Raw genomic sequence first — 138,497 nt, 5'->3', positions numbered from 1 at the left:
TGATTAATGTTCCAGCATATTCATTAATTACCCCCCCTCCCCATCCCCTCCCTCACCCGATGAGTAACGACGTGCCGGGAACCTGTTCTTGGGGCCGGGAGCCTGGATCTCGCTGCCATCTTCATAACGAATGGAATCAATCACTAGATGGGTTTTTTGGGGGGACTTCGCCCACGGGTGCTGTTGAGGGTGTGGAGCCGGCGAGCGGAGGCCGTTCATCTCGTCCCGCCCGGACGTCTGCAGGACGTCTGGGACGGATGGAGCCCAGGTTGTTGGTTCTGAATTATAGCTGCTAATTATCCAGCTCCTCCGAGTGACGAGGATGCTAAATAAATGGCCTCAATTTACTCGAGCTCCTCGGCGGAGACCATGCACATGTATTTTTATTTATGAGCACATTTATTTCCATCTCTCCTGTTCTGAGACATTTTCTTGTAAAGCTAAGCTGTACCTGCAGTCTATATTAAAAATAGATAAATATGTGCATAGCATATACATCAAAAATGTGCAAATTAACAATAAATGGTCTTGAAATAAAATGATAATGGTCATGTTGAGCCCTTTGCAGCTCTTTAAAACAATGGTGAAGGAGAAGAAGACTATTGGTTCATTTAATACTAGATGTTTCTCATTTCCTTTCCATCTCTTTTTCTTCATTTCATATTGACGAGGGCATGTATGCCGAGCGCGCTCTTTTACAGCTCTTTTACAGCTCTTTAACAGCTCTTTAACAGCAGTCTGCTGCAGTGGTCCGCTGTGATGCTGAACCTGAGCAGCTGTTGTTTTCTAGCTGAAGCCGCCGAACAGACGTCGGTCACTTATCTTTTGTCCCGCGGAGAAGCTTTTTTTCCCGCTCATTAACTCTCAGACTCTCACTCGTGCCGTAGCACAAGCTGCAGTATTTGCCTCCTCGCCGGGCCCATCCGCCCACGGCTTGTCAAGCACGGGGCCTGCAGCTAGTTAGCTTAGCTTAGCACCAGGACCTGAAGCTGTCGGAACCACAAAAGTTCAATATGACGCTGGCTGTTATTTCACGTTGAAAATGTGGCTTTAAGTAGATTATGCCAATAATGTCCTCATATTAATGTGTGCTTTGACTGTCGGCACTCCCACCGAATGAACCGGATAAACAAAAACAAACCCAAACATGGCTGCACATTAATCATCTACTCTCCGCTCTGATGTAAACTAACGACGTCGGCTTCTCGATCATAATTGAACTGGCCCACATTCACAAGATTCCCGACGTGGCAATGTATCGTGTTTTGGGAGCTTAGTTCCACCCGACAGGTTCATTCTCTGCCGTTTTCCCGCAGTCCTTCCTGCTGGCCCCATTTTGGAATTCACAGATTCACATTGTTTGATGTTCCGGCCGCGTTCCAAGTCTTTCTGTGCCCGAACGCACGCAAAACACACGGTGTGTCACTGCAGCAGCGAATCGGAATCAGAATCCAGCATTGCCTTTCTCACGAATAATGAATGATCCGGGGGGGTGATTGCGACCGAGGCACCTGGATTCTCCATCTTTCGCCTCGTCGCCAAACAGAGAACCCTCCGTCTGTCAATCCCGTCGAACGATATGCAAAAGCGCGACACGGCCCCCGAGCAGGAGGGAACAATAAAAGCCGCGTCCTATCTGACATGTCATCTGGCTCAGAGTGATTGGTTTCTTTTCCACCTGGACGGCTCGCAGACATCTCGCCGTCACTTTGAGCACGCGGGGAAATTCCCATTAACGTTTGTGTGTTTTCCCCCTCCTGCATACCGGTGCCGGTGGACGCGTGTGCGCGTGATTGATCGCCCGCCGTGGTGCCCCTGAAGCCGGCACGCATCATGTGCAGCCAGGAGGGATGTGTGGTCACAGCACTCTGGGATTAGAACCCGCAGCCTTTTCTATTTTTGACCTTTTCAGGGTGTTGTTTTTTGCAGCGAGGAGCTGCACAGCAAAGGCTTCGTCATTCCAGTAACCAGAGGTTTGTGAGGCAACACTTTTAACAGAAACACAATATGTGCGTAACACACAATACAGAGCAGCAGCTGTAGGTTAGTCTCAACAACTTTTCTCACACAGGATTTGTGTCGTAATGATGGCGACTAAAAGGCCAAACAGAAAAACCCCTCAAATCAAAATGTCAACCAGTGTGCAGAGAGCCGTCCCGCCGTGTCGCTGATAATCAGAGGGTCCGTCTTCCCGCTCCGCAGTGAGCCAACTCTCCCGGTCCTCCTGAAACAGGTCTGCTTTGTTGTTCCCTTCCCGCTTCGCTTCCTCCGTCAGACCTTCAGCTCAGCTTATGTTCCATTCACTGTTAAACAGGCTTAAAGGTTCTCGTTCTCTGGACGTATCTGTGTTCACTACATGAAGGCCGGTCAGTCAAACCGCGGGGGCGAGGATTTTCTTTGTGATAAAGTTTCCGTTTCTGAACTTCCTATTAAAAAGTGGAGAAAACTCAACTGCATGAGTCACACAAGAAAAGGAAGATATCGCCAGTCAAAGTTAATCACAACCTGCCAATGCTTTACACACACACACACACACACACACACACACACACACACACACAGCGCTGCTCCAATGTGCCTCAGACACAACTGTGGGGAATAAGAGAGGATGAAAAGAATACACCCCCTCCGCCTTAGGTTGCTAACTAGCACTTTTGTCTGCGTTTCAGTCAGCGTTCTAACCTCTCAACATGCTGCTTCTCTCGTGGAGTAAAAGCTTCCTAATAACTGAAAGCCGACATGCATGTTCTTGACCGGGACGGGTTCATCTGCTCGGTCTGCTCACAGAATTCTTTTGTTGCCACTGTCCTCTTTTTTTGATGAAACGTTTCAAAGACCCGTCGATGTTGGACCGTAGTCACCATTTCTGAACGTTTCAGAACCAGTGACATGATTATAAAGGAATATTTTCCCCCCAAATGAGCATCTGTTTATTCATTATGGTCTCTGGTGTCACTAGAGGGGACAGAGAATCTAGAAAACACAACTTATCTGACAATTTTTTCAGTTTAATTTTCGGCTCAGTCACAGTTTTTCCTTCCGATGGAGTGAAGTTCTCCACAAAACTGTTTACAAACTGTTGCATAATGCTGACAGGAGTAATGTGAATAAATGGGACATTATTGTTACTTTATTCAATTGATTTCACGACTGTGCATCTGTGGCACAAAAATCCCAAAAGAACTTCATCTCAGGCAGCAAACAGCAGCTGTTGTGTGAAATGTGGGCTCCGTCATTTATGTGCTGAGGAAAAAAGATTTGAGCCTCGGCCTTGGAATCCTTAACAGGGGACTGATGGCGAGATGATTATTATGATACACGTTAGCGATATGGAGCCGGAGCCCAAAGCTCATAACTCTCTCTCCTCCAAAAACAGCCTGAACATAATTGGTCACGACCACCTACACGAATAGCACAGTTTCTGTTTATTCATCAATCAATCAAAGATTGAGTGTGTTGTGTGTTGGCAGTTTGCCTGTAGCCGGTCGACCCAGGCGTCCCAGCACATTTAGGCCGTTTCAGTCCTGTCAGTTTTTTTAACCCATTTAACTTTTTGTGTACCAAACGTTGCCTGTTCCCGACTACGCCTCAAGAATAGAACCCACCACGTGTTAAGAACATAAGTGGGAAGTGTGCGAAATGTTTTGCTCAGCTCTGTCTGTTGTTGGATAAAAGCTCGCCTGCCCTCTGAAGCGCTCCGTTGCCCTCTTCCCGTCGGCTGAGCACGCTCCATCGGAAAGCTTTTCTGAACGGAGGTAATTCCCTCTCATGGTTGACTCTGCGGTTCATCCTGTAAAAGCTCCCCCTCGTTCATCAACCCTCTGCTGGTTTCATTCAATAGCAGTAATTCACAGCGAGTGCCCCCGTTCAAATTAGAAACAAATGCAATTTCCAAAAGGGCGACAGGGATGCGAGCGCACTGATAACGGTCTGCTTTTTGTTGGTTTTTTGTGAGGGAGCAATCACGCCACGCGCTCCTTTGCCGTTGGCGCCACGCGCTCTTGGCTGCCGCGGCGGCGCTCACTCTGCGACATAATGACTCGCTGTTTTCCAAGAGCACCCACTCCCATCGCTGCCCTTTTGTCCGGCTCTAGATTGCAGCTCCAGATTTGTCTTAATGAAAGGCTATTAACATGTGTCACACACAATTAAGTTCAGCATCCTCTCTAATTGCATTCTGCCCGGCAACACGAGATGTTTCCCTTCGTTTATTCAGAACACCCAGATCGTGAGTCACAGCTCTTTTGCACCAGTTTGTTACATCTGGGAAAGGATTACAGAAAAGAAGGCAGGATCTTTACACTTTAAAGGTCTCGGTAAGGGGGCAAGCTGCTGCTGCATCGTAAGCATTTAAGCAAATGGAGATAATTTAATTATTGAAGACAATCTTCATAACTGTGTTTTAATCACTGTTAAAATCTCTTGTAAATAAGAATTGTGTTTTTCCTTAGCTTAGAAAGAGCCAGATGTATCTACATAGGGAGCGGATCATCTTCCAGCTCTTTATCATTAGATTTGACCTAATAAAAACTAAAGACTTCGACCTAATATGTATTTACTTTCATTTCCATTTTTCAAATTAAAATTTTGTTTGGATTTTTCTTTTAAAACATTTTTCAACCTAATATATATATTTATTTTTTTACGTAAATATTTGGATTTTTCAAAACATTTTCTACTCAATAGGTTTTTACTTTCTGTATCATAAAATTGTTTGACCTACCAATAATTTTTGGAATTTTTTCACAACATTTTTTGACAGCCTAATATGTTTTCTCTCTTTTACCATGACATTTTTGGACCTACGTATTTTTTTTTTCTAAATAATATTTGACCAAATATTTTTCAACTCTATTTTTTCCATGACATTTTTTGACCCCTCTGCACTCTTTTTTAAGTACAACAGATCTAAAACAAAAAAAAGTTACCAAAGAAACCGTGCACCTACTGAAACTAAACAAAAGACTGCAGACTGCATTGAATCAGTTTTGGAAACTTAACCTGGCCCGGTTATCCTTGATTGAAAGAGTTTGCTACCACATAAGTGTTCACTATTTGAGAACAAACACAACACCAAAAGGTACAGTGGCCCAATTTACATTCAGCCAAATATGGTCAATGGCCAAATTGGTCAGAGGAGCAACGGCTCAGCGGGTAGAACCACACATCCCGATCAGCGAGGTACAGACAGGGAGACGGTGGCCTTTAACATAAATATATTTCCAATGAGACAGAACAGAATCCGATGAAGGTTATCGCAGCAGCAAAGGCGGAAACCCAAACTCTTAATTGGACGAGCATTTGAAAGAAAATAAAAAGGCTTCTTTTTCAAAGTGTCTTTTTGATGCTTTTCAAGCATCGGGAACATTCACTCCCACACCAACTCCAAAACTGGCCCTCGAAATATCCCAGTGACGTCTCTGGAGAGTCCCGCGGTTCAAAGCCATCTGGACCTTTGCATGGGCTCAGCTTCATTAGGAAAAAGGTCCTCCACGTCAGCGACGCGGAGCCTCTATTCGCACCAAACTTCGGATCCCGCAGAAACTTTCCTGCATTTAGCAGCCGGTCTGTCGGCTCCCTGTGAAAACGTACCGCTCTCGCGAAGACTCGGGAACACGCAGCAAGCGCAACCTCGCCGACGCAGCAGCTCGGAATAGCTGGCGTCGGATTCCCGGTGCTCCCCTGCCATCTGTAGCTCGACACACGCTCGCTGGCGGGGGGGGCGGGTGGGGGGTTAATGATTGGAGCCCTCGCTCACAAACAGCGAGCATATGCAACCATCGTCGCAATGTCTCGTTTCCGATTCAACACCTTTTTTGGTTTTGTTGTTTTGTCTTCTTCCAACGACGCCGGAGAAGTAAGACCCGAAGATGCTCATGCTGCTCTTCCCGCCGTCGGTAAACGAGGAACAACGACCACATCTGTGCACAGATGTGCCTCGCTCCAGTGCAGCTGTGTGGAGCCGAGCTGGCAGCGGGCGAAGGGCCGCGTCCCTGCGTTCCTGTCAGCTCGTCCACCATCTTTCTTTCCCTCAGATTCTTGCATTCTTGGATGACCCGGTCCGGGGACAGATGGATTGGACCCGGGCTCCCTTGTTCCCCTCGCTGGCATCGGGACAACCTGCCAAATCCACCGCAAAAGATACTCTGAACTTGATTTTTTCTTTCGGCCTTTAAGCCACGTTGTCAGATGCCGCTTGAACCAAAGGGGCACTGACGCAGGCAGCCGCCTTATCTGTTAAATAAGAAAGATGCTGGTGCTGTGTAATAGTTAATGGGAATTATACATAGTTTTTAGTCTTGGTGAAGGGATCAGCCAATCTGACTCACGTAGCAACCAATCAACAAACACCATTGGCACCTGTTTATTTAGCACGTTCAAAATCCTTTTGAGCAGCAAATCTCTCCAGACGCGCGTGGAAAGCTGTCGAAACCGTATCTGTAAATGTGTGTTTCCCGTGCGACACCTGCTCCATGTGCCGTTGGTATCTCACACTTGGCAGCCGAGAAAACCTTCAAATCAGAGCTCCTTCGGTAAACACCAGAGAGCCCGAAGAGTTCAGCGTGCGGGATGACAGTTTTGACCTTCTGTTGTTCACAGGTGTTGTTTCACACACGGGAGTTTTGAATAGAGTCCTTGAGAAGTTAAGTAACTCTAAACAGAGGAATAAAAGCCTCCGTCATCGCCTGTTGTTCGGGGCAGGCAACTTATACAGATTCAGGCTCTTTCAGGTGCGAGCGTGAGAGTCGGTGTCATGTGTGATTGCTGAGCTCGGTGACCTGACGGATCAGCGCCTGTTGTGAGGCGAAGCGTCGGAGCGTAATTGCTGCTCTGACATAAAGATGGGAACATTAACGGCCGTCTGCAAGTACGCGGTAGCAATCGGAAATGCACATGGATCGTGTAACATGCAAAATACAATGAAGGCTTCCTGTTTAAGGGACCAAACAAACCAAACAGCAGCAGGAGAGCTCAGTCTGACTTGTTAGTCATTCCGGTACTTGCTGTGGGTGGTTCATTCAACGTATTTGATAGAAATCTAATTACGTACCGTGGGAGCTTGAGCCTGATGATTTTACGTGAACTTCTGGTCAATACTCCCGGTAAAGGCCTCCTTGTTATGCGTCCTGTCGAGGAGAAAACATCAAGGGATCATAACGAGGACGTGTGGTGACGTCAGTCTTACATGTTATTAGAATCGGGGGAAATACATCAGGTTTTTGTTATAATTGCCCAGGAAGACGACGCTGCATGCGCGTGCCGGTCTCAGAGGAACGGCGTTGCCGTGCGCCACTCGCGCCCGTGAGGATTCCTCCGCGAGAAGTTTGTTTGTAACGTTTTGCTGTGTTCCGTCTTCCGACCCACACGCTCGCGTGTGGAAGCTTCCAGTGAATCTGTTCTGCAGCCGCTGGCCTCTTAATATAACTATATAAGCGTTTATTCGTGAGTATTCTAAACGAAAACTCAACCTGACATTCAGCGTTATTGGTTTTAGCCTTTTGTCTGTGGAGGGAAAGAAAATTTGTCCGAGTCTCCCTGAGTAACATTATTATTGAATCGGCATTATGTGCAAAGGCCTTTTTAAACAGATGAATATTTACCAAGTTTAAATGTAGCTAACTGAAGATTAATGAATAGCAGGTCCATGTATTTGGTTACATGTTGTTCATGCATATAGAACACAACATGTTGTATACATGTACATATCCTCAGGATAAAGACTGTTGAATCTTTACTCCTATATGGTGATTATTTCTTCCTTCTTTTCTGCAGCTAACATGACAACTTACATAATTCCAACATCATGCGGTACTGAAGTCACAGACCAAAGTCATAAACGGGCCATAATGTGTTCTACACAAACCCACGCACACGATTAGGTGGTGCCTCTGATATATAGCACCATTCATCACCCTGCTCTCTGCGCTCCCTCCATGTATTACTCATTAATGTCAAAGGAAGCGCATACATTTCTAGTCCAACGCGCTGCAGAGGAGAATGAGCTCTTCAATTTAATTCGTCTTTCCTCCTGCTAGTCGGGGGGGGGGTATGTAACAAAAATGTTCAGCAAGAGCTGTGGTTCAACAGCTGCCCCAAATAACCAGGACCTGAAGTGAAGGCGATCCATCGTGTGTGTGTGTGTGTGTGTGTGTGTGTATATACATGATTTACATGTGAACTTAACGTTGAAATGTTTGGTATTGGACCCTTTTGGAAAAGAATCGTAGAGTCGTTTAGAAAATCTCCTATTTTACTGCAGCATCTGCATCTGCAACCGTCCTGGTTTCTGGTTCTCCAGCTTCCTCCACGAGCAGAGAACATCCCTTCATTCAAGTGTTCAGAAAACATTTACGTTCATGCAGTTTTCTTCACTTTGCATCCCCTTGCAGCAGATTCGGGGATATTTGTTTTTTGCATTTGGGGTCATTTAGCGTGTGTGTGAGACTGTGCGTTTATGTATATATTTATACACGCTTATGTAAGTGTGCGCGGGTGCATTCGTTACAGAAGTTGTCCCTGCATTGTTTCACACCACACAGGTCAGCTGACCTTCTGCAGGCTAATTAGGGATTGCGGGAGCACAGCTAATGAGAGGGAAGCACAGCACACGTGAAGAATACACGACTCTCCCATTTACCGACAAATTAGCTGCCAGAGATAGCGGGTAACTGAGAACAACAACTGGTAAAAGGTCAGACAGGAGACACAGCTAGATGGATATCTCCTACAAGTGCCTGCTTTCTCCCATGATGCCTCCTAATTCCGCTACCTGTGGGGCCTAATTAGTCATGAGCGAGGCTGGAGGAGGGCAGGAGGAGGACGGACCTGGATGTTTCTACTCCTCGGCCTCCTCCCCCGGAGCCGGATGCGAGCTGAGGTCAATCGTCTACTGCGATTGTGAATTTTGAAGTTCTAAGTCTGTCAAATGTTTTTCTCATCTGCTTGTGGCTATATGAAATAGGTGAAAAACAATGTTCTAGATGGTTTGTGATCAGCAGTCAGACGTTAAGCGGCTGCTCTGCCGCGTTAAACATTTCTGTTTTAGGCTCAGATGAGAATTTCTCTCTTTTGTTATAAGATTAGACTTCGTTCCCGTGGTTACTCAGAGCTCAACACCCAACATGCAGATGAGAATCACGCCACTGCGTCTCTTTGCATATCTCAGTGTGAATGTTTTAAACGCCGGCGGTCTGATCGCTGAATTTTTTATGTTCGATATCCCTGGTTTGTGTTTCTTGAGAGGCTGCAGGGAACGACAGAGGAAGATGTGTTACGTGAACACACTTTACCTTTAAGTCGTACTGCTCCATAACTCATCTGTTTGTTACTGACTTCTTATCGTGCAAGGAGGCTGAGCGAAGAGCTCACTGTCGTCCCTCACCAGAGGCCCCGCTGCAAAGCCAGAGAACGCCGAGATCAAGCCTCCGTGCGCCTGCAGCCACCCCCTCCCCCCACCGTCACACCCCCCCCCGCTCCGAAAGGTAAGCGAGCAGTGGGAGGTTCCCCTCCAGCTCAGAGAAGACGAAGCTCCTGATTCTTTTTCAAGGCCGGGCCAACAGCGCCTGGTAAATATTCTCTTTGATCCGGCCGGCCTGGCGCAGGTTGACGGAGATCCAAGCGGGCATTAGGCGACAAAGGGATCCGAGCGAGGACAAGCCCCCCGCGTGGCCGGGCTGACAGCTGATCGCGCCATCTGGCCTCCCCGAGCAGGACTGAGCTCCTTGAGGGAACATTGGGCTGATCTGCGAGGAGGAGAGACCTGTGCCACGTGACACTGATGGCAGCAAGACCTCCAGCTCAGACCAGCACGCCCGTGGACAGGCCCGGGATCCGGCGTCACCGGGCTTTGGACCCGAGGGGAGGAGGTGACCTCAGCTCCCACTGAGCTGCAGCAGCAGCAGCAGCAGCGTCTCCTCCTCCTCCCCAGGAGCCGAGCTTCTCCTCTATTGTTCCTGTGAAATGACTGTGAATTTCCACCTGAAAACGCTGGCATCTCAAATACCAAATTCTAGTCATTTGCCAAAATTACAACATATTTAGTCATTGTTTTGCTATTCTCAGAAAGCTACCATGAACCAAATGTGAGGATGCCGAGCGGAGATGTTAAAGGCCAGTACCCCTGCTCAAGGCTCTGGGTATTGACACTAAAGTTTATTGTCATCCAATTTCCTGCTTCAGCAGCAATGTTGGTTCGGTATGGATTTTCCTCTTAAACGGCATGAGGCCGCCGACTTTCATCAGGTCCGACTCGTTCTGAGAAGAGCGCAAACTGCAGCCTTTATTGTCAGGGCGCTCGAGTTGTGGCCGAGGCGCCTGCAGTCTGATGGGGATTGATTTATATTCCGCCGACCTGCAAGATACCCGCCGCTGTTTTGCCCTCTTAGATGTTTTCACGGACAGATTTGTTTGGATTGTTGCGACTAACGTCGGCTCCTTACGGCTTGTGTCAGATGAAAAGGACAGTGTTGCTGAAGGCAGATCAGCTCTTTAACCTTCCTTTATTATCGTCTGGTTCCTGAGGCAGTGTGCACGACTATATTTGTTCTGTGGAGTGTCTCGGCCACTGTTATTGTAGTTCAGTATTATTATTTTATTTTTGAAATGCTATTATAATGACGCGCCAAGGCCGATATTTGAAATGCATGAAGGTTGAAGATCCACGGATCGATTCCTGGCTCCTCCTGTCATGCATATCGGTGTTTTCTCGGGCTCCGGGAGGCTGTTCCATCGGTTAATTGATATATTAGATCACGATGAGAACCTCAGCACCTTGTATGGAAGCTTCTCCGATCGATGTACGAATGAAGTGGTGAATGTTGCGGTTTATGTGCATATTACAAAAGTCTTCAAAAGACATTTGGTTTTGCAGTGAGAGAGTCTCTTTAATTGGAAGTAGACAAATGACCAGCATTGGTTTAATGTTTTTTGGGGTCGACAGGTTTCCAAAGCAGGCTTGAAATCGAATCAATTAAAAGAAACACCATCTGTGTTTTTCAGCGGGTTTGGAAAAGCTTAGAAAAATAAATTTCCTTTCCTTTTGCTGATATTCTGGAAACAATGTTAAAAAAAACAATCATCTACATATATTTGAATGAAAACCTGAATAAAGTGTTTGGGTGGTGTGCCTCCTCATCGGACAGGAAGTAAATGTGACAAGAAGAATAATAGAAGATATGTAGCGTAAAAAACAAATGTTGATCAGTTGCATCACATTTCTACACCATCTTGTTGGGGTTTATCCTTCAAGATCCAATAAAAGGATCGCATGTAGCAACTAAACCAAACCTGAGAAAAATCAGAGCCTGAACCAGATGGTTACACACTAAATATGAATATTTTCATGCCATGTGACAATGAGGGGATGGAATTGGATATATTCTCAATAGCTTTTACACTATTTTTTTTTACACACCCACAGAACAAAATGTGTCATCACCAAATGTTCAGGTATTGAAACTGTGTTGGACGAGATACGGATACAATAAAGAAGGAGGACTTTTAATTAGATCTGGCACTGGTAATAAACCGAGTCCTAAATCCTCCCACCTACCCTTGTTTCTCCTCTGGAGCGAATGTGGTCCAGGGTTGTTGTTCTATTTATCACAGCGAGGGAGCTTTCCGAGCGTGGGCGTCTGCCGGAGGCGGAATAATCCTCCTTGGTCTCAGAATCCAAACAGAGCCAACATGAAGGGAAAGTGCAATTACCCGGCCTCATTCCGGATCAATTGGACGCCACCACCAATAAGTGAAGAGGTGTTGCTCCTCATCCGGACTCGGCCGACTCGATCTGCGTGTCTTTGTTTCTGGGTCACTGTGAGAGAAAATCCCAAATAATATAAACTTAAAAATCTGCTTTATCCGCTGATGGTTCTCTGTATAAATCATGTGAATACATCACTCAGCTCCCCATCAGATAGTGACGGTTATATATAGTACACGACCTTCTCTTCTCAGGTCGCGAGACTTAATCTAACACCCGTCACCCTGGTCAAGGCCCTCGTTTTTTGTTACAGTTAATTTCCAGAAGTCTTTTATTCTGGTCTGTCACCTTTCAGCTAAATATAGTTCCCAGTTTCTGCTCCAAAGAGTCCGTCTGACAGGTGACGGAGGCTCATTTTCTGCCCCTCAATCAAAGCGACATCCACAGGGACACGAAGGCTTCGTTCCGTCCAATGTGTATTTTATCCAGCAGTTAAAAAAAATACATTTGACTTTCCTTCTACGCTTCAGAGATCCTGTTAAACGTGCAAAAAGGTTTCGCGGAAACAATTTCATTTCGCACCAAGTTTCTTTTTCCCTCCCGAAAGAACCCGCTCAATATTCTACTCGACCCGTCTCTCGCACGCGGATCCTCAAAGACACGATCGCTCCACCGCCCGCTCAACTCGTGACGGATCACCCACCATGATGCAGGCGCAGCAAAGGGGCCCCGCAGAGCGCCGCGCGCTCCACCAGTGACGTCCCACTTACGCTGCCGATGGACCGTGGATCCACACGCCGTGCGTCCGCGTGCACACGCCGAATGGGAGGCTCTTTGTGGCGTCGATGATGGATTCACTGTCCTCAGGGGGGAAACTAAAAGATGAAGACGACAAAGCTTGCAAGTCAAGTACAATTTGTCATGTTTATCAGACGTGACATCAAAGTCTCGCCGCTGTACTTGAGACAGCTACATTTTTACATATTACAGCTTTGCTGACATTTTAATTAAATTATATTACTAGTAAAATGAATTCTGGTTGGATTTGCATCCGTGCAATGACGTGTTAATAAAAAAAACTCAATTCAGGATAATTCATTGCCACTTTCTGCCACTTAGGATTCGATCCAATAAATGAACTGTTGAAATGTTAACAGACGCCTGGAGGACGCTTTTCTTCTGCGTCCTCTCACGTTGGACTGAGGACGGACTGGACTCTGCGTTGACTCACGACCCCCCCTAGAGGAACCAGTGGTACTACAGCATAGAGCGCGTCGCAGCTAGCTGGTTATCACGCTCCTTTCAGAAGATATCTGCTCAACGAAACACACGGAAACGAAGGGAGCGACGCACATCCTTCATGTTTAAATGTTTTAAGCAGCGAAAACAGTAAAAAACGTTTTAGTGCAGGTTCAGTCCTTAAATGTTACTGTTGTAAAATATTCAACACTATCTGTGTTGCTTTGAAGCTCCGCTGCAATCAGATCACGTGACTATCATGGAGGCGGAGATCAGGACTTCAAAGGCTTAACACGCAAACGCTCCGATCAAAACATCTCATGCTAATCATCACGCGGGGGTTTACGTTTCCAGCACAGTGACCTCGTTTATTTCAGATCGACGTAGCTGCTTTGATGAAGAGTTTCCAGGTCACGCAAACACCTCGACTCATTGGCGCCATGTGCTCTCCGCTGCTGAAGAACCTCCCGGGAAGTAATCGCTCCCCGAGGCTCCTGTCATTTGCTGCTCGGTGTAATATACTGTGCAATCTGCTGTGGGTAAACAGGAAGGATCTGAAAGTGGTTGTATATTAAACATATATACTGCACTCACCCAGAGTCTGCCACATGAGTCATAAAGGGACCCATTATCTTCTTGAAAGGACATTTTACTCTTCTTCTTATTTTTTTTTTGTGAAAACACTCACTGAATACCTTTCTTTTTAGAAAATATCTCAATTCCTGAATTGAACAGAGCTGGATGGCACTTATCACTTAAAAAACATTTCAAGGTTCATATCAAAGGACATTTCGGGCTATTTATATATTTCTACTCACTGTGCATTGGAAATCCGACAAGTCACAATCTAAAGATATTTAATGGAACTGCTGATCACCAGGAAATTATGTCATCGTGCACACGATGAGTATATCGTATACTTAATAAAGTATTAGTGGAACTTCAGGGCTGGATGGTGACGACGTGTGGAGCCTTTCTGTGTAGTTCAGACCCCACAGGAGAACATCTCGGCCTCAAGTCTCTGTGCTTTGGATGAAGCTGAGCAGCGATCCGTCCGGAGAGGAGACATGGAGGAGATAATCACAGCAATCCATTACACCAAGAGAGCCCAGTGTCAGGTTGAACTCGTTGGGTCGAAACGAAGCTCTCGTTCTGTAATCCGTCTAACTGTGTAATATTCCTCTGTGGTTTTCATCATCGCAGTCATCAATCATTAATATCTCAATGAAATTAACGAAGCAGGAGGGTGACAACCACCGCTCCTGTTCTACGAACGGATCGGTCGTATACGTTAGTAAAAGTTTAAGCTCATTACCCTGGTTGGAGAGAATAAGCCTGAATTCATGTTATGAATATGTAACTGTGCTTTGAGTTTCTGGAGAAAACAAAAAGCAGGAAATAACATTGAGTTTTTTAGGTCTATTTATAAGAAAACATTTTCCCAGTTGGTTTTTAGCACTTCAGCATGACACAGTTCACACGTTGCATCTAAAAGCGTTCATCCTTTCATCCAAGGTTCTTGGGAGGTTGGGCTGTTACTAAGCAACAAAAACCCGCGCGCTGACGATCACGCAGTTGATAGATACTTTATCTATGTGCCCCGCGAGGGTCATCCAGAAAAGCTTTCAGCTCCAGGTCGTTGAGGCCACACCAGCGGCCTCATCCTCACGCCGGATGAGGCCAAAGGCCCCCGGAGCCCTGTGAGCATCTCTGAAAGGAGTAAGTGCTGGCGATCGGAGAGCCCAGGTGTCGCGGGCCGCGCGGTTCGGCGAACCGCACTCTCAACTCAACCACGCCTACGATACGAACCCGCTTCACGATGCGCATCACGCCACCAAGTGGCCGTCGGTGCTTCGCTGCGCCGATGGAGTTGTGGGAGTGGCGGCTGGCGGGTTGCCGGCTCGCAGGTCAACTCATGTCCCATTCCGAGTGGTTGCTATGCAACCACAAGATGGGGCGCGGTAAACATCTCAGGATGTCGAGAGAGTCGCTCCTTGGCTGGAAGCTCAGAGTCTGTCGTTAATTCAGGGTTCTTTCAGAGTGAATTTAGATAAAAAGTCGAAATTTTAGTAGCTCGGCCTCAGAGGGATGTTTCATACTTTGTCCCGGTGGAGGAGCCTTTCTGTGATTCGAACAAATCAAAGGGAAAGTTTTAATGGGATTTTCCCTTTGACTTCTCTTTTAATGCAAGTGACATTTTAATGAACAAACCCCCACCTGCCTCCCTCGCGTGCGGCTTCCTGTAGCAACTCAAGAGCTGCCTTCATTTCTCGTTCACTCATGACCATCGTGAAGAAAACATGTTTGATTAGTAATTCATTTAAGGATTAAGGCTTTGCTTGTGGTTGTATCTGTGCGACCGTGCAGCATCAAAACGGGGACGCTGATCCGGTGACGTGTCGCTACTCACAACCACTTCCTGTCTGCGTCGTTTCGATGGCAGAATTCCCTCGCCCGCGCCCCGCTTGGAGCTGAAAACAGCCGACCTGCACACAGGTCGATTTCATGTCACATCTAATTGCGTACGCGTGTGAATCTACGTAAATTCCCAGGCAAAAGTAATCTCGCCTATGAAAGGCCACGGGTGCGGATGAATGGCCCTCGATCGACGCCAACAAGGCCGCCTTTCCCGCCGCCGCCTCACAGTGAGAGTGCTCGCCAATTACAATCCATTTCCTTCCCTCGGCCGCTCCGGCTTCCTGCATTCATCTCCAGTCTGCTCGGGAGAAGAGGAGCTGTATTCCTGCACGGAGAGAAAATGGATTTTTAAAAAAGCGCCCCAGAGGCTGAAGCGCCCGCACAGAAAGAACCCGCCGAGTAGATGCAGCCAAGCGCTTTGCCGTGACCTCTGCTTGTGAGGAGTGTGATAACGTTAGCGTGTAAATAACAAATAAAAACACTCAAACGCACGATGCACGGAGAGCCCCATCGAGGCCCGAGGAAGCAGAGGGAGCAGTGAGGGACTGCATCCAGTGGTGGCTGCAGGTATTATGTTACTCGTATAATAAGATGCGCGGTCACAATGACAGCGGTTGAATTGGATGTAGCCGACATTCAGTGTAAAATGTTATTTCGCAGTGTGTGACGTCAGCTACGGCGACCGCCTGCTTTCCATCGTTGAACCCTTCTAAATATGTTCGTACATTTATTATCGGCCACTTTGTTCTTCTGCACTGCTTCCCGAGTATAAATAGCATGTTTCCTTCATGTGCTTTGATTATGCGAGCTCAAAAGGAATCAGTTTAGTTTATTTTACCTAATGTGTTCCTCAATAGTTAGTACCAAATTAATTAAGGAAATTCTAAGAAAATATTGCATAATAATTGAAATGATTTGGTTTTAAAATGTATAATTACATACACAAAGTGAAATTAAGGATGAAGACAACATTGCTGAACATTGACGAGGATGTGTGAGATAATTAAACTCAAGGAAAACATTTTAGTTTTTATATTTCATTAAGCAAAAAAAAAGAGACTGTTTAGGGGAAAAGAAATCAAACCACTGAAATAAACCACTAAATCCAATAATCACTCTGATTTGTATCCGAACGCATTGTGCCTTTTTACAATAGCAGATCAAAAGTTTTGTCTCACCATTAATCTCATCACCCTTTCCTATAAAGCGGCCTCAGAAACGTGTGTCGTTGATAATTTGGGGACAACGTGGCCGACGTTCAGACTGAATTCATTTATATTTGTATCATTTGAAAACTCCTCCCGATATTCATATGAACTGAGTTTTACCGGACATCCCACTTGCTTGTTGCTATAAAACAGCAGATATTGGCTCAGTTGTCCAAAGCAGACCTGAAAAACAGGTTTAAATTGTTAATGAATAAAACATTACTATGAAATGGGGATTGTACTCATTTTAAATTCAACCAGTTTCGCCTCCATACGTTTATAATACAATACTTTCGGCACGGATTGTTAAACTAGCCCTGCGCTAAAAAGGTCTCCTCCTCCAAATTTAACGCTGACTGATGCATAAAGGAGAGAGAAAATCAGCCCGGTCTCCTAAAGGTTTCCCACCCGGAGGAGAGAGACGGGGTGAGGAGGAGTGACTGATCCTCTGACCCTCACCAGGAGGATGAGCGTGTGCGTGTCTGCTTTCATGTGTGCTCCTGTCTCCTTGCACAGACTGGAGGATAATTAAAAGATGGAGGTGCATTTGCATTTTTTCGGCGGATGGTTCAGACCTTTTCAGGGTTTTAAGCTGAACGACAGTTATCGTATTGTGTAGTTATTTCTTTCTCCCCGGGCGAATGTTTTTTCCCCTAAAATGTAATTAAATATTATAAAAGCAGAAGTCCAGAATGTCTGATTGTAAGATAAGAACATCTTTGACTGATTTAGAGAATTTCTTCCATTTTGTGGTGAGGAAAGCCCACCAAAGGGAATTAGAAATGTCCCCTGTTCACCACAGATGCTTCATCATCTCTGCAGTCACATCATTGGTGGATGGATGGATTTAGATCAATAAGTACACCATCAAACATGTCGCTAAAGTCTTAATGTCTTAAAGGAGCAGTAACGTATTGCAAACAATACGAGACAGAAACTTCGGGCTTTAACAATCCCGACTTCTTGAGAAGTGAAGAAGCTTCCGGCGCATTTGCTTGGTCGAATCCTCCCGCAGCGCTTCTGATTCTCGATGTCACGCTCCTTTGCCGACTGCGCGGGGCCTCATTGTTGTACCTTTTTACTCCACACCCTCTGCAGTCCGTCCCCTGGCTCCCACGTGTGCGTGTGCGTGTGTGTGTGTGTGTGTGTGTTCATCCTGCATCCGTCCCCGGGGAGGCTGCAGTGTTTACACCCGGTCGCACCAGTTTACCTCTCGTGAATGACTCTGTGAAGCTGCAAATTGCAACTGCGATGTTCCGTGTGTGTGTGTTGGTGTGTGTGTGTGTCGCAGGTTGACAGCCGTTGCCATGGGGACAGTAAATAACGGGGCTCTGGGGGAAGCCCCTCTGAGTGTCACCACTCCCGACTTCACGACCATCGACACCATCTGTGGTCTTAAATGCGGCTGACATGGATCACAGTCTGCAAAGTTCTTAAATCCCCATCTAAGACACACACACACACACACACACACACACACACACCTTGCGCATCACAAACATGAGGCGCAAGAACCTTTTGCAACCTTTAACCACGTTGGGTTTGTTTAAAGTGAGCACGCCATCGAAGGGCTTCATAGCTCCAGCAGAAGACTTCTCCACGTTCCAGCCAGAGGATTCAGGAGTTCGGATGTTTTCCTGCAGAATTTGGCAGATGATGCATTTTTATTACATTTAAATTGCATCACAAACATGAAAGGCTTCAGCAGATTGAAGCGGCGACGAGCACCCTGCGAGTTTTTGTGAGAGCAGACTTTCCAACAGCTGCAGCACTTTCCAGGCTGTTACTTTTGAGAAACATTAAAATGCATCACCAGGAGTCGGGGCTGTAGCTTCCTAAGGCGGCTGCGATTCAACGGTCCGAGATCGTCCGTGGACGCCGAACCGCGGACGGCGGGCTTTGATTTGAGGAGGCTCCACGAGGAGCGCTCCGCTGCCACTCCGCCCAGAGAGAATCCGGTACTGGGGAGAAGAAAAAAAGACAAGGCGTGACACTTGCTGATCCCGCCACTTACCTCCTGCCAGCATCGAACCACATCCGCCGGGCCGCCCGCTTGGAGGGGTCGGCTGTAAACCCAAAGCGTGTTCAGACGGTGCGGAGAGGGCCCGCTTCACTGGCGCGCACTGAAAACTACAACTAGTGCCGTAGTGGAAGAAGTCTGTAAAATGTTATTAAACAGCAACATCACATGTATACATTTCTGCACTTAATCATACATTATAACACGTGTACCTGTTTGGTGCTCCAGCCAATTTCTCATTGTTGGAATTAAAGTGCAATAATGTTTCTTATGTTCAAACACACAGTTCAGTATTCTGTCCGCCATTTGCAGCCAGTGAATGGAAGTTACCATATTTAAGGTGGCACCTAAAGCATCCCCTGCTTTATGGTCTATTAGACTCCAAATGGAGCATAATATCATACTGTATTGAAGAAGATTCACATTACAGGTTTTTTCTGAGGGAATAAATCAAGAGAGAAGTAGTCATTTTCTCATAGACTTTTACGAGGTCGGAGGAGTCGCCCCCTGGTGGCAGCTTTAAGAAACTTCACTAAGCTTCTCAGAACCTGGAAGTTGCCATCTGGTAAAGAAACGATACAAAACAATATGAGAAATCCCTCCTGTGTTAGAAGCAGATCTGGCATTGATGACGTCACAGCCTATAAAAATTGGAAACCAAAGTCCCTTTTTGTTTTCTTCGTGCCTGATTACCTGCCTGTCGGCAGGCACTAAAGGCCGGTGCAGGGCGATGAGAGCCACAGCCTGCAAACCCTGGACTCGCTTAATGAGTCAATAATATGGTTTCCTCTCTTCTCATTTCACGCATCCGAGCTCTGCGCCCACAGACACCGACCGAAATAGCTGCCGGCTGCCGGCCCCCAGAAAACAAACACACCGTCTCCTTCCCGGAGTCGTTTCTCCCGGCGTCCCGCGAGAGCTCCATTGATGCCAAATGAGTCGTGCAATTTACCATTTCAAACGGACGATCAAACATTGGGGCACGGCGTCCGTCTCCGTTCCTTGTGCATCGCCCGCAAACTAAGGCCGATGCAGCCACGAAATATCAAAGAGGTGAAGGCCTCGACTGTCACGCTGCAAACATGATCATTTGAAAATAATCCATTATTGTAATCAGACTACAGCTTCAGATGTCAGAGGAAGAGAACTCCTCGGATACGGGATTACGGTCACATTGTCTTTGGTTGGGAACCAGTTCCGTTTATTCTTCTTATTCGGTTTATAATTTGACTGCATCCTTAAATAAATGACGTGATCTCTCACATTATTCACGTTATTAAATGGCTAAACAAACATTAAATGTACTTTTTATCAACATGACTTGAAGCGTTAAATAAATGACGCAGCACAGCGCCAGGAACACTTTTAAAGGCATTTATTGATGAAATACACACTTAGGTTTTGACAAAAGCTCCGGTAGTTTTGTACGTAAGAAATTCCGGCTCCATTTTGTAGCCAAAACCCCTGGAATTCAATGTGGCAATGGAAACCAGTTCATCACATGTGCAATAAATAACAAGTATACAAAAGGAGGCAAGGGAAAGGACACCTGAATAAGTGCCTGCGTTTACCTGAAAATAAAAAAAAAGTCAGAGAAATTCTTTAAAAAGGAGGCAGAGGGGGGGACGGGGGGACTAAAGATGAGACTAAGACGAGACTGGGGACTAAGACTAAAATAAAATCCAGTCGTTGTGTATTTCGGGAGCATTGGTGTGTGTTCTGAGACGTCCTGGTCGCCCTCAGAAGGCTTTTATTGACCTGAGGAACTGTCTGGAGAAACAGTGAGACAGGAAGTGTCCAAAGCGGAGACCCGGAGCCGTATGTTGCACATCCTCCTTGCAAATAACCACAGATTCACATCATTTCAGTTGTTGTGTTTGTTTACGCTTGACCCAACAAAAAGACACCCACGTGTTTGTTTGTTTGTTTGCTGCTCGCAGACGGAGCATCGAGTAGACATGAGCACACCTGGAATTGTACAAACGGGGAATTCGGTTCAAAATTAAAGTCGTTAGAATAAAAAATACAAATTGGAGGCAAAATGAGAGCAGAGCTTCAAAAACAAAAAAATGACAGCAAAAGTCAACAAAAATAAGAATTAGGTTTGGTAGTTTATGGCCGAATACCAAATGACTGAAAATCTCCAAGTACACGAGAGCAGAGGAAGGAGGGAGCCGGGGGGGACAAGTGGGGGGCGTTACTACGGACCACCGAAAAAACTATTTGTTATTTATTGGAATGTGTCTCCTCCTCCGCCACACAAACACACGACGGCCTCCACGCTGTGGAAAGCCGCTCAGCCCAGCGGCTCAACGTCGCTGCAGGCAGAAGGTTTCACACTGGAGGAAGTTGAGGGGAGACAAACGTTGTCACTGACATTCAAATAATGACTTTGCTGTGATTTCACGCTTGCATATGCAAATGAGACATTATATTGAACATGTGCTCATTTTAATAAATTTAGATATTATGAATATTGCAAAATACGAAAATCCCCAGTTTAGAAATTCTTTTTTCCCATTTGGTGGATGTATTTTAACAGTTTTTTCTTTTTTCTTTTATTGGAAAATAAACTCATTGTTTTAACAATCAATGTTGACTGTGATTTGAATTTGTTCTTGTTCTATAAATCCGGCTGAATGATAATTAAGTTAATAGGAGGAATTGTGATCGTTGCTGGATGCGAGAGCCTGAAGGGGATTTGAATGTAAGTTTAGTCACATTACAAACTAAAGCAATAACTCAAATATGAAACGCCAGACATTTCAGAAAACGAAATAATTTTCTAAATGTTTGAATATGCAAATTATACATTTTCTAATGGTATCTTTTGGAGAATTTCAGCAGTAAAATAAACACTTGTCAACTAAACAACTGAAGCGACCAGCGCCATGAGCGATTACGCTGAAGCGTCTCCCCTTAAAACTAAATCTGAGAACAATTGTTGTCTCAAGTCGGACGGAGGAGGAAAAAACATCATCGGACAACAAACAATAAGCGTGAGCTTCTCTTACAGGCAGGAAGTGGCAGCTGTCAGACACATCGGATTCCTCACCAGGTCGTTTTCTGTATTTTTTTTCACAGCATCACTTATTGAACCCCCCCACACACCTCCAACCCCCTCCCTCGTTACGCTGATGAAGGAGTCTGAAGTTTGAACACGGAGTTGTAAGCACCAAAGGAAGCACCAGCGACCATTTCTAACCGCCAGAGACCCCGCCCCCTTTTTTCCTGCTGATTTGCATCACAGGAGGACCGAGCGGAGGAGATTGTTCTCGCTGCTGCTCGCGTTTCACACCGAGAGTCTCACAGTGTCAGATTCGTTTTTGCCAACCTGTGTATCAAAAGCATCACGAGTACAACGGGGAAAAAAAAGTTTTTTCTCTAATTGAGATGAGTTCTGCAAAAAGAATCTTTGTGCACATCGTGTTTTCCTGCAGCTGTTTTATCACTATCGCCATGGAGATATAAAACGCATCTGCAATTTAAGAAAAGGACTGCGAAGCGTTTTTTTACGCCGCAGAGAGAATCCGATGTGAAGTAAAAACACGATAATTCCACACAAAAAGGTTCAGCAACGTGAACGCAGCGGCCTCAGAGAGGAAGAAGGGTCAGATGTGACCAGCTGTGTGTGTGTGTGTGTGTGTAGTCGTGGTTCCAGTAGCACCGAGTGTCGGGCGCTTTGCAGCTTAACCGCCTGAGGAAAAAGCTTGTGTACATTTTAAGAGGATTCAGCACCACGAGAAGACAAAACGAGGCAAAAGGTCGTCGACTGAAAGTGAGAAATAGGAGAGTGTTTTTTAACTTTACTGAACGTTGGGCCTCGTTTCCGTGTCTCAGCCTTTAAAACACAAAGGTCTGCACTTACAAAGACAGAAACGTGCACATTTTGACAGTATTATTGTAATCAACGGCACAATGCTCTTACATGAGCTGAGCAGTTGATGAGACTCGTTGTTTTTGGTTTTCAATCCTCTTTAAAGTGGCATGTAGCGCTCAACACTCATTTTATTCCTTTCCCAATAATGGATCCCCAGAAAAGGCTTTTTTAAAGCACAATACAGCTAAATTTGTACCTAAATTTGCTTTTTTCTCTCAGGTAAATAAAAAAAAAAAAAAAAAAAACTCTGATTTTATTTATTTTTTGTCCTTTAGTCGCTCAAATCACAGAATGTTTTCAGAAATGAACCACAGGAGAAATCCCAAAACTCAAAAATGCAGAATGTTTATGCTGCAAATTTACTTTTTCCAAATGACTTTTTCACCTGCAGGCAGGTGAGCCATCGTCTTAACCCCCCATCTTCCAAAAATGAAAAAAGAAAACCAAAATCAAGGAGCGCTTCACAGAGGCGGCTGGGTTCAGGGGGAAGCAGGAAGGGAGGAGGAGAACTGCGAGACGGCAGGAGGAGTTTTGGTGTAGCTGGTTAGGAACAGACCCGGAGGCTTTTAAAAATGCCTTTTTAACACAAGCGGCGAAGGTCCTGATGGGGCAGGGCCCCTCTGCATCGTCACAGGGCCGCAAACATCAACACGGGAATGAAAAGAAGGACTTTTTCTCCTTTTAACGACGTCTGTGCGTCAGACGTTTCAGGCTTCATATCCAATTTAAAAGTAAGCTGTGACCTGTTGGTTCTGATGCATAGGAGCCCCGCACGCGAGCGCACGTGAGACAGCGGTGGGCGGGTACGAAGCAGATGGCCGTTGTCCGTGAGGTAATAACTGAGGTCAGAGGCGTTCAGGGATCCACGTTACAGTCCGGCAGTCCGCTTTGAATGTTGTGAGTGAAGGAACAGTCCTCCCTCCAGGTTAGAAACATACACTTAGAAGCACCAAATGACCAAACAGTAGTCATTAAATTCTGAATTTCAATATCAAAATGTTAAAAAAAAATTAAAAAAAACCTCCCCGTGCAAAACCTGAATTTGCAAGTTCTCGAAAACGATAGTGGGGAATGTGTGTCTGGAGGAGTCAGGACGCTGAACACTGGCTACCTGCGAAATGAACAAACACCCCGAAGCTTTGAACAGACATTTAGTAACAAAAGGAAATCGTATTTCAGAGCTTCTCTTAAAAAACACCTCCGACTGGCAGTGAGAAGTAACGACGCTCCAAACCGAGGAAGCTCTCAACTTAAACATGTGGAAATGGAGAAGTGAAATGTGCGGTTACGCGAGGGAGGGGGGGGGGGGGGGGGGCTGTAAACGAGTGGGATGCAGGAACACGCCATCCTTAAGGTCTTGTCATGTTATGAGAGCAGAGGGACGTACGTACACAGAGGATTCCATATATTTGTTTTGTGTCTTTCTCAGACAACATAAAGTTGCATCTATATACTTTGATAGCGATAGCGAGGCTGCCTTTAAAAATCCTAATTTATGACCCCCACATATAGATTTTACTTCTGGGATCAACTTTTCTTTTTAACAGTCTAAAGTCTCTCTTACACTCTTCAGTCTCTCTCTCTGTCTGTAATGACATTTTATGTACAATATTGGTATATAGAACATAAATTACTACACAAATTTCAGCCTATTCACAATTGACAATCATCGAAGAACCCAATAGAAACAAATCGGACAAAGCCAAACAAAAGGAAAAAATGAAGAAAAAAAAGACAATTTACTTTTTCCATATACTTTCTGTGCTCCCGAGATGTGTCGAGTGTAATGTTGAAGGGTGAAGAAAAAAAAAAAAAGGAGAACTTTCCTCCTCTCTCTCAGTCTTTGTCTCTGGAGGAAAATGAAATCTGCACGAAGCTCCAAAAAAAAAAAAGAAAAAGAAAAACGACGGTCACGTGATCCCCGACATCTTGTTTGGGTGTAAACAGCACCAGTAGTGTCTTGGTTCCATGTGTCTCTTCTGTACAAAAGTATAAATATATGCTTTCTCTCCGTTAGTTTTCCTTTTTTCGTTTTTTTTCGTTTTTTGTTCACATATCAAGGATGTAGCGGACCAAAAAAAAAAAGAAGAAAAAAAGGTTGTTTTAGTTCCTTAAAAAATAAAAACCCACCAGTGTAGCGATATCTGTGCTGCAGGCTGCCAGCTTCTCTTGTAGTCGGTCCCCCCCCCCCCCAATCCCCCTTTTTAGCTCTCGGGTTTGCTGGCTCGTGTTGACGTTTAGCGCCGGGCGTTTGCTTGGTGTCGCTTGATCGTCTTTGCATAAATTAAAAAGGTTTCGGCGACAGTCCGCGGTCACTGGGCCAAAAAAAAAAAAATACAAAATGAACAGTAAAATAACAACCGTTGTGTCCGTTTTAGCTACAGCAGATCCATCTTAGGTCTGTAGTGGAGCAGGAGGGGGGATTTCTGGACGGGAGGGATGGAGACAAAGAAGCACAACCTTAGCAGGAGAACACACGTATGTCACGTGGCAGCAGTCTGGAGGGGGCTCCAGTCACAGAGGAGCCTTCCACATGACGTACAGCTGCAGCAGAGAAGGTCCTTACCTTGAATCTCCATCTCGTCACAACGACAAACTTCAACGTGTGGTCCTTTCCCAAGATCTCCTCGTTGCATAAAATGTCCAGCTGGGAAGAAGGAAAAAACACACACAAACACAAAAGGTGTTTAACAAACCGAACAACACCCCCATCGACCTCCCCTCCAAACATGAGCTACAACATGGCTGCTTCTTGGAGAGGAGACTCATTAATTGGACATTAGGGGAGGGGGGCGAGAGGCCGTTTGGGGGAACTGGGCGGGTCGACGCTGAACACAATTCAACCCCCCCCGGACACCCCCCCCACCGCAAGGTCAACATTGACGTTCTGCCGAGGGAAGCCTCGCATCAGCCGATCAATATACAAGAGAGCGAGAGACTGCAGCGCCACCTGCTGGCTGCGACTGGATCTACAGCCACCGAGACCTTCCATCTGTGATGAGGAGGATACCAAAAACATCCTCCAGAGGAAGAGGGCTGCAGATTTCACTTTGAAGGTCACCGGGGGCTTCTGTGTCGAGGTCAGAGGTCATGAACCAGCAGAAGATGGGAGAACAACGGCGGCGCTACAGAGGCACGCGATATGATGGAGCCGCCCCACAAGACTCATCTCCGTGACGGCGGGAAGAAAGACAGAGGCCGCGAATAAAAAGCGGAAGACGCGGCGGCGTCTGAGATGATTATTCACGCAGTTCTAAAATAAATCCATCCGTCAAAATCACCTCCCACTACGCCTGCCCCTCCGCCCGACCCCCCTGCTGCTAGAGACAATAAATAGAAAAGCAGGAATAAATCACAGCGTCTAAATGTAACAAACACAAAGGGGGGTTTAATATAATGAACGGAGATCTATGTCAAACTAAAATTCCAAACGAGAAAAACAAACGCAGTTTGACACGATGGGACGATGGTAATGAACACTTTGTTCTGTCCTGACGGAGCAGGCGTCTCCTCGGGGACGAATGTCATATTAAAAAGGTAAAAGGCCGCTGCCATGAAGAGTGGTTTACCTCATTGAAAGACGTCAGGTTGAGCTTTTTGGCGATGAACTTCTTGAGGTGGAGGACGGTGGCTTGTGCCGAGCAGCGGATCCACTTGCGCTTCAGGCCTCGCAGCTTGCTGCTGTTGCACTCCAAGCAGATGCTGACCTGAGGGGGTGAGAGAGGGGGGGGGTTATAAAGGCGTCCAGCAGGTCCTGGTTCCTCCTGTACACCCTGGTGATGTACACCCGCGGCCCGAGGGAGGCCGGGAATGTGAAATAAAATCCCCGGGGGCATCACGTTACAGGGCCGCGTAATGGAGGCGTAAAAAGCATCATAGAGCATCGCATGTGAGAACGTCCTTAATGAAGTGAGGGGCGACGCGTCTACAGGTGTTCTTCTCAAGTCTGCGTGTGCAACCAAAACAGAAAAACGGACCATAATTCACTGCGTGATCATCAGCTGTACGAAGGCGACTTGAAACTAGAGATTGAGACAGTAAACTCGTGTTTACTGAGGAAATATGTATCGGGAGAGAAGTAGTCATTTTCTCTTAGACTTCTATGGAGTCGCTCCTTGTTGCTCGGCAGACAGAACGCAGCTTTGACACACTTCACTATTCAGGACTCACAGGAAGTCGCTTTCTGTTTACCGAGACGCGGCTAATCCATTTGGTGAGGATGAAGAAGGGTTCCGATTAATGTCATCCTTCTCTGGCAAACAAACGCAACGAGTCTCCAGCCATCTCCTCCTCCTCGAGACTCTTTCCATCCCTCCTCCTCGGGTGACCTTTGACATGATTAAATTCCGCTCACACAGACTCCCGCGTTAGCTATTCTGAACGCGCTCCACCCAAAGGGGCGAGCTCCCCGCCCCCACTGGGCCGGCCTGTCAGCGAGGATCCGCTCGGTCGGAGACGAGCCGCTCGTTTCTTTTCAACAAACCCGCCTGCTACGTGTTTTTTTTTTTTGAAGAAGAAAAAAAAGGGGGGGTATTCACGAGCAGCCCGTGCAAGACGACGTCTAACGCAACAATTCCTCTGCTCTTTTTCTCCCCCTCTCTCGCTCCGCAGTGACATCGCTTGGCAGAGTTCGGGAATGAGCCGGGATACAAATGAAAGCTGGAAAAGCCCATTTCTTCCATTTTAAAAGAGGCACTGTGGTGTCTGAATGCGTGTACACAAAGAGACGGGAGACTCCAGTCATTTTAAAAGAGCCTGGTAACTCACCTGGGGGGCACTTTTATGAAGACAGTAATTGATGTTCAGCCTTTTAAAGGCAACTGTACCCACGATTATCCCCAGCAGTATTTTTTCTTCCTTAGTGCTTCTGTTCCTGACAGACTGCTTTGTAACCCACAATTATTTTATCCAATTTTCTTCTTTCTTTTAATCTCTGCTAAAATGCAAAGCACTGAGTGCCGTCTCACACATTTACTGGTATTAAGGGAAATTGGTTGCTCGTTAAAGGGCTGGTTCGCTGAATATATATTCAACATGAACATCATTCTTTATTGAAGAAGACTTGAAACTAGAGCCTGAGACCATAAACGCATGTTTACACAGTTTCCAGAGGGAATAAATCAAATCATCAAGTTCTACTTCTACAGCTTCAGAGGAGTCGCCCTCTGGTGGTCAGCAGAAAGAATGCAGCTTTAAGACAACCCGATGATTGGAAGGAAATATTTTATTAGGAAAACCCTTCATATTTTTTAAGTATTTCGCATTGCTTCTCTGTCGGATCTCTGTCCACTCGTGGCAGTTTGGAAAATGTAGGGACGAATTTGATCGTGCAGGAAGTAGTTTGTAATCATCAGCGGTTGACAGTGAGGATTATTCAGTGCAGCCGGGACTGAATCCCTAACGAGGTATTTTAAAATCTGAGCAAAACCAATATTCACTATATTCTCATTTAGGCAAACCAAACGCAAAGCACAATTTTCTACTTTTCTTTACAAAAAAACAAGGGCTTACCTGCTCGTCGCTACGGTGATAGTCGTTGTCCTCCTCTGGTTTCTCCTCCCCCGCCTCCTTATTGGCCGTCTCCTCCGACTTTGTGTCGCCTGCGCAGAAAACCAAAGTCAGCTCAACCTCAATCGAGCTCGTCTGGTCTGGGAGGATGTTAAACATCTTTAACCGCGCAGCGCACGGAGGAACATCCCGAGTGGAACGATGCAGCTTCGATGCAGAGAACAACACCTCTGCAACTTTTAGAAGTCCTTTGAACCAGCGGTTCTAATATATATATATATATATATATGTATATATATATATATGTATGTATAAATAATGTATTTTTCTTTAATTGTAGTAGCATCGACTTCTCAGATGCGCTGCAGAGACAGATATTGCTTTTTTCTGTAATGTCTTAAGAACAGAGATGTTAAGTCCGTTGGTCTGTGTGGCTGTGAGTGTGTGTGAGTGTGCGTGTCTGTGCACCGTACACTGATGGGATTGCGTTCACCCCTCTGTGACCGGTTTTTCCAATCCCCCCCTTGAGTGTTACCGGCGAGAGGTCCGACCCCGCTGCTTCTCTCCCGACATCACACTCTGATTGCTTAAGGAGAGGGGCCCGCTCTTATTGTGAAGGGCTCACCTCCAGATGACCCCTGGAGTGCCTTGGACACGGATGGCGAGGGGGGGGGGGGGCTTTCTCTGAGCTCCGTCTCTCTCAGTTTCTGCCTCGTACGATCGGATCACAAAGGATCGTGTGGGACGCGTTAAGTAATTGGAGGGAACCTTTACGTACCGTTACGTTGATCTAGATGAGTCTTCATGTTGCAAAGCTCTCCTTTAATGTCTCCGGGCACCTCCATCCCCAGCTTCTGATAGAACTCCCGCTGCTTCTTTATCTCCGCTGTGTGAGAGAGGAGAATCAGAGAGGACGGGGGGGGGGGGGTCATCTAAACTAGTCTTTTAATTCTGCTTAATTAAAAACGTATCCAAGTTTAAACCAAAATGAAGCAGCGTTAAATCAAAATGGAGATGCTTTCTTTGCCAAATCAAGATGTCCTTTACGGGATCACGGACTTGGGGAGGAAGCCAGAATGAAACTTTGAGGATTGCCACTTTCATATTCCTTAATTTGAGGCGGCGAAGGATTCCCTCTGACGTCGGGCGGGACTCCCTTGTGGCGCGCAGGGCGAGACGACACGTGACACTCACCCTCTTGAAGTCCCGGTACCAACTTGTAGACGATGTCCTGCATTGTTCTGTCATGGCTGGAAGGAACAAACGCGCCGGTTAGTTACCTCGTCAGTTTATGAGAATCGGTGGGGAGACGTTATGCGTTTGGCCGATGGAGGTGACAGCTGTCCACAGGGGGGGGGGGGGGGGGGGGGGGGTCAATTGCAGCAGACCACTGCCCCCTGCTGGACAGAGACGGTTTGTCCCACTGTTTAAATGGCACAGTTTAAAGTTTAAAGATGCTTTATGAATAGATTTTTTTAAATGTGTTCATGCGTGTTTAAAGCGTAGTCGGGACAATGTCTTCAATTGTCTTGATAAATCCTAAAATAATGCTATATTGCTAAAGTTATATGTGCCTACAGCTAGTATACCGTTGTTAGAAACAATATTTTAAGTTTTATATTCTGTAAAATTAGTTGCCATTTAGCTTGTGCATATATAAAGTAAAATATTAATTTAACTAATTTAACTTAACTGAAACATGCCACCGCGCTCTTTGTTCTAAGTGGGATTTTGAAGAGGTTTTGCGTGTCTGTGAAATAATTAAACCGATTAAAATCATCAATGGAATCGGCACAGAACAAGAAGCTGCAGGACGTCTGCTCGGCTCTCAGACGTCTTCTTGGCGAGCAGATGGCTGACATCCAACACTGGAGCAGCGCTTCAGCTCTTTGGAGGGACGACTGCGTGCGTCAAAACACCGTATTCCATCGCGTCTTAAATATGCAAATGCAGGATGGCATCTGACGTTTCCAGAGCTCATCATCTCTGCTACACCCCCCCCCTCCCCGTTCCCGCATGGATCTCCCACCACACACCATCGGTTGAGTTGCATTGTGGGTAATGTAGCCACCAAGCTTGGAAAAGGGACGAAGCTCTTTCATCAAGGAGGAAATCCAATTAAAGATATCACAGCTCTTCTCTGGTATCTAATGAACACGATATGCATGTATTATTTAAGGCTCGGCGTACTCTACGTCTCCTCCAGAAGCTCATCGTGGAAACAGAATTCTAAATGAGTTTAGCTCATACGCGCTCTAGTTGATGCTATATTTCTTGCGGGTGGTTGAAATAACACACGCAAAATATGTATAATCTCTAAAAATGACATTTAGCTTCTTTCTTGGTAGTTAAGATATAAAAAAAGAAGAATTGTTACTTAATAAATGTTAATATATTTAAAGCCATCCCGCTGTGAGCCTCTCAGGCTGAAGAGCGGAATCGAGGTGGAAAGGGCCGAGCAGCACTTTGTTCCTTGGTAATTTATTGTTTACTGGTAGTGCACAGCAGCTCTCTGCGCACACCAAACCTCAGTGTGTGTGTGGTTGTGTGTGTGTGTGCAATACGTGCGTGAGAAATACACAAAGGAACCTAGAGAGGTGAGGAGTGAACTGCAGGCAGAGGAGTCTAGACGAGTGTTTAAGTGGAAGACAGCAACTCACTGTGTGTGTGTGTGTGTGTGTGTGTGTGTGTGTGTGTGTGTGTGTGTGTGTGTGTGTGTGTGTGTGCGCGTTGTGTGCATGTCACTCACCCGATGTACTGCAGTGGATGGCTCTGATGAATAACAATCCTACACGTTGGGCACGTGTTGTTTTCTTCCAGATACTTCACTAGGCAGCTTCTACAGACTGGAGAGACAGACAGACACACACACACACACACACACACACAGGAGATATGGTTACGCTGCCAATTTATAAATAAACCTGCTGGCAAACAATGACGCTTTTAGTTTAGTTTGTCTTCAGATGTTTCTGATGACTTGTTTTATGTCTGTGGCTGAAAATCCTGACACGATGATTATTAAATCGTTTATATGTCAGCTGATAAATAAATATATTTTAATGTAGCAAATTACGGGGACGCTTACCGTTTGTTTTTTGAGAACCACATCTAAACTACTACTACGTAACTGTCACATACGGACTCTGTCGCCCCCTGTGGACGGAGGTGGTAGTGCCTCTGTGCTCCAGAGCAACAGTCCATATCTCACAATATTCTGTTTAAAGTTACAGGAATTTTTACGGTTGCAGCCACTTCATGTTTGGGATTCTACCTCTATTGATTTATTCACCGTCTTCCACTAACTGATGATATAAAAACGAAGCAATCAGAGAGCGGACGGGATATACTGTGAGAAGCTGCAACAGTGACGCGATGTGAATGTCTTTGTCTCAGGTGTCTGATGGCGAAGCCCCTTTTTATTCGTCAAAGCGTCTCCACTGATGTTCACAGTGAGCAGATCTGTGGCGGAGCAGCTCCCTCTGCTGGACAGACGAGGCACCACATCGTCTGGGTTTATCTATTTTGGTCCTTGATAAATCCCTTCTTTGTCTTTTGGGGCGCTTAGATGAGCTTATTAGAGGTATTCTTTTGCGGCAAACATGAGCAGTGGGATCAAGTGAGTAGTTCTTCCTCCTTAAAATAAACCAAAATGTTTGCCCTATGCCAATATGTGTCTCCGGCTCATTGGATTATCCTCAGCCACCCGAATACACCAGTAACGGACGTGTGCGGGCTCCAGTAAACAGCTGCAGACGCCTCGCAGCTCAAACACCCACAGAGCACCGTTCAACTTCACACCAAGAAACTGAAAGCTTCAGCTCACCACAGATCCCGCGAGTTCACCTCGTTGACTTCAGAACAACCTCCAAAAAGGTATGAACTTTGAATTTTGGTCACATTAAAAGATGATTGATTTGACAACTCAAATCAAATTGGTTTGAACATTTACCCTGTTGAGGATGTTTGGCCAACAGATTGTATTTAATCCATCCATGTTTGACATCAGAAATTCACTTCCCTCTAATGACAGGAATCTCATTCTTCAGGTTTGATGCAACTAAATACACGGAACACACTCAGCGAAGGAAAGGAAGCGAGGGAGGGAGGGAAGCAGGTGAGGACCTACAGGTGTGTAAGCACTCGGTGACGGTGGTGGCGTCGATCAGGTATCCATCGCACAGACGACATGTGATGTGGGCGTTGATGTGACACAGCTTTATTTTCCTCGTCAGCATGTCGGGGTTCTGGGGAGGGAGAAAGAAACCGAATTTAAGAGGGCGAACATTTGCCCCGATGTGACCACATGACCCACCGAAGCGTTTCGAGTAACCCGATGAGTAACTGTGGGTTTCAGTCAGAGCGACACTGAGTAACAGCGAGAGTCCTCGCAGAAATATACATCCATCAGAGAACCCGAGTGTCCATCTGGTGAGCAGCGGGGCCGCGGTGCTCACCCCTAACACCGCCATGCGTCGACTGTGGATGGTGCAGCGGCCACGTCTCTTCCTGCGGTTGTGCGGCCGACAGTGTTAACTCCTCATCATGGAGAGCCTCTCATTGGTGCCTGATGGGGGGGTGGAGATATTACAGGAGAGGTTAAAAAGATGACATGATTGACACTGCAGTAAAACATGAGAATGTTTTCCTAACATCCTTTCTAACACACACACACACACACACACACACACACACACCACCTTTGGATAAACTTTGGAATCGAAAACTAGACCCCTGCATTGATTGTCTTCAATCTGACCACTAAGGGAGTTTCCAAGAGCAGCCTTCCTATTGGCTGTTTCCTAAATCCAGGTGTGCATGCCGGTTTAAATGGGGGGGAGAAAACATCCTGCAGAAAAAGTTGACACTCCGTCATTGTTAACAGACCCCAAAGGGAGAAGGGAACTTCTCAAAAAGAGATTCTCAAAGACGCCAATAAACTAAATGAAACGTGTCTGCAGAGCCGAGGTGGGATGCACTTCAACCGCCCCACAGGTGTGCTGGTTCTTTGTGTCCTCTGATGCACGTGGACGATATGACATCACGTGAGGCTCCAGCAGCATCACTGGCCAAAGTTACATTTAAAATCATATGCAATAAAAGGTCATCGCAAAACCCACAACTAATTCACCCGCCTCATTTGTGCATCAGATTGTGGACTCAAGACACACATCGATGAATCATCCGAGTACTGCGACGGAAGCGTATGTAACCGGTTAGGCCACAGGTGAAACAGAAACAACAGCAAAGATATCAAAATATCAGACAGCGTGACCTCTGCCCAGAATCTATTTCAAAGCCTCACTAACAGCCACGGCGTGCGTTACCTCAACAACCTCCCGCTCGCTCACGCCGTTGTTTAGCTCTCCTAACGTCCTGATACGAGTCGCCTGGATGCAGCCAAGTCGGCAGATTAGCAACATTTACAGTCGGTTATGAGCTGAGCAACTGTCTCAGTGACGCTGATAAGCACAGACACACACACACACACACACACTCTGGCATCACAAAGAGCCCCTGTTGGCCCGCCTGTGGGGATTGGAGTGTTTGGCCTCGGTATAAATTGGCTGCCAGCTGGAGCGACGGACACTGAAGGCCGGCATCCGTGGACGGAGGAGGAGAGGCCTCTTCTTGTGGCGGGAGCTTTGGCTTCACTTCAATACACACACACACACACACACACACACACACACACACACACACACACACTCCCCTGGGCCACACACACATAGTAAAAAAAAACGACACACACAAAAGGTTTGCCTGAACTGTAAGCCTTCACACATCCGCCGTACTGTCACACACACACACACACACACACACAGTTAGGGAGGGGGTGGGGGGGGGGGGGGGGGGGGTCGACAATAGACGCCATGCAAAGAGAAGCAGACTGCCGCCGGCCAGGAGGCCGAGCGCGCTGCCAAGAAGCAGCAACGGTAATTGAGCTTTGGAGTCGAGGTCGTGGAGGCCGAGAGTGACGCTGACGGGGAAACGCGGAGAGACGGCCGAGCTCCCGTCTGACAGGTATAAATACTGGGGGGCAGGGGGGGGGCGGAGGGGCCATTTCACAGACGGTTCTTCGGTTTCCTGTTCAGTACATCTTTACCAAGAAAATGACAACCCCCCTCGGAGCATTGGTGCTTTTTAGGTTTCCACTCAGCGTGAAGTCTAAAGATAACCTGTCAAATCTTCTGTGGTTGCAGCGTCTCAAATGAGACCGTTTGCAGCTTTTCTTTGTTCCCGACGTTATTAAAAAAGGTCAAATAGAAAGAAAGAGATTTTAATCTGCCTAGATCTGAATTTAATCAAAAGGGTCCAACATGGTTCACTGTGATACTTTAACCGGCAGAGTTCGTCCTCGCCGCTCCTTTTCACAATAAAGTTGAGCCACTTTGGTTTAAACAGAAGCAGCTGTGAAACGCTGTTGGATACCAACATTTATAAAAAGCTCACACTTAATGACTTAAGACTGAGAGTTATCACAAACACAACCTGTGTGTTCACGACGCTCACCCGAGGTCGCAGCATCGACGCCCGAGTCGATCCCGTTGTTGATCTCCGGACCCGACGACCTCCCAGGAGAGTGGAGCGACCCACACGACCCGAGACCCTGTTCACTTACAGCAGCTTGTTAAAAAAATGTTATTTTCCACAAATTAAATACAGCCAGAGGTCAGACGGTCAAAGCCGGCGTGTTTATCTGCGTTTAAACAGCTGTTCGAAGCGTGACGCCCCCAGACGGCGTCCTCCGGGGTCCGAAAAAGGGGAAGCTGGTGATGAAATAACTGAAACTTGCATTCTGCAACAGCGAAGATCAACACTGGAACCAAAAAGGAGTCGAGTCACAAACAAAGAGCGAAACGCACAATAGAGCTCAGTAGAGATCCGATTGATGATTCTCATTGTGAATCATACAAGCTGTCAAACGTCACCTTGACAGCTTGTATGAGGAACCTTTTATTTTAATCCAAGCGTTTACGCACATATGTCACCTACCAATTAAACTGCCGTTAATATGATTTGTAAGGAGTGGTTTCCCCTGCGGTGAGAATTACATTACATCACATTACAGGTCATTTAGCTGACGCTTTTATCCAAAGCGACTTACATTGCAGTTTTAACCCATGGCTTTTTACATGTTTTGACCGGGGAGCAATTAGGGGTTGGGTGTCTTGCTCAGGGACACTTCGACATAGGACATGGGGCAGCCGGGGCTCGGACCGCCAACCTTGCAGCTCCCGGTTCACTATCTCAACCCCTGCGCCATTATCGGCTAAATTGTGCGATTATGGCACATTGCTGCGACTTTTCAGAACAATATAGTAAATGAACATCCTGCTGTAAGAAGGCTTGAAACTGTAACGATTTACAATGTTTGAGGGAATAAATCCAGAGAGAAATATAGTCATTTTCTCATAGACTTCTATGGGTCCAGAGGCGTCGCCCCCTGGTGGTGACTAGAGAGAATGCAGCTTTGTCATCACGTGTCCTCAGATAAATTATAGGGCCCCCTGAACAACCATACCTGCTACACCCGCTTACACCCGCTGCACCCGCTGCACCCGCTGCACCCGATGCCTTTCACAACCGCAGACATCAATAAACTCCTCCGAACACAGTTGCCCTCGAGGTTCAGAGGTCTGGGACTCATGACGCCGACACCCTCGACTCATTTCGGCAAACCAGAGAAGCCAACAAAGAGTCAAAGTAAGTCATTAAATGAATGTATTCAGCACAAAAAAAGTAGTTGCAAGAATTCAAATGTTTGTATAAAGTCGGCGTTGGAAAGGTGAGTGATGGTTTCCTTCAACGGAAGCCGCCAAGAAGCCACAGCTCCTGCTTCTTTTTTTCCCCCCGAAACGTGAGGCTGTGTAATGGACCGAGCATCCAGCAGCACAGACGAGAGGGCGCCGGGATTTCACCGTTTAGATTTTATCTCAGCGTAGCAGATTGATGGGTTGATAGCTGAAAAGCTGCCTCGAAAAAACAGAAATGAGGCCGAGTCAACTCCGCGCTTCGCCTGCAGACCGCCGACAGAGGCGCGCGGATTAAACAGAGACGAGGCGGAGGAGCTGCATGTGCCCGTTGTCTCCACCTCCAAATGTCAAATTTCTTTGCTGCATGTTGTGAAGATGCAACGCAGCTCTCCTCCGAATAATCGTCCCGCGTGCAGCCGCGGCGCAATAAATCAATACGATATCAACAGTGTGAGGTGGGATCAGGTGCTGGTTTTTAAACATGCATTACAGCAGTTGCCCGAACTCACTTAAATCCACATTACTATTGATGAAGAATCAAATATTTCATCATGTAAATACTAATAACCAAACTGACGACATATCACTGATATTTCATGCTTAAATATATATTATATATATATATATATATATAAATATTGGGGTTCGGTTTTCTCCGCATCGTCCTCTTCTCTGCAGATAAAACTGGACAATTTCAAATATTTTAATCGTTGAAGGCCTCAGGGATATTTTGATTTACACTTAATAATATAATAATGTACTTGTTCATTATTGATAAAGGCCAAAAATGGATAATGTGACCGCAGTTGTTTTGCCACTGAAGAATTCAGTTTGTGCGTTACATGTTTTACAAAAAAATAAGTAACTGCTGCCTTGTGACTTTGATGCCGCTTGTCGTGTTTGAAATATCGAGGCGTTGAGCAGATTTCGCGGGTCCTGACTGAGCCGCAGCGCAGACAGGGGAAACCGTGTGATGACGTCACGGCGGCGCTCGCGGCACCGAGGAGATGAGCGCCACGTGGAGGCGGAATCCACCGAGAGGGGAACAGGAAGCCAGATGTGGAAGCACTGCTCATTACTTTCTGCAGGCTGGGACGAGAGAATGACGTTTCTGGGCAGGACGCCGTGCGCAGGACGCCGTGCGCAGGACGCCGTGCGCAGGACGCCGTGCAGAGGAGACATCGAAAGGAATCATGAGGCGTGTCGAGGCTCTGGGAAAACCAGCGGCGGCCCTTCAACACAAATCAAAAAGGCCAAATATCAAATCTGCCGCCGGACGGATCAATCGCATCGAACGCCAGCTGTTAGCAGGCGAGAGGAAACGGTTCGATGGGCGTTTGAAGATGATAAGCACAAAACAACTCAATTTGGATGAAGAATGAAGACAATTCTGCTCTTGGGAATCTTCCAGTGTAGTTAGTTAAAATCATTCTCTATCTGTGGAAAAGTGAAGTCAGTGAAGAGCTAAATACATTAGTTTTTCTTTATATTTATATCACTTGAAGGTTTTCATTTTGCAATTAAAACCTAAAAAGAGCGAACGCACTTCAGAAGCAGGTGGTTATTATACAACTTTTTGGGTATTATACAGCTCCTTTGATATCATACGAGAGGTTACTCCCTTTTTTTACGTGTGTTTTCCGGCTGGACTGATGCTTGCATTCTTTTCAAAATAAAATCCCCTTTTCTCAAAGAAAAACTTCAGCAGATTTAAACCAATTAGTTTCGGAAATCCCTTAGTTCACGATGCCGTGCTCAACGAAAAGATTTATTGGGATATCTACAAAATACATCACATAATTTGTCCTACATATAGCTAAATAATTATATAACACATCATAATCATAATAATTCATTCTTACAAAAGAGAGAGAGCGAGAGAGAAAGAGAGGTGGAGCTGGATCAGATCTGATCCCTTAAGGGAGGAACAACGTTTATGACCACGAGTATCTGCAAAACTCCACCAGGAACCCGAAGCAGATTCAAGATTCCGTCACAATGAAAGACGGACAAGAATCTCCCACGTCAGCGTCAGCCGCCGTTGACGGAGTTTCCTCCACCTGCGCCATTTAACACTTCTATTTACCCAGGGAGCGCTTGTTTTATCTGAACACCGCCCTTCTGCAGACACCACCCACACCTCCTGCAGAGAGGGGGGAGAGGGGGGGGGGGGGGGGGGGGGCGACTGGATGTCGAGTGCTTATTTCTGTGGATGGATAACAGAATATTAATAAAAGCTGCTAAACAGCTAAAGGACCAACCGATAACGTTTCACGAGTACAAAGTCGAACTGATGAAACTAATTCACTTTCATTCTGAACCGAAATACAACAGATAAAGAAAATCCCAGAATGGAAGCGTGTTTCTGTAGAGGACATTTCTCTTCCTGTCTGTTCGCGCCCGGAGGCTTCCACTCCCCACGCGTCTTCTCCCCCCAACGCACTGGCAACGCAACGCCAGCAACAAGTATTTCCTGTACAAAAGGGGGGAGAAGCAAACCAGGGGCAAGAAGAATAAACATTCGAATTGGGGCAAAAGTGAGCGATTCTTCCCTTGATGAACGAGTCGAATGCTCAGCGATCGAGTGATCGATCACTGTGTAAAAAAAAAAAAAAAAAAGGGTTTGCATCATTTCAAAACAGCTGTCAGTCAACCAAACTCTCGCCTGGTTCCTTCACGCCGGCTGAGATTGTGGCCGAACAACAAGCGGTGGTGGTAGAAAAAAAAAAAAAAATCTCTGGTTTCAAATTGATGAATCACACACGCCAGTAAGAAAAAGAAACTGTGTCGACCAATCACGTGTCCCGTGAGTCATTCAACAAAGAGCTGATTGAGTGCATTCAAATAAATATCATAAGTGCACAAAAGCCTCATATTTCATGTATATTCTCACTAGAAGAAGGACGCTTTGTTAGAGCAACTTGTGTAATAACCACTTGTTATTACAAAGAAGGCGCAACAGGCATAAATTGCTGCAATAATGAGGGATATATTTCCACATTTGAGAGCGTTAAAACCCAAACCCCCCCCCCAGTAGAAGACAACATAATAAACACTCAAAATCAACCAACTACTCCAACTAACTAACATGAACAAGAAGCCGGAGTTTGGATGTTTTCAGCAACAGAAACAAGCCAATAAATCCGATGGAGAACCAGCGTGTGGAACCTGTGCTGTGGAGATGGAAGGTGACGTCCCCTCAGATCCGAAAGAGAAACTCTCCACGTGACAAACTGAAGCCAAAGAGAACCGGGAGAGGGACTCCGGTGCAGGACAGGAGCAGAGGGACAGGAGAGACCTGGTGTCCCCCGTCCTTCAGCTGGAGTTTCTGATGTCAACATGAGAGCCGGCCGCAGCCTTTAAACGCTCAAAAAACCGGATGAGATGTTGACATAAAACATACGACCAGTGGCCCGTGGATCTCACCTGCAGAGGGAAGAGTCAGCGTGACCCCCCCACCCGCCCCGAGGACCTCATTCTGCACGGATTTGCGTGTATTCTTTACATTCAAAACTAATGTAATGGATATTCTCTACATTCTGCAGCGATTTCATATTAATTATTTATATTCTGAAACGATTTAATGTGTATTTTTGACTCCTCCTCTGGTCTTACAGCTTCTATACGTGCTGACTAGAGTAGAGTTTATGATCTGAATGCAGAAAAAAAAAACATCTTTGTTCTCATTTCGTGCTCTAGTTTAAATATCTACTCTAGAAAATGAGCCATCACTCGGGTTCAGAGGGTTTTCTTGCCGTACGTTCGATCTCTCGGCCTGTCGAGATTCGTTCTGTTCTGCGTGTGGTACGTTGCCCTCGGGCCGCCGCATCCTCGCAATGAAGAGTTCTAAAAAAGATCTGAACCGTCAGTCGATGGGTCACAAAAGGTCAGCCAGCGCCCGCCAGGAAGGTCCTGCAGGTTCAGCAACGCTCCAAACGGAGAACATGAAGAATCTGATGAAGAACTTGAAGAATCCTAGACGGCTGCGCAGCACTTTCACATCTTATAAAGAACCCCCGTGGAGGTTTTTTTTTTTCAGATGCGATGCGTCCTCGACTGTCCGAATGTCGTTTCGTACGTGTGATCTACTTCCCGCCTTCTACGTCCCGTTAAATGTTTGAGGGGGAGAAACCGGCTCCTTTAGGAAGCTGCCGGGGATCACTTCCTGCCACAGACGTAGGGGGGTAAAAGATGCATCTCCTCTAGTTTACCTCCCCCCTTGTTATCAAGCAGCCGGGGAGGGGGCGTACGCTGTAGGGTCTGCAGTAGAAATCTACGTTAGATGTTGTTCGACTTGAGGTCAGAGGTCACTCGAGGTTTTACCCTGCAAAGTCAGCAGAAACCTGACGTGACAGCTTCGGCTCGGGCCGTCTTATGCAACAGCCGTGTCATATGATACGTCTCCGGCAGGGACGGGTCACACTTAGGTGTGTGTGTGGGGGGGGGGGGGTCTCTGGGCAGCGAGGTTCTGCAGAGGGCCTCGAGGTGTGGAAACAACACGCTAGGTGTGTGTGTGGGGGGGGGGTGGTCTCTGGGCAGCGAGGTTCTGCAGAGGGCCTCGAGGTGTGGAAACAACACGCTGTCTCAAACGCACAGAATTGTGATTTAATGCAGGGCAGGGAGGAAGGGGGGGTGCAAAAGATGGACAGACGTCTTTGTTTGTCGATTTTAGGCACGGACTCTGCAACGTGTCTCACCTGTTCCTGCTCCACGGAAGATTGGTTTCCTATCGGCTCTGAACGTCTGATGTGTTTTTGTTTTTGCCCGCGAAGCAGTAAACTGTCCTCGATTGAATCTCAAGTCCACACATCTTACTGACCGTATATGTTCTCAGCTCAAGACTTCAACCGCTGGGAACTAAACCGTGTCAATCCTCAGAAACGTCACTCGAGTCTCCTCGGTTGTGAGAACATCCTCCACGGGTCAGAGTGAGAGAGGTGTTGGAACGCGCGTGTGGTCGAGACCCGGTACACTTCATGCGGACGACCACATCAAGCCCACTGGACACCTCCGTGCGCCTCTACGACCCCCCCCGCCAGGTGAGGAGTGTTTTGGAAAACCACAGAAGGTGAAGAGCCTGGTTCAGTTAATGTGTGGAGGTGAGCATACACACACACACACAAACAAAAAGAAACTGCACAAACTTGTTGGCTGCTTTCTGCATACCCCCCCCCTCCCAAAAAAACCCAATGCCACAGGACTCCTCGCTGCAGAGGTCTGGTTAAGGTTCAACCTGCACCCGAAACAAGAAAAGAATGCACCAACTTTCTGTCTTGATTTAATCTAAACCTCATGCACGCGCGCACACAGACACACACGCACGCACACACACACACTGAACTTTGGACGGCAGGGGGGCGAGGTTAGCCTAATGGTGGACCAGGGTCTTTGGGGGTGGGGGGGGTTCCGTCAAGAACATTCGGGCTCAGCGGGAAACAAGGACCGGGTGTCGGTCCGAGAGGAACAACAGCCTTTAAGAACATGACGAGACAGGCAGCGCGGCGGCGGCCGCCGGAGGAGCCTCCTCCCCCTCCTCCCCTCCTCCCCCCCCGGGGGCAGCTAACCGTGTGCATCCACCGGCTAGCGTTACGATGCACGTCTCCCCCACACACACCTCACATCAGAAACCTCCGTACCCCCCCTCCAGCCCGGTGTGCAACGGCCGGGCCCCGGCGCCGCCACACACACACAGACACACACACACACAGAAGAACACGCATAGCATGCCCCGTAGCACCAAGCGGAAAGAGACATGCGAAAAAATGAGGAGGAGGAGGAGGCGCGGAGGGTAGGTGGGGGGCGGGGGGCACGAACCGGGACCGTAAACCGGCGATAGACCCGACCGGGGACGGAACGCGGGAGGGACAAGTCCAGTTGGAGGAACTAACCTGGTTGGGAGCAGCACGGTCCGCTTGATATTGGGGTTGAATCCGAGTTAAATCCACTACCAGTACAACAAAGAGGCGAAAATGACCGAGCGGCCGCGGAACAGGCCGAAGCAGCAGTACCGGAGCAGCGCCGCGCATGCGCAGTGCGCAGACAGCGAGCGAGGAGGGAGGGGAAGAGAGAGAGAGAGCGGGGGGGGGGGTTGATGAGTGCAACTCGTTTTCAAAATCGATCCGCTGAGTGTATCATTCATTATTCATTTTAAGGAAATAGCGCATCGATGGTTGTTTTCATTGGGGGACAAATAGAGCTGCAATGTCCCGGTGCGTTTGTCTCCTCGGATGGATCCTTTTCGAACAAGTATTCAGTTATGGCGTTTCACAAAAGTTAAAGAGAATTCACACGTGGTTTCATGATATACTGGTAGTGAGCTCATGAAAAATACTTTTTGAAGATGATCAGAAGATTCTAAATCATTGTCTTATGTCAAGAACGAAGCTGTATTCAAATGTAAAGAGCACAAAAATATACATGAACTGTAACAACTGGAAGCTCCACCAAGTAGATTAAGTGGTATCACCAAAACCAAAAGTGTCTTTTCACCAAAAATAAGAAAAAAGAGGCAACACTTTATTCAACCTTATTTATTATGCCAGGTTTATGCACATCTTTAAATACGAAATGCGGAAAAAAAACTGGTTTATAAGTAAAACAAATACTTGAAGCACCGTCCATCATCAAGCAGGGCCCAGTTAGCGGGCTCATCAAGGTGCTGCAGACCTCTCTTTTCCCCCAAAGCAACGCTTTCAGCTCCACCTGAGGAACACAGCAAACATATGCAAAAGGTACCAATTATATCAGTAATAACCAGTTGATATCATTATATAAGATATATCAACGTGTTAAGAAAACTGAAAAACAGCATTTAAAATACAGCAAAAAGTTGAGTAAAATATGAATAAACTCTGTATCTAATTCCTTAAAGCTGCAGTACACAATCCTGTAAGAAAAGAGACTCTTTGCATTTCAGTATCTGTTGACCCTCGGAGGTTTCAGACCTCACGGTGCAGCCAGGTTTTTTAGTTTTTCACCACAATGCAGAATCTCCTCTTACTCTTTTTAGCGCAGGATGTGCAGTAACTCGATTGAAACCCCTTTCAGTTGCTGTGGTTACATTAACTCAATCAGGTTCTGAGTCATTTCCGAGAGCTGGCGAGTTTTGCACGAAGAGGCCAAAGAGCGAGTTACCGGTTAGTTAAGTGTGATTCTTAGGCCCCGAATACAGTGGCGGAGAACTAGGACTAGAACAAGATGCCATCTTTCAGGAATGCGAATGAGCCAATGAAAAGCCTCCTGAGAGGACGTGACCCGGCTGCAACACGTGACTCCTCTCGCCACATTGACATGTTTCTGAATTAAAGTATATTGAGTTATGCAAACCATATTCTCTAAGCTGTTTGGGACAGTGCTTATGAAAGCCTGAAGACATTAAATATGGATTTAATCATTCCTTGGAGCAATTGTTTTCTCTGGATTCCATATGAACTGACTGTGAAATACAACTATTGCTTTTCCTCAACCGATGACCCGGAGGTCGACCTTTAGGAAGTAAGCATTTCTTCACGCATTTTGCTGTCAGCCGCCATAATCAGCTAATTCATTATTATGGTCTTTATGTGCGGTCAAGGTGACCTCTGACCTCCAAAACAGATTGGTCAAAGCGGATTCATGCCAAATCTCAAGAAATTCCCCTGAGACGGGTCCTCTGAAAACATGGAGCCTCCGGCTGCAGAGTGAATGTCTTCTGTTATTTGCATTTTCTATTTTCTGTACTGATGTTGATGCAAAGGAAAAAGCTGAAATATCACATGGACACAAGTGTTTAAACCCTGTGACGTCTGAAGTTCAGCTCAGGCTCCTTCCCTTTCACTTGATTACATTTGAGCTGCTTCTACACCTTGATTGGAGTCAACCTGGGGTAAATGCACAGGATGATTGGACAGGGTTCAGAGAGCTACACGTCTATATGATGCATGCGATGCATATGAGAAGCCACAGACAGGATGGTGAGGAGGCGCCGGGTTTAAGGAAAGGTTGCCACAATAGTTTTGTATTACTTTTACATTGGAACAACCAGCTCTAAAGACAAATAAAATGCCGCTTGCAATTTGCATGAAAAGCCTCTCCGACCGTGAGAATCAAGATGCTTGAGAGAGAATCAGAGAGGTTTGGCTTCCACGTACAGGTGGGAGTGATTTTCGGCAGCGGGGACTGTGGGTCTAGTCCCCACAGCTGGGGGAAAAGGTGAATGGAGCCAAGTAGATATATGTCCTGGATTAAAAAAAAAAAACCCTGGTCCACATCGTCAGAATCCCCAGACTCTGAGGAAGGTCGAGCGTTCGACCGGACAATGACCCAAAAGTACAACGTCGCCACAACACACGAGAGGCTCGTGGACAACTTGAGCCCAACCGACCATAAGCAAACTATTTCATCCGAAATGATGGAGCTCAAGAAGATCTGCAGAGAAGAACGACGGAAAATCCCTTGAGCGTCACGGCCAAGATGTCTGGAGTATATGTGGTTGATGCCAAAGGAGCTTCAACTAAAGATCCCAGTGACATAAATGCCAGGTTTCAGTTTTCTCGCTTTTTAATAGCTCAATTATCATTTATGTTTTAACCATTTCAACAACCTGGAGATTCTCGATAAACAACATGTATTAATCGAAAAATATTTCCTCTGATTTCAACTTAACAAATCAAGATTGTCTTTTTCTTTAAAAAAAGGTTGTGATTTATTGAGATCATGAAAAAGTACTACTCCAACAGTAGTAACATGCATCATTACTATGACCATTATTATTTTTTAAATTAAAGTTATAGTGGCAGTTCATGTGTATCGCTGACAATACACAAACGGCCAAAATAAAAGAGTTTCACTTTTCACTGAGTGTAACTTTCGTTTCATAGATTTCGTGAAAATCCTGACGTGGTGTAAGAGACTCCGAAGGGTTGAAGAAGGAGGCGGGAGTTGTGATGTTGTTCCCGGTGGCCTTTGAAAAGTTTAAGAAGTGAAGACCTCTCACTCCCTTCTTTTTACCAGGTACAAAAAGGAACCTTTTTCAAGCCAGACAATAACAGTTAATTTCAGCGTTTTATTATTTACCAATGCAACTTCAGAGCATAATTAAGAGCATGACTCTAACCGGCAGTTATCAGAGTCATGTTTGATACAAAAGTGCAAATGGCAACCAGATATTCCCTTTGCGTATTTGGCCTACATAGTTCAGTGTTTAATTTTAAGACACTTCTAATTTGTTTGTGTATTATTATTGTATTCTACTTCCTATACTTTCACTGATCTACATTTCAGCTCGAAATGAAAGAATGTTGTCCTCTACGCTCCTTGGTTGCACGCGGCCTTCCTTTCGCACACATGTTGGCGGGACAGCTCATGAGCTTTTTAAAATGTGCAGACCAGATTTTCTTATACTTTTGTTGAACCCCAATTGCACGATACTAGCGATCCCTTCTTTTAACCTTTAAAGTTGTTTTTTGTGCAGCAATATCTTATCTATCTTGCAAGCCAATCAGAGTAGACTGGAATTTTTCTGGAGGGAGACTCAAGGAGGCAAAGACAAAGTGTTGAGATACGAGATAAACCACTGGTCACTGATGTTCTCAGAAAAACCCAAATGACACAAATTAACTGAAAATAAGGGCGATAAGAGTCCTTCTTCTACCAACAGCCACACGTTGTCATGCTTGACATTTTGTATTTGCAAGTGATTCGTGCCTAAAAACTACGGGAGTCGTTGGCATAGACGTGTTTATCCCGGGCCGTGGTTTTAAGGGCAGAGGTGCTCATCTTGACCAGAGAAGATCTTTGATGTGTGGTACAGTGAGACGCTCGTGAATCATAAAGACATTTCGCCCCGCCGTTAAATTTTCCCGGTGTCCGTTTACTTCGTGACGCTTCAAGAGACAACACAATGGATTTACAGCGTTTTGTTTTAACGATTAAAACCGTTTTTTTTTGTTGGTAGTAGTGAAAAACAACAACTTTGAATGCCTCAGTCACTTGTGCAGTGTAGCTAACGCGGCTAGCTGACGTTAGCTACAGTAGACGTTAACTTTGCTAGCTGAACCGGCAAACTTGGGCAACGCCGAAAATACCGATGGAGGATGCTGCCGGTCCCGACACCGAGGTCCAGACGGTGTCCTCCTCGGTTTCCTCCCCGGTTCCGAGGACACCAGACGCCGAGCTGAAGAAACTTTTGTCCTTTAAAGTCTACAAGAGGAGGTGGTTCGTCCTGTTGGTCCTGTGTTTGTTAAACTGCTCCAACGCCACGGTGAGATGTTAGCGTTAAGTAACGTTAGAGTTAACTCCACGGTCAACCACGGCTAACTAACGTTAGTTAAAGTTCATTTAAGTCAGCTAAACACCAACTGCGAGAAACTTTAGTTTTCAGGGAAAAAGTTGTTTTTGCGGGTCGTCAAGATGCGGGGATGCAGAAATAATGTTCAATAATTAATATTGACCTTGATTAGCATTAAAACCCAAATGTCGCAAACTAAAATTTAAAGTTTAAACCTTTAACTTTTAAATAATCAGATTCTGTAGTTTAGTAAAAAAATAACAACAGTGTAGCAATACTGTTACAAGTGTAATGCTTGTGTTCTTGTAAAACACACACACACAAAACAAAATGGTTAGTGAATGAATAATATATAAATCAATGCAAGTAAATTTTGCAAAATGGCTCATTTTAGAATAATGTATTATCATTATGATTGGATCATAATGAGTTATGCAGTCATGTACATTCATCACCAATGTCACAGTTTAGAAATTACTTGATGTGGATAAATCGTTATGATTCATTTTTGTTTCATATTTTGTATTCATAAACAGATGCTGTAAAAAGAAGAATATTCCCAAATTTCCCAAGTTCAGAATTGTACTTAAGTGCCGTACTTGATTACGTAAAAATTACGTACTTATATTTCTCATACAAAATGTAAAGCCTTTGGGGCCTTTTAAAAGGTTATTGATAATATCTCCACTTAAAGAACTCCTCATGCACACAATAGTATCTGCCGCTTAAATGATAGTTTAAGTGACAGCTCCCTCAGATATCTGAAAATGCTTTTCCAGAGATGGATGGAGAATACAGAAGCGGGGGGGGGGGGGGGGGGGGGGGGGCAGATATGTTTGAACCGGAGCGGTGCTGGTAGACGACATGTGGGGCCTCCTCGTGTGTGCCGGATCTGATATAAATCCCCGCGGGTGTTGTCATTGAATATTGAGTGGGCTCCCGTGGGACTGGTCCTCTCTCTGTGGGAGCTTTTGTTTCCACGGGGCCGCTGTTCCCTGCTCACAAAGGAGGCTCAGCTGGCCGACGATCATCCACGATGTGGCAAATAACAGCTGACGAGGCGGTCTGACATCAATCACTTTGGGTTTTTGTCCTGTTGATCAGATTTAGGAGGAGTTGTGAGAGGCATGTGTGTCAGTGTCCATCCACAAAAAGCTGCTCGGTATGGGGGAAGACTTTAATGTAAGACCGGACACTTCATTTAAAAGAGTTAAAGATATAACTCGTAAAGGTTGATGAAATCCACTCCCCATTAGGCTTTTAAATACACTCTCAATTAACATAAGCTTGTTTTGAACGGTATTAATATTTGATCAGACTGATTTTATTTATTTATTAAGATATTTGGTGTTTGTTTTGTGTTGTGACACATTGTTGGAAAGAATCCATTTTTTTGTGATAATTGAAAGTGTTTTTTGCCCTTAACTGAAACTTGAGGGTTATATTCTCCCTTGATACTCACCGATGACGCTAAGGCTCACTTCCAGGGGAAGTACCATATGTATATTAAATATTATATATATAGTATTTAAAAGAATAACATTTTTTTTGTCAAATAACATGTTTATAGCGTTACATAAATGTGTAGCCACATATTCCCGGACTAAAGTCTTTTGATTATCTTAGCAGCTTACATGTTGGTTAAAAATAAATAAATCTATTCTGTTATAACGTTTGAATACCTTTTTTAATAGTATTTTGTAGTCCGTTCATTTGCTCGCATTGCTCTTGAGACCAATATTTGATATTTTCAAAATGTGTTGAAACTGGATAGCTTTCATAGAATGAAATATATATATATCATACACGCCGAGAAGCATTGAAGCCTGATTCTTTCCACACTACCGTACAAGAAGAGGAGGAATGTGTGAACGTTTTAAACCCCATAGGAGACAGGACCGCCATTGTGTGAGTTCAGCTCAGCTGACCCGCTTACGTTCCCTCTGCATGAAGGAGGTTTTCTTTATTGTCCAGCTGCTGCTGCCTTTGTGCTTGCAGCGTTTAGTTTAGCAGCTGATTTTACAAGCTTCTCTCCAGACGAGTGCGATCGACTTTACATGAGATCTTTGGTTCTAGTGTGTGACTTGCTTTTAGATCCATGAAACAAATCCGATTGGCCGGCAAAGTCTTCATCACTGCAGCTACGTGGTTCCTGCACATTGCATGTTTACAAGATGTATTTATTGGCTCTGTAGTGACTGAGAGTACAAGTGTTTTCATTGTAGTTTAAATGTGCGTTGAATGAAGAGTGGTTAAGCAGTACAAAATATAGATATTTAGGTTTTTAGATGCTTGTTCTTGCATTTAATTTGAGTCTCAGTTTGAAGTAAACCGTAGATTAATTTATTGTGGATTGAAGGATGAATCTCTTCTTCCTCTGCTGCCAAAGAGATACTTTCTCATTCAGTCACATGTTGGAAAAACTAGATGTCGACACCCAGAAACGCAGGTATACGAGCCCAGAAGTGCAGAATGCAGCCGGGTTAACAGGTTCTCCTCCGCCAAGGGACAAACTAGTTCACATGACATTCAGGAGATAACGTAACTGCAGCGGCATCGTCTGACTTAAAGGCATCAATAGCCAAAGATGTTTGCAAAGTATTGATGTGGAATTTTAAACCTTTGTTATTATTTAGTTTTTTTCTCAATGTATTGTTCGGAATGCCGCTTTACACTAAACCTTTTACATCTAAATCTGAGCAGTGAAAACAATACATTAGTAGTCCTGCATTTAAGTTTGTCTTAAATAAAAGGACACCACAAAGAGACTTGTTTGTCTGTTTGTGTGTTTGTTCGGTAGCATGAAAATGTCCAAACCATTTCTCTCTCACATGAGCCGAGCAAGTTGAGCCATTTCCTCTTTGTGTCCAGGTCACATGACTGTTTCAAAAGGAGTGACAGAAAGAAGAAAAACTGAAAAATGTAATTTTGCTGCTAACTTGTAATAAACATATTTTATGAAATTAGATAACGTCTTGCAGATTTAAAAAATGGTGTGTGTATATATATATATTTTTTTAAGAAAATAAGATTTGAATCATATCCTTATTATGTAACATTTGCATATTAAGCCAGAATCAAAGTATTTCATAATTAAAGCCGCCCCTCCTGTACAATAATATAATTTGGTATAATATATCTGTACCTCAAATTCATATCACAGGCTCTAAGAACTGATTCTATTATTAAATAACGCAGCTCAAGTTTTGAACAAATCTCCACACGTGTTTTCCCAGTTATGGCTGACCTTTGCACCAGTAGCAGACCAGTCCGCCAAGTTCCTGGGGGCCTCTCTGGAGCAAATCAACTGGTTGTCCCTGGTCTACATGGTGGTGGCCATCCCGCTCAGCTTCGGGACCACGTGGATGCTGGACACCCTCGGGCTGCGGACCACGGTAAGGGTTAATCCCTCACGGAGCAGCTCATATTCGGACATATTGTACCCACACAAAATGACAGCAGAATGTCTCACTCTGCTGCGGCATTGTGACCCGACGCCCTCTTCCCTCTGCAGCTGATTCTGGGAGCCTGGCTCAACATGGCCGGGGCTCTGCTGCGCTTCTTAGGGGCCTTCGTGCAGAAGGGGCCGGCTTTTCCACTCAAGTACCTGTTGGTGATGTGCGGCCAGACCCTCGGCGCCCTGGCTCAGCCCCTCATCATCTTCGCCCCCACCAAGATGGCGGCCCTTTGGTTCCCTGAGCACCAGCGCGCCATCGCCAACACCATGGCCTCCATGTGTGAGTGATCTACCTTCTGGGAAAACAGCCATACACACCAGACACACCGGGGTTTATTGTTTGAGCTTCTCCTGAACGTCTGTGTGTCCACCTCAGTTTTGTGGGCTTTGCAGTGTCGCTCTTTGAAGTTGTTGCAATTGTAACTTATCAACAGTGCAACAGCGATTGATTTTGCGCCTCATGTCGGACTCCACGAGCACAAGATGCCTGAATCTATGTTAATTAACATCTTTGTAACAAACCATTGGCTGGACTATTCTTGTTTGGTATCTATTTCACACGATTCTGTCTCTGAGAGCACAGAGTGACTTTTCATTTCAATAAGCTGAGAGTAACCCTCTGCTCCACTTCTCCTTTCCCTCCTCAGCCAATCCTCTGGGCATCCTTGTCGCCAGCCTCTCGTCCCCCCTGATTGCTGAAACACCTGAACGCATCCCGTACCTGGTAAGCTCAACTGACTGGGATCAGGTTGTAGATGCAAACCGGTAGCTCAGCTGAATAGTTTCAGCCTCTTTTTCATGTACTCCTTTGGTTTTAACTGTTGGAACCAAATAGTCAATCTCTAGCAGAGGTATAAATAATAATCTGTAATGTCTTGAATTTCACTGGGATCCTTTCTGTCACCGTCCACTGAAAGGAAAAAGATATCAGCTGACCTAGAATTGGAGGATTCCCACGGGGCATTGTGGGATTGCAGCAGCTGATGTAGAAAACTGCAGCAGCCGAACTCTGGCTCTGTGGCAGCTCACCTGCTAATGATGATAAATGGTCTTTGATTTTAGGTGTTAACCTCCATTCATCATCACATTACCTGTGTGTGTGTGTGTGTGTGTGTGTTTCATCCCTCCTCCAGCTGCTTGTGTACGCGGTCCCGGCATGCATCATCTGTGTCCTAGCAACGGTGGGGATGCGGAGCAGCTCGCCCCCCACGCCGCCGTCAGCCAGTGCCGATTCCTCCAGCTCCGAGCCGTTCTTTAAGGGGATCAAATTGGTGAGAGGGGCATTGGGAGGGGTTGGAAATCTGCCTGATGCAGATTCCAGAGGGATTTGGTAGTTTTGCTCTTCAGTTTAGTCTTTGATGACCTGTCAACGACAATATCCCATAGTTCTGTACAGTTCTTCTTAACGCTCGTCAGCGGTCCTGCCGGGTCGGATTCTTGGGGTACCAGATGACATCATGCAGGTTCAGCAGAACCTCCTTCAGCTCAGACTCCAGAAGAGACCAGTCCACCAGGCACTGCCTTGTTAGATATTATCCAATGACTAAAAGTATCCTGACCTTTGGACTCTCATCCCACATCTGTCTCCTCAGCTGCTGACGAACCGGGCCTACTTGGTGCTGCTGCTGTGCTTCGGGTCGGGCATCGCCGTGTTCACCTGCTTCTCCACGCTGCTGGAGCAGATCCTCTGCGTGCAGGGGTACACCAACGTAAGTTACATCGGGAGGACGATGGAGGAACAGTGAGGTGTTAAACCTGACCAAGTGGTTTGAAACGAGCAGTTAAAGACACAGGCTGCATATTTGCAGTCTAAAAGCAAAGACTAAATACATTTGATTATTAACTTCATAAATGCATGAATAACCGTGTTGACAGAACAGAAATGTACAAAGATACAATCATCCTGGATGACTTTAATCACCACCTCTCGCCGCCGCAGACTTTCGCCGGCGTTTGCGGCGCCCTCTTCATCGTGTCCGGCATCGTGGGCGCCATCCTCCTCGGCGTCTACGTCGACAAGACCAAGAGGTTTATAGAAGCGACGAAGATCAACATGAGCTTGAGCGCGCTGTCGTGTATCGCCTTCTCCGTGGTGAGGAAGGAAGGAAGCGGTTCCAGGAAGAACTGCAGGCGACGGGAAAATGCTCACAGGTCTTTGTTCTCCTCCTCTCAGGTGGCTCTGATGCAGCAGCAGAAAGTCGCCGTGGCCGTCGTCTGCTCTCTTTTCGGCTTTTTTGGTTTCTCCATCTACCCGGTTGCCATGGAGCTGTCGGTGGAGTGTTCATACCCGGTCGGAGAGGCCACGTCGGCCGGGCTCGTCTTCGTGTCGGGGTACTGATGACTTCTGTCCGGTGTTTTTATTTCTGCTCAACAGTTTGACTGGCGCAAAAAGGAAAAGAACTGTTTTTGTATGAAATGCGAAACAAGCAGTTTATTATGTAACACAAGAAAAATCTCAAAGTCAGAACAAAAACAATATGCAGTATTTCATCTGACTGTACTCATTGTGTCGTCTCCACTAATCACACCTGTGATCCTCTACAGACAGATCCAGTCGGTTCTCTACATCGTCCTCCTTCAGGCTTTGACCAAACGCCTTGCCGACTCTCCTCTGTCCACCTGTGGGGACGCTGTCCTGAGCTGGAAGGGTAGGTGTACAATTTGTTTCTAAGAAAAGTAAAACTTCTACTTGCACCACATTCCACAGTCGGTCCTTCTTCAGCGTGCTGACGGAGGGGACCTGCTGGGGGATGTTGACATGAAGTCGTAGCTTTAACAGGCAGTCGTACCTTTGATACAGAGATACATTACATTACATGTCATTTAGCTGACACTTTTATCCGAAGCCACTTAAAACAAATGCATTTTAACCATAAGGATACAAACTCACAAGAACAAGAAACAAGCAAGTGCAATTTCATTAAATAAGCCGGATATACAACTTTCTATAGATATGACCCATTATAAGTACAATTTAAGTGCTGCAATTTGTTAGTCTTTTTAGTTGAGGCATAGTCTGAAGAGTTGTGTCTTTAGTTTGCGGCAGAAGATGTAAAGGCGTCAAGTCGTCAACATAAAGTCGTACCATTGACACAGAGTCGTACATTTGAAACAAAGTCGTACATTTGAAACAAAGTCGTACCTTTGAAACAGAGTCGTACCTTTGACACAAAGTCGTACATTTGAAACAAAGTCGTACCTTTGAAACAGAGTTGAGCCTTCGACACAGACGCGTACCTTTGACACAGAGTCGTACCTTTGACACAAAGTCGTACATTTGAAACAAACAGTCGTACCTTTGACACAGAGTCGTACCTTTGACACAAAGTCGTACATTTGAAACAAAGTCGTACCTTTGAAACAAACAGTCGTACCTTTGACACAGAGTCGTACCTTTGAAACAGAGTCGTACCTTTGACACAGAGTCGTACCTTTGACACAGAGTCGTACCTTTGATACAAAGTCGTACATTTGAAACAGAGTCGTACCTTTGAAACAAACAGTCGTACCTTTGACACAGAGTCGTACCTTTGACACAGAGTCGTACCTTTGACACAGAGTCGTACCTTTGATACAAAGTCGTACATTTGAAACAGAGTCGTACCTTTGAAACAAACAGTCGTACCTTTGACACAGAGTCGTACCTTTGAAACAGAGTCGTACCTTTGATACAAAGTCGTACCTTTGAAACAGAGTCGTACCTTTGACACAGAGTCGTACCTTTGGAACAAACAGTCGTACCTTTGACACAGAGTCGTACCTTTGACACAAAGTCGTACATTTGAAACAAAGTCGTACCTTTGAAACAGAGTCGTACCTTTGAAACAGAGTCGTACCTTTGAAACAGAGTCGTACCTTTGACACAGAGTCGTACCTTTGACACCGAGTCGTACCTTTGGAACAAACAGTCGTACCTTTGACACAGAGTCGTACCTTTGACACAAAGTCGTCCATTTGAAACAGAGTCGTACCTTTTAACCTCCCCTCAGTGCCGATGATGGTGATGGCCGGGCTCTGCGCTTTCTTCACCTGCTGCTTTGTGATCTTCTTCCACACCCGATACCGGCGGCTGGAGGCCGAGGAGCGGGCGGTGTACGGGACCGGGCGGAGAGAGACCCCGACCACCTCCGAAAGCGCACCGAGCGTGAAGGCGTGAGACAGAGGGAATTGTGGGTGTTATCAAACCTGCGGTTTTGTGTCTTTGGTACGAAGTAGAACCTCGGAATCAAGATTTTTATTTATTTTTATTCCGGGGGCCAAAATCTGGGGGCCATCTACCAGATTGGTTCAAAAACAGGTTGGAATATTTTTAAACGTTATATGTTTCCCAAAACCTTGTCTTTATATACATTGTACCATATCTAAGTACAAATATCGAGCAAAGGAAACATCAATTTTGGGATGTTTTTCCTCTCCCAAAAATTTTCATAGTAATACTATAGTAAAAAGGTCTTATTATTACCCCGTTAAGATTCCTTCCCTTCTCAAAAGAAATCATACAACTTCTATTCAAACTATTTATAAAGATCTTTGCAATTATACCATTGAAAAAAATCTTTTTAAATTGAAATATAAATCTCAGGGTTGGGGGGACAGCTACTTCCCAAAGAAAGTACACTAGATGTTTAATATATTTAGCTTATCACTATCTAATTTAATATGTTGGGTTTAAATAGACCAGAACATATTCTTAGCAAATGTCTGTGTCTGAATTCTTAATCGTTTCGTTAAACGTGGTTTCTTGTTGTGGGACAGCCCTTTGAACAAATTTGGTATGATGCCCCATATAGCAGATTTGCCATTCAATGTGTTGCTATTCTTTTAAACAAAATCTTTATAATATTCTAGAAAAGGGGCGTGAATGAACTCAGCCAGCTTCATTTAAATATACATATATGCATTTTTTATTTTTACACAAAATAATTTCTTGAGAGCACATCTGTGGGAACAAGATATCCTGGAGAACATTCCCACACTGATCATGTCTTTGAGATTTGAATGAAGGAGAACTCGATGCAGCTCCACCGCTCTGGATAAATGCATTGTTTCTGCTCGGGGAACCCTTTCACATCCCTAAAAAAACATTCATGGCCGTGTTGCACTAAGGCGCAGAGGATAACTGGACTTTCTGCTGCTGATCATGAGCACATGATTGTTGTACTACAAACCACTATGAACACAGTGTAGTAACTGCTGGTTATCTGAGAGCTCCGTTGAGTCATCTGTGATGAACTACTGGTCCCAGCTAATAAACCAAATCAGAGTAACACTATTGGTCTTCAAGGTGATAAATACCACCAATAACAATAACCAATAGCATTTAACTAATGACTTCAGTTGAAGGACTGCTTAGAGGACGTGGAAGCCTTGAAGAGTTTATTTTATAGAGATGTGTGCAATAAACAGCGATGATTGCTGTTCATGGTAGATGTTTATTACCGTACGAAAAATCCTTCTAGTGAAGGCAACTAAAGCACAACTGATTTTTATATTGCACAGATATTTGTGCTGAACGACTTGGGAAACTAGGAGGAAATGAATGAAGTGGAGGTGTCTGACCTCAGATCTTACATGTGTAAATATGAGAACTATTTCTTCTCAAGTGTTTCTGATTACTGACGCTGTTTCGTTTTTCAATACCTTACGAATGACAATAAAATGTTACCTCAAGGATCTCTTTTTTAGTCCTCAATGAGAAGATGAGGTTAAGTAGGGAGATCTTTCATGTTCTTAATACGATTTCCTTATTCCTCGTATTTTGAAAGCTGTTCAACCAGAGGAGCAGAACATCAGCAGGCTGTTAACCTTTAATAAACAACTATGTATGAAGCCAAAATACCGAAACACCTGCTGGTTCAAACTTTTAAAAATGCTAGAATCTTTGGTTAAAAAGGTAATACAAGATTCATATTACAGACATTTAAAAATGTTGATAGATGCATTATTAGTTTCATTTAAAGACAAGAAGAAGGAAAAGTTGTCGTGTATCAGTATTGCTAAGTTCTATGAACTTATTCCAGTGATGCTCAAAGGGACTTCTTTCAAATGATCACACGTCATCCAACCACTCTGCCCTTTTGGATTCCATCATCCAGAATAAATTAAGCCAGAGGGGAAGATGATTGAGTGGCACAAAATTATGCAAACAAGCAGGCGGTTAAAGACTTTTTAATTCCAATTCCAGGTAAAACAAATATAAAAAAAAGTAGAGCGCTGCGCAGGCGACCGGAAGCCTCTCCGCCTGCCCTCCTTCATCCTGCGGCCTTATGGACTCAGATCGTTTTTTTAAAAGACCCATTCATAAGAATACGAGCAGGATGTAACAATGAAAACAGAATTTAAAAATACCAAAGCAAAAAACTAAAAACTAAAAAAATACTACAGAAAAATGAATGACACACAGGATTCGAATTCCTATTTTTGGAAGTCCTCAACGCCGACCAATCAAATGGCACCAAACACAGAAAAAAAACAAGAAAAAAAAAACTGAAATGAGGGTATTCTTGATGCAAGAGCTGGTAGTTTCTAAGTACACATTTCATCCAATTACATGTGCCTGTGTGTGTGTGTGTGTGTCTCAGAGCTGCAGGGCACAGAACTGCTGGTACACGGCCAGGATGTGTGGGTCGAGCTCTGCGGTGAACAGCAGGTTCTCCAGGGTTCCCATGTACTGCTGGATGGTCACATGGTGCTGCGGGGCGAAGAGATGCACAGGCGTCATTCACACAATTCTTTGTGTTACTGCAGCTTGTGTGTGTCTGTGCATGTGTCTTACCATGAGGAAGACCTGCTGCAGCCGCTCGATGCAGTTCTTGTACCACGGCGTGCTGATCTCCACGCTGCCCGTCTCACAGCGAACCAGATGCTCTGTTAGCAGCATGATGAACCGCTGAGGGAGCACAAACGTTCATTTAACCCACAGCTAACCGTCCAAATTACTGCAGTCCAACAATTGGGAGATTCTCTGACTACAGTGATATAGTCTCGCCGTTTATCATAATATGCTCACGAGTACTTTTTTGTTGATGTGGTTCCTTTGAAAAAGGAAAGAAAGTTCTCATACAAATTATGTTCTCGTAAATTATTAATAATTATTATATTATTATAATAATAATAATTAATAATTAGAATCTTAGAAAATACCCACGTTTCTTTCTCTAACTCAGAGTACTGCCGCCCTCTCACGGCTTTCTATTAAATACATTATTTTATTGATATATATGTGGACCTAAAGCTTTAAAGTTTGTGAAGATTGTCTAGAAACATGTCTAGAAGAACAATGCTAATGCTTCTATACGCTATCTTCCATGCTCCTCGTATATCTCCCCACGTATATTAACTCTTGTTCCCCGGTCACCGTGGGAACAGCGGCTACCTGGAAGATGACGAGGAAGAGGTTCTTCTGTTCGCTCTGAGCCGACTCCACCTTTTCCTGCAGCCTCTCGATCTGCTCCTCCAGCTGACCCTCCTCGTCCTCGCTGTTCTTGTCCATGTCCTCCTCGTCTCCGCTGTCCTTCTGCTGCTTAACAAAACACAGACATTGAGCCCCTCCCATCACACACTCACCGACCTGGAATCATCTTAAAAATCACCGTGGCGGGTGAAGTTACCCTCTTGTGCTGCTGTTTCTCCAGTTTGTCCTTGGCCTCCTCCAACTCCTGCTGGATCTTCTGGACGTGCTTGTTCATCTTTCGGATGGTTGAGTGCAGAATCTCCCACACAAAGAGTCTGGGAGGGTTTTTTTTCAAATCAAGTTTAGAATAAGCTACATTGGGGAAGACAATGTTTAGCATACCTGTCTAAGTGAACCACCCCCCTCCGCCCTCCCTGCCCGTTTCAGGTCTCACCTGGTGAACTCGTGAGCCATATCCTGAGAGAAGAGCCAGTTGGCCACCGCAGCACAGTCCACGATCTGGGTCCGGATCATTTTGTCCACGAGCACCGCGATCATCTGCGACGCAGCGGAGAGACGCGCCACGTTTGAACCCAAATGTCCACATTTTAATGTGTTTGCACATCCGCACCGGTGACGGCGTACCTGCGGGTGATTCCTCCACACTTCGTACACCACCTTGAGGATGTGCAGCTTCCCCTCGTCCCGCTCCGTCAGGGCCTTCAGGATCTCGTGGAACCTGGCGGAGTCGGAGGCAGGTGATGAGAGCGGGACTCATTCCCTTCAAAGCCCGGATGACACAAGCGACTTTTGAAGCCTCCTAAAACAGTTTCACATCTGCTTCTTTGGAAGGTTTGAGCAGCTTGTTTCTTTGCTGCTGAAGACGTGCGTCAGACCTACTCGCGTTTTTATAGAGGTAAATGAACATTTTTTATCAAATACATTTTAAGGGATAAACAGGAAGTCAACCGATAAAACAGAAACGGTATGAAGCCAAAGTAAAAGTGGTCGTTCTGTAAACGTACTTTCCGAGAGCGCTGAAGGAGTGGCTGAAGGATTTGGCGGCCAGGTGAAGGAGAGTCTGCAGGAACACGTCGATCTTCAGGGGGTTGAAGCTCTCGCCCTCATCTGAGGAGACAAACGAGGATTTCTCTACAAAAACATACAAAAAAACCAGGCCTGGAGTGATGAACTAGAGTAGTGAAATAGGAAACCGACCGTCGTCATCCTCCTGGTTGGGGTTGGGCACTTCTTTGAGGATGGCCAGGATCTCCTCGTTGGTCGCTCGGTTCTTTATGGCGTTTCCTACAGTGATGGATGCTGGGTAACCTGGTAACGAAGCTGTGAGGCAGGAAAGACGTATTTACATCTACACTTATATTTTATACCATCTGCTTGTTACAGAGGAAGCGGTTGATCGATTCAAGGCCTAAACAGAAAATAAATAAATATCCTAAATGCATGAAAACTATTAGAATGTACACACACGTACGTGTGTGTGTGTGTGTGTACAAGTGTTCTTACAAGCGCTCTCATCTTCGTATTTGTAAATAAAGTTGGGTTCAGCTGGGATGAGTGCTGCGAAGGTTGCAGGGACGATGTCCACCATCCGCTGATGGTATGAAAGCCTGCAGGAACACGGAGCAAACGCAGCACTTTAGTTCAACCAGACGCTTCCGGATTAAAAAGATCAAAGAAATAAATTATGGGAAATGCATCAAAGTTTGGACTAACTAAAGAAAACGCTGCTTCTTGGGGAGACAGCAAGTGAATACCTCATACTCTTCTCCAGGACCTCTTTGACAAACTTGGGTTTGGGCTTCTCTGGATCCACAGTCAGGCAGTCGGACCTTTGCAGAGGACACAAGATCAGTCCGTTAATATCAATAACCAGCTGCCATGAAAGCTCCTCTCCGTCCACCACAGGATCACTCACCAGTCATCCCAGCTCCATCGGAACTGGAAGTTGCTCAAATGATGAGAAAACCAGTTGATTAGTCTGCAGATGAACAAAAGGAGAAATTGTAAGAGATCAATCAAGCTCTACTCCGTTGAGATGTTTCTCCATCTACCGTCTGCTTACCGGTCTATGCAGCTGGTGTTCATGGTGTCCAGTCTCATGTAGAGCATCTCTGTAGCTTGGGCCAGCTGGCAGGCGGGCGTTAAAGAAAAGGCTTTAAAACTTCACTGAAGCACATCATCACAGGGAAACAGAAACAAGCCGGAACAACGCAAGGCTAAAAGATAATATCGCGTTTAACCTCAGACCGTGTGTCTGAGTATTCTCACAAAATACATGAATTTCACAATTTCAATTCACTGCATCGGTGCTTCAGCAGAAATAGAATCAAGGATACCACTTGAGGCAACGAGCCCGGCTGCAGTTTGCAAAGCTCAATGAGCAGCGTGGTGTACATGACGTCGATGTGGGGCGGAGTTGGCAGCTGGAAAAGTTCTCCAAAGATCACCTGGGAAAAGGAAAATTGAGTAATAATTTAAAATCTGCCTTTCCCCCTCACGTCTCATCATGAAGCTTGAAGATCGCCGTACCTCCACGATGTGATAGTTAAGTGGGATCTTATTTTTCCCCGGATAGCTGAGTAACTGGGCAGCACTGAAAGAGTAAAAAGAAAAAAGGGAGACGAGTTAAAACATTTGATTCCGATTTGACAGACTTCTGAGGAAGCTCCTTGCCCACCATGTTTTCCTCTCCTTCCAGTGGGTCTGGATGATACAGTGCAGGTTCTCCTCGATGACAAATCTCTCCACAGAATGGCTGCCGGGCATAACGGGACCCTAAGCGTAAAGCACACAAACGTTTGTAGTACATCAGCGGATGCATCATTCCACCCAAAGCTGTTTATGTTTACTATATTTAAAAAGGACGCTGCGATCTACCTCGGGGGCGTCGGTGTAGTCGAACATGCGGAAGACGACCCGGGGCATCGGGTACTGGGCGTCGGGCATGTGGCCCGGTGGGGTGAAGGGCGGCAGGTTGTGCTGCAGGGCCTCGCACAGCACGCTGTCGAAGGCGATGTACGGACGAAGGATGTGGCGCTCCTGCCAGCGGTCTTTCTTCAGCTTCTGGATCTGGGCCCATAGGCAGTCCAGGTACTGCCGAAGGACACAGAGACAACGTGTGAGAGCGACGGACGCACATTGCACGCTCCTTCAAGTCATTGCAATTGTAGTAGAAAAAACAGCCGTCAATGACCGCCGTGGGTTGATCAGCCGTTTGTGTGTAAAGTGACTGGCCATGTTTATTGTTAGAATCTCTCACCTCCTCTTGTGGGTGGGGCTTTTCTGCGGTCCACACCTGCAGCATGGGGGCGTGCGCCTTCACTCGTCCTCTAGAAATCACAGAGGGACGTTAAGAAAGACACACCGAGAGCTATGAGAAATGAGCAAGAGGGCGAGGCGGCCGTCTCACTTGAGGTAGCCTTCGATCTGGCTGAAGAGTCGGTCCATCTCAGCGTCCTTCTTTTCGTAGAGCTCCTTGCCGACCCAAGGCAGACAGGACAGCACCATGTACACGAACCAGTCGGACCGGACCTGAGGAGGCAGAAACATGGCCGCTCGCTAGATCACACACGCGCCTCTCGGAGTGCTTCCCAGAATAATAAATATGGGTTGAGAATGTTATCTGGAATACCTTATGCCCAAACTCTAAATTTAATTTAGAATTCCACTCTACAACTCCTTCACTGCCACGACTGGGTTTTCAATTGATAAATAGTCTCTTTTATAGCTGAGGTGTATTAAACTGAATAGCGCAATCACCCCCCCCCCCCCCACGTACCTGAGGTACATCTTCCTCTTGAGTAACACTGATAAAGTTTTCGAACATGGCCACCATTGACGGTGCAGCGATCACATGGCAGTTGACCAAGTCTGACAGGAAACGTACCTAGAAAAAATAGAAAAAGAGTATAAAAAGTTTTTAAAGAAACTAAGTTGAAATGTATATTTAAAAAGTAATTCTTACCAAGTAAACAGCTTCATTGTACAAGTTGTTTTTCAGCGTCTCCTTGAGCTGCCTGATCATCGCCTCCACAAACTCGCCTCCGAAGTTGTAGTTGCGGGCGTTCAAGAGGCCAACTAGAGTTGTATACACGGTCAGCTTCTCGGGCAGGAGGCGGGCACTGTCGAGAAAACACAACGCAGTTTTTAAAAGAATGTGACAACACGGATTATTTCAAAAGTGAGAAGTGCTGTGAACTTACACACTGCATAAAATCCGCAGGATTTTGTTTTTGTAGTTTGGAAGATCGGCCTCCAACACGCCCGCCAGACCTTCCAAGTTGCTCTCCAGGGACGACGTACTCTGTGAAGAGAAATTAAAGGGTTTACAGTTCATCAAAAAGCAGAAAACACACAACACATCACGGCGGTCTGGCGATTGCCTTTGGAGATTAAGTGTGAACCGGAGTACGACAGTTGATGTAGGGCTCAATAGCTTGGAAATAGTATGACATTACATGTCATTTAGCTGACGCTTTTATCCAAAGCGACTTACGATAAGTGCATTCAACCATAGGGATACAAACTCAGAAGAGCAAGAAACGAGAAAGTGAAATTTCATCAAACATCTGACATGCCAGAGATCTTTACCTTCTCCCCCACTCGACATATTAGTGACTCCAGGCGGTCCTCAATTTCAATAGGCTCGGATGTTCTCCTCCTTTTATGCGGCTGACTTCCTATACGGGTAAATTAAACAATGAAATAATCACAGACAGGAATGAGAAACATCACATAGGGGGGACTCAAGAACACCCTAGAACTGCAACAAACAAATGGGATGTGTTTTATGATACATGGTGCAGTTTAAAATTGTGTGTTTTTAAATGGGCTCTCCACCAAATTAACAAACAAAGGCTGAGACAGTAGGTCACTATCAGGGTTATCAATCGACCCTGTATTATTACTATGTTAAATCTTCACCCATACTAGAGACCAAATGCCATCAAATCTAGGTCTCTATTGCATTGATTTAGTCCGTTATGAGTCCCAGTGATTTTTTTGAAATGCAACACTCAATTTCTGGAGCATTCATTTGAATATTTTAGCTGTTACGCATTTCAAATTGATTTAACTGGGATTCATGTTTTGTTATACATAGATTACATATCATGTATCCGATCATTTCAGAGCCACTGACTACTCGCTGATGACTGACGTTGTCCCTTTCAAAATGTAGGTACGGTTTTAGAGGGATTTTAAAAGTTAATCGATCGGCACGCTGTTAATCAACCATTTATCTGTGGATCAGAGGGAACGTGTGAAGCCTCTCAAGGTTAAATTAAAACCTGCTCTGGTGAATTCATATGATTCAAAACGATTGGTTGCCGCCCCCACTGTATCCACACGGTTTAACAGCAGCTAGCGGTAAACTCGCAGCCTTACCGGGTAACGTCAGTTTTGGCACAATTTCACGATTGCGAAACAAATACTAACGGATATTAACCGCGTATCACAAGAATACAACTCTGTAGTCCGGTCAATTATTGCGTCGATCATCATTGGCGTGAGTCCCCCAAGCGTGAGATTAAAATAGGCTAACGTTAGCTAGCCACCACTTGGTAGCCTAACGTCTGCAATAAGTTAGCTAGTAACGCATGTAACGTCCACTAACCCTCATTCTCGCTGTCGCTGTGACGTCTTCGGGACATTTTTTTCCAAACTCCACTTCGGTATGAACTTGAGATAATTCGACGAGGTAATTGATATGAAATGAACAATAAATCGGCCGAACAAGCTTCTATACCATTCAGCCTGGCCGCTGCTGGTAGAGGCGAAGAATAATAACGGTTGCGTTCAAGAGAAGCACATCCGGCTCAACCGGAAGGTGCACCGCTGTTTTACGTCCGATGTTTACCGCCCGGTTATTCTGCTCCACGTTTGTTGATCTATAACGTTACGTATAAATACGTGTTTAATGCACATATTGTTGGGTTTAAGAACTAATATGTAATATTGATCCAGATTAGGTCAAGACGAAGTGCTTTGGTGACGCATTACCTCTACGTGTTTAGACTGCGGAGTCAGCGCCTCACTATTTAGCTAAATACTGTTTGCTAGCTAACTAAGTTTATAGTCGTTTTAAAATAGTTTTTTTTTTAAACATGGCAGCGGATGATACACTTTGCGCAGAGTTCGTGGACTGGGATCTTGACACTTGGACCCGTGACGTTATTGGACTCAAACAGGAGAAACAACTGTCTGCCCCGCAGAGAAGGCGCTTCAACTTGTGCAGGAGGAAGGTGACTGACGACAGAAACGATGAAGATCTCACGCATGTTTAATGGTTTTACTTTGGCTTTCTGTACAGCACGTAACGTTACTACATTGAAACATAACGACACACAGCTGCGTTTCGTTGTGTTCAGGTACAGTAACACAACGCGGATTTAAGGAATGGATCATACCGTTTAGTTTCTGAATTATGCTCCACTTTAAGTACATTGATCATAATAATATTACAATTCAATATTTTTGATGTACAAAGTCAATAAAAAGTCATCTAAAGTAAAATGAAGTCATTTAGAAAAAGTCACTTAATTTTTTAAGTGACTTTTTTTTAATTGTTTAACTATTATGACTAATTAACCTCAATTTCCCCATTTTTTGGAGTCAGGAATGTAAGTGATTGTAACGTGATAACAGGATTATACAACACTATAAAATATACTTCTGACCTCGAAAATTGTTAATTTCTTTATATAACCTCCTTAATCCTACTACAGTTCTTTTTAGTAAACATCCCGCATCCTTGAATCCCACTTCTTTTTCTTCGCAGTCATTTTCTGCCTTCGTGGCGTCCAAGAGGGACGAGTGTCAGGATCAAGGAAGTCCGTCCTGGCGCTGCTGCGGCGAGACCTTCAAGCATCACTCTGCCTTCCACAAACACGCTGCCAGGACTCACAAGGCTGAAATAGGGCGGCTCACGCAGACCACATACGAGCGTTTGTTAAGCTGTCTACAGGAAGAAGCTGAAGCGCAGCAGCTGGACGAGCGTGAGGCCGAGCCGGCGGACGTTTCGACCTGGATTCCTGAAACTGCTCACATCTCCGAGGAGCAGCTTCGGAAGTACTGCTCAAATTTAGATGATCATGTCCTTGTATTGTTTTGAAGGGAAAATCCATCTTGAAGTTGTATAAACATGCATCATTTATAAACCATTGATTGTTGTTTCTAAATATATACCAATGTAATTCTTCTTGTCAGGGGTCCAGGCAAGGTTCTCCTCTATTATCGCTACTGCCAAGTGGAGGACCCACACGTCATCTGTGCCTGGCAGAAAGCTTTGTGCGAGAAGCTCCACCTAACTGGCAAGGTGAGTGGAGTGAAAGAGCTTCTGCATCCAAATTTGGAGACTGCAGACCAGAAAGGAGCAAACATGTAATTTAATGCAACTAAATTGAACTCAGAATATATAATGATCATCTCCTCCAGGTGAGGCTGGCGACTGAAGGCATCAATGGAACAGTTGGTGGAACCAACACGGCCACCCGGCTTTACATGGACGCGATGCGTGCGCACCCGCTCTTCAAGATGGAGGAGGAGGATTTTAAGGTCAGAATAAAGCCAAAAAGAAAAATCATCTTGGAGGACTATGTATGTATTTTTTTTAAAATGATTTCACTTGAAACTGTTATGTTAGCTTTTCATTTTACTTGTTAATTAAATGAGAAAATACCTATAAGTATCTACCCAGGATTATTCAGTAATAGGCTTTAAAGTGGTTATTTTAAATAGACCTTTTATTACAAGTCAGCATGTGAATATACCAAATGCCTTTTGATTCTTATTTATTTATACATATATATATATATATAAACCATGTTTTTGCATGAATAGGATCTTTTGTTTGAGTGTCCACAGATGAGTTTTAACCCTGTGTTGTCTGAGACAACATAGAATCATCTTATTATGTTTAAATGACAGTGTCTGTCTGCGTGTCTGTGTGTGTTCAGACAAGTGAAGGCGGCGCCGAGTGTTTTAAAGACATGACGGTTGGGGTCTATAAAGAAATCGTCCCAATGGGAATGGACCCTGATGTCCTTTCCTACCAGCTGGCAGGTACAGTTCCTATTGTGGCAGTACAAATAATCCCACCACTGCTACCAGTTCAACAAGTTATTTCTTTGAATCTTTAAATAAATGCTCACCGGTAGAGTTGTACAGGTGTTTGTGGTCATCGTGTAACTGTGAGGAATCGCTCTGTCCCCTCAGGAGTTCATTTGGAGCCGGAGGAGTTTCATGAAGAGGTGCAGGCTCTGTTGGCTGAAGGTGATGTGGGCAATGACACCGTCCTCCTGGATTGCCGCAACTTTTACGAGAGTAGAATTGTAAGAAATCAGTTTCAGTGTCATGACCATTGTGATGAGCGTCATATTCTGAACCCTGATTATTACCCCTCCCTCCCCCCCAGGGGCAGTTTACTCAGTGTTTGGCTCCCAGTATCCGTAAGTTCAGTTACTTCCCGGACTACGTCGACCAGAACCTGGATCTGTTCCGGGACAAGAAGGTGTTGATGTACTGCACGGGAGGGATCCGCTGTGAGCGCGGCTCCGCGTACCTCCGCTCCAAAGTAAGACGACTGGCTGTTGACGTGAGCTAAAGGGGCCGTTGTTTTTAAATGTGAAGCAGATTATGGGATGTACATTTTTATTTGTACTCGTAGGATGTTTGTAAAGAGGTCTACCAGCTGAAAGGTGGAATCCACAAGTATCTGGAGCGATTCCCAGAGGGCTTCTATCGAGGGAAACTTTTTGTGTTTGATGAACGCTACGCCATCTCCTCCAACGATGACGTCATCTCGGGTTAGTTTTTCAAGTTCAATAATATAAAGACATGGTTGAATACCTGCTAATATTCCGTTGCTGCCTCTGTTCAGACTGCAGGTACTGCGGATGTCCCTGGGACCGGTACCAACTCTGCTCCACCGAGTTCTGCTGCCAGCTGGTTCTGTCCTGTCCCGCCTGCAGACGGGACGGACGCACCGCCTGCTGCCCCACCTGCCGAACCAAAGGAGGGGCTTCGCACCGCAGAGAGGAGTGCGAGTGCACGGACGGACGTCCCAGAATCCCTCAGGATGCGTAGCGGCGGAGAGGACACCAGTGCTTGCAGACACAAAACAAGATGGAATTGCTGCTTAATAATCCCAATTCATAACTAGAATATGTTATATATATATATATATATATATATGTGTGTGTGTATGTGTGTGTGTGTGTGTGTATATATATATATGGAAGAAGGGGAGAAGGAGGACGTATTTGTTCTTTTGATTTGAGACAAATAGTCCTAAAAAATAAAAATGTGTACTTACTTATTTGAACATGTTAAGAATCTCTACTCGGGCCGAGTGACCTTGACTTCCTCCACCAAGAAGAGTCTCTCGGTTGAAGATGGAGGTCGTTTCTTATCTGTTTCCACTCGTAGCGGTGTCTTGGGGGGAGTGACCCCGACCTCCTCCTCCATCCAGAAGAGTCTCCGGTAGGAGGAAGGAGGTCGTTTTCTATCTGTTCTCACCTGTAGCGGTGTCTTGGTCTTCGTGACCCCGACCTCCTTCTCCACCAAGGAGGAAGAGGAAGGAGGTTGTTGGTGGGGTTCTTTGTAAGATAAACCTGTGAGATAAATCCGGGGGGATTCAAAATTCCTACATGTCCTTTCTGAGACAGGCGCGAGTGGACGGACCCTATTTTTGTAAACTGAGCGCTCCTCTAATTATATGTGTATATATATATATATATATAATCTAATCAACCAATCACATGGCAGTTGCTTCAATGCATTTAGGGGTGTGGTCCTGGTCACGACAATCTCCTGAACTCCAAACTGAATGTCAGAATGGGAAAGAAAGGTGATTTAAGCAATTTTGAGCGTGGCGTGGTTGTTGGTGCCAGGCGGGCCGGTCTGAGTATTTCACAATCTGCTCACTTACTGGGATTTTCACGCACAACCATTTCTAGGGTTTACAAAGAATGGTGTGAAAAGGGAAAAACATCCAGTATGCGGCAGTCCTGTGAGGGCGAAAATGCCTCGTTGATAGAGAGGTCAGAGGAGAATGGGCCGACTGATTCAAGCTGATAGAAGAGCAACTTTGACTGAAATAAACACTCGTTAGAACCGACGTATGCAGCAAAGCATTTGTGAAGCCACAACACGCACAACCTTGAGGCGGATGGGCTACAACAGCAGAAGACCCCACCGGGGACCACTCATCTCCACTACAAATAGGAAAAAGGACTCTACAATTTGCAAGAGCTCACCAAAGTTGGACAGTTGAAGACTGGAAAAATGTTTCCTGGTCTGATGAGTCTCGATTTCTGTTGAGACATTCAGATGGTTGAGTTAGAACTTGGCGTAATCAGAATGAGAACATGGATCCATCATGCCTTGTTACCACTGCGCAGGCTGGTGGTGGTGGTGTAATGGTGTGGGGGATGTTTTCCTGGAACACTTTAGGCCTCTTAATGCCAATTGGGCATCGTTTATATGCCACGGCATACCTGAGCATTGTTTCTGACCATGTCCATCCCTTTATGGCCACCATGTACCCATCCTCTGATGGCTACTTCCAGCAGGATGACGCACCGTGTCACAAAGCTCGAATCATTTCAAATTGGTTTCTTGAACATGACAATGAGTTCACTGTACGAAAATGGCCCCCACAGTCACCAGATCTCAACCCAATAGAACATCTTTGGGATTTGGGAGCTTTGTGCCCTGGATGTGCATCCCACAAATCTCCATCAACTGCAAGATGCTATCCTATCCATATGGGCCAACATTTCTAAAGAATGCTTTCAGCACCGTGTTGAATCAATGCCACGTAGAATTAAGGCAGTTCTGAAGGCGAAAGGGGGTCAAACACAGTATTAGTATGGTGTTCCTAATAATCCTTTAGGTGAGTGTACAAGGTATATTTTACAATACATGAAACTGCTATATTTAGTCTGTGGATCGCGGGAATTACAAATCGTATAAAATGAGATTAACAATATCCTTGATGTGTCTGCATGTAATGCATTTGTGTTGTGGACCCACATCGACCAAGGGTGGAACTCAACCAAAAAGAAAAAAGAGTGGGAAAAAAGAGTGGGTCAAAATTGAGCCGTAACACCATAGATGTTACAATAGTTAATAATATTAAAATAAAAAAATAAACAAAACAAATTTATTTGAGAGATGTGTTCTAATACCACTCAGAAATAGTCAGGTAACACAACAATCTTTAATTTATGTATATGATTCTCTTGAGGTTAATTTTACAATTTTTTTAAAATTGAAATCGAGGGGTCTACTGACAAAGAAAAGGCCCAGAGGCCCAAAGCAAAAATATTAAAACCAATATTTTCATGGATAAGGAAGCCTAACAAGGTAACAAGAGACGAGACACAAATTGGATGATAGATAATTGTTTCTAGTGTATTTTACAGCTGATTTAAGACACGGGTCAAAACCGACACGTTAACATAAGGGATGGTAACAGAAAGCTAACACAAGAGGAAGGTTAAATAAAGGAATCAATAAAAACAAAATAAGAATGGGTTTCTCAGTTGAAGAGTAGTTACACAGAGCCGCCGGAAGGGGGAGTGAAGGGACCGCGGCCAGAGGGTCCGCCGAGTTCCCCCAACACCCCGACCGGAGGCTTCAGCTCCCTGCCGAGCGGAGCTGTCCAGTCTGCCCGGGTCTCCGCCGACCTCTCTGCCACATTACTGCTGGAGGAGGAGGACGAGGCGGGGGGTGTTTGTGAGAAGAGCCAGCCTCTGGGACAGCGCCGGCCCATGAGTATTTACCCGGCCGTGTATCCGTGGGCGTGAATAACGGACGGGGAGGACGGAGCGATGTCTGCGCCGGGTTTCACCCACCTGAACAGCTCCGTCAGCTACGGCCAGAACCCAACGCCGAACGGCTGCCAGAACGGTAACGCAGGCCGGTGGTTTCTGACCCGAATAGCCGGGTCGTTAGCGTTAGCATGCTAAGCGCGCCGGCACGTGTTGGACAGTTAGTCCGGCCCAGTTTTTTAGTATAACTGTTTTCTGGTAATAAGCGGATGAGTGGCGTAATCCATAATTTAGAATGACGCCTGAAGTCGGCAGAAACTGAGGCTTTCGGCTAATGCTAACGAGCTGCTAACGTCAGCTAACCCGAACGCTCCCAAAGGGACGGCTGCCGTTAGCACTTGAGCTAACCCACGACGCTAGCTATTAGAAGTGTTAGCAAGATAACAGCAGTGTGACAGATTGTGCACCATCACTTGACTATTTCAACTGTATATGGTGGTTCTGATTTTTTTTAAAGACTAATAAAATAACATAGATATAACATCGTTGTTATTAGTGGTTTGTCAGGGATGCTTCCTTCAGTCGAGAGCTAACCGGGTGTTAACCCTCTGCTGGAGTCACAGCTGCTAACGAAGCTAGTTGTATGCAGCTAATGACAACCCCTGTTCAGGGCTTTTATTGGTGAGCTCTGTTGGAAGGTGTGTGCGTGTATATGTGTATGTATGTATATTACACATGTTAATACATGACCCCCCCCCCCTCTTCAGGTCCAGGACAGACGTACCAATCCATGCATCCACCTGCAGGCTGCTATGGAGCCCCACCTCAACAACAGAACTACCCCACCATCCCTGCCCTCCCCACTTCTGTTCCCAACAAAGCGCCCGCCACGAACAGTGCACATGGTGCTAACTACTATTGGAGCAACCAGCAGCAGCAGCACCACCATCAGCACCACCACCACCACCATCAGCAGCAGCACCACCTCTCTCAGCATCATGTAGCACCCTCCCCATACAGTGCTTCTCTAAGCTCTGATGCTCCTTCTCAGCCATATGCCACCGTCCCTTCTTCAGCACCCCCTCCATCAAATGCCCACTACAACCAACAGCCACTGCAGCAGCATCCACCGTATGCCCCTTCGGGCCGCTACTATGGGCCGCAGGCATATCACGCCCCCCCAGCACCACCACCGCCAGAGCAGCAGCAGCAGCAGCCCAGTTTGGTCCCCGCCCCGGCTGTCGGCCCTGGTGCTCCCATCCACCCGATTGTTTCGTACCCGTCTGCGCCAGGAAGTAGCCAGTTTGGCACCCTGAGTTCCTTCCAGAACGCCGCCGTGCACGGAGTCATGCCCACCCAGATGGGGGCACCGCTACATCAGTACAGCAACCCCCGGCCGGCCTCCACAGCCGCTGTCGGTCAGCCGGGGCCGACAGTCAATGGTCAAGGAAGCACAGGTTTGTGTTCCTGGAACAGACACACAGAATAAGGTCCAGATAACTTTGTGCATTCAGTGGTGCAGAATAATGCGTACAAGCTACATGATGATAATCAGCAATCTAAACAAGCTGGTGCATCCTTAGTTGTGGGCTGGTAATACTTAAGGCTGGCGCATGCGTCTGCATCGTCGCGTCGACGCACTCGTTTCAATTCATGGTTCTAAAAGGCTTGCGTGTGTTGCGGAGCAATTCACCTCCAGAACAACAGGCGGAGTAACGTGTTTTTGTTGAAGACGACCCAGAGAGTCACGTCTATTAATTTATTTGTGTATTTATTTATCATAGACTCTTGTCCCGTGCATCGCCACTGCTGCTTTTCATCATCGCGGACACATTTGTCCCGTATTTTCCTCCACAACTTTGTGCACCTCTCAACCGGCAAACCGGCGTTTGCGGCGATCTCCCTCCGTGAATCCAACCCGCTTCTACAACCCGCCAATGACGGGTATAAGCTTGTATAAGCGGTCATATTTACGCATTTCTTCCGACCAAAGTTCTTAAATCCTTAGATCCTTTCTCTCGTAAACATTCTATGAAAGCGTCGCTCTGAAAACGCAGAAGCATAAACTAGGCTTAAGCTGCTGTTTCTTAGGCCTTTTATTTCCAGACTGTCAGCTTCTATTCAGGAGGGAGAGACTGCCGTGCTCCTGTTTGTGAAATGAAACCTTTTCATCTTTGTTTTTTTGCTGCTCTTTGTTGCCGTCCCTGAAACCACAGGCCACAAACACTATGACCAAAGCCACCAGGCATCTCTGAGCTACGACCCGTACGGCGGGGTCCTTCACGGCGGAGGTGGCGCGGATCGACCCCCCTCGGGGACCCCCTCCAACTCAGTCCATTCCTCGCCGGGCCACCACCAAGGTAACAATCATTTTAAATGTAACTATTGTTATTGACAAAACGCAGTCACAAAAAGTGCTCTTTAATGCCACTGGCACTGATGAGCTGCAGTTTCAAACCCAAATACGTTGCTTCTTGTGAGTATGTACTCTGTGTACAGATGTTTCTAGATGGACACATCTGGACAGAATAGAAGTTGCTGATGTTTTGTAACAATACTTTGAATGTGATTTAAGGCCAAATAGTTCTAGGTGAGCTTGACATAAAACAAGTTTCCTGTCTTTTGTATCACTATTTGCAGAAGAAACACTTGAGATTTAGGATCACAGGGTGGTTTTGGTTGTAAATTGGGCTGAAGTGAAAAATGTGTAACGTTTTTTAACAAAGACTTACACCTCTCATTTTTGCTGTGCTCTGGATTTTGTCTTATCTGGTGCAGACTCTTCCACCAGCCTCTGAATGTGAATGTTTGAAATCCTGCTCTAAAGCGAGTGGTTTCCACCACTGTGTCTGCTGAAGATTGCATGTGGTGCATATCCAGACACACACACACACACACACACACACACACACACACACACTTTCATTTGTGCAGGTGTGTGTGTTTATACAAATGTGAGGTTTTCAGGTTGGAACTTGCCAGCCAGCTGCTGATATATTTTGTTTGTGATCCAGATTAAACAGGTTCAGACCAAAGCACTCCTGCACCTGCATTTAAATACAATTTGTGCTGCAACATCCAATCATCTTCGAAGCTTTGCAATGTCTCACCAAGAGGCGTTTCAGGTCCAATAACTACCCCATTACTCCACATTGTTCCTTCTCGCTCCCTCCTTGTGTGTGTGTGTGTGTGTGTGTGTGTGTGTGTGTGTGTGTGTGTGTGTGTGTGTGTGTGTGTGTGTGTGTGTGTGTGTGTGTGTGTGTGTGTGTGTGTGTGTGTGTGTGTGTGTGTGTGTGTGTTTCATGTGGACTCTGAGAAATAGTTGATGTAAAGTAACCAGAAGATTCTGCATATTTGTGCCAACGCGTGTAAGCAAAGATCGTCAGTGTTGACGGGACGGTGGGCCGGGTAATCCAAACTGCATATTGTTCTCGTCCCTGTAGAGCCTCGAGACGGGCTGAGGTAGAAACATTAATCGCCGGTCACCCAGTCTTGACAGTGTTCTCACCCCACCCTCCCCCCTTCCAACAGGCATGCAGTATGGATATGTTGCTAATAGTGGAGCTAGCTCCGCCTCTGCCGCCACCTCGGGCCCGGCTGCGGCCCCCTCGCCATCCAGCTCTGAGGAGGATGAGGAGGAGGAGGATGATGATGAGGATGAGGAAGCAGGTCTGCTTTTCCTTTTTATCTCCTCTAAACTCATCCATTACCTCTGAGTCCATCTCCATCAACCCGATCATCAGTGTCCCAAACTAGAGATGCACCGGTTAGCGCTTGTCTCTAGATCTTCATATTCCCATGCTCACCTGCACCCTTCACTTCCTCCCCCTCCCCACCACTGTAATCAGCTCTGCTCTGTCGCTGCACCTCTCTCCGAACTGAGTTTCGATTTAGGCCGTCGGGGGGGGGGGGGGGGGGGGGGCGCTAAGTGGGTTAGCGCTTCTGCTTGATGATTGTCATGCAGCATCGAGCTGTCTCTCACTCTCAGCAGTTTTTATAATGATGATAATTTTGCTGATGAGGTCATCGGGCTGCAGACCTTTCAATTGCAAACTCATGAACAGGAAACAACACAATCATCACTCCCCAAAAATATCTTTAGTGCATTACAACAGTTATAATCCACAAAATGTATTTAAAAATTCCTCAAAATGAAAGGTCTTTCGCTGAAGAGGGTTATCTTTCATAGTTTCTTTTTTTAAAGAATTGGGCAAAACCCCAATGAAATCTATGTACCAAGAGTCTGTCAAACATGCTGCCACCGAGGGGACACCACATTCTGTAGATGAAGTATTTACATTCTTCCCCCTCCTGTCTGCTGGTGTAAACACGGCCTCCACTTCGGTTGAAGTTTAACAGGCTTCTTCACTTGACAATAATGAATTCTTCATCCCTCCCAGATGTGCCAAGGAGCTCGAAAAGCAATGTGCTGGTGGAAGATCTGAGGTTTTGCGTTACAGTAACGTATGTGTGTGACACCGATGTGGTGAAGTTGCATAACTCTCATTCCAAACTCCAATATCTCTTGTGTATTCTGTGTAATAGTTACACAAGTTTTACCTCCGGACCAAATGACAGCGAACAGCGCTGCGCTCTGCTGTGTGTGTGTGTGTGTGTGTGTGTGTGTGTGTGTTGTGAGTCTGTGAGCTCTCCCTCAGGAGCTCTGGTGTCATCAGCCAGAGCTGCATACGTTTCTAAAAGGAGCTCCGCTCCCCCCAGCGGGAGCATCCGAGTGTACATGTTCCCCCCACGAGAGCGCGAGAGAGAACTAATTTACACCTGATCATAAGGAGGGAGCCTTGTTTTCACCAGCTGGTGATCTGTGGGCGCCGTGATGATTTCACGCTACGCGTTGCTCTTCAAATGTGTAGAAACTAAATAATTGCATCAACACTTTTCATTCCTAATTTTAAAAAAATTCACATTTCAGTTGGAGGTTTGTATTTGGTCAGCTGTGTAAAACTGTAATAACTCAATTATTAGATTAATGCTACCACTATAAAATATACAGAACCTTTTCGAGGGGATTTGGAATATATATAAATTTTCTTTCCGGGTTCAATTTACAAACATAAAATAACGGCACAACCAAAACGTCAAGTCTCCTCCGGCGGCTGACACTCCGTCGTCATGGCGATGTGTTCCCGTCAACCGTAGTGGTAGTGAATCACACCTGTGTCTGATCATAAAGGGAACTCTGAGCTTTATTTACTCTGGCCGTCTCCACCGGTGAGACGAGGGTGACTGAAGTGTCGTAGAACCTTGGAGGAGGAGGAAGGCTAAGCCGTCCCGGTGTTCTCCTCCTCCACTGATAATCCTGCTGCTCCAATTCAGTCCGAGCTAATTGGATACGGTCCCATCCAATGAGCTGTGGATCGGGGGCGTGTCATGTCTTTAGCCCCATGCGGATTAATGGGTTCATTCAAATAATCTGCTGTTGTAATCTTTCTGGAAAACCCTGTTGGTTATCGGACGTGAGGATAGACCACAATGCACTTCATCAAGAGATCTCGTTACTTGTGTTTTTACTTGATTGGGTGCAGTAGAGAATCTGTCATGCAGTTTGTAGCGCCCCATTGACAAAAGTCAGACGCTGACGAGCCACCGCGCTTATGATTTACTACGCTAACGAGTCCATCCAGAATCAGCAGACTGTCAAACGGTTTAATACTCGGTGGGACTGCTTGAGGCTGAAGAAATGTGTTGCATGCATTTCCTTCCTCTTACAGCTTTTGTCGTGCGAGCAAAACAAGGACTAGACTGGAGACTTAAATCAAAGCAACATGACAACGTTTATTTGCAACAAACTGCAGGACAGAATACTCTTAACGTGCACGGACCTATTTCAGGCAGTTTAACACCAACATGAAAAAAGGTGCTTAATACAAAATGCGCTCAAATTATATAGTCTCTAAGAGCATTTTTGATTGGTTATTAAGATTGAGGCGACTCCTGCTTAGAACCCTCGGGGAGACCTCTTGGAGCACAGGGATGTCCATCCCCCTCGGCTCTCGGATCATCACGCCTCCCGTTGAGTTCATGAGTGCTACATATCAGGATGTGTGCAAGATAATAATAATAAGAAATGATTTGCATATGAGTGATTGCGTAGTTCTATGTATAGACACGTTGTTCTTAGAGTGGGGAACCGGTGCTTCCTGTTGAACTGCGTTTGAACCAGATAGTGCTGCATCTTTTTGCAACATGTTCGTGTGCTGCTGTTGTGTCTTGAAATACATGTTGTTCGTGCAATCCGGCCTTTAAGCGGCCTCCACCCATTATTACTATGCATTTCTTATTCAAGTGTAATTTCATTCCAGCGTAAGCGTGCATGTTTATATTTTAATACTCAACACTTTTAAAGTCACAAATGTTGAGGAAAGCTTGACCGAAAAAACGTCTGCGGGTTCAAACTCCGCCTTTTAAAAGTGAACCATCCACACGGCGCACGCATCCGTCTTCGCTTGCGTCTTTACGATGACCCTCGTCTGGCGTCGTTTGACACGCTGCGGCGGGTTGCTTCCAAGTGCGGAAGCAGGGATCCTCCTGCTGCTTTACTTTGAAAATCAGCAGCTTTGCAGGAGGTGATGTTTGCTCCTCAGCGCGCGTCTGTTTGACCCCCCCCCCCCTGTTCCTTTGGTGAGTGACGAGTGTCGCTCGTTTAACTCGTCTTGTCTCTAAGGATGATCTAACCGCTGGTCTGCGAGCCGTCCCAGGAGGAGCCTCCATGGCTTCATGAGGCCACTTGTTGCATCAGAAGGATGCTTGAATCAGGGGTTTAAATTAAAATCCGCTCGCATCAAACTCAAAAACCTAAGATGAAGATTATATTTTATTACATCGCACCAAAACCTTACTACTACAGTTTAAATCAAATGCAATTTGATTAGCGCTTTAAAAGGTACTTTACATGGTAAACAAATAATGATATAAACAACGGGAGTAACAACAATATAAACAAAATTGATGACATAGAAAAACTTAACCGATTAGAAGCAGATTTAAGCAGGTGTGTTTTATGGCACCAGGCGTCCTCGTCGTTGTGTTTGTTCTGCTTCATGCTAAAGAAGAACTATTCCCTTTTAATGTTTATTATTGATTGTCTGTTAATATTCTTCTTCTCCAGCCTTTGTTTTCATTGGCTTCCGGTTGTCATCCTTTGTTTCCTCAGACCTCCCGACTCGTTCTATCTTCCAACTTCTTTTCTTTTGCACCTTTTTAGTTGTCGTGCTGTTTCCAAACAACCTTGTTTCTCCCTCCTGTCGGTCTCTCAGGTGGTGACACTTCCTCTTCTAGTACTGGCAGTGCCTCTCCGGTGCCCAACAACTACGATAACCTGGAAGGGGGCAGCTATCCAGGTAACCCCCCCCACACACACACACACACACACACACACACACTATACCTGAGCCAACGTCTTCTCGCTCGTGACCGAGTTGAAACAAACCACCTGTTGGTTGCCTCACAAACCTGAACTCTCTCCCGTCCAGATTCCATGCCCCCCTCCGACCACATGACCAACCAGGCGGCGCCCTACGGTAGCTATGGTTACCCCGGCATGCCGCCGGCCTACCACCAGGGGCCGGCCTCCCTCGCCAACGCGTCGCCCTCTCACGAGCCGTACGGCCAATCGGGCTACCAGCCGTACTCGCAGGTAGGAATGCAGCTCGTCAGCGAGTCCGAGGTCCGCTGTCGATCACCCGAGAAAACCCAGCAAGTACTTTAAAGTTTGTGTGGTGAATGATGACATGAAAGGGGGGGGGGGTCACACAGTGATGATCAGCTGACTTTGCGGCCTTCTTTTGGCTTCTTTTCTTCTTTTTCTGAAGAAAAGGTTAAACGATTAACGATTAAATGAGTAACAATGAGTAATGTCCCCCTCCTCCCCTGCAGCCGTTCCCTAGCATGTCCCAGCTGTCCACGGCCCTGGGGGGGCTGAGCGGGGTGCCGGAGCTGGAGGTGGAGGCCCTGAGGCCAGTCAACCTGCTGCAGGAGAAGAACCTGCTGCCCCCGAGGGCCCTCGAGGCCCCCGAACCCAACCTGAGCCCCGAGCTCAAGAAGGTCAACTGCAGTCCTCAGTGAGCGGAGCATTTATTATGACATTCATTTCATATCTCTGTTAATAGACTTTGAAGGAGACTCTAACCTGTGTTACGTCTCCCCGGGGGGGTCCGTGTGGATCAGGTCCTTCAGGTGTACCCTGACCAGCATCCCTCAGACCCAGGCTCTACTCAACAAGGCCCGGCTCCCGCTGGGCCTCCTCCTGCACCCCTTCAGAGACCTACAGGTACGACTCGTGCCTGAAAAACTCCACAAACGCCGGAATACCAAGTGTGTGTGATATTCTATGCAAGCTTATTTCCACACATGGTTTACACTTAATTATAAAACGTTTTATTTGATTGATGGGAGAGAAACATTTTATCCTGAAAGAGGAAAGCCTCCCTGTTCTCAATAATCACCATGCCTATAAAGACCCATTCATTCTAACATGTGCAATGCAAAACCCTTTAATGTGTATTCAGTAAACTACTACTAAAGTTTCACTTTTCAACCTTGAAATGTCTTTGGCACTAAATGTAATAATGGATTTATTAACTGATTTTCAACCCCCAGTTAGGCCTAATGGCTGTAACTTTAACCAGTCTAAATGAGGCGACTAGACGTTATTGTAATACTGGTCCTCCGTACCCGTAGTCGTGGAGTCACGTGACTGCAGTGGAGTTCCTGCATAACCCAACGGTAGCTTTTTACTTCTGCCCATCGCATTCAAGCATGTTTACTTGCTCTTGCTGAACAAAACCTGTGAACGTTTATTTTCTCACGTTGTGCATGGAGCCGATGCGGCGCCGACCTCCCGCTCGTTGCACAAAAATACGTCCCCTCTGCAGCACTTTGCAGCCTCTATCATCTCGTGTCTGAGTCTGTGAAGCGCTTTGAGACAGCAGGCAGGAGGAGAGTGATGATGAGGTGCAAGCAGATAGGGGAGTGTATTTATAGGCGTGATAGATGATCGCATGTCTGAGGGTACGAAGTGACGGACAACAGGGACGCTTCTGACACCCCGGGAAGCGTCCCCACCTTTTTGTGAATCCACCTCTAAATCCAGGCACCGCTGATCATCTACTTCTTCCCAATATTTGTCTCCCCCCCTTCCTCTGCAGCAGCTGCCGGTGATCACGTCAAACACCATAGTGCGCTGCCGTTCCTGTCGTACCTACATCAACCCGTTTGTTACCTTCCTGGACCAGCGCAGGTGGAAGTGCAACCTCTGCTATCGGGTCAACGACGGTACGAACCCAAGCGCGAGAAAGTCAACGTTGTTACTTTGTGCGATTTGTTTTTTGCTTCAAAACTCTCCTCCTCCTCCTCCTCCCCCCTCCAGTTCCAGATGAGTTCATGTACAACCCGGTCACCCGGTCCTACGGCGAGCCCCATAAGAGACCCGAGGTGCAGAACGCCACCGTGGAGTTCATCGCCTCCTCGGATTACATGGTGAGCCGACGAGGAGAACCGGGAGGAATGTCAAGATTCAGTTCTCTTTTATTGAACATGATTAATAAACATGACCAGGCTGTTATCAAATCAGGAATTGGCAAGATTTATTGCCAAAATATGTTAGACATACAAGGAATTTGTCATGCCTGTTGGTGCATAACATCGGAAAACAGGACAGTGAGACAAATTGCATGTTGAGAAAAGGTTTGCGTTGGCCGGGAATCGAACCCGGGTCAACTGCTTGGAAGGCAGCTATGCTCACCACTATACCACCAACGCTGACGGTTCTTCCACCCTACACATAAGAACAGGACCCAACCATTTCCTTTGGAGATCTGAACCCAGTGATTTATATGCCTTAATATCAATATATAAACTAATGCCCAGATATTCTTTCTTTCATAAACATGCTTTTGTTGTAACGTCACTCTGCGAGGGCACGGGACCTTTTTTTTAATTATTTGCTGAATGCTAATTCAGAAATGGCGTGCGGCATCGCTTGCCTCGTCGTTGGAATCCACCGGGTGATACATAATCCTGTATGTATCGGAATAATGAAGCGTTGCTGCCGACACGCACCGCATGACCACGTGACCACGCACTGGTCATGCGGTCGTGTGGTTTCACCATTTGTCCACTAGAGGGCAGTAGTGTGTTGATGCTGCAACATCTGGAGGCAAAGGTGCTTCTCCCGCGTGAACTTAAATCTAAAAGAGAAAAACACTCCTCTCACTGACTTTGAACTAGATATTTAACAACAAATCTATTTCCCCATCTTCCTCCCCACTAATGACGTGTGTGTGTTTTTCCAGTTGCGGCCTCCTCAGCCGGCGGCTTACCTGTTTGTTCTGGATGTGTCTCACAATGCCGTGGAAGCAGGTTACCTTAAGTACTTCAGTGAACTACTTATAGACAACCTGGACAAGTGAGTACTTTTGATGACATAAAAGTGGCTGTTTTTTTTGTTTTAATCATGGCAGTAAAACAGACATTTAGATTTTATCCACATTTTTGGGCTATTTATTTACACAGATGATTACAAACAGCTGTCGGAGTTGATATTCTGACAGCGGGGTTGTTTTGTGCTTCAGGTTGCCGGGGGATACACGGACCAGGGTGGGCTTCCTCACCTTTGACAACACCATCCATTTCTACAACCTGCAGGAGGGTTTGTCCCAGCCGCAGATGCTGGTGGTGTCGGACATAGACGGTACGTCTGCTCCCTGGAGTCGGGCTTCAGAACGTTCCGAAACGCTATTAAAGAGAAGGTTCGCTTTACCGCTCATCCAGTAAACAAGGTGTAAGTAAAGTAGACAATGGGTTGGATTTAACAATCAGTGACATAGTTTTCATCTGAGCTTTATCTCAGTATGAAAGGGTTCTTTGATTTAATGTGGATGTATGGCGGCTTAGTAGGAACACTGCTTGAAAAATAGTAAACCCTTCGTCTAATATAAATAACATAGAGAGTAGCACTAACTTGTGATGGAAATGTCTATATTCTTTGATACATTATACATCTCTACTCCCCTTTCTATCTCGGTAATATATTCATACCTGCATTGGCCTTAATATATTTTATATTGAAATACAACCTGATCATTTCAATGAGAGCGGCAGAATTTTTTTAAAAATAATTGCATATAATTAAAGCAAGCCTTCTAATAAATGTCTCTGTGATCAAACGTGTGTTTTTTTTTGTTTACTTTCAGACATCTTCATACCGTCTCACGACAGTCTGATGGTGAACCTGAAGGAGAGCAGAGAAGTACACAATATTTGTTTCTTACCTGCACATAAGCGGCTTCTGTCTTCTTCCTGTCGTCTCACTGCTCTCTCGTTATTCTCCCCCCTCCCTCTCCCTCCCCAGCTCGTGAAGGACCTGCTGACGTCTCTGCCGGGCATGTTCAGCCACAGCAAGGAGACCCACAGCGCGCTGGGCCCGGCGCTGCAGGCCGCCTTCAAGCTCATGTCGCCCACGGGGGGGCGCGTCACCGTGTTCCAGACCCAGCTGCCGACGCTGGGAGCCGGCTCGCTGCAGTCGAGGGAAGACCCCAACCAGCGCTCCAGCACCAAGGTGCAGGGGGGTGGGGGGGCGGGTCGTGGTCTGTGAGGACTCCTCCTTCTCTTTTTGCCGTACTCAAACAATATACTCTTTGACTCTCCATAATATACTACATCGAATCATTTAGTGGACAAACTGTCCGATATGTCAGGAGGCTTTGAGGAGGATCCTCCCTGAATCTGTGCTCGCCATCTCTTCTTCTGCAGAGCAGGAGACGCAACCGCAGGATTTCTTTCTGTAACGGGGTCGTTCTTTTGTTTCCTCCCAGGGAGTTCAGCACCTCGGCCCCGCCACAGACTTCTATAAGAAACTCGCCCTCGACTGCTCGGGGCAACAGATCGGGGTGGATCTTTTCCTGCTCAGCTCCCAGTACTCTGACCTCGCCTCGCTTTGTAAGAACACCCGACATCACAACATCGATGTGCGTTTCTTCAGCCTCAAAGGAGCCGTCACTGGGATTCAAGGGGAAATATGTCCGCAACTTCCAGATGGTTTTTACGGGTCAAAATTCAAATGTGTTCACATTGATGATCAAACTCATTAAACACTGACATTAATATTTATAGATTGTTGATGTTAGATTGACTTTTTCGGAGATTGAAAAAGGTTGCTAAAATAATTTGCTACATTTATAAAATTATTTTAATTGCTTAATTTTAGGTTCTGATTAAATCCAGATTTTGTGGGGGTTTAGCCTTTAAAAAAAAAAAATGGCGGGTTATTCGTTTAAGAAAGTTTCTTTAATAGGAAAAAAAAGGATAACTTTTGTGATCCGATGAATCGGTTGATTCAAATTGAGGGATTTTGTTGGTCTCAAAAATGACACAGGAAATCTGAAGGTTCATTCAAAAACCTCAACAGACACTTTGAATGTAGAGGAACGGAGACATTTGTTAGAGCCCTGATGGGTGTAATGAAGGCCCAGCACTATGGCACGATTCTTCTCATTAGAAGACTGTTTCTCCTCTTCAGCATGTATCTCCAAGTATTCGGCGGGCAGCGTCTTTTACTACCCCTCCTTCCATCACACCCACAACCCGGCTCAGCTGGAGAAGTTCCAGAGAGACGTGGAGCGCTACCTCACCAGGAAGATCGGCTTCGAGGCGGTGATGAGAATACGGTGCACCAAAGGTAACCGGCTCCTCCTCGGAGTCACACACACACCTCAAGCGTCCTTCCCTCCCACCGAAACATGTCTCCTCCTCCTCCCCACCTCAGGTTTATCCATCCACACGTTCCACGGTAACTTCTTCGTGCGCTCCACCGACCTGCTGTCGCTGGCCAACGTGAACCCGGACTCCGCCTTCGCCGTCCAGATGTCGATCGAAGACTCCCTGGCCGACTCGTCCCTGGCCTGCTTCCAGGCCGCGCTGCTGTACACCTCCAGTAAAGGTGCACAAGTCTGTCCCTGAGGCCTTCAGGAATAATGGGAAACGTCGCCGCTCGATGGTGTTCTGTTGGTACGAGCGGCATCACCGGATCTGATGGTTTGTCCGTCCGTCCGTCCGTCCTCGTAGGGAAACGGCGGATCCGGGTCCACACTCTGTGTCTGCCGGTGGTCAGCCAGCTGAGCGACGTGTACGCCGGAGCCGACGTGCAGGCCATCACGTGTCTGCTCGCCGACATGGGTGAGTCCGCCGCATTGAGTCCTCTCCTCGTCTCCTCCCAGATGTGCGAGGGAGACGCGAGAGCGGCGATTTTTGGGCTTTTATATGTCCGATGGTATCCACCTAAAGGAACTGGGTTTTCTTTCGCCAGGAGTGGAATATTATATTAATGAGTATGTTTCACCTAAAAATAAGAATTCCGGTGTCTTTGTCTACAATCTACGGCTGGCGTCTGCAGCCATCGACCGGTCGCTCACGTCCAGCCTGTCGGACGCTCGTGACGCTCTGACCAACGCGGCGGTGGATCTGCTGAGCGCCTACAAGAGCAACGTGTCCAACCTGCAGCAGTCCGGCCTCGTCCTGCCGGCCTCCATGCGCCTCTTCCCCGTGTACATCCTCGCTCTGCTCAAACAGGTGGGTGCAGGAGGGGAGGGTGGGGGGGGCTATTGGGGTAACTGCTGTCCTACAGTATGAGCTGCTTCTACTCGTTGCTGCCCCTCCCTCCACACACACACACACACACACACACAATAGGAGCTGGGTTTACAGCCCGTCTTCACCCAGGACTTGTTCATTCATACATCCAGGGTGTGTCCCCCTTTCAGACTCATTCTTTGAGTAATGTGACTAATACTCCTAAACCTCCGATCGGTGTACACCCTCAACGTTTAAAACACAGTCAGAACTGGTAAATCCACCCTCATTACAACATAAAGAGGTTCACATTTGTCCTCCCTTAAAGGGGTTGTTGAACTGCCGGTGCGTCTCGTAACGTACTGCTGCACATTGAGAGATACAAAAATACAAACGGATGAAATAAAGCTCGGCACCGGCGCTAAAAGGGCCTGTGTCCCCTTGCAGAAAGCCCTGCGGACGGGCACCAGCACGCGGCTGGACGAGCGCGTCTTCGCCATGTGCGAGTTCAAGACGCAGCCGCTGCAGCAGCTGATGCGGATGGTTCACCCCGACCTGTACCGGCTGGACGACATGTCCGACCAGGTAGGACGAGGGATTCCCAGGGCTCGTTTGAAATGATTACTCGCGAGGCCTTTTGAGTGTCCTCCCCACTAACCCGTTGCACCGCCGGCGTCTCACCCGCAGGGGGCGCTCCTCCTGAACCACACCTTGGTTCCCCAGCCTCATCTGCTCCACCTGTCTGCAGAGAGGGTGAGGAGAGACGGAGCCTTCCTCATGGACTGCGGCAACGTGAGTGTTTGTCCAGATCCCTCGATCGGGTTCCGCTTCCTCTCGACGTCAATCTGTCCACCTTGTGCGCGGCGGGGAACGACGAGACGTCCCTCGCTGACCCTCTTGTCTCCGGTTCAGGTGTTTTATCTGTGGATCGGCAAAAGCTGCAGCGACGTGTTCATCCGAGACGTGCTGGGCTGCTCCAGCTACGCTTCGATACCCGAAAACATGGTGAGTGAGGGTCCGTCATCCAAACACGTCAAAGGAAAACCGCGGTCAGGGAGCGGCTGGTATTGTTTAACGAGTTCTACATGAAGTCACAGATTTGTGACTCCATTCCTCTTAGTGTCGTCGAAAAAGAAACAACTCATGCAGCTTCTTTTTTAAAATTGTGCAGTTACTTAGAAAGCTCTGTGCCCCCCCCCCCCGGCCTCCCGTGGGCCTGATGGCGACACCCAGAACAAACGACACGCGTCAGCGCTGTTCAGAGCCGCTGATTGTATTTTTTCGAGAGAAAACAGCAGAAAAAACCCCTCCTGATTCATGTTCCTGAGGGAACGCAGGGAAACACGAATGTTCTCTTTTGGAGTTATCTGTTGCTAATCTAAGCGCTTCCGTTTGTGTCCGTGTCTCCGTCTGTCTCTCTCTCTGAATCCACAGAGACACATTCCTGAGCTGGAGACGGTTTTGTCTGAGAGGGTGCGAGCGTTCCTCGACTGGCTGCAGGACAAGCGATCGTTCTGCTCCTCCGTGCACGTCCTGAAGTGAGCGCCGCCGTTCACGCCGGAGTTCTGCCGGCACACGCACACCTTCCCACATCCTTCCGTTATTACTTTTTGACGTTACATTTACAGTAACAGGAGAGTCACTCTTCCACCAGCGTTACAGATGCATCAGTTGACAAAGTAGTGAGGGAAATATGGAAGCCCTGACGTGGCAAACCAATGAACTGACATGTTTCCTCATTTCTCTTCTATTCTGCTCCTCTGCGGCTCCGCATTGTTGCGGCGGTGGTGGTGGAGGAAGGATGGAGGGAGGGGGGGGTGGGGGAGGGGTGGGGGGTTGCATGACAGATGAGAAAAACACGAGAGGAATTTGGTTGAGAATTCTCTGGACTTTTTAACGGAAACCAAAAGTTTGCCTCAAACACAGAATGAGTGGCTTCAGATTTCGGATCAGTTTGTACTTTTCTTGTTGATTTTATATCAAAGAGTTAGATTTTATCTTTAATGATTCATTCACTCATTTGCGCCAGAGCTGAATCCCATTTTCTTTTCCCCCTCCCTCTCTCTCTCCCCCTGCAGGGACGAGGCCTCGGCTAAAGCCCCGTTCTTCCAGCGGCTGGTGGAGGACCGCTCCGAGGCGGCCTCCTCCTACCCGGACTTCCTGGAGCACCTCCAGCAGCAGATGCCCTAGTCGGCTCCGCCGCGCAGACGGAACCCTGGCGCTAGAAACGGCCCGACACCCATCGCTCCTTTCGGACCGGTTTTTAAGGAGGCGGGGTAAGCCCCCCCCCGTCCCACCCCCGGTCCTTCCCCATCACCCCCCTCACCGGCCATTCGGAGGGGGTAAGTTGTAGAAAAGAATAGATAGGAATGAAGAACGGGGATTTGTTCTACTTTGAAATGAATACTTGAGAGCGTCTTTACCACTACCCCCCCCCCCCTCGTCAAACGCTTCGCTCCTGAGAACATGATTAAGGGGGGAAGTCGAGCCGAGAGGACGCCGTCTCATCATGTTTCTTTAGTTGGACTTGTTTTCGTGAGCCTCACATGTAGCTAATGCTGTCTTTTCTCTCTTTTTTTATTCTTATTGTTTTCTAATTTATTCCCCTCCTCCCTCCCTCGGTTTTGCTCAAACACTCTTCTGAAAGCCGTGGAGAAAAGGAACGAGCATTCCTGCTTCTTGTTTTGTTTTTCCCGGCATACGTCGCCGTTCTGTTCGCTGCTAGACGAGACGCTCCGACAGTGGTTGGATGTTAAAAACAAACGCCCCCTTATCAGCTCCCTCCCCTCTCCTCCGCCCTGTTGTCGAGATCAAACGCCCCCCCCCCCCCTCTCTGTCTGCACTCTACTTTGGTTTTGATTTATCTTTTCCAAGCGCTGACTGAAGTTGCTCTTCACTTTGTAACTATTAAAAAAGAATCTTTTATGTGCGATAATTTATGAACCAGCTTATTAAATAAACAACAAAAACAGAGCTGTGCTTGTTTTTTATGTCACAAACCGACCAGGAAGAATATCTGACTATTTATCAGCAATGTTTTTAGACTCTGCGCTACGTTTATCAGGTGATGGTTCGTATTCTGATTCCTTTTCCAACAACTTCTTTTAAGTCCCCCCCCAGCAGGAAAGAGTAAACGGATTCACATGCGTGCAGAGGACCCGCGTCTCAGGGGTGAGTTTGTTTTCTCCACCCCGAGTCGAGCTGCTGAAGAAGGAGCACGAACGGAGAGAGCCGCTCCATTAGCAAACCTGTCTGGCTCCCACATGCTGTGTTGTTTTCGTGGGACAAACGGCACCGTGGCCTTTTAAAACATTTTATCAGCTCGCCAACTTGGCAAAAAGTTTCACAGTCTCCGTTTTCTTCTCTTTTTTTCTTTTTTAAACATAAAAAAACATGTTAAGAAAAGGTTGCTTGAGAAGGGCTCTTCAAAGCAGCAGCATCTTGCATTCTTCTCGCGTTCTCGCAGATCTAAAAATAGCCTCGACTCTTCACGCTCGCTCGGATCCAACGGAAGCCGTCGGCGACACGTTGAACCAGAACTCTCACAACAAACAACGAGCGGCCGCCAGATGTGTTTAAGCTGCATTTGAGACCCGTCCAACCCTTCACACACACCCACCCCCCCCCCCCCCTACCCCCGCACCTTTCCCCTCATCCAACTTTCCTTCCCACTACAGACCTTCTCTGACAAATTAATGATCATGAAGTCACAGTTTCCCCCCTCGGCCTGCACATTAGATTTTATTCACTCGGCTGCGAATCCGTTTGGTGATTAAACTGACGAGCAGCCGACGAGAGCAGCGAGGAGAGAAACGCTTCTATTTAACTAAACATCTTTCTGAGGAGTCTCCCCTCGGCTTCCCTCTGCTTCTGTGAGCGAACAATGGGGGGGGTTTGCCCCGGACACGCTTCAGAGGTAGTCAAAACACTGAGAACGTCCCTTTGAGGTTTGCTGAGCGGAGAGGTTCGATCTTGGGGGGCAGATAAGGAGCTTATAAGGACCCCCCCCGATGCTCCTTCGACTGGGTTGTGTGGCTGTATGTTGTGTCTCCACGAAGGACACCCGTATCCTTTTTTTTCCTTTTTAGATTTGTTACTTTGGGTTCAAACAACGAGTTGCGGTCCGGAAGTCGGCGCCTGTCCGTCGTTATTTCTGTCATCGGCGTCTCTTTGCCAAACGCCGCCTGTTTGATCAGCTCTTCCTTCCCATCGGGCCTCCGGCTTTCCAGCTGTCGGGGAGGAAGACCAGCAGAGTTTATTTTGACGTAGATGTGATTCATCGAGACGAGGTCCGAAATCCTCGACCTGAACCACACGCAGAAGCTCTGCAGAGGGAGCGGCTTCATGTCGCTGCTTTCCAACAGAAACCTTCTTCCCTTTCAAGCACCAGATCTGAAATGCTTGTTTTAGTTGTGTTTGGGTAAAACGTATTGTGCACGTTGGATTCACTCCTTAGCGATGCTGCCCAAAAGAACAAAAGGCCGGTTTAACTGCTTCTGTTTTCAGAGCGCGGTTCAGGTGGTTCTCCTCCAGGCTGTTGTGCTTGGCCAGCGGCACCGGTCGGGTCTGAGACTCCAGGAAGCCGCTCCCTGCCGTCCAGTCTCTGCTTGTGTGCTGCTTCCTCTGCGAACATGCCTGTTGATGTGAGAAGTCACAGGAGGTCTGACGGAAGAGACCAACAAACACACACACACGGCATGTTTCGCCTGGATGGATCACGCCAGCGGTCCGATTGGAGGTGGGAAGGCGCGGCGATGGTTTTGCTAACGCTTCTTTTGAAGCATTGATGGTTTGAATTAGGAGGAGAAGGAATCTGTTTTGCCCGTTTCTCACAAGACTTGAAGATTTATTAATAGCGACCCACCGCAGATATCAGATTTTCCTCAGGTTTCGGTCTCGTGGCTCCTCTTCTGAACACAGAACCCAGTGTTCGTCTTGTGTTTCCCTCCGCGTGGTCCCACCTCTCCTGCAGCCCTCTCTCAACCTTTAACCCCCACCCAGGTAAATAACGTGTCAGGGTCGCAACTGTTGCCCTGCTTAAAGTTGATCAAAAAAATCATATTGATTCACTCGTTTAAACAAAAAAAAAAAAAAAAAAAACAGACCGTTTTTTTTTTCCTCTTCTTGCAGGCACAGCTCGATTGTGCTGATGTCATGATACCCGTGCACCGCTTTAACTACGTCAGCCTCTGACTCAGACGACGACAGCTGTGCGCGTGACTGAACATCTGCATCGGGCGTCGCGTGTCTCACGGAAGGACTTTGACACTCGTACCTGTTAATTAACGCGCAAAGACGAGACGTTGCACACGCAGAGCAGGTGATGCCGTCATCCACACTTTGTCACCAGGGCGATCACCTCCGGATGGCGGAGGAATCCCATCCTGAATCACAAAGTTATGCTAAGCTAATGCTGCTCTCAAGAGCCGGGTTGGAATTTATTCAATAGCCACATGCAAATTGAGGTAATAGTCATATTTACGGCTAAAAAGTGCTCTTCAAAGAACAAACTTTGAGAAGTTTGAATCCTGATATTTTGCTAAAAGTCTGTTGCATAAAGCGGCCGCGGCACCATGACGCCTTTCTGCCTGTAGAGAGTCTGTTCATCTCTGCAGAAGCACGACGCTCTGACCTGCATCGGTTCCATTTCCCACACTGGCTGGAAGTAAAAGGTCGTGACCTGTGGTATTTTTACTCGCGGCCCCTCACCGTTATCGTGGGGCCCTATTTCAGGCTCCTTATAAATCCTGTTGATCCGACACACCTTCAGGAGCACAAATCCACCGCCCCGCTCCCCGTGTCCGCAGTCACATTATCTGTTTTTCAAGTTCATTGTTTTTGGATTCAACACTTTCATCAAACGCTGATTGTTTCCAAACTAAAAAACGTTTTTTCTTTTATTAGGGAAGCCAAATTAAGAGTAATTGTTTTTATTATTCATTACATTGTTTTTCTTTTTAATTAGTCTACATGATTGTTTAATAGTCAATTGATAATTTTCTTATTTAGTAGCAATGTTTTGGTTTAAATGTTTTGTATTCATTTGTACATTGGAATTATTTTAATAGCTTTCAAAATCCTTTCCAATTTAGATCAACAAATAAAGATTATTATTGATGGACACATTTGGGCAAAAACCGAAAACTTCTCAACATTTTGACTTGGTAACAGAAAAGAAAATACGCGCAGTAGCAAACTGATCTGATTTCCTTTTTGTTTGTTCGTTAAATTATAATATTCACCTCAGTTGTTAAAGCTAAAATATAGTGTGTATGTATATATATATATATATATATATATATATATATATATATATATATATATACTAACCATCTGCTTCTTAGATATCCATCAAGTCATATTGTCTCTATTATTTAAAAAACATCTGCATTAGTTGTTTGCTCTGTAAACACGCGTTTGTCCTCCAGATGGGATCTACTGTCCTCGTCATCGGACCAACCGGCTGCTGTGAGTTTGTTTTCCTCTGAATCGCACAGGCGTGTTTGTTGTGTTTGTCCACCATAAAGTGACGTCTGTCTGCCGAGTGGGAGACGACACCTTATCAAGCTGTAGGGAAATTACCCCCCCCCCCATAAAACAGTTGTTTTATTTCAGATGTTAGAGAACAACTGGACTGTTTCTGCGGTGGAGGTGATGTCTTCATGTAGTTAGAATGCTTTAAAGTGCACAGACACGCCATTTCTGTCAGGTTTCAACTGTATGTGGATTATTTTTCATGCCCCGTTGTTTGTTTAGTCAAATGTGTCGTTGCCTTTAATCCTATTCCTTTGCATGCTCTTCGTGGGGTGTTGGCAGACTTTCAGAGCGGCTGCCTCTCAAAGGCTCATTTTGACTTCTCGGCCTGATGTCACATCTTCTTCTTTGGTGTTTAATGATACTGTTACAAATCCACAGGCACATCAACTTTGAATTTGGCTACGACTAAAATAAAAACACTATAGTCCCTTAAAAACGTGTGTGTGTGTGTGTTGAGGGGAATTCTCTGTCTCCACCACGTGGAACCCAACGTGCTCGGTCTCGGCGGTCCCTTTGAGGCGAGCTCGTCCCACCGGTCGGATGCGAGTGGGTCTGAGAAAGGGGGGTGTGAGGAGGAGTGAGGAGGTTTCTGATTTTGCTACTGAAGGGAGCATCTTATCGACTCCTGCAGTGTCCTCGCGTCCGTCAACGTGTTCGGTAACGAGCGGTTAAAATGTATGAAAAGAAAAATCAGAGATAAAGTTGAAAGAAAAAAGCACCGTAACAATCCTGGGACATAAACAATGCATTTTGTACTTAATGACAATGAGTAATGGTGGGATCTATGTTTTAAAGAAACAGTTAGTTAGTAAAATGGTTGTAGATTTATATAATTATATTCAACGTGTGTTGATGTTCTTCGAGTTTTAGGAGTAATATTGTTTGCTGTTGTAGTTTTGAAATATGTTCAAATTGTAATGGTCCAATAGACGTGTTTGTAAAGTAAGTTAATGGTGAACTATGTTTTATTATCTTCTGTTGGATTATACAGGTACGCGCTCTTATCTAGTAGCGACCTTTACCCTTCTTCAGGCCGTTGATCTTATCTCATGGAGGTGTCCTGACACCTGCTTCATTTCACTGTCATGTTTGTACGTACGGAGTTCGCTATGCATCCCGATATTAGTTGATGACCTCATGAGCCCATAACTAACATCTATCACACGTTCATTTTATCTGACTTGCATCTAAATAACCTTAAAAATAGAAAAACACCATAACAATTTGAAAGGTTTGTGCCCCCTAGTGGCGGAGGTCTGGTAGAGGTGAAAATCTTACTAATTATACTTAATAAACGTCTACACACAGCTACGCGTGTAGCTACATACATTAGCCTACGTAAATATTGAAACGTATCTAAATATTATGTATTTTTCCATTTAAAAAAAAAAAGTGTTTCGTTTTTTATTTTATTTATATTCCCTTTTGATAAAACAGCAGGCCGATGAGTTGAATTTCTTCCTAATAAATATAATGTGAGCCCACACATAATAATAAATAGCGTGCCCATAATGTCCCTTTAAGCGCGCTCCCGGGGATGTTTGGGGGAGGGCTCTGCGGAGGAGAGGGGGGGGGCGGCAGCGGCGGCGGCCTCATGACGCATCGCCGTTGACAGTTGTAAAACTTCCACACGCACACGCATCCAGACACACAAATACACGCGCTTTTCGCCGCCACACACTCCCGCCGAGCTGCCAGAGGAGCCTCCGCCGCTCCGAGCCTCCACCTCCGTCTCCATCTGCGCGCCGCGCGGCCTTTCTGCTGCGCGCGTCCAGCTGCGCGCAAACCTCTCGCTCCAGGCGCACCGACCTTGCGCCCCAGCAGCTTACGAAGAGGAAAAAAGAGGAAAAAAACAAAACAAAGAGAGGAATTATGTCTTCCAAGTCGGCGGAGAGCCTGAAGCTGGCGGAGGAGCAGGTCAAAGTGCTGGAGGACAGTTTCAAGAAAGTCACCCGGCACCCGGAGGGCATGACGCTCATGCTGATCGCCGCGGAGTGCGGCCTCACTGAGGAGGAAACGCTGGTGAGTGGCCGCGATGCTCCCTTTCCTTCCCTCCTTTACTCCCCGCGTGCCAACCAGCGGACAACGTGGTTAGAAGTAGGTTTTATGTTCTAATGTTGCTCAAGGGTCGTCTATTAGTCTGCGGGATGAATTGTTATTTGGCTTCACTGAGACTGACTTCTGGTGCTTACAAGTAATATTTGTTTGTAATTGATTTCTTATAGAATTGCTTTTATCGTTTTAGGCACTTTTAGAATAATCAGCGTGGCCTTTTAGGGATATATATATATATATATCTATAATGTTTTATTACCAAATAGGAGTGACCGACTTGATATAACAAACTGAACAATTCCAAACAAACATGAAGACTACAAGTGGTACAATATGTACTGTGCGTGTGCACAGTGTGACCCTGGTCAACACATCTGCGACACATCTGTGATGAAATGTCACAGTCTGATGAGATAATCCTTGTTTATCTCACACCCACAACGGAGGAGCAGCCCCCCCCCCCCCCCCCCCCCCCTCCCTTGGTCACTTTGGGCTTCAGGCTGAGGGACATTTTACACCAAACAAATCCATCATTTAGTTGAACATGATTTTTAGTTGCACCACATGTTTTGATTGCCCAACAGATTTAAGCCCAAAAGGATTGTGGAAGTGGAAACGTCACCCACTGCGGCAGGAAACCGCTTCCAGACATGAAATCCAATTCTTAGCGACAAATAAATAAAACCTCACACTATTACTTTGCTATTAGATCTTTCAGCGTTGTGGGTCCGCGTTTCTTCTCTCATCATCTGCTCAGCTGTGTACGAAAACAAAACCAAAAAAAAACCCTCGCATGTAAATTCTCTCCGAGGCAAATTTCTGTTCCGGAAGGTCTTCTTCCGCTTCAACTCGGCCGACCGGTTCCTCTCGATTCCTCCGGGATGAGGTTGACGCGGTCGCACCTCCACAGCAGCATCAGACGAAGCGATTCGTGTCGTAATGAACGTGAGGTGAAATAAAGGAGGATCTGTTGAAGCTGCCCAGGCAGAGCAAAGGCCTTCACTATTTGTCTCCTTCCGCCGAGGTTAATAATTCAGCTTCAACGTCGGATGGAGTGAAAAGGGCCCTAAGCCGGGGGCCCCAAAGCCGCGCTCCGGTGTTCGCGACTGCTTCCATTCAGCGGGCACAAAGGTGGGCGGCGCCGGGCCAACCTGCCAGGGTTCCAGGGTCAGGTGGAGGTCTGGCCTTCCATCAAAAGACCTGTTCAGCTGATGTGTTGGTTTCCCTCCTGCTTTCTTTACCCCCCCACCACCCCTCCCCTGTCGAGGGTTAACAAAGCTCTCATTGCAGAAGGTTTAGCTGAGGAAACACACCTCGGCCGCCGCTCCCCGCTTCACGTTAACAATGCTCACAAGGGGCCTCGGGGTCTGCGCGCCTCTCGCAGAGATTTCTAATATTTGGGTCCGTTCCTGCAGTGAGTTGAAGGTGGAGTCGAGTTTTAAAAGACTTTGTTGTGTAATTCAGTAAAAATGATTCCACAAGCACCACGTGGCTCAGCTTTATTAAGTCTCACTGTGGCTCAGACAAGATCTTCTGCACATGAGCAAAGCGCAAAAGCAAAATGTGAACCCTGCATCGTAAAACCGAGCTACCGTTAATATAAAATCCCCCCAAATGCAGACGCCAAGTTCGCATAACGTTCGTCGAAGTCATTCAGTCTTGAGTAAAAAACCAGAACCTCATGCGTATTCTTTACCGAGACGGGTCGTCCCGCTCGGAGGGCCGGCGTCCCCAATCCCTCCCTCTCCGCCCTACGGCGTCCTCAACGGGGGATGATGTCAGCGGTGTTGTGAATCCCTTGACAACGAGAATCGCAACACCGCCACGTGTGTGTGTGTGTGTGTGTGTGTCTCGAGGTCCGCAGCACCGTCATCATCTGGTCAGAGCTCCACAGAGCAGCCTGTGAAAGTTGGATGGAAACATTGTTTTTGCGGAGCTGGAGGGTCACGGCCTAAGTGACTCCGTGACGTCACACGCGTGCACCGAGAAACGTGACCGAGCGCGCGCTCACTCAGAGGGTCATATTTGAGGTTTCCTATTGTTTATCACTATGGCGACAGAAGGAAAGGTAGTTCATCCATAACCCTTTAATCCAGTCGACCTTAACGCATTATTGTGACGGGATTGGCCTCATCTTTAGCATCCTGAAATGCATTATTTTAACATGCATTTTAACAGTAGCGTTAAAATGATAAATGTTAAGAAGTTGAATGTTGGGTTGAATGTGACTGTTTCCACGGATGTAAACATGCAAACGGTAGAATTCTACATGGCTATCAGCTCAGGTTTTGGTGTCTCGCGTGTCTCGCGTGTCTCTCGGCCCTCGGTGGTCGTGGAGTCGTTGTGCGTAAATGTAACCGGACGCCGGGTGAAGCACAACAACGCACCTCGGGGACTCCACCTGTGCACGTACTCTGCCAGCCGGGACCCGTGACCTCATCGCTCTCGTGTTTCAGGCCCGGGCACAGCGCGTCCCGTGTCCTCCAGTACGTCCAGCCGGGCGCGACGCTGATTGTTTCTCTCTGTTTGTTTGTGTTCCCCAGAAATGGTTCAACATACGCAACCAGCAGTGGAGGCAGGAGGAGGGACTTCCGGCTGAACTGGGATCAGTGTTGGACTGAGGCGCTGCACGCCGGCCTTGCTTTTCTCCTGGACAAACTGACCCCCCCCCCCCTTCTCTTCTCATGTACACCCCCCCCCCCCCCATTCCCTCCACATGTCATTCTCACATGTTCTATCTATGAAGCTATTTTAACTTACTGTACCGAGTGTGTAGGTGTTTGTGTGTAACAGCCATGTCTGCAGAAATAAAGACATTATTAGAAGTGGAGGGAGGACTCGCGTGTGGATGCTGAGTCATGCTGAGCGTTGTACTGGGCACGGCTGGCTTTTGTCTTTTGGGGGCCTTTGCTTACACGCATGTCTGTCGGCGGGGAGCGGACTACAAAAGGCGTGAGGAAGCATCACAATGGACGCTGCTGGAATCAGCTGGCCAACCAGGGACGCTCTGGAACATTTCCAGCCGTTGAGGGAGGAAGAAGAGGAGGAGGAGGTGAACAGGTGATGTCATTCCGTGATCACTCTTTGTGAAACAGGACGTGACCTCAGCGGCCGGCGCGTGCTGAAAGTATTCTGCGTCGTCCTCACCGTCGAAACCAGGGGAGCTCGACAGAAACCAACTCCGACCCAACAGGTCGTTCCACTACGCGCTAAGAACACCCGCTGCTTTTGATGGCGCTGTCGTGACAGCTTGTTTAAACAGGCGTGTGCTCATTAAGTATCACATTAGCATTCACGTGCAGGGCCACACGCACACACACACACACACACACGTGCATGCACACAGGGTGGTGTCTGTTTCCTCAGCTTGCGTGGGGGAGTTTTCATCTGTTCAGCTGAAAAACAAGTATTTGTTTATATTGCACACACACACACACACACACTCGGTGGCTCTGGCTCACTGGTGAACCACACACATTTTATTCCAGACCTCGACCTTTTCCAGCTCATGAATCACGGTTTGCTTGAAACCGCTGAATTCATACAAGCGTCGGATTGCTGGTGTTGAAAATGATCCTGATGCTGCGCAGAAACCTGAATTGAAACTCAGGATTTGACGGGTTCTCAGAGAACAACTGATGCTCGTTCCCGTCGGGATTAATGACCTTACATTTGATCTCATCTCATTGACCGTAATTAAACATTTTTTCCAATTGAATTATTCCAGAAACATACGTTCTTGCTGCGCAGTAATATTGTGATATAGGACCATGTTTACAGGACGTATGAATGGGAGCGGCGGTTAAAAGGCCCTCTGGGCGTCAGCGTGCGCGCAGCATGTCAATGCGCTGCGGTTTTGTGCGTTGCTGAGAGGAATCTGCAGAGCCGGCAGGAATCTGCCTCCTCGGAGCCGCCGGGATCCGTCTGATTGACAGTTGACTGACAACCTGCAGGATCCTTTTCACTTTTTCAGCATAACTTTACGAGGCCTTATACCACACTGTGACTTTTTATACTTCCTATGTTGAGACTTTTTGGGTTAACTACTGTTTCATGTTTTTTCAAACAAGCTATACTAGGATTTTTTTCAAGATTTTAATGTAGAACTAAAGCCTACAAATAAACATTAAATCAAGATAATTCTCTAATATTTCTAAAGAAACATGAGATTGCTCATTACTGGTTTTACATGCAGTAACTTGGTTTGATTTAATCATTGAAAGTTTATCACTGTTTAAAGCAGGAATTCATAAAAAACGCGTCCATATATGTGAAGGCTGATTGTCTGACAGCCGTGTGGTGACGTGAGTTTGTGTTGGTTTTCCTGTGTTCGTGCACAACATCCTGTGACAGCAAAGAGACACCGAACCAAACCAGAGTGCAGAGAAACAAGCGCCCTCAATGTTTGTTTCTCACGTTAATCATGTAGACAAAACCTGATCTAGAACAATCATTTAAGACGCTTTATTGTTGGAATCTGGTGCTCGTGTGGCAGACACACAATGCACGATGGGGGGAAGCATTTAGTAAACATCGCTGACCCATAAAATGACTAAATATGCTTCAGCCCCACCTGGTTAGCCAAATAAGCCTTTGTTTGGTTAATGCTCAGCTCTTTTTCAGTCTGCATGCCCCACCCTCCACCTCCTCCTCCACCACCTCCACCTCCTCCCCACTACCTCGGTCCCCAGGTCATGATGGAGGAGAGCTGATCCAGATTATCCTCACAGCGGCATATCCTTTCAATCTCCTTTGATGTCTAGCCGAGTCCTGCAAGGCCACAGACCTGCGCTGATCTAAAGTCCCCCCTCCCCTCCTGACCCCCATAAACTGACCATTTCCTCTGGTTCACTCATTCCAGGCTGAAGGGGATTGCGAACTGAAGCAGTGGCACTTTCTGTAAACTACAGTGCAGGAGATGTGACCTCTGCAGGCGCTCCTGAAGTGACTCTTTGTGGAATAAAGAGTGAAGCGTCGCGGCCGACGAACATCTGCTTCCAATAGAGAAGTTCAAAGAGCTGGAGAGGAAGCGGTAAAACTAACGTAGGAAAACCGACTCTTTAAAGGCTAAAATACCTACAGAGTAAAAGTCTGAGGGTGGACACACGTTTGATATCCAGCTGAACTGCAAAAGGGAAAAACAAACCTGTGGAGCGTCGACGTGCTTTTATTGCCAACATTATTCATCTTCTCTGCAGATTTATTCAAAGGTTCTGGGCTGAAATCCATCGATCTGTCACATTCTAGCGTCGCCGTCCAAACCTCAAGGTTCTATACACATGGAAACAATATCAACAGACCCACACAGCCGTGGGTTGCTTTCTTTCTTTGGGAATTTAAACATATGTAATGCGTTTTTAATCTTTGTATTTTCTTACCATCATCATGGGCAAGAGTTTGTATTTGCTTATGTAGTTCTGTTCTCTATTGTTTTACAGAAGAATGATCTAAAACGTATTATTTCTGTCTGAAAACAAACACTACATCTCGACGAGAAGCTAAAAACAGTGAAGAGAAGAATCTTTGGCGTAATCGAGCACCAACAGAAGGTAAATGTCCACGAAGCTCATCCACGCTGTGGTTCTTTCGCTGACTTGGCGGTGACGGTGTTCCTGCACCACCCGGGCTCTCGTGGAGGGACGTAGCCCTCGGAAAGCCGCTTTGGCAACGCCAACATTTCGAGGCGAGCGCTCGCCGTGGCTCCCATCGCCGCCTTCGAAACCTGGTCATCAGGGATTCAGACATTTAGCTTGAAGTTTTACTAAATAAGCAAATCAAGAAAAAAACAAACAAACATTTAGCCTCGAATTAACCAACGTTCATCACGTTGCAACACGTTCAAGCAAAAGATCTTTTGTCACGGTACTTTTCAATGTGAGTTTACCTCATCAAAATAAAGAGCCAGCTGATGACAGTAATTGGAAAAGCACACAATTAACTGAAGGTGAACTGGTGAAAAACAGCTGGAACACATTTCATTCGACTGTGATGTCACGAGTTTTCTCCACGCGCGCTGGAAAAGTGACTTTGGAGAACGCCTGAGCGGAACGTCTAGCAGGCAGAGGAAGCGCTCACAGTCCAGATCGGTTCCGCCGGGCGGCCGAGCCGGCGACAGGCGTCGCCCCCCCGCAGCCGGGGCAGAGAGAGCCGGACCAGCCGCTGAGAGGGCCGGGCCGTCTGGGAAGACAAGGAAACCACGGACGCGGCGCCCTGCAGGGGACACAGGCACTTTGAAAAAGACCCCCACCACCTCCCAAAAAAAAGGTCCATGCGAGTGCTTCTGGGTCTCACCTCGCTGTTGCTCCAGAAGTCCGGATGGTTCCGCTTGGGGTCGGCGAGCCGCAGCAGCCGCGGCGTGATCACAGCGGGTTTGGTGCCGGCGTCGAGGTGCCAGATGGGACCGTTGTTGTCACACGGAGGTGTGTGTGGAGGCCTGTCGGGACCAGCAGGGGACATGTTGATAACGTGTCTTCATGGGGTTGATTCCTTTGCGTCTTTACCCTGAGCAGCTCTGTGTTTGAGTGCACAGTTAGTGTTTACCACATCGGGAGACACGGACATTAAATAAAAGAACAAATAAATCAAAAGCTTTAAGATTTGTTTTGTGTGCTTTAACGTATATTAAATAGAAAAAAGAATATTGATTATATATATTATATTGCTAATAGAGACATTTTTAAATACTAGTCTTATAAATACTTTAAAATGTTAGCAGCCATTAAATAGTACTAACTGATTCCTTTATATCCATCTTTATTTATTATCCTTGTGTTTTTTTTGGAGCAAGAAGGTGAGAGGATTACGTTTGTGCAGCTGGTGATACACATTTGTAGGGCGTTAAATAATAAATAAATTTAACAAAAAAAGAAGCAAAATCAACCACTCAAACTGAATTACAAAAGCAGATTCCTCTTGTGTGCTGCGTGCAGAATGTTCTCCCTGTATGAACCTCAATGTTCTGCTGCTTATAAAAAGACTTCCTGTCTGCGAGCGTCCCGGGGGACATGCGCTTTGGACAATGAGGTCCATTGTAGCAGATGTCCAAACGCCGGCTTCCTCACACGCCGTTACTGTTGGACCGGAGCCGCCGCTTCTCAGTTTTAACAATATGATATTTAATCTCCCTCAGGTGGAATCCTAGACTTTGCCTGTTGTTTTTAAGTCACACATGTGTCATGGAGGTCTAGTGGAGATCAAAATAATGTTGTTTTTTAGCAGAGAAAAGCGAATTGAAATTCAGCCACCAGTGATTTGCACGGCGCTCTTAGTCAAGTTACATTTAGAGGCGGCAACTAATATTTTCTTACACATTTATTTCTGAGAAATGTCGTTTTGGGTTGAACAAAGTCAAAAGAACTTTTCAGTTCTATAAACCAGAACGTTATTTGCTTGATGAATAACTTTTGAATCAGTGGGGCTTTTACCCGGCGTCCCGGGAGCCGCCGCTTCGGGTTCTGGGTGCCGACAGGCGGACGAAGCGCTCGTACCGGGACGCCTCGGAGGAAGGACGTCGGGTCTTCCTGGAGAAGCTCGCCTCCTCCTTCCTGCAGGAGAATGGAGGCCATTACCACATCCATTAATGCCTCGGGACAGAAGAATGTCTTGGGGCAGAAGGAAAGAGGAGGGCGACAAAACAATAGAGTCAGTGCTGATGAGACATACGAATGGAAAAATCAGCTGAACCCACAAAAAGCATTACGTCACTACGTCCCGTGGACGTCCATTTGTACAGTGGAGTCTGAGCTGAACCTTCATGACTCCTAGGATTTTGCCAGACAAGCATTGAGTGAAGCTATTAGGAAGTATTCAATATTCTCGCTGATGGTCTTGTCTACTTAAGGAGGTCACAACGAGACACTTCCTTCCACTGAATAGGTCATTTTTTTTGCTACAGCTTTTCAATTGTGACAATACTCTTTTTCTGGATCTTATGTCCATCTTTGTCTTTGCGGTGCTGCTCTGGTGCAGAAAAGGTCTCTAAAGAACTGGTTTGTAATGAAAGCTTCACCCATTATGATTATTGTCAGCTGCTGCAGCCTCACATCCAGTGGAAGCTGCTGCACGGAGGTATTACACCAACTGTCCCCCGGATAATCAGATTAGCAGGCGGAAGACACGGCAGAGAGATTTGATTAGAATGAGGAAAAGCAGCGTAATCATCATCATCATCATCTAGATGAAATATTCTAACTAAAATCGATATGAACCAAGCCAGTGAATACGAACTGAGTGTATTCTGCAGCTCCGGAGCGCCATCTAGAGTGACAGCGAATCGGTATCGTTGGCTCCTGCTGGGCTTCTGATTGAATTACGCTTCACGTCGCTGTGCTTTCAACCGGAGAAGAACAGTAGCCTCTGAGGAGCCGCAGCTCGTCCACCAATCGATTCCGACGGGGCCGATCGGGACGCAGCTCAGCTGGCATCGGGCCCCGGATCGGTCCTGTGACAGAAGAGCCATCACCCCCATCATCACCCGCCCCCCCGCCGCGGCTCCCAGCAGTCATCAGTAATGTTAGTTACCTCCGTTGGTCCTCCCTTACTGAGAAGTCTCTTTTGTGCCTGGCCAGGTGTTGGATCCTCGCACTTGGAACGGCTCCGAGTGCCGCGGCAGAGGGGGGGGGCCATATGGGCTCCTGGGTGCCCCAGCTCAGCTTCCCGCTGATCAACAAGTAGAAGGAAGGATACTTTGCAATCAGAGGCGACCTGCTGTTCATTCGGCCTTTGTTTCTACACGGTGACATCTGCCTCTTATTACGCAGAAGAAGAAGAAGAAGAAGAAGAAACCGGGATGCAGGACGTACAACCTCTTTGTTTTTAAACGTGCGGCTGATTCATAAACCAAGGGGGAGAAACGTGGTCGGACTCGGCTGCTCACCAAGGAGTCGTGGCCCAGACGGTTTTTGAGGTTTTGTGCCGCGCCAGCTCCGAGACTCTGCCGAGAAAACACAAATCGGCTTGAAGTATTGATTAAAGAGCATAAACCATTGATTATTATTTGAAAACATTTTATATAATTCATCCTATTTATACTGCAGAATACAGTTATGGATTAACAGAACGTTGTGAATTACTACATGAAATGAAAAAGACTACATTTCTCTTGTCGGGGGGGTATCAACTCATTTTTTTTATACATATCTATAATGCATTAAGAGTGTAAAGTGTTGGATAAAAGATTGACTATGAAACACATAAAAATAATGAGTAAGCAAGTAGAAACATGCCAGTTTGTTTAGTCATTATTTTCTAAACATACTTGGTCAAATGTTTGCAGAAAGAAATAAAAGGTTGCTGTACCGTTTTGACGGACCAAATCCGGAGTGAAGACCTGCCAAAAAAAAAAAAAAGATGAAGAATTTAAACTGAATATATAAAAGTATGATAAAGGCCATAATTGTTAAACTTACCTGGTTTCCCAGAGAACATCTCACCTTGCAGCAGGTTGGATGTGTCGCTTCGCCGGCAGTGGCTCACGGATCTCCTGGCGTTGCCATGGAGCCACGAGTCCTCAGCGACCGACATTACACCCGAGACGCCTTGAAACTGGAGCGCGCACGCCAAAGACGTTCATGTCCCGGCCTCAAGACTCCCGTCGGGATACAGCGATAGGAGATAAACCCTCGCAGGAACTTAATTAGTTATGGAACCACGTGGTCACAGGTTCAAATCTCAGGTACTAAAAAAAAAGTCGACACCAAATAACTTAGTCAAAACGATTTATTTAAGTCTGAAAAAAGTGTACATAAGACTGTTGAGCAACACTGTATATTAGACATTTCTAGACAAGTGTAACATGTGAACTTTCGCCCTGAAGTTACCGGATGATTAATTAAGCAGATCTCACTAAAAAAAAAAAAACCTGCATTTAGCAGCAAAATAAATTAAACATTTATTTTGAGACGCTCCTTTCAATGAATGTGTCATAAACCGTTTTAAAGCTTTAAAGACAACGATACAAAGTGATTTGGTAGTACTAGAGCGTGCAAGTTTGGTGACTATTTATTTGCTCATTCAATAAGAAATGCCAACAGTATTTACTTCACTGCCTCCGACACTAAACAGCCGTGTTGGAGCTGCGCTTTATTATGTTTTATAGTTTACATGTCATCACAACATCAGAAGACTCAACTGCTTCGGAGTATCTTAGTAAGTAGGTTTGACCTGTTTGACCCCGGCAGAAAGAGCCAACAGTTCCAAGAGCGTAAATACCCAGAAGTCCTGATTCGTACCATCGCTGACTGTGTCAGACTGAGACGCCAGCCTGGTTTTTAGTACTTTGTATTGACCTTTGCTCAGTGTATTCAATATTCTGTGGACCGAGAACAGCCCTGATTAACTTAACTAATTTACTCTTACTTACTAAAAAAGTTTTACACTTTAAAATCCAGAGTCTTTACCAAAGGACAAAAGAAATATTCACTTTTTCTCATAAATAAACAGGTGGCTGTCGTCAAAGTGGAAAAGCTGCAGAGAACCTGCTGTCGCTGTGCGCCGAGAACCCAGCGGGCCGAGAGAGAGAGAGACGGTTTCTATCTGCCGTCACAAACCATCTGCATGATCAGGTCCCGGGCGTCCTGGACGCCGGAGGCGAGCTCCGCCCGGCCCCTCCCCACGTGGGTGCCGATGAGGAACAGGCGGCGGTCCCCGGCCTCGGACAGAGAGAGCGCGTCGTGGAGGTCGGTGATGCCGCAGCTTCCTGGGAGGTCCTGGAAACACGAGTGAAACGCTTTAATCCTCCCCCCACTTTTACTGTATTTTAGGAGGGATTTTCCATTATTTCCTGACTGATCAACTGATCCAATTATTATATTTTAAATTATTGATATATGTATATTGATAACATTGAGTCTCTATTGCAACCGTGCGAACTCCTTCCAGCACCAGAGCCCCTCGCCCACGTGGGCTTTCGTCAAAAGCGGCGTGGGGTGTTTGTTCTCCCCCTTTTGAGCTCACCTGTTTGTTGGCCAGAACCATCAAAGGCAGACGAGGCGCGGACGCCAGCAGCTCGTGCAAATGCTGCTTAGCGACGGGGAAAAGCGTCGGGTTGGCGGAATCGACCACGAACACCAGCAGCAGGGCCTTGGACAGGTACCTCCCCCAGTAGGGCCGCAGCGCCTCTTTGCCTCCAACTGACAGACAGACAGACAGATAGACAGACGTCCAACTCGTGACAGACTTAAAAAAGAAAGAAAGAGAGTCTCTTCTCTTCAGATCAGACTCACTCTCCAGGAACTCGATGCGCAGGTCCTCCCGGCTGATGGAGACGGCGTTGAAGCCCTCCGTCGGCTGCACGTCCTGCTCCAGGCACCCGGTGGAGAAGCAGTGCAGCAGGCTGGTCTTACCGGCGCCGTCCAGACCCAGAACCAGCACCTGGGTCCCCGCGGCGGACCACCCGGCCTCAGACTGCTGCACAGATTAAAGCCGGGTACTAGCAGCGTTTTTGTGTGCTGGTTCTTTAAAAAAGATACGTTTACAAGCGGGAAGTTGCCACGCGTTAAGAAAAGCCCCCATTTCTAAATATAAAGATGGCCTCTGCAAAGACGTTTTAGGTATTTGTAAAACAAAGTGAGAGCAATCTGCATTCAAACTGCTTATAATTTAAACTGGGACTATTTTTTTTAATAAAAATGATCACGGTGAACTTGTTGCAAAAAGAAGTATACCACTTTAAGCACAAGCATGCACACTTGTTTGCATCAACTTTCTTCAAATGGCATGTTTTTAAAAAAAGGGTCAGTAGCCAACATTTGTTTTAATCTAAACAATCTGCAGAATGAGTAAAACGTGCTAGTTGTTGTTGTTCCCTGTACCTCCACGTTGAGTTTTCATGTCCAATCACTATTTGGTTGCTTCATTTGTTATACGATTAGTGCCGCAATGAACAAACTATAATTTATGATATAAATTGTATATAAAACGGGTGTTCTCTGGTCGGCTTTAGGGTGCTGCGTCATGGTGCAAGTCTTAACCTTTACCCAAATAAGGGGAAAGTACTTAAGCGTGTTCAGTTCCATCCCGCCCGGGTCCAAACGAAAAGATCTTGATGTCACCAAACAAAACAGAGAATCTTTAAAAGTTTCTTTCTACGACACCAACGGAAGTGGTGTCCCCGTGAATTACCTCCGATGCGTCCCCGCGTTCCGCAGCGACCGGCGGCACCGCGGCGACGGGAACCACGGGGGTCGGTTCTGTCGCGACGCCGCTCCTCCTCCTCATCATCTCCTCCTCCTCTTCCTCTTCGGCGCTTTTAACGTATTTCTCCACCCGCGTTCGGGGCTTCGTCTCCCCGGAGGAGGACGCGTAGCTCCAGAAGCAATACGCGACTCCCCCCGCGACGGCCAGCGAGGCGCCGACGACCCCGGCATTCCTCAGACCGAACATGGCGCTTCAACCGCCCGGTCCCTCTTTTGTTCGGGCCCGCTTCTTATCCGTCAGCTTCCGCCATTGTGGAAGTTTCGGTGAAGCTTTTGTGTGTGTGTGTGTGTGTGTGCGCGCGCGTGTTGTTGAGCTCTCCTTCCTCCGCAGCTGCTCAACAAGTGGATTAATCAACGGGCAGGAAGCGCCTCCGACCGCTACTTCCGGGTCCCACTGCGCAGTGTTGTCGATGCGCGGTCGCGTCCCCCTGAACCCAAGTGACACCTGATAAAAACGGGAGAACATTTTGTCACAATTGCTTTGATGACATTTACATTTCATGAATAGATTAATAAATATCGTAATCCATGTTTTAAATGCATACATTTTATTATGACAGTCTGAACCCACGTGCGTCGTCCTCTTTGTTTACCTTTTTCTCACGCCGCCATGCTTTGGTCCACCGCATTGTTACTGTCTTGTTAACACAAATAGCCGATCAGCCAATCACACGAGGCCGCAACGCAACACGTTGGTCATGTAGACGCAGAGAAAAAAAGACAATGAAGGAACATCTCTTGATACAGTTTAATACGGGAGCTGAGAACAGCATTGGAGGGAAGTGGGTATACGGCTGCAGGGCAAGACCAACTATGCAACGCTGTGTTCAGACAAGAAGCCGAGGACATTATTTGTAAATTCTTTAATATGATTTGAGGGGCGGGTGTAATGCAAAGGTAAAGAGCTACTGCTGGCAATTACAGACCAATAGATCTGACATCCCATATGTGCAACTGGACGGAATTGATAATTATGCGCATTTAACTTTTTTCAAACGAGGTCTAAGAAAACAGTTTGAAGGAAATTACTGCTATGGTTTAGCATTTGATATATAGAAAGCATATGACTCCATGTGGAGAGAGACTTCCGGTTAGAATATATAAAAAGTGGTTTGGTATATGTAGAACTTGGATTTTCTGACTGGCAAACTTTGCGGTTGTAGGAGACACAGCCCTGGTCCTCTGAAGGATGCAGCCCACTAATTGAGACACGGCCACGGGTATTTTTACTGCATCTGGACTCGGTCGGCCCGGTCGAGAAAAGAAAGCAACTTCCAGTGCTGAAGGTACTTAAAGCTGCATTATCCTTAATGTCAACCAGGGGGCGACTCCTCTGGTCCTTTAGAAGTTTATGACACAATGACTACTTCTCTCTTGACTCATTTCAATCTATAAATACTTTGCACAAGTAGTTGCACAGAGTTGCACAACAGAACAAGTAGCTGGAGCAAAAACAAGGTGAAAGTATGAAACGCTTTTATTAATCCAGTTCACTGAAAACAACTGAAGTGTTCAAACTTAAAATGACCTGGAGCACCAAAACAAACTAAACCTTACAAACAGGTGCCTGATGAGGCTGATAGATAAGAACAAATACGAAACCGAAGCTTAGTGAAAGAACCAGGTTAGCACTAACTAGCACAAACTAAAACCCATCACGGTTTGAAAGACGCCGCCGCCGCCCGGTTGTACCACCTCACCGGCGACCTCTCCTGCGTCTCGGGGACGCTGAGGAGCCAGGCCTGGAGCTGGCACTGCTCCCGGGTCACCCCGAGGCTCTTCCTGGTGCGGGCCCTCAGGGACGGAGGCCTCCTGCGCCTCTGGGTCGCGACCTCCCGGACCTGCTCGGCCCCCGAGCAGGAGGACTCCGCCGTCTCGGCCCGCCCTCTGGACTTGGACGTCTCCTGGAAGTTGCTGTAGCTCTTCTGTTTGATGGAGGACAGGAGCTGGGCCCTGCTGCTGCTGTACTCCGCCTCGGTCTGCTGCTGCTTCTCCTCCTCATCATCATCGTCGTCATCATCACCGGAGTTCTTCTCTTTCTTGACCTGGGAGAAAGTCTTCTGCTGCCAAGTCATGAACTCCGACATGCAGTCTCTGAGGCGGGACGTGAAGTCCGGCTGGGTCGTGGTGACCTCGCAGCTGACCTCCACCGTGGCCGCCTTCAGCATCTCGTACTGGCCCTGGACGTTGGTCAGCTCCTCCAGCACTTCTGCAGAGGAGAACTCCTGGACGGCCGTGGTCCTCCCGAGGAACCCGGCGCAAAGACTCTCCTTCTTTGCCTTCTTCTGCTTGTGGAAGGTGAGAAAATGTGGCATGGCGGCGTAGTGGATGGCCTTGTCGAAGACAAGCTTTCGGAAAATGTACACAACATCTTGGTGGCCGGAATCCACCGAGTCCTTGACAAACTTCTCCACCACGGGCCAATCCCTCACAGCCAGTCGGAGCTTCACAGGTGGACTTCCAGGTTGCGTGTGGTACAGAGCAAACATCAGGTACAGGCCTCCCACTCGGATCTGGTAGCTGTACGGAGGCAGGAAGTACTTCACGGCCGTGGCCAGCGCCACTCGGGAGAACCTCTTGATTTCCGCCACGTTCGCGATGCCCCTGAACACATCCGAGAAGACCATCTCCCTCCAGATGGTCGAGAAGACCTCGTACCTGACGGAGTCAGTCTGCTGGTAACGCGCCAGCAGTTCCTCCAAATCTTCTGTCAGAGGACTGTAGAAGAAGTCGGTGTAGATTGGCCGCACGCGAGGCATCCCGACGCCCCCCAAAAAAAACAACGAGCCGGCGAACAGCTTCTCGGTCTGAAGGAGCTTCTGAACGGGTTCCAGCCAGGTGAGGCTCGTCATCGGCTAATTGCCGGAGAACCACGGCCAGAAGCGGACGGAGTCAATTAGCGGGGATTGCGGGGTGCGTTCAGGGGAATAACGGGAGAAATGAGAACGACAGTTGGGCTGTAATGGTTGGCTGGTAAATTAGCTCGCTGGAGAAATTCCGACATGCACGTGAACACACCATCACCGTTTTCCTCCTGTGGGGGGCGCTGTCCTTCAGTCTGACTAACAGCTGTGATGCGTTTACAGACTCCCGATGGAAGTCGGTGGATGGAACGTGAAGCATTGACAGACGCAGGGTGAACGGGATATATTTCCCTTGGTGGGAATTAACTTCATTAAGATAAGTATTATCAGACGAAAGAAAGAACGCAATGTTGGACAATTTACCAAAAGCCTCTTTCAATAAACTGTCTAGTGGTTCGCTCCCTCCTTTCCGTTTAGTATTCAAAGGTTGAGGGAAAACAGGTTGAAAGATGATCAAATCTTTTCAGTCTCACATTACTCATAAAAGGTCACTAAACGAGACCGACCCCATTAAGTGCTCAAGGTTTTAGAAGAACGATTAAAACATTGCTGCGACCTTAAAGATTGTTTTTACACATCTGCTTTTATTATGAAAATGAAGATACTTCCTATTTGAAAGTATTTTTTAAATAGTTTAAAATGTTAAGTTAAAACATTGCAATCATCAAATAACAAGTATCAATGTACCATGTTAATCTAGTTCAATATTATATGAATAGCAGGGCTCATGTGTCCCTGTTCAAGAGTTTTAATAAGACTGAAAAAATGAGATCTATCTTAAATACAGACCAACACAGGGACTCAAAAATATTCTTCATTGCAGCTGATTGAAAGTAAAGGAACAATTTAAGGAAATGTGAAGCAAACAGCCAGAGTATGATATCATAATACTCCGACCCAAGAAATATTAAAAACGACTCTACCAAAAAATAAAGTAGTTTTCCTAACGTCATAATTAAAAATGTTAGAGAATGATGCAAAATGAAAATGAACCAACCAAATGTTTGCGATGTCAGGAGGGACATGAATCTTATGCCATCTGAATCTCTTCATTAGGAGGTTGAACTTTGCAGCACCAGGTAACCAAGAAATGTCATTATTCTGACCTTTAATGAAAAAAGTGTCAATATCTGCTGTTTCACTGCGACCTAGAAAGCTCAAATTAAAAACCAAAACACTGCTTTTGCAGAGCAACCAAGATGAACTCCAATGGAACTCTTTAAATTCTCTTTTGTACTGAACGCAAATTAAATGACACAAAAAAACAGGAGACTCTTCTGGTTTCACACATTTAAATGAATAACCAGGACAAAAAGTCAAATTGAACTAAAAACCAACAGTCAGCGTTTCCCGCCGCCCCCCCTCTACCAGCCTCCTTTGCCCCCCTTCTTTTTCTTCTGTGGTGCCTTCTTGCGCGTGGCCCCCGAGGCCGCAGGCTTCTGCTGTCGCGGGGGGACCACGTTGCTAGCGGGGGCCGCAGAGGAGCCAGACGCAGACCCTGGTCTGGGGGAGGTAGGGGGGCTGCTGGCCGTCTTACTGGCATCACTGAAACAGACAAAACATCGGATCGTCCTGGGAACATTTTGCACATAAGTTCACCCTGAAACAAGTGTGTGATTGATGGTAAGAAACACGAAACCAGGAGCTGCTCAGCCCAGGAAACAACCGGTCTTCATGCTGCGCCGGGCCGACGGTCAGTGGATTTGTATTTAACAGACAGACTTCCTGCGAGTGGCGTCAATCCCGTCCTCTCAGAAAACAAAAGCTTAAAAGACTTGGTCAAACTACTCACAGCTCGGCCGACGCTCCTGCCGTCGTTCCCTGTGTGCCTTTCCCGATCTGCTCCTTCTTCTTCCCCTTCTTCTTGCCTCGGTAGTAGGAGCGCTCCTTCATGGGCAGCCACCTCTCCGGGTCAGGGGTCGCTTTGGGGTCACAGTTTTTGGGCAGTTTTCCTAAAAAAATTCAAATTAAATCAAAAATATATGAGGAGATTGTGATGTGGTCTTGATCCTGAAAAGCATCTTGTATAAGATCATTCATATTTCTATACATTACACGCACATTTTATATATGTATTCATTTCTACTCTCGGCCCACAGAGGTCAAAGTGCCCAGAGACTTTTTCAATAGCAGTTATTTGTTTAACTTGAATCCACACAAAGATTAATGGCATACCTCTCTTCTTCTTCTTCTTCTTCTTGATCTCGCCTTCCTGGCTGTAATGAAAACGGCGATGTGTTAGCATAGAGGGGTTGACAGTGAGGCCACAGAGGATCGTGTCCTGAACGTCATCGAGCCGATGAGGAAGAAAGAAATGAGGTCTACGTTTGTTCTTTGGGCGCGTTTTCTCCGGTGACTTTAGCCGCTTTTTTCCTGATGTAGGTGGCTGCGATGGAGTTCTCCAGCTCGTCCACATCCACCTTTAAGGCCAGCATGTCGACGGATGGAAGGTGCTTGCTGAGGCTGGAGAGGGACGCTGAGGAAACAACTGCTTTACATTTCAAATGGACACTTTTGATTTTTAAAGGGTAACTTTGTGAATATGTTCGCTGGCGGTCGCTTGGTCGTCCAGCTGCGGCCTGATTAACGTACCTAAACTAACAAAAGGTCCAGACCAGAAACCTTTGATCGCATTAAGAAAAAAGTCAAAAGGACGTTACAATCAGGCTCTGAATAAATTCATCCTGTGTAACCACTATAAATATGTTTCATTACTTTGTACCTCTTAAAATACCCGTTGTGATTTGTTTCTTTTAAAGCACTTTGAGCGTCTCTTTATGAAAGGCACAATATAAATAATACTATTTTAGTATTATTTTCACCTTCATTATGTCTTTTGAATAGAGTCTATGGCGTGGTTTTCTAGGGCTGCACCTGACAATTATTTAATTAAATTAAGATTGAAAGAAAAAAATCATTTTGTATTTAAAAAGTAAAATAAATTGGTCCCAATTGGTTGTCTTGTTATACCATTTATATTTCAAACATGAACCCAAAACAAAAATATTTGAGTGAAATATGTCTGAATCAGCTTCCCAAAACGGTTTCTAGGCAAACTAGCATCTTCAGTTTCAGTGGATCCAAAAGGATACGATTTGGCTTTATCCGTGTCCACCAGAGAATACGCCGAGATGAGTTGTGCCAGTGTGTGGATGTCGTTGGTGTTTTGCCTGTTTCAGGTAAAAATGAAACAAAGTGAGCATCAATGATTAAGCTTTCAGTTAAAGTCAAATGCATTAATGCATGATTCCATTAACAGCAAGTCGACGTTTCATCATCTTTTCTGCTCTATAAGCCAACCGGGTTTGCTGGAAACAAAAAACACTAAATCGCAGCTGTAAAAATGGGCCCTAACTCACTTCCACAGCTGCTCCAGATCACTGATGGCTTCTTTTTTCCGGCCGTACTTCAGTTTGTAGTTGGCAGCTTCTCGTACAAGCGCCAAGTGTACAGCAGATCCGGGCTGTGGAGGAGCGAGAACACACACATTACACACACACACACACACACACACACACACACACACGTTGGCTTCGCAGAGGAAAGCTTTACCCACAGACAAAACTACAGGAGGCCGTTGTTCTCTATTCTTTGTTTGGGTGCAAAAACAGGAACGGTTTTGACACTTTAAGTTCCTGGAAGAGCCCTTTTGTTTCCCCGAGTGAGCAGAAGCACCAACAGAAAGCTAAGCCACGGGACACGGACCTGTTCCGTTGTCTGGTAGTGCTTGATAGCTTGTTTGAAGACCTCGATGGCGCTGTCGATGTCTTCTTCATGGGAGTACATCGTTACCAGAGCGGAAACCTGAGCAGGCGACAGCGTTTACGCGTCAGAGGGGACTGAAATGACAGCGCGAGTGACAAAACGGCGGCGGCCCAGACTCACCATCCCCGATTTGTGCTTGAACTCTTCAATGGACCTCAGGACATCGCAAGCTTTCGTCACGTGACCTGAGACACAAAACAGTATTACAACACAAATGGCCACCATGTGACCTTATTCTAACCACATAATCACACAGTTTAGTTATTTACATTTTACAACAACTATAAAACCGCATGAACTACTCTGCTGAACAACGCGACCTGCTTTCATTTCTCAAAGATGTGTTTGTTAAAGCTGGAACATTCTTAACTAACATCCTGTGAAGACATGAAAGCGTAATCATTGGTAAACATGCAATCACCTTGAATTAGATACAGTTGCGCCATGGTCAGCTTGATGCCAGACGCACTCTCTGGATGCTGGTCTGAGAATTGCTGGATAACCAAAGAACATTTAGTAAAAGCACGACATCGAGAGAAACACTTGATTCATAAATTCATGTTTTTATCATTATTGTAGCTATGGATGCACGTAGCACCGAAGAGGAACATTTAATTTAGACCTTTTTGAAAGCCACAACAGAGATGCGCGCAACAAGTCGGAATGTAACTAATATTTTACAGCGTGAAGATCGGCTTCCACGTTACGGAATGAAACATCAGGATAGTTATCGGAAAGCAGCGTAGGAGGATTCAGTTACCTGCAGCAGCTCGATGGCGCGGCTGTGCTGCTTCTCCCGGCACAGCTGAGCAACCTGGATGAGGACCGGCCGCGGGTGACCCGGATTCTGAGACTGAAGACTGGACGACAGCTTCCTGCACTGATCCGCCTGTCGACATCAAAGCAGAATAATCCCGATCAGAGACGATGCCCAAAACCGGGCGAGAAACCCTCCGCTGGAGCTCGTCCTCGCCTTCAGAACGCCGGCGGCGGCGGCTTAGCTACCTGGTTGGTGTACATGGCCAGGAGGGCCTTGTTGAAGTCGATGGCCTGCAGCTGCTTGGTGGCCAGCTTGTATTCAACGCCCTCCGCGTTGGTCAGCTTCACCTTTTTCTTTGAGTCGAACACGTTTTGGTCCTGTGAAAGAAGAAAAAGAGCTTCGGTCAAATAATCATCCCGCTGGATTTTGCTTTCTGCCTGTTGACTGATTTCTGGCAGTGAGTCGGTCTGAAGTGAGATCCCAATGGCGCTTTCAGGATGAAATATCGCCACACACACACACACACTCTCACCTTGTTTATTGTAATGATATTGTTGGCGGTCACAGCGAGCAGCCCCACATCTGACGGCCTGTAGATTAAAGAGCATAGAACGTTTGTGGCTCCCCCAATGGGGATTTAAATCACGTTGACGGTGTAGAAGCTCCATGGTACGATGTCAGGTTGTGTATTATATTGCTCGTTCCTTTCAGGTTGGGCAGCATTGTCTTCTCCTACGTGAACGCGGCACTCACTTGAGCTTAATGACCTGGTTGTAGAGCTGCAGAGCCTCGTCCGTCCGACCTTGTAACTGCATGACGTACGCCATCTGAGAATGGATGACGGCCAGCTCCGACTCGATATCCTCCTCGGTCACATCCTGAGACGGACAAAGCCGCAGGGGCATTAATTCTCCAGGGCACATTAAGATATGAAGAATGAGCATTGTCGTAGGAAAAAGTTGCTTCATAATTCCTATTTTACCCATTTCTAGTGTGTGTGTGTGTGTGTGTGTGTAATGTCAATAGTTTCCCTGCATGATAAAAAGAAATATCTGCCGACTAGAATTATTCCCTCCATTATTTTTTTCTTCACAATGTTTCATAATAACACAAATACTGTCTTACTGATTAACAAAAGACAAATGAAATGTCGCTTTTTCCTTTTAAACAGATAAGACTTCATGAACGCCGCTTGAATGTTTTAGGAGCCAAAGAAAAAAAAAAAAAAAAGCAACACTCACAGAATCATCTGCCAATGAGACTCTGCAAAGCTCTGCGAAAGAAAACAAACTGGGGTTTATGTGATGTGGAGGAACGGAGGAAATGGAAAGAAGGAAGAGCCGAGTGGGACTGACCCTCTGCTTGTCGTAGCTTATTGAGGGACTCCGTGAGCTGTCCTTGGCCAATCAGAGCGCAGGCAGCGTTGTAGCACAGCTCGTACGTGGACTCCGGAAGGCCGAGATCTTCCTACAGAAGAAAACATAGCATGTTATAAACATAATTCAATCATTTACCAGGTGAGACATGCAGTTGCTCTCTTGAGCTCTTCGCTGGTATTCATACTTTTAAAACATTTTGAAAAGGAAGCCAAATTGGAGCTTTTGAATGGTTTTACTTTATTGTGTTACGCTCCGCATTCAAGGGAAATAAACCGCTCTGTTTGCTTTGTGTGTCAACACTTTCAAAGTCAGTTGCAAGTTGCTTTTCATCCGTTTAAGACAGAAACATAAAACCCAAGACCGTAAAAAGAGCCCAAAATGTTGATCCTGCATGGAAGCCTACCAATGGAGCTTCCTCCCACTGACTCATTGAAGCCACCACAGCAGCCAGGTTGGTCTTCCTCTCCTCCTCGTACTCATCCTGGGAGTTCCTGATCAGATCTGTGTAGACGGACTTGCAGTCATCGTAGCGCTCCATCCTGTACAACTGGGCAATGGAAGGAACGCGCCAACGTCGTCACATCAAACACAGCCGTGTCGTTGACAATAAAAGGTCACTGGATGGCAGAGCAGGCAGATACATCCACAAAAACTGTTTTTTGTTTTGTTTGAAGTTTTAGCCTTACCACTTGACCGTAGAGCTCCTTCAGCTTGTCGGTTTGCTCAGGAGCGGCCTCGATGGTCTTCAGGGCATTTTCCACTCTGTTCAACCGGTATTCGCAGTAGGCCTTTTCAAACACCACATCACTGAGGAGGCACAGAAATAAATAAGTCATGCAGATAGATAGAAGTATTTCACTACATTGTATGTGTAAAGCATGAAATTAAAATAGCCATATCTAATTCTAATATTCTTTTGATGCCATGGTTTTGACAACTGCATTAAACGAGTGACGGGATTTTATATTGGGCTTCAACTACTAAATATTTTCATTAACAATTACAGTGTTGACAATTTCTTTAATGACCTAAATAGATGAAGCTTGAGCACTTCTTAAGTAGCCTCTCTGCTGATGGGACGTTTGCAAATATTTGTACAATTCAAGCCCTTTCTGTACGTTGGCATTGGAATGTGTGTAAGCATGGAGATTCTTTTGCAAAAATGTGCTCCACAGAGAAACCTCAATAATATATTTAACAATCAAAATGTTAAATCTCTTCTGTATGACCGTCCGACAGTGCAAAACAAAAATATATTCAATTTGAAACCCTACAATTTAAAACGCTGGTACCGAACAATATTTAAAGTATTTTTTAACAAAATAAAATGATTTAAAAAAAAGCTGTCTGGTTGATCAGAGAGTTGTTCCTCATATTAGGAGTGCACATTTACCACTCAATACGTAATGGAGCACACATTATTATTAGCACACAGTTCGGTGATTACCCCGTGATGGTTTTTGAATGCGTGTTGATGACGTGCAGCGCCTCTTTGAAGCTGCCGTTCTGAACCAGGCAAACGATCTTACAGTGAAGTGCCGTCACATCGTCCCGGTTTTCGTGGAGAACTGCGACGGAGAAGAACACAAACAGCAATGTTTTAATAAGTAACGCAGATTTGCGAGAAAGGACACTATCGTCTGAAAACCTGCTATTTAGAAAACGAATCAACGGTCACTGCACGTCTCTAATAAGGGTTTGGTGACATCTGACCACAAGCTAGTTAGCCACCGACCATGCTAACGTTAAGTTAGCTGAGAGGCTAGGGACACGTCACTAGTCAAGAAAGAATGGCACATTTCTGTGACATATTACTTAATCCCTGCACATAAAAAAACCCATAAAAACAGGTGGAGTCGTAGCGCCACTACAAAAGTACACGATTGTGAGCAGAGCCGTGGTATACAAAGCTAACTCGGTGTTTGAGACACCCGACAGGCAGACGTGTAACTGCCTTCAGCCTAGCCACATGCTAACAGCTGTCCATGCAGATGGCCCTAGCTTAGCTAGTGAACTGCGCTGATTGGAGGCAGGAGAAATGACCCATTGATTGCGATTTCTGTTTTGTTGAGAGTGATGATGACAGAGATAAATACCTACTTCTAGTCAGAGCCTTCAGGGCTCTTGTAAAGTCTCCATTCTGCCCGCAACGGTTGACTTCGGTCCACAGCGAAGCCACCGAGACCCCTCCACTCGCCATCTTTGCTGAATGGACTCTGGGCTCTCGGCGGAAGTGGAATGCATACACATCCGGGCCGAAGGAGTAATTAGCTTTATTAATTTAAAATTTGAATAATACACACGCCAATGATTAAGGATGAGCCATGATGCAGTGTAACTGATAATGAAACGTGGGGTGTTTTTAAACATAGACATCAAAGATGGATGAAATGTTTCTGTTCAGCGTAATGATGCATTCATGGCCGAACTATAAAGCTTGATTTCTGCAGAGCGGCCAAACTCAGTTAGCCAATGGTGAGTAAGTTACTGAAACTCAAGGACTAAGTTGTTAAGTTAATGACATGGCCCTCTTACATGGATGTATTTGTCAATTTTAATATTTTATTTTGTCATTTTGATCGTGGAAAACCTGCAGCAGAAAAAATGTGATAACCAAGAAAACAATAGTGGCGCGGAGTGATGTCTGAATGCTAGTAAATATTTGACATGTAAAAAGTTAATTTATTGAACACAAGTCAATTTTTTACATCATTGAAGTGTAGTAAAAAATGTTTGTACCTACACATTTCATTTGATTACATTTCCGATATTTCTGTGTACACTTGAAGGCAGCGCGGCAGTCACGGTAGGAGGGTTCGCTCGGACGCGCTCTGCAGCCGAGGAGGGGGCCACTGTTGTCGTTCGTCAGGGCTGCGAGTCGAGCTTTTGTCCTGGAGAAATGGCTGGGATTAAAGGTAAATCATGTACGCTTAAAAATCATGTAATTTAGAAAGCCTCTCAAATACCAGGCCGGCATATTAACCTGTGTCGAATGATTCTGAAGAGAGATGGACGCTTCGCCCAGCTAGCTAACGGTAACGTGAGGAAGCCGCAGGGCCAATACACGTTAGCATTAGCTTAACAGCCTCCATCCCGTGGGCTTCTTAGTCAACACAATAACACATTTTGTAATGTTGCAAGACACAGTTCAACCATGTAACGTTTTAATTACGGCACTGTTTATAATGGCACCCCCCTTTTCAAAGTACGGCAATGTAACGTTAGTACCACCGTACCAACGTTACATTACCGTTGTAATGCTAATGCTAGCTGCACCTTTAACTTCAGCCGCTGGTTGAGATGCTGAGCTTTCTGTAAGTGAGCTGCCCGGATTCATGGCGGTCAAGCTGTTCCACGTGAAATCAGCTGATTCATCACATGGGTACTTACAGCAGCCAGGGCCCCTGCAGCTACGGTGGGATGGGGTCCAGAGAGAAGCTACATAAGGGACACTGTCCATGCTGATGTCCTCCCCTCTGTCTCCCTTCTAGCTCTCATCAGCCTGTCCTTTGGAGGGGCCATTGGCCTCATGTTCCTCATGCTAGGATGTGCCCTCCCCGTGTACGAGTAAGAGACACACACACACACACACACACACACACACACACACACACACACACACACACAACGTGGTTGGGTTCATCACACACGCAGGTGCACTCTGGCTGATCCCATCATGGCCTTACAGCTTTAGGTACCGGGCTGGATTAACCTGCGTGGCGGCTCCCTTACACTTAAACCTGCTGTGTGGGACAAAGACAAGTCTTCCGTTTTTTTATGGTGGATTTTGCATTTGTTATGCCTTCTTTGTGGTGTGGTCATTTGAACTAGATGCCTACCCCACCACTCATCAACATAATACATATGTTGATTTAGGGGTTGTTATATCTCTGTTGACCTATGACAGCCTGCGTCGGCCGCCGCTATTTTTTGTCCTGGAGGTGGCTTTAAATATTTATGTAAGAAGAAAGTGACCCCATTCTTAATCCTGGTTGGGTGATTGTTTTCCAAACTGACTGAAACAACTGCCGGTTTGGCACGACATCGTACCTATTTAAATTCAAAGCTCTGTAGGATCACCATACAAGAGCATTATCGGCTGAAATAATAAAGCTGTTAAAGCTAGATTCTGACACCCCGAAGAACACAATGTCAGGGAATAAAGCGCCTGGGAGCCATCTACCACATCAGTGGGTATCCTACTTTCGTGATGCATTTTTACAAGCAAAGTTCCAGTTTTTAAAATAGACACAAACCAATTGTCAAATATTGAAGCTTGTGCTCGCACCAACATTAAAGTCAGATGTTGATATTCAATGAAAGTGTTAAGACAGAGTCTGGGCAATTTTGCAGTGTATTTGTTTGCACATCACGTGGTTGGTTGCAGTTAATTTGCTTATTGAAAACCACTTTTTCTCTCCCTACATTAGCCACTGCTCTGGAATTTTCCTCTTGTAATCTAATCTAATTCCTATTTGATTCGTTAATGTTTACAGTTACTGAAATGTTACAATCCGTATTTAATAACGTTCATGAACTTCTATAACACAAATGTCTCCTTAGGCACAGCTCTACCGTACCTCAATGTCCGGGAGACGTTAAGTGTGACAAAACAAACACACAAACTACCTATTGTTATTGTTGTGATATAATCAAATATACCTGTGAAGATAAGATGTGTTTTTGCCTTTTTTTTATCCTTCACTTAAACTCCTCATCCTTCATCGTGTGTTTATTCTTCTCTCCCCTTTTCTCTGGCAGCAAATACTGGCCGTTGTTCCTCCTCTTCTTCTACATCCTGTGTCCCATCCCTTACTGCATCTCGCGGCGAGTGGTCGACGACACCGACTCGGCCAGCAACGCCTGCAAAGAGCTGGCCATCTTCCTCACGACGGGCATCGTCATCTCAGCGTTCGGCCTGCCCGTCGTCTTCGCCAGAGCCGAAGTGGTGAGTCCCGGCTGCGAGAGGCATGTGCAGTCAATGGAGTGAGGTCACGCCGCCAAAGCGAGACACAGCAGAGTGAAAATGAAACCAAATTAGACGTTTTAAAAAAGGACTTTGGTCATTGTATCAGGTAGAGGAAGGCATTGATACCGCCGTACCGTCTAAATAAAAAAAAGCCTTCCGGTCACAATTCGATCTCTTAAGCCGTCATTTTGAAATTTTGGCTGAATAGCAACACTTTAAGAACGAAGCTGAAAACACGAAAGGGCTGAATGATTACGGAAAACGATCTAATAGTGATTTCTTTGAGTGGTATCAGCAATCATAAATATAATGACATCACTATTCTCATTTCAATAACAATAACATTACATGTTGTGGGGATCTGTGTGCTGACCAGGAAATCTCTGCAGCACAAATGGCATCAAGACACATTTCATTTCAAAAGTGACTTTTACGTTTTATTACAAAGTCTGATATTTTTATTCTTTTGTGTCACAGCTCCATAAACAACCAGACAATGCTCCTCACTGTTGTCCCTTCATCAACATTATCACACGCGTGTAGTTTAGTTTGACTCAATCTTAAATACACCGTCCTGCTGCCACAATTTCTCACTGGAGCAACAAATGTGGGTTAATCCGCCGCTGAAAATAGTCCCAAGTCGTCGTTGAATGATATGCAGCATGTGCAGCAACATTTGTTGACCTGAAATATTGATGCGTTGCCTCACAGATCGCCTGGGGGGCGTGTGCGCTCGTGCTGACGGGGAACGTAGTCATCTTCAGCACCATCCTGGGCTTCTTCTTGGTCTTTGGATCCAACGACGACTTCAGCTGGCAGCAGTGGTAAAACAGCAGAGGGAGGGTCCTTAGTCTGAACTGTTTTTATTATTGTTGTTATTATTATTATTATTATGGTATTACTGTTTGGTTCTTGTTGTTATTTATATGATGACCGCCCATCCATAGACTCCCACCAAACCAGTGCAATACTTTTTGTTTGTTTGTTTGTTTTTTGTACCACATTGAACTGACACAAGTGGGATGGTAACTGCTGACTCTCTGTTGCATATTGTTACTCGTTTTAGTTTCTGTGTTTTTGAATCTGCTACATGTGTGCGTTTCGTTTTTTTGAGCGAAGCCGACGACTACTGCTTGTATTATCTGTGAAGAGAAGAAATCCGCCTGAATGCCGAATAATCTGACCTAGAAAGAAAAGGCCTGCCTGTCTCTATTTGGTCGTCTGCGCACTGCGTTTCCAACGTGCTGAGTTGAGTGTAAATCAGCAGAAAGCTGATCAGATTGCATTTGGCTCGGTTTGATCGGAGTTTTATTCTCCCGAAGTAACAACCAGGCTGACGGAATGCTGCTCTTTGATGAGCTTCTCGGCTGATTATCATCTCTGGGCTGTGAGGTGGAGGAGACGTGGCGCCGGTACGCGATTACACACTTTTTCTCAACGCCCGCAACCCCTTAAAGAGTCAGCGGACGGAGCAGGACGAACGGCGTCCGATTCCTCCCACCCGAACACGCCGACTTATCACAGAGACTCGCCTAGGGCCCCGTAAGCTTTTACATGTGACCCCTTCAAAATAAAAGGAGCTCAGTGCCGTATTTCATTTCCTCACACCAGCCTCGTGATGATAAAGGTGTTCCTGTGCGTCCGGTTGTGTAAACTCAGGCGCTGCTCTCCTCAGTAACTGCATCGCCGGAAAATTGCCTTTGGCTTTTTGTTTTTGTTTTTTTGTGGAGGTTCCGTTTTAAAATGTCCTCCCTGGATGATAAGACAAAACAAAACAGATTTCGAATGAGGACTAATGCTGACTTAATACAATTTGATAGGCGTTGTTGTTCTTTTAACGCCGGCTTCTATTCACGGCAGATTTCCAATGAAAGGTTCTAACGGACATAACGTCAATACGTTTGGTTCCATAGAAGTATTTCCACTTTTACAATCGACGTATTCATGATTTATCAAATACATTCAAAGGATTAGTTTGGGGGGGAAAAGATTAGTTTTTTTTCATTTTTTATTTTTAAGTCAGGTCCGGAGATTGTTACCATGTTTTTTCAGCGTGTCAAAGGAGTTTGAATCAAGATGTGATTAGCTTAGCTTAGCATACATATAAGGGAAGACATCGAGCCTGTAAAAGTTCCACAATATGCAACTAATACGCCATCAAAGTTCATTATTAACATCAAATTTTTCCATAAAATCAAATGTTTTAGAAATGAGAAATTGTGGTTTTAAAGGGATTTACTTGCATTTGCTCTGAAACTTGTTTGTAATTAAATATTAATAGTACATAACTCCCCTTTGTCATTTTTATATCTGCTTATTGGGATGAAACTATATGTATTAATGTGTAAACTTTAAACGAAGACCTTCCAGTCTTTATGCTAAGCTAATCACTAATATTGGAAATCTGCAGAGGAAAGCTGCGGATAAAAATACCAACTAACACGTCGGCATTAAAACGTCCCACTCAGTTGTGATGTTTGTCTCGACTTCCTCCCAGAGAACAGGGGTTGTATTAAAAAGCAGCTTCTTAGTTTGAGGTCTAAACTACGTTTGACTACTGAATAATAATAATAACTGAACTGATGTGTGCATGTTGTTACGTGACACCAGGCTCAACTTGTCAAATGTTGTCTAGTCCGACCACGTGCGTCTCTCGTGTTCCTCTTGGTCCTCCCACACATTTGGGAGGATGCTGTATTTATTTCGTCTGAACATTCGGACGCTTCGTGTCAAAATGTCCCGACGCCGTTTTTCCATCGACAACCTTTCTGTTAAAGAGGCAGAAGTCAGCATGGTGGTTTTCATTGTTTCTTTTTTTAATAAACGCCAATTTTTAAACGCCATCCTCTCCTTTTGAATGACTACTCGTGCGTTTGCTTTGTCTGATCAGATGTCCGGTTCACAGGCAGTGAGCTGAGCTGAAATCATCTCTTAGCCTCATTTTATGTTCAGATTAAAAGGAAGTTACTTGATTTTTTGTAGCAAAATGGCAAATGTATTATTATTATGAAGTGATTCACTTATGACACAGTAAAATGTAGTGATTCTATAAGTCCTCTTGTGGGTCTTCGTAGTTAAAGGCTGCTGTATAAACAAATAATGAATGATTATAACTTCTAACTATACAAAATATGTCGTCATTATGAAGGACTTTAAAATCATCACAGGACTTAACTTGAACCTTAAAGTCATTGCTTTTATGAATTGATTTTATGCCTTTGCACATTATAAATCAAGCCACTAAAGACAGTAACAGAGGCTAAGAATGAACTCTTATGAAATATAAATGCATTGTGATAACTGACAGGAGACCCGGGGGGGGCTCTGTCTCCCTCTGCGAGTGAATCTGCAGCAACATGCGACGTCTCACACGGTTTGACTGACGCCTTTCTGACAAGAGAGAAGAAAAGGAGCAACGTCACAGCGACTCATTTATAGACACATTCGCGTATGTACCTTCAGTTTGTAATTCAGTAAAGCAGATATTCTGCTCAGTCCTCATGCGTCACACTTCTTTGAGCGTTGTATTTGTAAAAATAAAAGTACTGAAGTTAAAATCCCCCATGCTACCCCGCACCCCGCGGCGGCTGCTGTAGAGACGCCCGCTCGCTAGACGCAACACGCCCGACCTGCTCGGCCCCCCTCGTGCAGCCCCCTCGCCTCCGGGGGGGACTACTCTGTATTTGCATACAACGTTGAATAAAACCTGCAATTTGTGCGCATAACCAGTTGCGTTTTTTCCTATTTATTCAAACAGTGAGCCACATAGCAACGCAACCCGTCAGACACACACACACAGACAGACACACACACACACACACACACACACACACACACAGCAGGCCTCGCCTCCCTGGTATGATAACAGCAGCTGGGATTAATGCTTAAACTTGCCCTTTGTAGGTGCGCTCGGTCTTCTTTGAGACACAGTGGTGCAGGAGACACTCTGACCGGGGCGTGACGCACCTGTCCTTGCTGCTAAGGATCATGGGAAGCCGCGGGAGGCTGTAGGTGGTGTTCGGAGAGAGAGAGAGCGAGAGAGAGAGAGATCCACTGATCGATCATGAGGAGGTTTTTCCGAGCGGACAGGAACGAGGACCACAGTCAGATCCAGTATCTGACGGCCAAGTGCACCCGGCTGGCTCACGACAACGGTGAGAATAAAAGTTACACATTTACATTTCCCTGCTGCTCGCTGCCATTGTGACCGTGCCAGTCATTTGTGTTACTTCTGTCTGCTCAAATTCACTGCAGTGTTTTTCTCTAAATTAAATGTCTGAGATTCTATAATCGCTCATGGTCCTCTGGTATGTGAAGGTGGATTCTGCCTCTTACTAAAGTTCATGTCACTAACGGGCAGAAAACAAAATCATAAAACCGCAGAAGGAACGTTAACCGGAGAGTTCCCTCCAGTCCCTCCCTCAAGTTCAAAGGTCAACTGTGGGTGTGTCGTGTATTTAGGACCTCGCCGCAGAAAAATGTCCTCACGAGTCCTCTCCTAATAATCGGTTTTAGCTTTAATGAGAGAAATCACACTGATTAAAATAAATATTGTAAAAAGGAAACAGAACACTTTGATTGAACGATGTGATGTCCATCATATGATGCATTATTATGTCTTATAACATCTAAAGCAATGGGTGACGGGTGGGTGGCCAATCAGAATCAGAACTAAACAATAAACAACATGAGGTGCGGACAGAGAAGATGAATCCAAAGAAACGGCGAATGTTAACCGCGCTGAATGTTAAAAGTGGCGAATGATCGACCGCATCGACGTACGCCATGAGGACCACAGAGTGAGAGACGAGGACGGGATCCAAAAGAAATATGTGTGGAAGCAATTAAGGACACACAAGTGCAGTGATGAGGTGAGAGGGACGGGGGGGGGAAAGTGTCTCAAGGCCAGAAGTGACATACGACCCTTTATCTCAAGCGTCACGGTTCTAAGTAAAAAGAGGGTGATTCCTGAAACAGCGGCTCTGACTCGGCTCTGTGCCGCTGCAGCGATGCTCGACAGGGAGATGCTGCTGGCCCGAGGCCGCGAGAGGAAGCTGCACAGCGAGCTGGAGGCCGCGGCCTCTGGACTCCGCCTCCGCGATCAGATCAACGCGGAGCTCAGGATGAGAGAGGAGCAGCTCGTCGGCAGGATCCACCAGCAGCAGGTCAGCAGATCTCCAAAGGGAGAAATCAAAGGAGGGGGGGGGGTCGTTGTAAGGTGTCAGAGGCCATCTTGAGCGGCTATAATCAATATTTATAAACCAACAATGGATCGGATGACTGTGTAGATGGAAAAAGTCTTTTTGAATTTGTGTAATTCAATCTTGTAGCGTTTAACCTCATTACAATCCCATCATTTAAATGCACATCAAAAGCCACACCAGCCGCCACCTACGCTGCGATTACTGCAAACCACACTGGGGTCATGGCACCAGTCAGCGCCGCGCTAACATTGCGTAGGTGCAGAGGCTTTGGCAGCGGTCACCAGCCTCTTTGGGGCTTTTTTTTGCGCTCTGTGTTTTTGGCCCTTCTTCAAGGGAGATCAATTTTAATTTTATGTGAATTAAGAAATAGTTTGCTGTAGTTTCTTTTGTGTCCCTTAATACCCGTTGGACCGCTGAGATTCATCCCTGCTTCCAGGTAACGAACCAGCAGCTCTTCTAGAAATCTTGATGGTATTTGTTAGAGATTTGGAGAGTGTGACTCACTCACTTTACTCACATAGAGAGAGAAGTCGGGTTCGGACAAGTCTCTAACTATTTGACCTATAGGTGCGTTTGACATCACACCGTCTGCGCAAGATGATAATGCCTTGATGAGGGAGGATTTACAAGTTCAATAAATGACAGAATTCTGCAGTGAAAAGACAGACAATTATAGTTAACTCGGTGAAAATAGAGCAATGAAGCAGAATAAAAAATAAAAAGCTTTTTCAGCGAGTGGGATTGTTGTGCTCGTGCGAGCATTGTGACGTTGCGTCTCTCCTGCAGGACCTGGTGCACCGGCTGCAGCAGCGCCTGCTCCTGCTGGCGGAGGCGAGCTCCCGGGACGGCGAGCTGCTGCGGCAGGTCGGCACAGAGCTGCTGTGCCTGCAGAGCTCCGAGGTGGAGCTGGAGGGCCTGGTGGAGGAGCTGCACGCCGAGGCCCAACGCAAGGCCGGGATGGCAGAGAGCCTCCAGGCGGAGCTGCACGCTGAGGCCCAGCGCCGGGCCGCCCTGACGGAGAGCCTGCAGGCGGAGCAGCGCAGGCAGGACCCCTCCGCACGCTTTCTGATTGTATAGATTAAAATGTCCGTGTACGGACTTACATTGCATTGATGGTGGGGATATTTGTAGGAATGTGCACGTGTTTTCAGATTAAGGTTGAGCACATTCCTTTACTGTCATACCTCCTTGTTCTGTTGAATCGTTGCTAGTTGGATTTGAAACACATTCCTCCATGTTTCACACAGCTTTTCAAACCGACACATAAAGCAACACGTTTTATTTAACTCTAACAAAAATCACAAGTAAAATGCTATAGATGCTAAAGGTAGTGTTTTTTCTCAGTTCTGTCCAGATGATAGCCGACATTTTGTAATTTTGAGAAATCTCTCTGAAAAGTAAATTCCAAGTCAAGCGAATGAAACACACATTTAAAAAAAACAATCCTTTCCTCTATTTGTCCCCAACAGGAAGAGGGGCGAGCTGGAGGAGCTACGAGACACCAACCAAACGCTGACGGACGAGCTGAAGGATCTACGCTCGGCTCACCAGACGCAGGTAAAAGGAGCCGATGCAGCTCCGAGGTGTTTCGCTTAACCTCTGACCTCGATTAGGTTATTCACACAAACCAGACATTCAAACCCCATCCGGCAATGAACAAAGAGCCGGTGGCCGTAGTGAGACTGTTGTCCAGCAGGTGTCAGGATTGGACTTTTTGTCCACCGCTGCTCTGGCACTTTCTATCGCCGCGTAAATAGATAAATAATGGGCGTTGAATGTTTTTAGAACCAATGTGGCTTTTTTATCGCTGTCGAGCTTCCAGCCAACTCCTCCAGAAATGTGCAACATGGTCCTGCTGCCAGCTCCTCCTATCAGAAGTAACGTCTTAAAACTGATCCGGGGCCAGTTTAACATCAGAAACCAACAAGTCTGCTGCTGCCGCCTGATTTTGATTGATTCACTTGCATGAAATCTAAAACCTCACGGTTCAAATTTACGGCCCCAATTTGAAAAACTACAACCACCCGTGAGAAAAGGCACAAATTCAGATTTTTTAAAATTTATTTCCTGGCATCGGCATTCGTTTCAATGTGTTTTGAGTCGGGGCACCAGCGAAGCATTCCCACCCAGTGTGAGGATTTAATATTTGTATTAGACCCCCTCCCTCGCTGGCCCCCGTTTCTACCAGTCCATCAAAACCGGCAGAAGAACACGGTTATCTCTGCTGCGAGAAGGACCGACAGACCGCCCCGCCAGTGGGAAACCTAACGAGAACCTTCAAGCCTGTGAATTATTGGGAAAGTCCAGAGAGCCGGAGATCACGTCCGACCCCCTTTTTCTTTTGCGTTTGCTCATCTTTCCAGATGACGGCGCCGGGTTCAAGAGGCTCCTATTTTTCCCTCCGACCATATCGAGGCCTCCGTCTAAGCCCCTGACATTATTCATACAAAAATGAGGCGATATAACAACATCCTGCTTTACTGTGTTGGAGGTGAGGGAGCTGCAGCAGGAGAACGAGGGGAGTCTGAGGAAGCTGCAGGCGACGGCGGAGCAGTTCGAGTGGCTCTGTCAGCAGCAGCGCGGCTGGATGTGTTGTGTCAAGAGGTACGGCGTCTTCTCCGTGCATCACGCACAGCATCGATACGGCAGCCCGAACAAACTGGCAACATTACAGCGGTGCTGGTTGACTATTTGGTTTTGGTCTTTGGACCATTTTCACACGGATCAAAGAGACAATTGTTAAGGAATAGTTTGACACATTAGGGTCTGGTTGTGAGTTTTCGCTAAATTTCTTACAGTCTTTATTGATTAAACTGATACGTGTTGATGGGAGATTTAAAGGCCTTCAGTCGGCCTTTAGTTACTTCTTCCATTTTCATTTACATACAAAACTCAATCCTTTCTTTAAGCTTCACCCAAATTGTTTTGTTTACCAAACCTAACTTTGTTGTTTCCTCAACCTTGAGCAGATTGACTTTTTTGGAAAAATCCCTTAAAATAAGGAGCCATTTTCACGCCCTCATATTTGGATTAGCCTAGCTTAGCATAAAGCCTCCAAGCACCTTTAAGGCCGGCGCATTCTTCTGCGTCGTTGCGTCGACGCACTCGTTTAAAAGTCTTGCGTGTGTTGCAGAGCAATTCACCTCCAGAACAACAGGCGGAGTGACGTGTTTCTGTTGAAGACGACCTCGAGAGTCACGTCTATTTATTTATTTGTTTGTTTATTTATCATAGGCTTGTAGAAGCGCTCATATTTACGCATTTCTTCCCGACAAAAGTTCTTAAATCTGATCCGTTCTCTCGTAAACATTCTTTTTTATTCCTCTGAATAAAGTGAAAAACAACCCCCCCCTTGAGTAGTTCTGAGTCATAAAGATGTCCATCTCTGAGGAGCAAACCACTCCACAGACGTCCACGTGTAGCCGGGACTCGTCTCACTTCATCGGGTTTAACTAGACGCTCGCTCCCTGCTGGGTTGCCACAGATTCAAGGACAGCCTGATGGAGGAGAGGGACGCTCTGCTGCGACAGGTCGTCGCCCTCAACAAGAAGGTCGAGGAGCTGAAGAAGAGTTTGCGCGAAGACGCTCCCTCGCGGAGCGTCCTCCGTCCCCCGCAGGACACCAAACGCCGTGACAGGTCAGGAGGTGGACAGACGAGCGGACGGGTTCAGTAGAGTTATCACCGCGATGAAGCTGCCAGAGTTCAGCTGCGGTTTTTTAAAATTATTTAAAAGGACTCCCACTGGCATTAAATAAAGAAAAGAAAATTCCTCTTGGTCTCCCATCATTTTCATACATTTTCCTACGACTCTTTCTCTTCCAAGCAGCTTAACGTCGTTGGACGCAGACGCTGTGGCTGACCTGGAGTCTCGGGTGGAGAAGTCAAACATGCTGTACGCGGCGCTCTTTAACCAGGTACCCGTTTCATTCTTCTGCTTCTCGATCCTTGTCCGCTGCAGCGCTTTTATTGTGGTCCTAACCCTAAAGATAGCGACTTTACTATCACACATCGCAAAGAAAAAGCATCCAAACCTCAAATATGAGAAGACGGTGAATCAGGAAACCGGGAACTAGGCGACATTTCTACGGAAAATCCATAATTTGGTGAACCAAATAGTTGCCGATCAATTTTTTTTCCATCCATTAATCAGACAGTTGTCCTTCTTAAAAAAAGACAACAACTGCATCCTCTAACTTCTTCCTCTCTTGGTATTTTACAGCAACCATTCGACAAACCATTATTTTAAGAGCAACATTTGTGTATGATTACGCCTTTGGATCAAAGACAAGAACTGATCCGAGATCTGAAACAGAAGACAACAGAAAGGAAAAGAAACAGAGCTGGTGTGTTCCGGAGCCCTGAAGCTTCTTGGGCACCAGACTCTCGTCATTCTCCTTTTCATTAGAAAGGCTGGTTGAAAAGGGGGCACACGGCGCCCTTTGTCCCCCTTAGATTTAAAATACCTTCGACACATCCTCCAGGAGTGATGAAAGCTTGCCGGGTACTTCGATGTCTTTGTATAATAAAAAGTACCTGTTGTACATGTATTAATTCACCTTTAAGACTCCTAAGCTGCAGAGTTATTGGAGCTGCCTTCAAAAGACCAAGTGCCTTTTAAAGTCACCATGTTCAGTTGTAGTTTTTTAAACCCTGAATCTGAGACAAGTGCAGAAACACAGACAGTCATCTGAGGGGGGGGGGGGGGGCGCCAGCCCCCTGTGGACTTGTAGCAGGGCCAGAACATTCATGAAAGCCCCGGTCACGGGCACTGGAGTCCAATCAGTGATTCACTTTTTCTGTCTTGTCTGCTCTTTAAAAGTTTCAGAGCTTTGACTTTTGACTGAAAATCGGCATCACAATCAGACAGGAAGCCCCGCGTTGTCCCACAAAGAGCTCCTCCAGGAAGACCCTACCCAAGAGGTGCTCGCACTCCGCTTTGGGATTTTTCAAAAAAAAATCTCCCGCATACACTGCGGAGTGTTTCTTTTCCTCCTCTCTCTTTACATCTGCGATTGAGAGGAAGCCCGAGAGACAGAACATAAGGCCGATGCTCGTGTGCCAGAAGCCCTTCAGGAGATCAGGCCGATACTTTCTGGGCACCGGAGTCCCATCGGGTCTCTTTCTGTCCGTCTGTCAGTGGGCTGCGCATGGCTTCCCTCCCAAACCTCCCCTCTTCCAAAGCGGCAGAGAGATGACTAATGGCGGCTTGAGGGGAGGCGAGTGCCAGCGAGGCCTCGGCGCTGTGCTCCCCTCACACGCTGCGTTTCTCCACATCATTATTCTGATTGAGTGCAGATGACGCAAGGGGCTTTTCATTCTTCTTTTTCTAATTTCAGTTTTTTTTTGAAGGAGCACTATTTCTACAACCATCTTCTTGCGTTTGCCTTATGAGCTTCATGAGATAAAATTCCAGGACTCAAAAGACGTTAACAGGAGAGTTTAAGACAATTTAAAATCATCTGCTTAAGCTGCAGGAGACATGGAAGCGAGGGGATGGGGGTCTACAAACTCGTTAATTCCGTAATTATGGGATGTAACATAAAACTTAATAATTCTGGTCAGCAATGGATACTCAGCGTAATGAAAAAGCTTGTGAACCGCTGTTATTTTGTTGTATTGTTATTTGAGTCCTCATCGGGTCACGCTGTGTATTCTGACCTTTTCATCCGGTTGAAACCCAGCTTAGACCTTTCTATCTGGATCTCCTACTCCGGTTACTCTTTTTGCTCACTTTCAGAGTCATCTTCACTTAAAGTTTTTTTTTTTTTTTTCTGTCCTCAGGCAGGAGTCCTCATCAGCGGATACCAACACCCTCCTTGAGGACCTGCAGCCTGCAGCCTGGACTCGTCTTCCTCTTCTCTTCCCACCTTCTGCAAACCACAACTTTACCGCTAAATGTTTGTGTGCGCGGTGAACTTTGTAAAATACCCGCCAGTCGTTGTCGTAAAAAAAAAAGAAAAGAAAAGAAAACATGGAACAGCTTAACCGACTCGTTCCCAGAGCCTTTTTCCCCCTGTCTTCCTTTTACTGTGACACGTGCACATCACATGATGTCACATTCTCCCGTAATCGTCCGTTACTCAGACCGTGTAATCAACACCACCAACCAGAGCGGTGAAGCACCTGCGAATGTTCTCTTCTGTTGTGTTGCCAATGAATCCTCTCTCGGGGGAAGCAGCTGCTGGCGAGCAACAGGAAACAACAAAACGTGCCGTTCAGAGCAAACCGAGGCCCGGCGGATGGTTTCCTCCGCACGGAGGATCTGGTTCATCTCCGCTCCGAACGAGGGGAGATCCTCACTTATCAGCACGGAACAGGGAGACGTACGGGAGGGGCCAGTGCTGTCGACTCGATGGTCTTCATCGAAATGGGAAACATGTGACGCACACATGCTTCGAGTAACCCTTTGGTTGCTGGACTGACGCGACGAAGCCTCGAGTCCGACGGCATCGCCGTCGTGGATTACACGGTCACTTTGTGCAAGTTACGATAATTGGAATCACAACAAGCTCCGCCCTAAAGCATATTCGTGCGCTATGGTTTAGTGGACCGTAATATACTAAATGAACATCATGCTGTATTGAATAAGATCAAGGCCATAAACTCATGTTTACAGTGTTTACTGAGGGAATAAGTCATTTTCTGCACAATCGGAGTTGCAGCAGCAGCAGCCAGAGATGTCGACTTGATCCACCAAAGTTCAACAAATAATCCAACATGTTGTTTTTTGGGCAGTTCAGCACACTTTGTTAAAGTCAGGAAAAAATTGTTGTTTTCCTTAACTAAAGTGAGCACAGAAGGGAAAGGGCAACCTTTCTCCTAGCCTCAATTAAAAGTTTGAGTAGCCTCAGAGCTTGTAGGAAGTGAAGTAGGAAGCAGGGGGCAAATTGAGAAGTCTTGAACCTTTGTTGAAGGTACAAGCATTGGATGACACACCGTTTTAGTGAGAACCGATGCCATTTTTTAATACAAAAAAAAACAACGTACAAAAACATACTTTCCACTCACTTTGTGGGTTTGTTTCAGCATCTCAGTCACCGACCCGTCGTTCCATTACCACCCCTCCCAGTGTGATAGTTGTGGTGAACGTTGCTCCTGCATATTGAGGTCGCGCTGTGCTTACGGGAAAGCTGACTTTGCATGAAACAGAACGACTCGATGCCAGTCGGCACTCACGCCCCTTAAACAGAAAGCTCTGTGGAAATGTGAGGATTGAGAAATGATGTGACGGGTCATAAATGTCCAAAAGTCTCAACAATAAGGTAAAGATATCAACAACAGCAAAGGCAAGCTGGGGGAAATCTTTCGGAGGAGCTGAAGTTGAGGACAGAACACGAAAAAGTATTTTCTAATACTAAAAAAGTCGCACCCGCATCAACTTAAAAATTGAAAAATAACTTCTTGGCACAGGGCGGCTTCAGGTCAGAGTTCTGGACCCCCGGTGGGGTGGGGTGAGGGAGTTGGGGGGTAGGGGGGGGAGGGGTGGTCGCGCCACCAGACGTGTAGCTCGGAGGCCCCGCAACACTCCTCGGCCCTCAGCTTGACCACGAGGGACGGCCGGCGGCCGCCTCCAGGCCGAGCGCTACACGGAGCCCGACCTCGGCGGCGGAGGTGTAGCCCGGGATTAACAACGTGTGGCGGCTGGAAACAGGTCGCGTTTGCACACAATAAATAGCGCCGCGCCGCGAGACTCAGACGTTATGGCCGTTACAATTAGGGGTGGAGAAAGAATAGCACGTTTATGTCCAGCCCGTCGTCCCTGGCCAGGCAAAGCACATAACAGATATTTAACACCAGGATGTAGCTGTTAAACAAAGTGGGACTTGTTAAAGTGGAGACTTTTGTCTGTGCACTTGCTTGTGCAAACACAGATTATGTGGTACAAGTATGTACTGTACGCAGCTGGTGTGGATCATAAATAACACCACATGGAGTCTGGAAAAAGTTCAATTATTGTGAATAGAAAGCGTTCATTAAACATTTACGAGAGCCCGAGTTCACTCGGGGAAATTCATACATTCATCTGTCTGCTCTCGCAAAAACAAACGGCGGGATGTTCGGCGCGTAGCTGTTTGCGGTTTTTCGGAGCTTAAAACCGACAGGCAAAATGTTTGTGAAACGCGGAGTCACGTCTCGTTCTCTCTCCACGTGGAGATCGGACCTCCACCCGGCGGAGTTAAGGGTTGTTTACCGCCGCGTCCTCTGTGTGTACCGCTGTTTGGTTTCATCGGATTGATTAGCGGGGCTCGCGTGCTAATGCGAAACAGAGCGGGATGATGCATGTGGGTTTCTTTGGGGGGAGGGAGGGGGAGTTGGTGTCTTTCTCTCTTGACACTGTTTGGATGCGCATGTAAATGTTTAACGGTGGCGTGAGTAAACACACGGCAGGGCGAGGTGTCGGGGGGGGGGGGGGTTCGAGAGGAGCCCGCGCTGCGTGACACGAGCACGAAGCCGCGCGTAAACACGGAGCTTTTCTCCCCCCCGAAGACACGCTGACATCACGCGTGGAGGAATCCTCCCGCGTAAACAAACTCGATCAACAATACAACTGGAAAACTCTCCAACGCGCGGGTGAGGGCGCTCAGGTTTGGCCCGACAGACCAGGTGACATGAATCCCGAAAGTTGATTAAACCAACAACGCAACAAGACGGAAAGGCGTCAGTCCATTCAGCCAACATCGTACCGTGGCCGTCGCCACGTCGGTGGTCTTTGTGGCCCCCGGTGGAGCATCTGCTGGAAGAATCGACGCAGCCGGGCAGGAAAAAACAGCGCGCCATGTGTCTGTTTCATTTTTCAAAGTGACCACATGCCGCAGTTGGAATCAACAGCATGCGTGTTGTTGTTTTTGTCCTCCACTTTCTACTCTCGTCTCCTCGTCTCGTTGTAGTCTCCAGTGTGTTTATGGGAGGCGGCGGACGAGGCGGCGACCGGCCTTCGCACACCATGCAAAACGGGGATGTCGTCAACAAGTAGCTGGGTGTAAAAGGCATATTTGTAAAAGACGACGCGCCGCAGGTCTGCCAGGTTTTTTTTCCCGGCGCCACTTTGTGTTGCCGCGCGGAATTATTCCTCAACAGCCTGATGGGCAGAAATTCAGCTGATCTCTGCGGAGCCGAACGGCTTGCAGCGCTTCCCTACGCGGGAGACCTCCTCCACCACCACATCCTCAGCCGCTCTCTGCTCCCTGGCTCGACGCCTTCCCTTTCGTACACATTCAACGGGCTGTCAGCAGACAGAAAATGATTGATGACAGTTGCAGCACCATCTGAGTGGACTTGTTCCTCCATCCAAGCGAGAGCCGGTGGGAGATTTTGTTCCCCCGGCGAGGTCAAGTTGGCCGGTTGTCACTTCTTGAAGCAGCGTTTATGGGTTTTGGACTTTATTTAAGGTAAAAGTTGTGGTTAAGCACGCAGGGCTGGAAGGAAATCGCTCTGAGGTTTGGGGAATAAATGGAAGGCGATGTAGGTCCTTCCAACTGAAGTAATGCAAACATGTGCGTAGCCGTTTCCTCGCTTGACATTGGCAAGATGTTGACCCACCATTGACCCCTGGTTGGCATGTGGCCGCAGCTTGTTTTACAGCCCGTGGGGGGCGAACGAGGGCCGACTGTGTGTGTGTGTGTGTGGCGGCGGCGGCGTCCGGACCATCGAGAGCACAGGTGAAGCACAGCGGCGAGGCCGTTCCAGAGGAAAAAGCCTCCCTTCCCCGTCGTATGAAGCCTAATATCAATGATCTGGAAGACAGATGTGCTTTACGTCGAGGACTAACTCTTTCCACTCGATGGAGTGTTTACACTGGCAGAGCATTTTGACTGATATTATGGTGGCAGTTCCTCATTCTTATTACATTGTCAATACTGCCTGTGGTCTAAATTTTGATAAATTGCTCTGGAGGAGAGATTTCCAGGCGGACGGAGCCGGAAGCTGCAGCTTGAATTTGTTTTTCGGCTATTGGATTGTATTTTTTTATGATGTCACCACGTGAAGAGACGAGGTAGATGAAGGCAGGTTCCCTTTAAACTCAGAGACTAACTATAAATATAAGCTACAACTACACAATTACAGTTTACAACAACTCTAATCTCTGCTTGTAGTATTGCAGCATTTGCTCTACTCTGCCCTCCCGTGACGTCCAAAGGTCTATAAATGATGGGAAATGGTGTTTGTTAAAAACACAAACATAAATAATACTGTTGAGAATATTGAATGTCATTAGCCTGCAAATTTCTTTGATTTTTTTTACTGGAATTTGCTGGAATCGATATTATAAGTCCTGTTTTCACTTTGACTGTTTATACTGTAATTATGGAAAGCACGAAGGCTGGGAAACCAGCATTCTGAAGGCAAAACCCAAAACTAATAATCAACATGTTTAATCTCCACCACAAAACCACAACTAGTCCTTTTTTACATTTCGTTTGAAACAAAAAATGTTAAGTAGTGAGTTTTGAGAAGAGCTACAAGGTGGATTATGCTGCTCTTAGGCAAAGCCAGACCAGAGTTGTTGCTTTTTGAATGGATGGAAGCCATGAGAGGCCTAGTCCGGGGGCTTTTGTTGCTCATGTCCCTTCCTGCACCCTCAGATCCTTGGATGCGTCCTCCATGTGTACTTTACAAACATGAGCACGGCTCACGGACACATAATAATAATTATTATAACAATAAAGAGGTTGAAAAGAGCCACATCATTGGCTCAGACTTTGTCTCTTTCTAACTGTTGGTTTCTAACCGGCGAGGTATCAGGCCGAGCTGCTGGCACCAATTTGGTGTGCAGGTTGTAAACATTTCTTCCTCGGGTCCTGGCAGCGACATCTGCAATCGATTTTCTCCCAGACCTGAAATGCCTCTTGTGTGCCAGGCCAAGATTCTTTTTTATGTCTTTGCTCTTTCTTCTCTTTTCTTTAAATCAGTTGTTTCTTCAGACATCCATCTATTCTTTTTGGCAGCTTAAACCAACTGTGGAGATGCAAGTGAAGGATCCTGGGACGAAAGTCAAAGGTTTTTTTTTTTTGCTGTCAGATTAACAGTAGGTTAGACGAGATGTCTTCCTTTGCCTGTTTTTTGGCCACTAGGACCTCAGCTGAGCCGCAGCAGCCCGGCTCCTGGCGGGCTTACGTCACGTTGTGTGGGGAAGAATTATCGTCAGCCCTCCTCATATCGTGACGCTCTTCCTCGGCACGTGACGCCCCCCCCCCCTCCCGATGAAAGCTCTGGTGGAGCCCGGCATTAAAAGGCTCAGGCGAGCTCAGTCCCGGCCTCCCGCTTCTACACATGTCATGGGCGAGAAGAAGGAATCCGAGTTGAGCAGCAGAGCAAATTGAGAGCAAATGGAAAAGACTTGCCACGCGACGAGGGCGGCCATGTTGGGCCCAATCTGAGACCAGCTGCACATTCCAATACCCGCCATTTATTATGCCACAGGAAGGCAGGGTGTCCTGATGATAGCGTGTCGAATGCAGAATGCCCAAATGCCAGGATGTCCGGTTCCACGCTGCAGTATGGAATCCCCCATTCTGACCCACAATGCTGTGCGCTATGAGCCAGAGGGTCAAAGTTCAGAAGCCACGTTATGACGAAGTAGTACGTCCCAAACCGCGTATATGTTTTATTAAACTGAATATTGCTACAACTCTCCAGATCCAATCTTGCTGTAATAAAAGCCCTGGACATAAACACTAACTCATAGGGGGACTCAAATTGACTATTTCAGTAAACGTAAACTCAATAGCATAGCCTTCTTGACATTTTAAATTCATGTTATGAGCATACTGAAGCTCAGTATTAATGCTTAATGCCGCAACACATTCACAGTCCAGGTGCCGTCAACTCAAACCATCCTGACGTACTTTTAACTCCACACCAAAGCTCAGAGGTCTACGTCCGTGTTTGTCTTCCACTCCGTCATCGGACTGCGCTCTGCGTCCTCTGCAGGCCCGGATGTCTCAGGTATCTCTGCAGGAACAAGCCGGCCACTGGAGGTCCCTCTTGCACCACGCATTGCCGGATCATTGAAGGCCCGTTGAACGTGCCTCAAATGTGTCTTCAATTAGCGGGCTGCAGTCAATACCATCCTCTGACTTGGAATGTCAGCCGAGATGGAGATGACCTTCTTGGTTTTATCTTTTATTTGCCCGTAAAAAACAACCCCATCAAGGGACGGCTCTGCAATGCACACATTTCTTAAAAGCAAAAAGGAAAACTTTTCACCTCGGTGTCGATGTGAGTCGCGTTGAACCGATAGAAGTATGTTCTGTTCCCGCATGTGACGTCCCCCTTTTCAGTGTAATGAAAGGGTAAGATGAGAAGATGCACATGGCGGAGGTTCTTCAGCAGCGGGGCGCACGGATGAAACGCATGCATACGTTACGGTTCCACCCGGAGCGGCTTTGAAAGCTGTTACGGTTATAATGTCCCGATATTGAATATCCGTGAATTTGATGAATGCATAAAAAAGACAGATTCAGTGTTTTCCCTGGAATTCTGTTTAAAGCGCTGTGGGAAAGTCTTCGACCAAAACGTTCCTTTGAAATACAGACAAACAAGAATATTTCAGTTCTCTGAACCTTTTGTAGAGCTGTAAAAACCCACCAAACATACAAACCTCACACATTTCAAACGTTACGTATCTAATTCATGGAGCGCTGAGGTGATTTTGTTAGTGGGTATGCGGGAGCTGCATTGAGAGGACGTGGCCTGAACATGCAGAACATTATCCTCAGATTGCTCAAATTACGGAGGGGAATAACGCCACTAAACATGATACAATTTAGATGCATCTTAGTGTCAACAAGCAAATAGAACCAGAATCCGACCATATGACACGCACCCCCCCCCCCCCCATCTCACATTTTTGGCCCCTGGTCCGATTGGTCGACTCAGCTGGTGTGATCCCCTTAGAAGATGATCTCCAGTACAAAGTATTTCAAGATTCCATTCTCAAAGACGATGCCCAAATTAGTCATATGATGTCGGAATTGTGGTGTTGACAAATAATTAGTGACAAATAAAGTGTGTTAGTGTCTGCGGTAGTGTGGCGCGACTAGCATCCTTTTACATATAGTCACACATGTAGGCAGGGATTCACTCAGACACTCAGAAACATGTACCGAGAACATGTACATGTATGCACACACACACACACACACACACACACCCACCCACACACACACACACACACACACACACACACGATCACGCTGCCTTAACTCCCATGTAATATTATTGTAGGGTTTCCCACCTGTCTGCAGCTATCGGCAGGATCTTCCAGCTATGGATACCTCCCACCTACTGTGTCTGCAATGTTAACACACACACACACACACACACACACACACACACACACAGTAGTGTCCTCCACAGTAGGAGAGGGCCATAGACCGCAGGAATGCAGTCTGCCCTTCTGCCATAATTGGGTACGACAACAAACCTTAAAACATTCAGCAAACAATTATTGAAGACGAGAAGCCTCTAAGTTGTAACGTGGCCCCTTTTTGTGAAAAGAAAATAAAGAAATTAAATCTCCTGGAAACACGAAACTCGTTTTCTCTCCAAAATTGTTCCAGGTTTACTCTAAAAGTATGTTTGAATAAAGTGCAAATGTGTTGCGAGGCACGTCACCGTGTGTAAAATGGGCTGTTAATAAGGAAAACATGAATAGGTTTATGTTTATGCCGCATGCACGTTTTCTCAATCGACCCGCCGTTGACTTTGATTTCTCTTTAAAAAGTCGAGTCAAATAGTTGATTGACAGAAAGTTATTTGGAACAGCGGTGTGTGGATAAATGCTAATAAATAGAAAAATGTTGGCTTTTAAACGGTTGGACAAAAGAAGCAACTTGAGGATGAAGCCTTGGGAAAATTTTTTGATTGAATAATTCAATTATCAAAAAACTAGTTCAACTATTTGCCATTAATGAAAATATCCCTGACACGCCGCTCTACTGTGAAGCCATATGAAAGCTTCCGTTAGGGCCAAAAGAATTGAATAGCGTTTATTTTACACCAGAAATGCAATTCTGAAGACATTATATAAGGCTTGGCAAGTCTGCAGCAGACCTAATGACTGAAATGTGCCGGGCCTGCTGTTAATTAACTCGTATTATACAACCTGTGAATATTTTATTCATGACAAATGTGACAAACGTATTATCTCAGCTTCTAAATGTGAGGCAAATTGATTTTTTAGTAATCAAAGATTGACCTAAAAAAGACCTGTAAGAATTGCCTCATATCATCTGTTTCCATTCATGAAGATACGTTCAGATCTTACTGTTTTAAAATGTGTTTAATACTAGTTCAAACTGAGTTGACCAACTTAGGCTTAGGCCTAATGAGATGTTTGCTTGTTGTTGTTTATCGTCCTTTAACTGGAGGCCGCCGCCGCCTTTAAAAGCTCTAAATGTGGTATCTGTGGTTTTTCCACTTGGACAGGAATTGATTCGTGGGTGGAAACACTTGTGTACATTCTGCGGAATGTTTGCAGTCACACTTTTGGATTTGTGCGACGTCTGAAAATGTCCTCCATGGTACGTCGTTGCATTCTTCATTCTACCGTGGAGCAAAGAGCAAAAGCCCTCCGATGTAAATGAGAGAGAGAAAACGCGTGTGCGAAAAGCCTTCCGCGCGTACATGCGTGACTTTGTGTGCACTGGATCCTATTTGTGAGTACATCTGTACGCGAGTGTATATAAATATACGTTCAGCGTCTGTGCGAGGGTAAATCCTTCTCCACTTGCTCGCGGACGTCTGCCAAGCAGACAGGGTGACATGAGAATCAAACCATCTGCGTGCCCCCCCCCACAGCCAAGCAGCCAGTAACTTGCTTAGCTGTCTGGGAATGGAAAAGACGATCCCGGGACGTTCCAAGCGAGGTTGCAACCGCGACGCAAAAGAATGAGGGATGGGAGAAGAAAATGGGAGCGACGTAAGACGGGGCAGATGTGAGGCGGTGCTCCATCTAAGCTACCCGTCTTAACTTCTTCTTCTGCTACTTCTACTTCTCCAGCACACAAAAAAAAAAAAAACCCTCCAGAGGCGTCTTCAAACCTCGACGACGGCGGGTTTTAACCCGTGTTCTGATGACGGACTGCCAGGAAACGCAGCGGGACGCCAATGATGAGTGAGACGTGCTGAAGGCCGTGAAATGGAAGGTGCACGTGTCGCCGTCACGGCAGCCGGACAGCTCGGTGCGGCGCAACAATCGTTTGAAGTGATCACATAATCAAAAGCAGCGACAGCAAATATATCTGAATTACTGTTATAGGAAAGAGGGGTTAAGGTTTTGTTGATTTAGCCCATTTAAAAGAAACTGTTAGCGCTGTTTAATAAGAGTAATAAATGTGCTCTGATGCGTCAGCACTGCTGTTCACTCTGTTAGCGCCGTAGCACCGTTAGCTGCTAGCTCTCAGCTTAGCAATCTCCATGTCGAGAGACTCACAGAACCTGTGAGTGAGAAACTACCGTGTCCACAAAATGAACTCATGAAGTCACCATCTGTTTTCTCTCTTAGCGGCGCTTTGCGTTTGGTACGAAGCGGCACCGTCCGGCTGCACAGACACGAACCCGCTGCGTTAATGTTAATATCTGGAGCGACCCAACGCGTCCCAACGCCGAAACAATAGTTTCGATGAGCCGACGAGGATAGAAACCACTGTCACAACAGTCGACGCGACGCCGTCGAAGCAGGCGGCTGTGTGCGAGCCCCTTGATTACAAAGAGAGATGTATATCGCCCTGGAAAACCCGCGGGCGGCTGCGTGGTTTCTTCTCCAGACCGCTTATGTTCAACGCATTTGGTGGATGTTTAATCGCGATGCTATCTCGCCACAAGCTCAATAGCCTTCAGCGAAGCGCGGCGACGATGCTATCGCTACGCGGTCACTCGCTCTGGCTGTTTCATATTACATTGACCGGAGAGCTATGAAAAAAACTGCTGCAACAAATCACAGCAGGCTCAAAGAAACGTGGACGCGTTTAGATTTTTGTTGACTCACCATCCACAAAGAGGCGGTTTGGATGATCTGCAACTGGTGAACGAGCACGTGCTTCGCCCGCTCCCTCGATGTACATTGCGTTTCTCTATTCATTCAGTTCATAAGCCGAATCTTGATGACTGCACAGAATCACAAAACACAAAATCTTGCAAAGCTACAGCTTTTTCTGCTTCAGGGAACAAACTGAGCCACAAGATCATAAATCAGCACTGATATTTCCTGGCTTCAAAATGTTCCTTAGCGACAGTAAGAGCGCTGTGTGTTTGGACGCCGTTTTTTTTCATCGCTTTGGCCCAAAAAGCGGACCCACGTGTCACTGCAGCAGTCTGTATTTATGCCACCGATGCACACTGTAATCTGGTCTCGAGCTGAAATTTGGTATCCAAACATGAGGAACATATTTTAATACAATTTTCTGCACAGTGTGGCTTCTGTACATCCATTAAATTGCCTCAGAGCTGAGGTCCAAAGCACTCCAATACCACAAGCTCCCGAAATAAAAGCAACATATTCGAGTGGAAGAAAGAATACCTATTCATCTGAAGTCCACG

The 138,497-nt window shown here is 46.2% G+C and overlaps 11 protein-coding genes, 2 long non-coding RNA genes and 1 other non-coding gene across 24 annotated transcripts; 6 read left to right on the top strand and 8 right to left on the bottom strand.

Annotated features, from left to right (window-relative positions):
- Positions 1-19,946: 19,946 nt before the first annotated feature.
- Positions 19,947-41,766, bottom strand: pcgf3 (polycomb group ring finger 3). 3 transcript variants are annotated; one of them, XM_078101956.1, is made up of 10 exons: positions 41,620-41,766; positions 32,432-32,541; positions 32,104-32,221; positions 30,724-30,820; positions 29,169-29,224; positions 28,753-28,860; positions 27,978-28,066; positions 26,036-26,173; positions 25,033-25,113; positions 19,947-24,892 (listed from the first exon to the last, which is right to left on the bottom strand). In XM_078101956.1, the coding sequence occupies exons 2-10, from the start codon at positions 32,444-32,446 to the stop codon at positions 24,845-24,847; spliced, it is 750 nt and encodes a 249-aa protein (XP_077958082.1). In that variant the 5' UTR covers positions 32,447-32,541; positions 41,620-41,766; the 3' UTR covers positions 19,947-24,844. The 3 variants fall into 3 exon arrangements, with proteins under 3 accessions (XP_077958082.1, XP_077958083.1, XP_077958084.1); XM_078101957.1 differs by lacking the exon at positions 41,620-41,766 and adding an exon at positions 34,488-36,067; XM_078101958.1 differs by lacking the exon at positions 41,620-41,766 and adding an exon at positions 34,467-35,401.
- Positions 41,767-44,404: 2,638 nt separating this feature from the next.
- tstd2 (thiosulfate sulfurtransferase like domain containing 2) lies at positions 44,405-66,986 on the top strand. Of its 2 annotated transcripts, none has more exons than XM_078101951.1 (18): positions 44,405-45,971; positions 49,235-49,393; positions 49,513-49,735; positions 50,103-50,179; positions 50,589-50,726; positions 51,048-51,164; positions 51,395-51,547; positions 51,629-51,786; positions 52,000-52,103; positions 63,002-63,111; positions 63,648-63,937; positions 64,076-64,184; positions 64,304-64,423; positions 64,825-64,930; positions 65,084-65,199; positions 65,283-65,441; positions 65,535-65,673; positions 65,748-66,986. In XM_078101951.1, the coding sequence occupies exons 1-18, from the start codon at positions 45,798-45,800 to the stop codon at positions 65,951-65,953; spliced, it is 2,658 nt and encodes an 885-aa protein (XP_077958077.1). In that variant the 5' UTR covers positions 44,405-45,797; the 3' UTR covers positions 65,954-66,986. The 2 variants fall into 2 exon arrangements, with proteins under 2 accessions (XP_077958077.1, XP_077958076.1); XM_078101950.1 differs by having other exon boundaries at positions 62,981-63,111.
- On the bottom strand, positions 55,608-62,717 carry ncbp1 (nuclear cap binding protein subunit 1). Its single transcript, XM_040174073.2, has 23 exons — positions 62,484-62,717; positions 61,460-61,548; positions 61,072-61,172; positions 60,834-60,990; positions 60,648-60,755; positions 60,279-60,400; positions 60,129-60,198; positions 59,747-59,962; positions 59,547-59,644; positions 59,399-59,462; positions 59,206-59,316; positions 58,932-58,996; positions 58,785-58,847; positions 58,624-58,698; positions 58,373-58,476; positions 58,067-58,189; positions 57,874-57,976; positions 57,494-57,587; positions 57,303-57,406; positions 57,066-57,183; positions 56,831-56,974; positions 56,231-56,344; positions 55,608-56,146 (listed from the first exon to the last, which is right to left on the bottom strand). Exons 1-23 carry the CDS (start codon positions 62,518-62,520, stop codon positions 56,033-56,035), a joined length of 2,394 nt encoding a protein of 797 aa, XP_040030007.1. The 5' UTR covers positions 62,521-62,717; the 3' UTR covers positions 55,608-56,032.
- Positions 63,134-65,151, bottom strand: LOC144406285 (uncharacterized). The gene is made up of 2 exons (XR_013467520.1): positions 65,020-65,151; positions 63,134-64,224 (listed from the first exon to the last, which is right to left on the bottom strand). It is a non-coding gene; the product is annotated as an uncharacterized LOC144406285 (long non-coding RNA).
- Positions 66,987-68,400: 1,414 nt separating the features above from the next.
- Positions 68,401-85,200, top strand: sec24b (SEC24 homolog B, COPII coat complex component). 4 transcript variants are annotated; one of them, XM_040174330.2, is made up of 24 exons: positions 68,401-68,782; positions 69,411-70,100; positions 70,860-71,003; positions 72,175-72,312; positions 75,918-76,001; positions 76,134-76,297; positions 76,537-76,721; positions 76,828-76,930; positions 77,808-77,934; positions 78,029-78,138; positions 78,954-79,066; positions 79,233-79,351; positions 79,854-79,909; positions 80,012-80,218; positions 80,475-80,598; positions 81,179-81,337; positions 81,425-81,598; positions 81,724-81,834; positions 82,052-82,227; positions 82,675-82,812; positions 82,915-83,019; positions 83,140-83,232; positions 83,662-83,765; positions 84,306-85,200. In XM_040174330.2, the coding sequence occupies exons 1-24, from the start codon at positions 68,704-68,706 to the stop codon at positions 84,415-84,417; spliced, it is 3,615 nt and encodes a 1,204-aa protein (XP_040030264.2). In that variant the 5' UTR covers positions 68,401-68,703; the 3' UTR covers positions 84,418-85,200. The 4 variants fall into 4 exon arrangements, with proteins under 4 accessions (XP_040030264.2, XP_040030265.2, XP_077958075.1 ...); XM_040174331.2 differs by having other exon boundaries at positions 68,432-68,782; positions 77,811-77,934; XM_078101949.1 differs by lacking the exon at positions 72,175-72,312 and having other exon boundaries at positions 68,462-68,782; positions 77,811-77,934.
- Positions 78,349-78,420, bottom strand: trnag-ucc (transfer RNA glycine (anticodon UCC)). The gene has a single exon. It is a non-coding gene; the product is annotated as a tRNA-Gly (tRNA).
- Positions 85,201-86,573: 1,373 nt separating the features above from the next.
- On the top strand, positions 86,574-89,200 carry LOC144406284 (uncharacterized). Its single transcript, XR_013467519.1, has 2 exons — positions 86,574-87,228; positions 87,358-89,200. It is a non-coding gene; the product is annotated as an uncharacterized LOC144406284 (long non-coding RNA).
- Positions 89,201-90,302: 1,102 nt separating this feature from the next.
- On the top strand, positions 90,303-93,649 carry hopx (HOP homeobox). The gene is made up of 2 exons (XM_040172808.2): positions 90,303-90,786; positions 93,363-93,649. The coding sequence occupies exons 1-2, from the start codon at positions 90,637-90,639 to the stop codon at positions 93,438-93,440; spliced, it is 228 nt and encodes a 75-aa protein (XP_040028742.1). The 5' UTR covers positions 90,303-90,636; the 3' UTR covers positions 93,441-93,649.
- Positions 93,650-95,970: 2,321 nt separating this feature from the next.
- On the bottom strand, positions 95,971-100,240 carry spmap2l (sperm microtubule associated protein 2 like). 2 transcript variants are annotated; one of them, XM_040172806.2, is made up of 7 exons: positions 100,117-100,239; positions 99,695-99,751; positions 99,340-99,477; positions 98,244-98,363; positions 97,111-97,252; positions 96,895-97,029; positions 95,971-96,541 (listed from the first exon to the last, which is right to left on the bottom strand). In XM_040172806.2, exons 1-7 carry the CDS (start codon positions 100,209-100,211, stop codon positions 96,386-96,388), a joined length of 843 nt encoding a protein of 280 aa, XP_040028740.2. In that variant the 5' UTR covers positions 100,212-100,239; the 3' UTR covers positions 95,971-96,385. The 2 variants fall into 2 exon arrangements, with proteins under 2 accessions (XP_040028740.2, XP_040028739.2); XM_040172805.2 differs by having other exon boundaries at positions 96,895-97,252; positions 100,117-100,240.
- Positions 100,241-100,522: 282 nt separating this feature from the next.
- On the bottom strand, positions 100,523-103,649 carry arl9 (ADP-ribosylation factor-like 9). 3 transcript variants are annotated; one of them, XM_040172807.2, is made up of 5 exons: positions 103,559-103,649; positions 102,940-103,458; positions 102,042-102,225; positions 101,773-101,948; positions 100,523-101,525 (listed from the first exon to the last, which is right to left on the bottom strand). In XM_040172807.2, exons 2-5 carry the CDS (start codon positions 103,198-103,200, stop codon positions 101,349-101,351), a joined length of 798 nt encoding a protein of 265 aa, XP_040028741.2. In that variant the 5' UTR covers positions 103,201-103,458; positions 103,559-103,649; the 3' UTR covers positions 100,523-101,348. The 3 variants fall into 3 exon arrangements, with proteins under 3 accessions (XP_040028741.2, XP_077958081.1, XP_077958080.1); XM_078101955.1 differs by having other exon boundaries at positions 103,607-103,644; XM_078101954.1 differs by having other exon boundaries at positions 101,773-102,225; positions 103,559-103,646.
- An 823-nt stretch (positions 103,650-104,472) lies between these two features.
- Positions 104,473-106,043, bottom strand: LOC120817012 (snRNA-activating protein complex subunit 1-like). Its single transcript, XM_040172738.2, has one exon. It carries the CDS (start codon positions 105,863-105,865, stop codon positions 104,669-104,671), a length of 1,197 nt encoding a protein of 398 aa, XP_040028672.2. The 5' UTR covers positions 105,866-106,043; the 3' UTR covers positions 104,473-104,668.
- A 1,109-nt stretch (positions 106,044-107,152) lies between these two features.
- srp72 (signal recognition particle 72) lies at positions 107,153-114,187 on the bottom strand. Its single transcript, XM_040172804.2, has 19 exons — positions 113,882-114,187; positions 113,229-113,349; positions 112,468-112,588; positions 112,185-112,328; positions 111,758-111,869; positions 111,644-111,675; positions 111,156-111,280; positions 110,935-110,992; positions 110,648-110,779; positions 110,403-110,531; positions 110,064-110,136; positions 109,763-109,827; positions 109,583-109,681; positions 109,237-109,340; positions 108,970-109,047; positions 108,203-108,340; positions 108,053-108,093; positions 107,670-107,829; positions 107,153-107,422 (listed from the first exon to the last, which is right to left on the bottom strand). Exons 1-19 carry the CDS (start codon positions 113,979-113,981, stop codon positions 107,242-107,244), a joined length of 2,013 nt encoding a protein of 670 aa, XP_040028738.2. The 5' UTR covers positions 113,982-114,187; the 3' UTR covers positions 107,153-107,241.
- A 379-nt stretch (positions 114,188-114,566) lies between these two features.
- Positions 114,567-119,593, top strand: LOC120817040 (leptin receptor overlapping transcript-like 1). The gene is made up of 4 exons (XM_040172803.2): positions 114,567-114,696; positions 115,273-115,348; positions 116,543-116,729; positions 117,462-119,593. Exons 1-4 carry the CDS (start codon positions 114,681-114,683, stop codon positions 117,576-117,578), a joined length of 396 nt encoding a protein of 131 aa, XP_040028737.1. The 5' UTR covers positions 114,567-114,680; the 3' UTR covers positions 117,579-119,593.
- Positions 119,594-120,090: 497 nt separating this feature from the next.
- On the top strand, positions 120,091-127,940 carry LOC120817039 (uncharacterized). Of its 2 annotated transcripts, XM_078101952.1 has the most exons (9): positions 120,091-120,198; positions 120,654-120,904; positions 121,758-121,915; positions 122,741-122,997; positions 123,424-123,511; positions 124,446-124,558; positions 125,439-125,591; positions 125,782-125,869; positions 127,737-127,940. In XM_078101952.1, exons 2-9 carry the CDS (start codon positions 120,814-120,816, stop codon positions 127,773-127,775), a joined length of 987 nt encoding a protein of 328 aa, XP_077958078.1. In that variant the 5' UTR covers positions 120,091-120,198; positions 120,654-120,813; the 3' UTR covers positions 127,776-127,940. The 2 variants fall into 2 exon arrangements, with proteins under 2 accessions (XP_077958078.1, XP_040028734.2); XM_040172800.2 differs by lacking the exon at positions 120,091-120,198 and having other exon boundaries at positions 120,572-120,904; positions 125,779-125,869.
- The last annotated feature ends 10,557 nt before the right edge of the window (positions 127,941-138,497 follow it).

The sequence above is a fragment of the Gasterosteus aculeatus genome, chromosome 4 (genome assembly GCF_964276395.1).
Source record: "Gasterosteus aculeatus chromosome 4, fGasAcu3.hap1.1, whole genome shotgun sequence".
Classification (NCBI taxonomy): domain Eukaryota; kingdom Metazoa; phylum Chordata; class Actinopteri; order Perciformes; family Gasterosteidae; genus Gasterosteus; species Gasterosteus aculeatus.
This window is presented reverse-complemented; position numbering and strand designations above follow the sequence as displayed.

Excerpts from the sequence above, each read along its gene's own strand:
- tstd2 (XM_078101950.1), top strand. The coding sequence starts at position 45,798 with ATGGAGGATGCTGCCGGTCCCGACACCGAGGTCCAGACGGTGTCCTCC. Across the intron at positions 63,938-64,075 it reads TCCGAGGAGCAGCTTCGGAA|GGGTCCAGGCAAGGTTCTCC; the intron begins GTACTGCTCAAA and ends TCTTCTTGTCAG. Across the intron at positions 65,674-65,747 it reads CAACGATGACGTCATCTCGG|ACTGCAGGTACTGCGGATGT; the intron begins GTTAGTTTTTCA and ends GCCTCTGTTCAG.
- LOC120817039 (XM_040172800.2), top strand. The coding sequence starts at position 120,814 with ATGAGGAGGTTTTTCCGAGCGGACAGGAACGAGGACCACAGTCAGATC. Across the intron at positions 122,998-123,423 it reads CTGCAGGCGGAGCAGCGCAG|GAAGAGGGGCGAGCTGGAGG; the intron begins GCAGGACCCCTC and ends TGTCCCCAACAG. Across the intron at positions 125,592-125,778 it reads GACACCAAACGCCGTGACAG|CAGCTTAACGTCGTTGGACG; the intron begins GTCAGGAGGTGG and ends TTCTCTTCCAAG.
- srp72 (XM_040172804.2), bottom strand. The coding sequence starts at position 113,981 with ATGGCGAGTGGAGGGGTCTCGGTGGCTTCGCTGTGGACCGAAGTCAAC. Across the intron at positions 110,780-110,934 it reads ATATCATTACAATAAACAAG|GACCAAAACGTGTTCGACTC; the intron begins GTGAGAGTGTGT and ends CTTCTTTCACAG. Across the intron at positions 108,094-108,202 it reads AACGCGCCCAAAGAACAAAC|CCAGGAAGGCGAGATCAAGA; the intron begins GTAGACCTCATT and ends TTTTCATTACAG.
- LOC120817012 (XM_040172738.2), bottom strand. The coding sequence starts at position 105,865 with ATGACGAGCCTCACCTGGCTGGAACCCGTTCAGAAGCTCCTTCAGACC.
- LOC120817040 (XM_040172803.2), top strand. Across the intron at positions 115,349-116,542 it reads TGTGCCCTCCCCGTGTACGA|CAAATACTGGCCGTTGTTCC; the intron begins GTAAGAGACACA and ends TTTCTCTGGCAG. Across the intron at positions 116,730-117,461 it reads TCTTCGCCAGAGCCGAAGTG|ATCGCCTGGGGGGCGTGTGC; the intron begins GTGAGTCCCGGC and ends GTTGCCTCACAG.
- spmap2l (XM_040172805.2), bottom strand. The coding sequence starts at position 100,211 with ATGGCCTTTATCATACTTTTATATATTCAGTTTAAATTCTTCATCTTT. Across the intron at positions 98,364-99,339 it reads GTAAGGGAGGACCAACGGAG|GAAGGAGGAGGCGAGCTTCT; the intron begins GTAACTAACATT and ends ATTCTCCTGCAG. Across the intron at positions 96,542-96,894 it reads CGGCGGAACCGATCTGGACT|GTTTCGAAGGCGGCGATGGG; the intron begins GTGAGCGCTTCC and ends CCTGATGACCAG.
- arl9 (XM_078101954.1), bottom strand. The coding sequence starts at position 103,200 with ATGTTCGGTCTGAGGAATGCCGGGGTCGTCGGCGCCTCGCTGGCCGTC. Across the intron at positions 102,226-102,939 it reads AACGCGGGGACGCATCGGAG|CAGTCTGAGGCCGGGTGGTC; the intron begins GTAATTCACGGG and ends TAATCTGTGCAG. Across the intron at positions 101,526-101,772 it reads TGGTTCTGGCCAACAAACAG|GACCTCCCAGGAAGCTGCGG; the intron begins GTGAGCTCAAAA and ends TCGTGTTTCCAG.
- hopx (XM_040172808.2), top strand. The coding sequence starts at position 90,637 with ATGTCTTCCAAGTCGGCGGAGAGCCTGAAGCTGGCGGAGGAGCAGGTC. Across the intron at positions 90,787-93,362 it reads TCACTGAGGAGGAAACGCTG|AAATGGTTCAACATACGCAA; the intron begins GTGAGTGGCCGC and ends TGTGTTCCCCAG.
- sec24b (XM_040174330.2), top strand. The coding sequence starts at position 68,704 with ATGTCTGCGCCGGGTTTCACCCACCTGAACAGCTCCGTCAGCTACGGC. Across the intron at positions 76,298-76,536 it reads GCTACCAGCCGTACTCGCAG|CCGTTCCCTAGCATGTCCCA; the intron begins GTAGGAATGCAG and ends CCTCCCCTGCAG. Across the intron at positions 81,338-81,424 it reads GAGAATACGGTGCACCAAAG|GTTTATCCATCCACACGTTC; the intron begins GTAACCGGCTCC and ends TCCCCACCTCAG.
- ncbp1 (XM_040174073.2), bottom strand. The coding sequence starts at position 62,520 with ATGTCCCGAAGACGTCACAGCGACAGCGAGAATGAGG. Across the intron at positions 59,963-60,128 it reads AGCCCCACCCACAAGAGGAG|TACCTGGACTGCCTATGGGC; the intron begins GTGAGAGATTCT and ends GTCCTTCGGCAG. Across the intron at positions 59,463-59,546 it reads TGGAAGGAGAGGAAAACATG|TGCTGCCCAGTTACTCAGCT; the intron begins GTGGGCAAGGAG and ends TTACTCTTTCAG.
- pcgf3 (XM_078101956.1), bottom strand. Across the intron at positions 28,067-28,752 it reads TCATCTAGATCAACGTAACG|GCGACACAAAGTCGGAGGAG; the intron begins GTACGTAAAGGT and ends TTTTCTGCGCAG. Across the intron at positions 25,114-26,035 it reads ACCTGACGTCTTTCAATGAG|CTGGACATTTTATGCAACGA; the intron begins GTAAACCACTCT and ends CCTTCTTCCCAG.